At 34.9% G+C, this 144179-nt stretch overlaps 1 protein-coding gene across 1 annotated transcript; it reads right to left on the bottom strand.

Moving 5' to 3' along the window:
* Positions 1-41716: 41716 nt before the first annotated feature.
* Positions 41717-89105, bottom strand: LOC106623157 (UDP-glycosyltransferase UGT5). Its single transcript, XM_070106427.1, is given in 5 exon segments — positions 41717-41915; positions 46548-47093; positions 47096-47216; positions 87097-87268; positions 88372-89105. Coding segments are annotated over 5 exon segments (1548 nt in total). The 5' UTR covers positions 89073-89105; the 3' UTR covers positions 41717-41907.
* Between the last annotated feature and the right edge of the window lie 55074 nt (positions 89106-144179).

Raw genomic sequence — 144179 nt, forward strand, 5'->3', positions numbered from 1 at the left:
AATTGTCTAAAGCGAACCAAAACTGTTCAAACCCCTAAGTACTAAATATGTGGACCCCAGTGCCTATAGTTGACCTTCTACCGAAAATATCAGTCAATCCACAAAGAAATCTCAAACGAGTATACCATTTGACTTTGCGTGAGTATAAAATGTTCGGTTACATCCGAACTTAGCGCTTCCTTACTTGTTTATTTATTATATCGGTATTATTATACATGTTTAGCTTAAAAATAATAAATATTAACAACTTTAAAAATGATATAATATTATTATATTAATTTGTATATAATATTTACAATATTAAACATAAATTTTTGTAGAGATTCTTATACATATATCCAAATTATATTTCTTTTTTCCTTATACTATTTAATTTCTATCATATATTTATACAATAATGTCATATATAATAACAAATTATATATATAATTTAAATTTTCTTAATTAGATTATTTACATATTTTTCTTAAAATTGTCTTAAAAACTACCGTCAAAATTGAAGAACTATTGCACTAAGTCTGAAAACTTTATTTCGAAATACTGTCTCAAAAGTAATTGCATTTACACGGGAAGGATCCATGTTTGAAAATGCCCAATCAATTTGTGTACCGGCAGATGTAGTTGAATATTCTGCACTAAGCAGGGAACTAAATTTTTTTTCTTGGAGCAGATTTCTTATTGCAGTCCCTGTAGACAATTAACAAATGTTAAAATCTCCAACAATTACAATAGCACATTTTGATTGCCTAATTCAGAAGTAAGGACTTCCTGAAGTTTTACAATTAAATGTCTGACAGAGAAAGCTGAATTTTTATATAGAACCAGAATATTAATATTGAAACATTTAAACAAAACCGCTTCTAAAATTTTGCGGCCTGAATAAATTTTCTTTACAGCCTTTGATTCTATAGAGCAAGCAATACTATGCTTTGCATATATTATAATGCCCCGTTAATTTCTGTTGGTTGTTTCCGTGCTATCTATCCTCAGCTCGTTAATTGGAGTAAATCCTGGTATATCAAAACTTTCGCAAGGATAACTCCAAGTTTCTACAAAACATAAAATATCTGAAGATAGCATCAAACAGTCGCTTTTTATATCATTAATGTGAGCGTGAAGATTCTGAACATTATGGAATAAAATTTGATGTCCTGATGTTCGGGAAATCATAAAATTGAAACTTGTTGTCAAAGCTTTATTTGTGTTCAATTCCCTCAGTTCCCTAAATACGGGATCCGATTCAGAAAATTTGTTAGGAGGAATAAAATTTCCTATGATGAATAGACCTTCTGCAGAAGTATCTCGACTACAAGCGACATATATTGAAGCTCTAGGCATTCTGGGTCGAGTATGAACTACAACTTTATTATAAGTATGTGCCACCTTGACTTTTATGAATAGTTATTCTCTCAGCCGGAACAACTGGAAACTGATTTCTTTCAATTGAAATTTGTTCATTTCTTTTATATTGAAAATATTTTAGAACTTTTTCAATTGGTGTCCAAGAACTTTCTAGAGGATGAGGCTTTTTTGATCGTGCTATCAAACAGAAGGTTCCAAAAATTTAATCCACAGAATTGTTGGACAAGAACAATGGAAATCAATTTGCATAAGTTGTCTAGCTGCCCCATTAACCAAGCCATCACACGTGTTTATGTTCACTGTAATCATATATTTGGCGGAGGCTTTGAGTGTCAATTCATAGGGCAGTCCCTGCGTTTCAGAAGTTTTGAAAAGTTTAACTCTTTCCAAAATATTATCATTTTCATTTATACCTATTCCTTTAACTGAGTCTTTTGCAGTTGAAAGGAAAGCTTCTGTTGGGATTCGACTGAGCTTAAGGGCATTGAAATTATTTATCTCTTCATTGGACCAAAACAAATGTATGGCATCATCGGGAACTTCTTCGAAATTAACTACTCGAGTTTCAATGAGTGATATGTCCTCATTTGTTATAGTACCAGATGCTATATGATTTAATGCAATTGCAAAGGCCTGATCCTGTTAATTCAAAGTATTTAAATAACTCCCACAAAAGGGAACCAACTAAAGTGGCATACAGCACTTTCATTGGGATTAGGAGAGAATATCCACCTATCTCCAACAGGTGACAGTTGCTTCAAATTACCAAACACTATGATCGGTATACCACCGAAGGGGCTGTCTGTTTTGAAAATTTGTTTTAATCTCGCATCAACAGAGCTAAACATACGATCCTGTAATTTTCTTTTTAGAAAAATTTTGGGTTTTGTTAAACTTGACCTAAGGGCTAACAAATAGTCATCAAAAGACATATTTATTCTACTATCAGACAGGAAGTGTTGAAAATCGTTTAAATTGGAAATGTCTTCTGTAGTCATATTTGAATTTAAAACGTTTTGAATTTTGAAAAAGTTTTCCTTGTGTCTTTCTGAATTTTGACGAGGTAACATTATTTGCGTTGAAGGCATTGGTGGATTGGTGGATATGGTATACCAAAACGACAAAACTGTTGTCCTTTTATTTCCCTAGTACAAGACCGACTGTGGTTATGCTTTTGATAACCCAAATAATTTTCTAAGTGGCTGATCGAACCATCGGTAGAAATATAATTGTCAATAAAACTAATGACATCAGGGAATGTCTGAGGATCTTGAAGGTTGATCCTGGGAGCATTATTAAGCCAATACATGCCATGTACATGCGGGGAACCTCTCTGTTGAAACTCCACTCTCCAGTAGAAATTTGTAACAAAATGCTCTCCAAAAATGCCGGCGTTATCTTTAAAAAGCTTAAGAATTTGTCGATAGCGGTAGTCAAAATATCTAGCACAAGTAACCACGTCTGACCGAATTAAGCGATATCTATTAATTATCTTATCTTGTTAAACTGTTGGCTTCCGCTTCCGAAATATTTTTAGAATCAACAGTTTTAGAGAGGATGACCAAAAGCTTAACCCACTGAGATTCTGCAGCCGATAAAGTGATAAAGAAGGTTGGAAGCCCAAATTGGCGAATCATAACGATTGCCTTTTTCTTCTCAGCTTCCCAGTGCGCAGGTGAGGATCTAACGCCTTTCAAAACCTTGTAACCATCATCGTGTTAAATCAAGTTTTGAACAAAGTTTTCGTTTAATAGATTTTATGCCGTAACTCGGTTGCGACCTGAAAACTTTCTAAGGCAAATGGATGTACTATTCTTAATTTGTAGCAGTTCTAATTTTTTGTAATCATAGAACAACTTTGGAATGGTACACGCTCTTCTGTCAAAACGGCGAATTTCAGAACGTATTATCTTGCTATACGTTTCAGAGCATGTACGCTTCTGCCCAACGTATATTGTTCCAAATGACAACTCTTCTGAATTATTATCTTGAATTATGTCAATTGGTCTTTGTCCTTCACCTGGCGCTATAACTAAACGGTTATAGTCTAAGTTTTCTACAGGAATATTTTCCAAAAGAGTTTCTTGACCGCCTGGATTTAGCTCTGAAAGTAAAAGACCCGTGGGAATATTATTACCTGAGGGATTATCATGAGAAGTTTGTGCCGCATGAAAAGATTGAACCAATCGGGAATCCTCTGCAGATGCAACAAACGGAACTTCTTCTTGGTCATTAAATTCTGACATCCAGTTTTCATTAATATGTATATTGTGCTCATGATACAGAGGGGTATTCACTAAGAACTGCAAAGCTTCCATAATCTTTGCGGGGCGTATGGTATAGATCATGTAATCATGATTGTATTCCAAACGCCTTCTTAAGTGAATTTGTATAACATGAGCCTCATCAAAGGACCTTGGTATAGATATCACAATACTGTGAACAGAAATTGGTATATTAACAACAGCACCTTTGAGCAAACTCTGACCTTGATATCCTAACGGACGGATTGTCATAAAAGGGAATCTAGGCATTATGAGATGTTCTTTAATTGGGGTTAAACCTTTCAAACAATCCAGTAATTCAGGAAAGTCTAGATAGTTAGCTAAACATATTTTTGGAACGTTCTTTTTAACAATCGCATTTTTGCAAGTAGCACAAAAATTGTAATTTCCATCTTCTGAAGGAAATTTTTGCATTAAAAAGAAGGTGGATGCAGCATTTGGGTGACCTTGCGCAATAGTTTCGAAATTTAATTTGCGAATTTGGTGTGAAAACCATAAGTCGCCGCAGCAAATACATATTTCAGTAGGGCCCTTATTTTTATTTTGGAAATAAATGTTTTTGAAATCTGTTAAATTGCCACTATTGTCAGTTTCTATAACATTATTTTCTCTCGTTAATCGGATTCGTTGGGACTGCTTTTGGTTTTCAATTTGTCTATTGAGTGGGTTATCTCTACGAAGGCGAACTTGACCTTGTCTAAGACGACTCTGATTCAAAATTTCTTCCCTAATACCCCTCTTACTAAGCTATCGACGTTGTGTTTCTCTATCACGCTCCTCTCTCCTTATTTGAGGATTTCAGGATACTTTTGTACAATTTCAGGTGAGACTTGTTTGACAAAATTCACGAACTGTTTTTCTGTGGCTCTTTGGGCTCCTATAAATGTCTTGCCATTGTCGTTCATGAGTTTTGATGGAAAACCGCGTCGTCCGACGAAGCGAGCAAATGCCGCGAGAAAAGCCTCCTTTGTCAGATTCGTACATAGCTCGAGGTGCACTGCTTTTGTCGTGAAACAGACAAAGATAGCCTTCCATGAGGGTGGGAGACCTTAACATGGATGCCTTTATCTAAAAAGGCCCAGCAAAGTCGACACCTGTAATGGTGAAAGGCAGAGCGAAGTTACAGCGTTCCGGCGGTGTGGTGGTTTTTGTTGTACTTTCCTTTTCGAATTTAAGGAAATTAGTATCTAACAAATTTTCATGTGGTATATTTTTTAAAATATTAGGTTGGTTCGCCGTTATCTTTTTCAACGGAAACCCTGCGGTTTTGAGGGCTTTTACCACTTGTGGTAGTGACTCGTATGCTTGTGGAAGACTGTGACTTCCAGAAAAGATATCGTCTACATATGTTTGTGTTTTTAACACTTTGGTTGCCAGAGGAAATTCTGACTTTGTGTTTTCTGCCAGTTCGTGGAGTGTTCGAATGGCTAAATATGGAGCACAGTTGACGCCAAAGGTAACTGTTTTTAGTTTATAGTCGCGTAGTGGACTATTGGGAGATTTTCGGAAAATAATTCGCTGAAAATCTTGATCGTCTTTATGTACGACTATTTGTCTATACATTTTTTCGACGTCTCCGTTAAATATGTATTTGAATATACGCCAATTTAATATGAGGAGCATTAAATCTGGTTGGAGCGTGGGTCCCGTAAATAGAATATCATTTAGGGAATTTCCCGAGCTAGTGGATCTTGATGCATTAAAGACAACTCTTACTTTAGTTGTTTTTTTGTCTGGCTTAACTACTGCATGGTGCGGCAAGTAAAATGAGTAGTATTTGCCGTTGATGATTTTTTCGCATGGGCTTATTTCCTCCATGTGGTCTAAATGGAGGTATTCTTCCAACACAGCATCATATTCTGGTTTGAGTTCGCCTTTTTTAAGTAGGTTTTTTTCCATACTTTGAAACTGCTGTATTGCAGAGGTGCGAGAGTGACCTAAGACGATTGTGTTGGGAAATTGTTGTTTTAGTGGTAGTCGTACGACGTACCGACCATCTGACCTAGTTGTTGTGGTTTTGTAAAAGTCTTCACAATACTGATCTTCTGGGGTTGTAATTGAAATGGGGGGGAGTTCTTCTAACTCCCAAAATTTTTTTAATTGTGAATTGAGGTATTCGTTTGAGATTTCCTCAACTTGAGTGGTCATGGTGGTAACTGGTTCCATAACTAGTCCACTTAGGATCCAACCAAAAATAGTATTTTGTGCCAATAGTGTGTTTGAAATTTTCTCAATACCTTCGAGTATTATCTGTGGTATGAGATCGCTGCCTAATAGAAGGTCTATTTGAGCGGGAGTGTTGCAGTTGGGATCTGCTAGCTTTAGGTGTGAAACCTTTTGCCAATGCTTGCTATTTATGTGATAGCTTGGAAGCATATTTTGTGCCCTAGACGCTATGAAAGATCTTTGTGATCCTTGGTCTATTAAGGCCCTAAGTTTAAACAGCTCTCCTCGGTGCTCGATGGAGACGACTGCTGTGGGTAGTAGTACCCTACTTTGGGTTTCGCTGTGTAGCGTTTGAGTTTTTAATGCCTTTGAGCAGCATGGTGCTTCTTGGCAATTTTCGGGATTTGCTGTTGCAACTAAACCCGTGTCTCTTTTCAAATTAGCGCTGTTTGGGGGTGAACTGGAAAAATTATTTAAATGAAGCATAGAATGACGTCGTTTATGACAATAAACGCAATTAAATTTGCTTTCGCACTCTTTAAGTGTATGCGCATGTGACAAGCAGTTTGTACAAAGTCTTTTTGTTTTTACAAAATTGTTTCGGTCGATAATATTCAAATTTTTGGATCTCTTGCAAGATTTGAGCTTATGCCCTCCTGTTCGCATGACGTTTGTTTGTACTTTTCGGATGTGAACGTTTGATTTCTGAAGAAGCTTCTATTTAAATTGCTGTTGCTACTGGCTTGGGGTCTGTGGAAGCTTCTATTTAGGTCGTGTTGAACGGTTTTCGTTCTGACCGTTTTTTTTATCTACCCTTTCTGCTATTTCGTATTGGGTTATTAAAAAGTCTTTCATCTGTTGCCACGTTGGGCATTTGTTTCGAGACGAGAGCGATTGCTCCCACAAAAGTAACGATTTTTCTGGTAAAGCGGCGGTGCATATATTTACCAATATTGGGTCCCAGCTGTCTGTGGGAATATTTTGGACTTTGAAGTAAACTCTATGAAAAAGTAATTTTTTCGAAATGCACTGGTTGTATGAATATGATAAAACTATAGTAATCGACTAGAGGAAATTAAACTCCGTGACCATTTCGGACAGGTATCCAATACCAGAAATAAATGTCGTTACATCGCAGCTGCGGGATAACAATTTTTTTACGGTAATTGATTTAAAAACTGGATTTCACCAAATCCCACTGAATCCGGCCGATTACGAAAAAACAGCGTTTTCTGTTTGCGACGGCAAGTACGAATTCACTAGGTTACCTTTCGGACTTAAAAACGCTCCGTCGATTTTTCAACGGGCTCTTGATCTAATATTCCGTGATATATAAAATATTTTTAAAACTTTGGAAGATGCCAATTTAAAAGTAAAACTGGATAAATGCAAATTCCTTCATGAAGAAATCGAATTCTTGGGATCCATTATTTCTGCAGAAGGAATAGTAAAATAAAAAACTCTTAGATATCTGAGGACATAATATTAGCATACCCTGACCTTACTAAAGACATAGAACTTACCATAGATGCCTCCAACTTGGCGCTAGGTGCAGTTCTATCACAGAACAACAAACCTATTTCCTTTATTTCGAGAACTTTGAATAAGGCGGAAGAGCACTACGCCGCCAATGAGAAAGAATTTCTTGCCATAATATACGGATTAGCAAACGTAAAAATATACACGGAGCACCAACCTCTCATTTATTCTCTAAGCAACAAGAATAATAACAGTAAGATGAAACGGTGGAAGGCCATTATCGAAGAATACAATTATGAACTCTTATATAAGTCAGGAAGAGCAAATCTCGTTGCTGACGCCCTCCCCAGAATACCACGAGAAACGGATATTCATACACTATCTATAGCAACAAATAGTGCTGAAAGTTCTGCTCATAATCTGATATGTCACGTTGACGATCAATACAATTTCGATCATTTGGTGCAAATATTAAAGAAACTCCTTTATCCATCGATCATAAATTGTACCAACTATAGGAATAATACAGGAAACATTTCTGGAACATTTCCGAAACTATAAGATTCGATTTTCTAATAAACTAGTAAGAGATATTAAAAATGAACAAGAGCAAGAAGAAATCATCTTAAAAGTGCACAAGCGCGCTCATAGAAGCGCACGGGAAAATAAATTACAAATCCTAGAAAATAACTACTTTCCAGCTATGAGGAGAAAAATTAAAAATATTATAAAACAAGTAAGGAAGGGCTAAGTTCGGATGTAACCGAACATTTTATATTCTCGCAAAGTTAAATGTTATATTCGTTTGAGACTTCTTTATATATTTTAATAATTAGAAGTAGGAACTGTTGCCTTAGTTATTTACTTTTTACTCACAGTGAAAATAATTAGAGCAATTTGTAAACTAAATTTACTCAAATTATGAGAAATCGTTCTTGTGCTTTTTGTATTTGATTTTATATAGAATGCATTACAACTGTATTGAGAAGTATGAAAAGAAATCGTTTTTGGACAATGAATAACATTTTTTATTTATTATATCGGTATTATTATACATGTTTAGCTTAAAAATAATAAATATTAACAACTTTAAAAATGATATAATATTATTATATTAATTTGTATATAATATTTACAATATTAAACATAAATTTTTGTAGAGATTCTTATACATATATCCAAATTATATTTCTTTTTTCCTTATACTATTTAATTTCTATCATATATTTATGCAATAATGTCATATATAATAACAAATTATATATATAATTTAAATTTTCTTAATTAGATTATTTACATATTTTTCTTAAAATTGTCTTAAAAACTACCGTCAAAATTAAAGAACTATTGCACTAAGTCTGAAAACTTTATTTCGAAATACTGTCTCAAAAGTAATTGCATTTACACGGGAAGGATCCATGTTTGAAAATGCCCAATCAATTTGTGTACCGGCAAATGTAGTTGAATATTTTGCACTAAGCAGGGAACTAAATAAGTTTTCTTTACAGCCTTTGATTCTATAGAGCAAGCAATACTATGCTTTGCATATATTATAATGCCCCGTTTATTTCTGTTGGTTGTTTCCGTGCTATCTATCCTCAGCTCGTTAATTGGAGTAAATCCTGGTATATCAAAACTTTCGCAAGGATAACTCCAAGTTTTTACAAAACATAAAATATCTGAAGATAGCATCAAACAGTCGCTTTTTATATCATTAATGTGAGCGTGAAGATTCTGAACATTATGGAATAAAATTTGATGTCCTGATGTTCGGGAAATCATAAAATTGAAACTTGTTGTCAAAGCTTTATTTGTGTTCAATTCCCTCAGTTCCCTAAATACGGGATCCGATTCAGAAAATTTGTTAGGAGGAATAAAATTTCCTATGATGAATAGACCTTCTGCAGAAGTATCTCGACTACAAGCGACATATATTGAAGCTCTAGGCATTCTGGGTCAGGTATTAACTACAACTTTATTATAAGTATGTGCCACCTTGACTTTTATGAATAGTTATTCTCTTAGCCGGAACAACTGGAAACTGATTTCTTTCAATTGAAATTTGTTCATTTCTTTTATATTGAAAAGATTTTAGAACTTTTTCAATTGGTGTCCAAGAACTTTCTAGAGGATCAGGCTTTTTTGATCGTGCTATCAAACAGAAGTTTCAAAAAATTTAATCCACAGAATTGTTGGACAAGAACAATGGAAATCAATTTGCATAAGTTGTTCAGCTGCCCCATTAACCAAGCCATCACACGTGTTTATGTTCACTGTAATCAATTCATAGGGCAGTCCCTCCGTTTCAGAAGTTTTGAAAAGTTTAACGCTTTCCAAAATATTATCATTTTCATTTATACCAATTCCTTTAACTGAGTCTTTTGCAGTTGAAAGGAAAGCTTCTGTTGGGATTCGACTGAGCTTAAAGGCATTGAAATTATTTGTCTCTTCATTGGACCAAAACAAATGTATGGCATCATCGGGAACTTCTTCGAAATTAACTACTCGAGTTTCAATGAGTGATATGTCCTCATTTGTTATAGTACCAGATGCCATATGATTTAATGCAATTGCAAAGGCCTGATCCTGTTAATTCAAAGTATTTAAATAACTCCCACAAAGGGGAACCAACTAAAGTGGCATACAGCACTTTCATTGGGATTAGGAGAGAATATCCACCTATCTCCAACAGGTGAGAGTTGCTTCAAATCACCAAACACTATGATCGGTATACCATCGAAGGGGCTGTCTGTTTTGAAAATTTGTTTTAATCTCGCATCAACAGAGCTAAACATACGAGCACCTACCATCGATATTTCATCAATTATGATTAATTTTAAATCGATAAGTCTGGAATACAATGAATTAACTGTGTCATTGCTAAGTGGCCTCAACTCTCTATTCAACTGATTAACAGGTAAAGAGAATATTAAATGAAGGGTCATTCCACCTATTCCGAATGCTGCTTTACCCGTAGGTGCGCAAAGAAGAAAGTTTAAGGAACTTGGATTGGATCCAGGTGTATAATTGTAACGATGGTTAAGAGCGTGATATATTGCAGATATCAAACGATTCTTTCCTACACCTGCACCGCCGCCAATGAACTCATAAAATGGGAGATTTGTTTTTAGGTGGTGCATCAAATGTGTCAAATAGGTTCTTTGCTTAGTATTTAGACTTTGAACTAAAGAAAATAATTCCTCAACTGGAATTAAAGGGGGTAGTTTAATAAGTCTAATATTGCAATCAGATTGAGTGCCATTATCTGGTGAGCAAATTTATATTTGGGTTTATTTCTGGAAGTGCCAACACTCTGAAGTCATTTTCCACGATAGGTAGTTCATTTTGAGCACCTTCGTCCAAGTCTATTTCATTATAAAGACTTTCAAGAACATTTTCAAGTTCTCTTTGCTCAAAAACATTATATTTTCTTTGATTTTCCTCAATTATAATACGATGTGTTATGCAAGTCTGCTCATTATCGTTTTCAATGAGATCTTGCTGTTCATTCCGCCAAGGATAGTAAAGCATTAACATTTCGCGGAAATACTCAACGCTGGCCAAATCTGAGTTAAACCTTCTATAAGGAATAATACAAGGTTTGGTACGTTTTTTCACAAAACCGCTACCGTCTTTAAGAGGCATGACAACCCCGCTTTCTGGTAAATTATCGTCTTCCCTCTTTTCTTCTTCGTGATCACTATCTTGTGCTCTTCTACTAGATTTAAAATATTTATACCTAGATGCAAAATCAGCTAAACAAAGAGTTTCTAACTGATCGGATCTTTGAACATAACGGTCTAAAATACCGGCTACGAATATTTCAGTCGAACCTGAAGGAAGGTTCTGAAGTTCCGCTCTAGGTTTTACCATTCGAACACGTTCCTCAGGTCGAGAGGTTTTTATAAATATTTCTGCATTACTTGCTTCCGAAAGATGGAGCCCAATGCAGCAATATACTGCTGCTTGTGCAGATATTTCTGTGCCTGATATAAGTTTGTGACCTATATGTTTAAGTTTTTGCTTAATAGTATAATTTCCAGCATTTACCTCTGATAAAGCTTTGTTTAAGAGCCTAGAAATTCCCCTGTTAGACTTGTTAATATAATTAATTATATATGAACAGCAAGCATATGCATCCAGTATATATTGGATATCCATATTTGCTCTATGGAGTTCCCAAATCAGAGGATTATAAGCGTTTATAAAACGATCCTGTAATTTTCTTTTTAGAAAATTTTGGGTTTTGTTAAACTTGACCTAAGGGCTAACAAATAGTCATCAAAAGACATATTTATTCTACTATCAGACAGGAAGTGTTCAAAATCGTTTAAATTAGAAATGTCTCCTGTAGTCATATTTGAATTTAAAACGTTTTGAATTTTGAAAAAGTTTTCCTTGTGTCTTTCTGAATTTTGACTTGTTTCTGTAAGAGGTAACAGTATTTGCGTTGAAGGCATTGGTGGATTGGTGGATATGGTATACCAAAACGACAAAACTGTTGTCCTCTTATTTCCCTAGTACAAGACCGACTGTGGTTATGCTTTTGATAACCCAAATAATTTTCTAAGTGGCTGATCGAACCATCGGTAGAAATATAATTGTCAATAAAACTAATGACATCAGGGAATGTCTGAGGATCTTGAAGGTTGATCCTGGGAGCATTATTAAGCCAATACATGCCATGTACATGCGGGGAACCTCTCTGTTGAAACTCCACTCTCCAGTAGAAATTTGTAACAAAATGCTCTCCAAAAATGCCGGCGTTATCTTTAAAAAGCTTAAGAATTTGTCGATAGCGGTAGTCGAAATATCTAGCACAAGTAACCACGTCTGACCGAATTAAGCGATATCTATTAATTATCTTATCTTGTTAAACTGTTGGCTTCCTCTTCCGAAATATTTTTAGAATCAACAGTTTTAGAGAGGATGACCAAAAGCTTAATCCACTGAGATTCTGCAGCCGATAAAGTGATAAAGAAGAATGGAAGCCCAAATTGGCGAATCATAACGATTGTCTTTTTCTTCTCAGCTTCCCAGTGCGCAGGTGAGGATCTAACGCCTTTCAAAACCTTGTAACCATCATCGTGTTAAATCAAGTTTTGAACAAAGTTTTCGTTTAATAGATTTTGGGCCGTAACTCGGTTCCTTTCTGCAGAAGGAATAGTAAAATAAAAAACTCTTAGATATCTGAGGACATAATATTAGCATACCCTGACCTTACTAAAGACATAGAACTTACCATAGATGCCTCCAACTTGGCGCTAGGTGCAGTTCTATCACAGAACAACAAACCTATTTCCTTTATTTCGAGAACTTTGAATAAGGCGGAAGAGCACTACGCCGCCAATGAGAAAGAATTTCTTGCCATAATATACGGATTAGCAAACGTAAAAATATACACGGAGCACCAACCTCTCATTTATTCTCTAAGCAACAAGAATAATAACAGTAAGATGAAACGGTGGAAGGCCATTATCGAAGAATATAATTATGAACTCTTATATAAGTCAGGAAGAGCAAATCTCGTTGCTGACGCCCTCCCCAGAATACCACGAGAAACGGATATTCATACACTATCTATAGCAACAAATAGTGCTGAAAGTTCTGCTCATAATCTGATATGTCACGTTGACGATCAATACAATTTCGATCATTTGGTGCAAATTTTAAAGAAACTCCTTTATCCATCGATCATAAATTGTACCAACTATAGGAATAATACAGGAAACATTTCTGGAACATTTCCGAAACTATAAGATTCGATTTTCTAATAAACTAGTAAGAGATATTAAAAATGAACAAGAGCAAGAAGAAATCATCTTAAAAGTGCACAAGCGCGCTCATAGAAGCGCACGGGAAAATAAATTACAAATCCTAGAAAATAACTACTTTCCAGCTATGACGAGAAAAATTAAAAATATTATAAAACAAGTAAGGAAGGGCCAAGTTCGGATGTAACCGAACATTTTATATTCTCGCAAAGTTAAATGGTATATTCGTTTGAGACTTCTTTATATATTTTAATAATTAGAAGTAGGAACTGTTGCCTTAGTTATTTACTTTTTACTCACAGTGAAAATAATTAGAGCAATTTGTAAACTAAATTTACTCAAATTATGAGAAATCGTTCTTGTGCTTAGCTTAAAAATAATAAATATTAACAACTTTAAAAATGATATAATATTATTATATTAATTTGTATATAATATTTACAATATTAAACATAAACTTTTGTAGAGATTCTTATACATATATCCAAATTATATTTCTTTTTTCCTTATACTATTTAATTTCTATCATATATTTATACAATAATGTCATATATAATAACAAATTATATATATAATTTAAATTTTCTTAATTAGATTATTTACATATTTTTCTTAAAATTGTCTTAAAAACTACCGTCAAAATTGAAGAACTATTGCACTAAGTCTGAAAACTTTATTTCGAAATACTGTCTCAAAAGTAATTGCATTTACACGGGAAGGATCCATGTTTGAAAATGCCCAATCAATTTGTGTACCGGCAAATGTAGTTGAATATTCTGCACTAAGCAGGGAACTAAATTTTTTTTCTTGGAGCAGATTTCTTATTGCAGTCCCTGTAGACAATTAACAAATGTTAAAATCTCCAACAATTACAATAGCACATTTTGATTGCCTAATTCAGAAGTAAGGACTTCCTGAAGTTTTACAATTAAATGTCTGACAGAGAAAGCTGAATTTCTATATAGAACCAGAATATTAATATTGAAACATTTAAACAAAACCGCTTCTAAAATTTTGCGGCCTGAATAAGTTTTCTTTACAGCCTTTGATTCTATAGAGCAAGCAATACTATGCTTTGCATATATTATAATGCCCCGTTTATTTCTGTTGGTTGTTTCCGTGCTATCTATCCTCAGCTCGTTAATTGGAGTAAATCCTGGTATATCAAAACTTTCGCAAGGATAACTCCAAGTTTCTACAAAACATAAAATATCTGAAGATAGCATAAAACAGTTGCTTTTTATATCATTAATGTGAGCGTGAAGATTCTGAACATTATGGAATAAAATTTGATGATCCCTGATGTTCGGGAAATCATAAAATTGAAACTTGTTGTCAAAGCTTTATTTGTGTTCAATTCCCTCAGTTCCCTAAATACGGGATCCGATTCAGAAAATATGTTAGGAGGAATAAAATTTCCTATGATGAATAGACCTTCTGCAGAAGTATCTCGACTACAAGCGACATATATTGAAGCTCTAGGCATTCTGGGTCAGGTATGAACTACAACTTTATTATAAGTATGTGCCACCTTGACTTTTATGAATAGTTATTCTCTTAGCCGGAACAACTGGAAACTGATTTCTTTCAATTGAAATTTGTTCATTTCTTTTATATTGAAAAGATTTTAGAACTTTTTCAATTGGTGTCCAAGAACTTTCTAGAGGATCAGGCTTTTTTGATCGTGCTATCAAACAGAAGTTTCAAAAAATTTAATCCACAGAATTGTTGGACAAGAACAATGGAAATCAATTTGCATAAGTTGTCCAGCTGCCCCATTAACCAAGCCATCACACGTGTTTATGTTCACTGTAATCAATTCATAGGGCAGTCCCTGCGTTTCAGAAGTTTTGAAAAGTTTAACGCTTTCCAAAATATTATCATTTTCATTTATACCAATTCCTTTAACTGAGTCTTTTGCAGTTGAAAGGAAAGCTTCTGTTGGGGTTCGACTGAGCTTAAAGGCATTGAAATTATTTGTCTCTTCATTGGACCAAAATAAATGTATGGCATCATCGGGAACTTCTTCGAAATTAACTACTCGAGTTTCAATGAGTGATATGTCCTCATTTGTTATAGTATTTAATGCAATTGCAAAGGCCTTCAAAGTATTTAAATAACTCCCACAAAGGGGAACCAACTAAAGTGGCATACACCACTTTCATTGGGATTAGGAGAGAATATCCACCTATCTCCAACAGGTGAGAGTTGCTTCAAATCACCAAACACTATGATCGGTATACCACCGAAGGGGCTGTCTGTTTTGAAAATTTGTTTTAATCTCGCATCAACAGAGCTAAACATACGAGCACCTACCATCGATATTTCATCAAATATGATTAATTTTAAATCGATAAGTCTTGAATACAATGAATTAACTGTGTCATTGCTAAGTGGCCTCAACTCTCTATTCAACTGATTAACAGGTAAAGAGAATATTAAATGAAGGGTCATTCCACCTATTCCGAATGCTGCTTTACCCGTAGGTGCGCAAAGAAGAAAGTTTAAGGAACTTGGATTGGATCCAGGTGTATAATTGTAACGATGGTTAAGAGCGTGATATATTGCAGATATCAAACGATTCTTTCCTACACCTGCACCGCCGCCAATGAACTCATAAAATGGGAGATTTGTTTTTAGGTGGTGCATCAAATGTGTCAAATAGGTTCTTTGCTTAGTATTTAGACTTTGAACTAAAGAAAATAATTCCTCAACTGGAATTAAAGGGGGTAGTTTAATAAGTCTAATATTGCAATCAGATTGAGTGCCATTATCTGGTGAGCAAATTTATATTTGGGTTTATTTCTGGAAGTGCCAACACTCTGAAGTCATTTTCCACGATAGGTAGTTCATTTTGAGCACCTTCGTCCAAGTCTATTTCATTATAAAGACTTTCAAGAACATTTTCAACTTCTCTTTGCTCAAAAGCATTATATTTTCTTTGATTTTCCTCAATTATAATACGATGTGTTATGCAAGTCTGCTCATTATCGTTTTCAATGAGATCTTGCAGTTCATTCCGCCAAGGATAGTAAAGCATTAACATTTCGCGGAAATACTCAACTCTGGCCAAATCTGAGTTAAACCTTCTATAAGGAATAATACAAGGTTTGGTACGTTTTTTCACAAAACCGCTACCGTCTTTAAGAGGCATGACAACCCCGCTTTCTGGTAAATTATCGTCTTCCCTCTTTTCTTCTTCATGATCACTATCTTGTGCTCTTCTACTAGATTTAAAATATTTATACCTAGATGCAAAATCAGCTAAACAAAGAGTTTCAAACTGATCGGATCTTTGAACATAACGGTCTAAAATACCGGCTACGAATATTTCAGTCGAACCTGAAGGAAGGTTCTGAAGTTCCGCTCTAGGTTTTACCATTCGAACACGTTCCTCAGGTCGAGAGGTTTTTATAAATATTTCTGCATTACTTGCTTCCGAAAGATGGAGCCCAATGCAGCAATATACTGCTGCTTGTGCAGATATTTCTGTGCCTGATATAAGTTTGTGACCTATATGTTTAAGTTTTTGCTTAATAGTATAATTTCCAGCATTTACCTCTGATAAAGCTTCGTTTAAGAGCCTAGAAATTCCCCTGTTAGACTTGTTAATATAATTAATTATATATGAACAGCAAGCATATGAATCCAGTATATATTGGATATCCATATTTGCTCTATGGAGTTCCCAAATCAGAGGATTATAAGCGTTTATAAAACGATCCTGTAATTTTCTTTTTAGAAAAATTTTGGGTTTTGTTAAACTTGACCTAAGGGCTAACAAATAGTCATCAAAAGACATATTTATTCTACTATCAGACAGGAAGTGTTCAAAATCGTTTAAATTAGAAATGTCTCCTGTAGTCATATTTGAATTTAAAACGTTTTGAATTTTGAAAAAGTTTTCCTTGTGTCTTTCTGAATTTTGACTTGTTTCTGTAAGAGGTAACAGTATTTGCGTTGAAGGCATTGGTGGATTGGTGGATATGGTATACCAAAACGACAAAACTGTTGTCCTCTTATTTCCCTAGTACAAGACCGACTGTGGTTATGCTTTTGATAACCCAAATAATTTTCTAAGTGGCTGATCGAACCATCGGTAGAAATATAATTGTCAATAAAACTAATGACATCAGGGAATGTCTGAGGATCTTGAAGGTTGATCCTGGGAGCATTATTAAGCCAATACATGCCATGTACATGCGGGGAACCTCTCTGTTGAAACTCCACTCTCCAGTAGAAATTTGTAACAAAATGCTCTCCAAAAATGCCGGCGTTATCTTTAAAAAGCTTAAGAATTTGTCGATAGCGGTAGTCGAAATATCTAGCACAAGTAACCACGTCTGACCGAATTAAGCGATATCTATTAATTATCTTATCTTGTTAAACTGTTGGCTTCCTCTTCCGAAATATTTTTAGAATCAACAGTTTTAGAGAGTATGACCAAAAGCTTAATCCACTGAGATTCTGCAGCCGATAAAGTGATAAAGAAGAATGGAAGCCCAAATTGGCGAATCATAACGATTGTCTTTTTCTTCTCAGCTTCCCAGTGCGCAGGTGAGGATCTAACGCCTTTCAAAACCTTGTAACCATCATCGTGTTAAATCAAGTTTTGAACAAAGTTTTCGTTTAATAGATTTTGGGCCGTAACTCGGTTGCGACCTGAAAACTTTCTAAGGCAAATGGATGTACTATTCTTAATTTGTAGCAGTTCTAATTTTTTGTAATCATAGAACAACTTTGGAATGGTACACGCTCTTCTGTCAAAACGGCGAATTTCAGAACGTATTATCTTGCTATACGTTTCAGAGCATGTACGCTTCTGCCCAACGTATATTGTTCCAAATGACAACTCTTCTAAATTATTATCTTGAATTATGTCAATTGGTCTTTGTCCTTCACCTGGCGCTATAACTAAACGGTTATAGTCTAAGTTTTCTACAGGAATATTGTCCAAAAGAGTTTCTTGACCGCCTGGATTTAGCTCTGAAAGTAAAAGACCCGTGTGAATATTATTACCTGAGGGATTATCATGAGAAGTTTGTGCCGCATGAAAAGATTGAACCAATTGGGAATCCTCTGCAGATGCAACAAACGGAACTTCTTCTTGGTCATTAAATTCTGACATCCACTTTTCATTAATATGTATATTGTGCTCATGATACAGAGGGGTATTCACTAAGAACTGCAAAGCTTCCATAATCTTTGCGGGGCGTATGGTATAGATCATGTAATCATGATTGTATTCCAAACGCCTTTTTAAGTGAATTTGTATAACATGAGCCTCATCAAAGGACCTTGGTATAGATGTCACAATACTGTGAACAGAAATTGGTATATTAACAACAGCACCTTTGAGCAAACTCTGACCTTAGACCGAGACGTTCTTTAATTGGGGTTAAACCTTTCAAACAATCCAGTAATTCAGGAAAGTCTAGATAGTTAGCTAAACATATTTTTGGAACGTTCTTTTTAACAATCGCATTTTTGCAAGTAGCACAAAAATTGTAATTTCCATCTTCTGAAGGAAATTTTTGCATTAAAAAGAAGGCGGATGCAGCATTCGGGTGACCTTGCGCAATAGTTTCGAAATTTAATTTGCGAATTTGGTGTGAAAACCATAAGTCGCCGCAGCAAATACATATTTCAGTAGGGCCCTTATTTTTATTTTGGAAATAAATGTTTTTGAAATCTGTTAAATTGCCACTATTATCAGTTTCTATAACATTATTTTCTCTCGTTAATCGGATTCGTTGGGACGGCCTTTGGTTTTCAATTTGTCTATTGTCTATAATGCCCCTCCTACTAAGCTGTCGACGTTGTGTTTCTCTATCACGCTCCTCTCTCCTTATTTGAGGATTTCTTCTTGCATGTTCCCTTTGCATTTGATCACGAATGCGCTCTAAATTTCTATATTCAGGATTTCTTGCGCGAAGTTCTTTATGAGCCCTAGTGTTCCTACTTTGTTCATCATAACGTACCTCAGGATTTTCTCGACGAGATCTATGACCTCGAGTATTTCTTATTTGCTCTTCAGAGCGAATTTGCGGATCTTGCCGCCTTGTTCTATGTTGAACAGTATTTGCAATTTGCTCAACAGATCGAACCTCGAGGTCTTCACGCCGAGATCTATGACCTCGAGTACTTCTTATTTGGTCTTCAGAGCGAATTGGGGATCTTGCCGCCTTGTTCTATGTTGAACAGTATTTGCAATTTGCTCAACAGATCGAACCTCGGGGTCTTCACGCCGAGACCTATGACCTCGAGTATTTCTTATTTGCTCTTTAGAGCGAATTTGGAGATCTTGCCGCCTTGTTCTATGTTGAACAGTATTTGCAACTTGCTATGCATAGTGGGAAGTGAAAGAATCAGATGGTATTGAAAATGGTCTTATATGGGAAATAGGCGTGGTTGTAGTCCTATTTCGCCCATTTCCTCACTGTAACATAGAAATATGAAAATAACGTTAAGTGCCGAATTTTGTAGAAATTGGTTAAGCAGATCTCAAGATATGGGGTTTCACATAAAAGTGGGCTGTGCCACGCCCTCTGTCTAATTTTGAACGCGGTTCCTATAAAGTCGTCTCATACCATCCCAGAGATAAAATTTAATGTCTTTGGCGTGTTTAGTGCTTGATTTATCGCGCTTTTAGTAGTTTTTAACAGTACCGTTATATGGGAAGTGGGCGGAGTTGCCACCCGATTTCAACTATTTTCACACCGTCAATAGAAGTTCTAAAAACATTTGCTTGCAGTGAATTTTGTTATCATAGCATTAGCGGTTTAGGAGATATGCGCACTAAACCTATTAGAGGCGGGACCACGCCCACCATAAAAAAAAATTTTAACTGCAGATGCCCCTCCCTAATGTGATCCTGTGTACCAAATAACAGTCTTGTATCTTATGGCGGAGCTTAGTTATGACAATTTATTTGTTTTTGATTAATGGCGTTTTGTGGGCGTGGCAGTGGTCCGATTACGCCCATCTGCAATACCAACCATCTTACTATACCAAGAAAGATGTGTACCAAGTTTCATATAGATATCTAAATTTTTACTCAAGTTACAGCTTGCACGGACGGACGGACAGACAGACGGACGGACAGACAGTCACCCGGATTTCAACTCGTCTCTTCATCCTGATCATTTATATATACATAACCCTATATCTAACTCGATTAGTTTTAGGTGATACAAACAACCGTTAGGTGAACAAAACTATTATACTCTGTAGCAACATGTTGCGAGAGTATAAAAATGCGTTGCGTGCAATGACAATAAATATGATCGGCACCCAATGAAACCACAAATCCAAGCCACACCTATTCCTCAGAGAGTCGGAAGAGAGCTGGTAATCACAACAATTGACAAATTCTCTAAATATGTTATAGCCAAACCAATTAAATCCAGAGCGGCCGAAGACATAAGGCAACCCTTACGGAATATTCTTTATGCGCTTATTCCAGAAACCATCTTGATGATTAATGAAAAATCCTTTAATTCAGAATCCATTATAGAATTAAATTCATGATAGAAAATGAATTTGGAATAAAAATCTTTCGTACAGCCCCCTACACTAGTTGATCTAGCGGTCAAATAGAACGATTTCATTCCCCCCTACAAGAAATCATGCGTTGTTTACAGACAGAAAACATCGATAATTTCATGAACTCCTATACAGATCCATAAACGAATACAACCTATCTATTCATACAGTTACGGGAAAAACCCATAGAAGCATTTTTTGGCAGACGGGTAAGCTCGAATCCCGAACTACTAGTTAAAGACAGAGAAGAAACAATTAAAAAACTCGTAGAGAAACAAAGAAACGATCTTGCTTACCATAACGCAAACAGGACACCCCCAAAATAATATACAGAAGGAGAGGACATTTTTGTGAAAATAAATGAAAGACGAGGAAACAAACTATAGGCCAAGTATAAAAAGGAAACAATAGCACAGAATCTGAATACTACAGTTATGACCAAGTCGGGAAGAGTAGTTCATAAAAACAATATCGAACTATCTTGAAAATTCCAAAGGCGCATTACGCAGCAAATGAACATTTATATCTGCTTTTTTTTTAAGACAAAATGAAAATTCTACTTACAATTTTAATGTGGATACTAGTGACAAAAGCACAACAATTGGAAATATAAGACCTGACCAACAATAACAGGTACATACCCATAAAAACGGGAGACCAGAAGACAATCAGTTACTACGATAAAATTTTACACTTCATAAACCTGACCTCATACGAAGAAAATATGTTATTAATTTCTAAAAACATAGAAACATTAAACGCTACCACTTTTGAAGACAAACAACTCCTTGATATGATAAATAAAAACTTTATTTTACTCAATACACGAATAAATAACCTACATATCAATTCTAAATCTAAACGAGGACTTTTCAATGCCCTAGGAAAAGGTTTGAAAATTAAGGCAGTGTCCATGAACAGCAATGACGAATAGGTAATAAGAGAAACAATATCTAAAATATATAACAATGAGCAAACTATTAACAGCACAATTAATAATTTAACTTTTATAAACAATTTTATGACCGAACAAATTAATAATATCGCGAAACACATAAACAGACAACAAATTCTTGTCAACAATTACATTAACAAAGCCGAAACAGACAATAAGATTAAAGTTCAATTTGTTCAACACATGTACAAAATTAACAATGACATATTACTTTTAAACAATAACATCGGACCAATTATACTTTCTTGCAAGTTAGGAGTTATCTCGACTGACATTTTTACACAGAAGGAACTAAACCTAATTACAGACTTTGACTGCTATAGTAAAATAAAAATTGCAGTACTTTTCAAAAATAATAAAATAATATTAACACTACTCATATCCCAATTTTCTCCTAATGTACTTTCTTAAATAATATTTGAACCCCTGCCAAATATTTAAAACAAATCTTTAGTGTTAGATCAAACAGAAATACTTACCGATAGCAGCAATAACATTTACAATTATAAGGTCGAAGAAAACGTAGAAAAAAATGGAAATGCTATAGATAATAACTGTATTTCAAACATCATAGATTTTAAGGAAGCACAATGCGAACTTGAAAAATTAGAAAACGCTGATGTAAAAGAAGTTGTTCAAGGAATACTTGTATTTAAAAACTTCAAAGATGTAAGAACTCATGACTGCAGTAAAATAAAAATAAAATAAAAACGAACATTTTTGATCAAATTTGAGAACTGCAAGATAAATACATTAAATAAAACGTATACCAATGTCAACCTAACGATATATGACACCCTAGTTTTACCTAACTTAAATACGAAAATAAACGAATGTAATAATATTGTACAAAACTAAATTTGAAACTTAAAAATTTATACCTAAATTAACTAAAGCATGAGAATAATAAGTAATTAGTTTAAGCACAGATGTGGCAATTATAATTTTTCATCATAGACTTTGTTCTAATTTATAAACATAAGCGGAAATGGTACATAGCATCAAAGCCACAAATAACTACAAATAATGTCTCATGTGAGAAAAACGGATCATTTCTACAAATTTCAACACCCCTATTAAATTAACTATAAAATCGATTGAAGACAATCGACTTAAGAGGGGAAGAGTTAATGCAAACATTAAAACCAAAATAAATACAAAATGCAATTCAGCAATTGTCAAGCTATGCAAACGTTTACGAAAAGATTTTGCGAATAATTTTGCTTTCGATTTTTACCGAGAAATATTATTTCTCAAAGATTTTCGTAAACGAGTGCAACAACTTTACAAATGCTGACAATGCCACTTTTAGAACTAAGTAATAAAATGTAAAATAGAATATAAGACTAAGGAAAATGGTAATTGACAGCAGTTTTATTTGGATATTAATAAAGTGTGATCGCACTGACACTGAAAAACACCTCAACAATAAACAAAACAAACGGGCGCGATCATTAAAACAAATATACTCAAACACAACAACACAAAGAGATAGCCAGCTGGAGCACCGGAATTGGGACGAGATGCACGACGTATAAAAATACATGCTTACATACGGCCTCCTAAACATATCTAACAGAACCAATTAAGCGTATTTATTTCACTTTTTATTATACTCTCGCAACCTGTTGCTACAGAGTATAATAGTTTTGTTCACCTAACGGTTGTTTGTATCACCTAACACTAATCGAGTTAGATATAGTTATATATGTATATATAAATGATCAGGATGAAGAGACGAGTTGAAATCCGGGTGACTGTCTGTCCGTCCGTCCGTCCGTGCAAGCAGTGACTTGAGTAAAAATTTAGATATCTTTATGAAACTTGGTACCGTAAGACAGTTGGTATTGCAGATGGGCGTAATCGGACCACTGCCACGCCCACAAAACGCTATTAATCAAAAACAAATAATTGCCATAACTAAGCTCCACAACAAGATACAAGACTCTTATTTGGTATACAGGATCACAATAGGGAGGGGCATCTGCAGTTAAATTTTTTTTTTAAAGTGGGCGTGGTCCCGCCCCTAATAGGTTTAATGTCCATATCTCCTAAACCGCTAATGCTATAATAACAAAATTCACTGGAAGCAAATGGATTTAGAACCTCTACCTACAGTGTAAAAATGGGTGAAATCGGGTGAACGACTAAAAGCGCGATAAATCAACCACTAAACACGCCAGAGACATTAAATTTTATCTCTGGGATGGTATGAGATGACTTTGTAGGAATCGCGTTCAAAACTTTTAAGTGAAAACCCATATCTTGAGATCTGCTTAACCAATTTCAACCAAATTCGGTGCATAACGTTCTTTTCATGTTTCTATGTCATAGTGGGAAAATAGGCGAAATTGGCTTACAACCCCGCCTACTTCCCATATAACACCATTTTCAATTCCATCTGATTCTTTCACTTTCCAGAATTTTGTTATTATAGCATTAGCGGCTTAGGAGATATGTACATTAAACCTATTAGAGGCGGGACCACGCCCACTCAAAAAAAAATTTAATTGCAGATGCCCCTCCCTAATGTGATCATGTGTACCAAATAATAGTCTTGTATCTCATTGCGGAGCTTAGTTATGGCAATTTATTTGTTTTTGATTAATGGCGTGGTGATGTATGAGTGTGGTGCATTGTAGTGGGTTATACTAGGGTACGCCAGTTTTTGCCGAGTAGAGTGGTGTGTATTTGTAGGGAAGGCTTATATCATTTGAACATCCATAGCCCCCTAGGCGAATTTTTCGCCTAGTATTACACATAGTCGGCGTACTGCTGGTGGAGTAGCCTAGAGCGTGGCATACATGCTTTAAGCGTGAAAAACGGCTTTGCTTTTGAAACTTATTTGGTATGTATTTAGGTGTGCTTACGGTAAGCAATTTTATTGATTTGTAGGAGTAGTCATGTTAATCTACTCTCTACTTGAATTTGTTATTAATTTTACAATACATGGTATTTGCTCTTTTTTTTACATTGTACGGAATATTAGTAAGGATAAAATCTCCAATGCTTGGCGATCTTTGGCATCTTGTTGAGGTCCTTTAAATATTATTTTTTCCATCGGCATCATTGAGGATGGCGATTCCATGCCTGGCTAAGGTGTGGCCAATATGGATGCTCCTTTGAGACCTTTGAAGAGGGATCTTGCGAGAGTGAGATTTGTGATTTTTGCTCACTTTTTTGAAGTGAGATTTACAACTTGTACAAGTGTTTCCCTAACTTATGTGTCGATTTTTCAACTTTTTGGGACAATTTTGATATATGTTAAAGTGCGTATGCATTAATTTGGCAAGTTGGAGCGCGCCACATATATAATATTATGCATTTTGAATTAGGATTTTTGTATCATTATTGACAAGAGCCATCCTGCGGGGTCGAAAAGTTACAAGTATTTGTATTTTTTAACCGATCAGGTCAGAAAGGACTCTGACTTTGTTTTTTCTGCCAATTCGTGGAGTGTTGGAACATTGTGAATTTAGCGGTAGTCGTATGACGTACCGACCATTATTTGATCGAGTAGCTGTGGCTTTGTAGAAGTCTTCACAATACTGATCTATTGGGGTTGTAATTGATATGAGGTGGCGCTTCTCTAACTCCCAAAATTTCCTTGATTGTGAATTAAGGTATTCTTTAGAGTTTTCGTCAACTTGAGTTGTTGATGTGGAAACTGGTTCTGGAACTAGTCCACTTCAACTGGAACTAGTCCACTCCAACCAAATATAGTGTTTTGTGATAGAAGGGTCGTTGAAATTTTTTCAACACCTTCAAGTATTATTTGCGGTATAAGTTCGCTGCCTACTATTATATCTATTTGAGCGGCGGTATTGCAGTTGGGGTCTGCTAGCTTCAGGTGTGAAACCTTTTGCCAATGCTTGCTATTTGTGTCATAGCTTGGAAGCATATTTATAAGTTGCGATAAGACTATAGCTTCTGCTTGAATGTGCTTATCCTCTTTGGGGGAGATTAGAGTAATGGGGCAGATTTTATTCGAGGTTTGGACTACTCTTCCGCCTATTCACGTAATTTCAAAATTCGATTGTTTTGATGGCAGTTTTAGCTTATTTTGGGCCCTAGACGCTATGAAGGATCGTTGTGATCCTTGGTCTATTAAGGCTCTAAGTTTGTAGAGTTCTTCTCGATGTTTGATGGAGATGACTGCTGTGGGTAGTAATACCCTATTTTGCATTTCGCTGTGTAGCGTTTGAGTGTTTTGTGCCTTTGAGCAACATGGTGTCATTTGGCAATTTTTGGTATTGTGGTTTTCGGGATTTGCAGTTGAAACTAAACCCGTGGTTCTTTTTGTACTAATATATGCGCTCTTTTGGGGTGAGCTGGGAAATGTACTGTAGTGAAGCATTGTGTGATATCTTTTTCGACAGTAGATGCAATTGAATTTGCTTTTGCAATTTTTATGAGTATGCATATGTGACAATAACAAACAAATACATAATCTTTTTGATCTTACAAAATTGTTTCTTTCGTGAATTTTTAACTTTTTAAGTATCTCGCAAGATTGTAGCTTTATGCCCACTTGTGTATAGTTCGCATGACGTATGTTTATTCTGTTCGGATGTGAACGATTGCGTTTTGTACAAGCCTCTGTTTAATTTGTTTTTGCTACTAGCTTGGCTTCTTTTTAGGTCGTTTTGAACAACTTTTGTTTTAATTAGTTTTTTATCTACCCTTTCAGCGGATTCGTACTGGGTAATTAGAAAGTCCTTCATTTGTTGCCACGTGGGGCATGTCTTTCGTGATGAGAGCGATTGCTTCCATAAAAGAAACGATTTTTCTGGTAATGCGGCAGTGCATATGTTTACCGGTATAGGGTTCCAGCTGTCTGTGGGTATATTTTGTGTCTATAGAACCGACAAACAATTTGAAACAGTGGATTGACGTTTGATAAATTCTTCACTTGTTTTTTTATGAAATTTAGGCAAGTTTATTAATGTCGTTACTAGTTTATCGAACTGTTTGACTATTACGCCTGCTTGATCTTCTGTTTTGTATCGGAGGTGATACAATTTTTGCGCTTTTGATATTTTTGGATGGTTGATGTAAACGGCTGTAAACATGTCCCGGAAGGACGGCCATTCTTCATGACCTCCATGAAATGTTTCTGTTTCATATGCGGGCACCTCGAGGTGGATGCCTGAACTTGCCTCTTGATTTTGTACTTGTGGCAGCTCTACTCTCGGATGTGGAGTAGGTGCAATAGCTTTTATTAGCTTTAACTGATCGGAGACCATAGCTTTTGTAGCTTCGTACTGGTCTAAGCAATTTTCATAATTGGCGAAAGCCGAGGTTTTAAAATTTTGTGATAGATCTGATGATGACGTCTCATCGATTGAAAACATTCGTTCGACATGTTTTTGGACCGTGCAAAAAGCTGTATTAAAGCAGAAGGAGACTATTTTAAATAAAATTAATTGAGTTTGCCGATAAAACCATTTGTTCTGTCTTTTTTTTTTAAAGTCTTGTTTACTTTGGAACGCTCCTTGTATACATATTTTTTCATGAAACCGCACTTTTAATTATTAATACTTTTTATGTCCTTATGTTGAAGAATGTAGGTACACCCTAATATGAACTTGTTTGTACGCAGTTAGGTTCTTTTGCAATTGAGAGCTTGTTGAAGAGATCAATACGCTTTGTATAAGTTAACGCTGTTAACGCTCAAAAGCTTGAACTATACGTTTCCCACGGAAGCGCATCAACAACAACAATACTTATAAAATGCTGATGCCATGTCTGCCTCGCCAGATCAACGTAACAATAGCCGGTACATGCGCATCCATTCCGCCAAGTCAGCAAGAAGACACCTGTGCCCGCAACGTGATGCAGAAATTTAATGTTAAGAAGTTATTATTGTAAAAATCAGTCTAAGTTTCACTTTGATTCAATAAAGACGGCTTCGGCCTAAAAATTGAATTTTTTTCAAAACGTAACATAAAATATAATAACTGGCGCCCAACTGCCAGTCGCGATCGCCGTAAAAAATAATAACTAATGTAGTGCTAATATCGGTACCGCGACTACGGAACCTACACAGCTCCTCAAATAGCAGCAACAAAGGTGACACAACAGCTCCTCAAGTAGCATCAACAACGGTGGAACCAACAGCTCCTCAAGTAGCAGCAACAACGGGGAAACCAACAGCTCCTCAAGTAGCAGCAACCTACAACATCAGTGCAATCTCCTGGGACAGCAGAACGCACTAACCGCAAAGAGTGCGAAAAAGAGTGGACCTCAGTAGTGGAAAACAAACAGGGCAATCCACTCCGCCGCGGGATGATCCTACTGTAAGCATAGACTAAGATATCATAGAAAAACAATAATAGAAAACATATTCAGTTATAGAAGTAAGTGAAAGAAAATATCGTGAAAATAAAGTTTATAGAAGTTTCTCGAAAAACAAAATAGTAATGGAGATAAAAAAGTAAAAGTGGGAAAAAAAAGAAAAAGTGAAATAATCAAATTAAAATTAATAAAAACGGAAAATATCAAATTTAAAACAAAAAAAAAGTAAAGTTAAATATACCAATTAAAACTAACGAAAGGGAATAATATTCAATTTTGGGAAAAAAATTTTCATTAGAAACTATATGAAAAAAGAAAAAGAAGAAAATAGGGGAAAAAAACAAAAAATTAATTATTAAAATAATATAAAATAATAAATAATTATTAAAGGCTTGTACAGTCAATAATTAAATAAAAGCAAGCCGCGATTCACCACCTTTAAGGGGACCCTCCGGATTTATAACACAAAACAACTCTGCGATTCACCACCAAAGGGACCCTCCAGAGATTGATCACTTAAATTAATAATTGATTTGAAAAAGTAAAGAAAAAAAAAAGAATAACTTAAATTAATCGATTTCATTTATGTTAGAAAGCAACCATTAAAACAAAAATGCAAAATCAAAACATTATTAGACCACCCGTTTTAAATCCAAACGTTCCCCCTCCACAAAATCCCAATACAACTCCCGAACTAGAAGCTCTTATCAGTAGAATTGTTAAGGAAATTGTAGTTAGAGAGAACATAGCGAAAAACCCAAATAGCATACTGACTAACGCAATTGACCAGACTATTGACCCAGAATACCGTGGACGATTAGACGATCTTGGCAAAATACCTAACATTATACGAAGCCTGCGAGAATTCTCTGGAAACCCCGGCGAATTTAACTCGTGGAGAAAAAGTGTAGACCGCGTGCTAAAGATCTACGAAGGCATTAGAGGTACCCCAAAGTACTTCGGTATCTTAAGCGTCATTAGAAATAAAATTGTAGGCAACGCCGACATTGTCCTAGAATCGTTTAATACTTCACTTGACTGGAAAACTATCTCACACTGCCTAACAACCCATTACGCGGACAAACGCGACGTTACCACCCTTGAATGCCAATTAGCCTTTTTAGTACAGGGACGGAAAACTATCCCAGAGTTTTACCAATAAATTTACAATCACCTTTCTCTCATACTCAATAATTTATCGAGTCTTGAAATGGGACCCGAAGCCCTTCACCTTTTAACACAAACCTATATCTATATATATATACCTAATCCTAACTCAATGGAGATTTTCCTAGACTCCTAGGAATAAAGGAGCCAGTAGACCTACCACAAGCCTTTCATCTCTGTTTAAAATTGGAGAATCAAGGATACAGAGCACAATACATATACAGCAACCAAAACTCAAGCCGTAAAACGTATCAACCCCCCGTACCTCCAAGGAAACCCCAGTTCCAAAAACAACCATTTTATCCACAACATAGCATACCAACCACAAATAACAACATATCACCAAACAACACCGTATAACCAAACAAAACCATATCACCAAATGTCACAAAATTACTTCAATAGGCAACCTATCGGCCAAAACCAATACGGCAGACCACAATACCAACTGTATCAACAAAACTTTCAACCACCAAGACCTAACGGACCAAAACCACAGCCCAAGCCAATTCCAATGGATATAGACCATTCGCAACAAACAAGAGCAGTCAATTACATGAATAGACCCAACTTCAACGGAATTGCAGGAAAACGAACCTCACCACCATCTAACCAATTAAGCAACAACTACCCGCACAAATTTCAACGAATCAACTATATTGCACAAGATACTAACGAAAATAATAAAAACTACGAAGAAGGTACCACCCAATATGAGGAAATGCAACCATGGGAAGAATACAACAACGAATATATGAGAAAAGAGCAGGACAACCATGAAAATAATTTTAATGATTTCGTAGACGTTCATTTTTTAGACTAACCTCCTCATCGCTACCTTTCTTCGAGTGTAGGAAAAATATAGCGATGGAAAAATATGAAAATTTCTAATAGATACCGGTTCAAATAAGAATTACATTCAAACTTCATTAGTAAAAAATCCCAAACCCAATGAAAACCTTTTTTTCGAAAAATCAGTAGGCGGCAATATCGAAATATCATAACACACCGAACTCAACCTTTTCGGACTCAAGAAAAAAAAACACACATTTTTTATCTTACCCACACTTAAATCGTTTCATGCAATTCTTGGCAACGATAGCCTAAAACAGCTAATCGCAGTTATATACACACCAGACGACTATATGCTCGTAAAAAACAACATAAAAATCCCCATAAAACAGCAAATATCCAAATCAGTTAACAATATTGACCTCAGAACCGAACACTTAACAAATGATCAAACAAGAAAATTACACTCACTATGCGCTAGATATCCAGAACTTTTTTCAGAACCGAATTAGAAATTGACGTTGTATATGACAGTAGTAGCAGAAATAAAAACAACAACAGAGAGGCCAGTTTATTCAAAGTACTACCCCTACCCAATGACAATGCAGGACGAAGTTGAAAAACAAATCAAAGAATTGCTAGATCAAGGCATAATCAGACACTCAAGATCACCTTACAACTCACCACTCTGGATAGTCCCAAAGAAACTCCATGCATCAAAGGAGAAAAAATACAGAATGGTAAAAGACTACCGTATATTAAACAGTGTAACAACACCAGACAAATACCCTATTCCAGAAATAAATGAAGTCCTCATCCAACTTGGGAAAAACAAATTCTTCACAGTTTTAGACCTTAAAAGCGGTTTTCACCAGATACCCCCACACGAAAAGGATATTCAAAAAACAGCATTTTCGATTAACAACACTAAATACGAATTTACCCGTTTACCATTTGGCTTAAAGAACGCACCCGCTATATTTCAAAGGACACTAGACGACATACTTAGAGAACACATAGGGACAAAATGTTACGTTTACATAGATGATATAATAATTTTTGGACAAGATGAAGAAACACATCTTCGCAATATAGAAACTATATTTCACACACTACAAACAGCTAGTATGAAAGTACAGTTAAATAAATGCGAATTTTTAAAATCAGAAGTTGAGTATTTAGGATTCATCGATTCCACTCTAGGATTAAGAACTAACCCACTAAAATTAGCTACAATCAGTGAATTTCCGATTCCAAAAACGTTAAAAGAACTTAGGTCATTCTTGGGAATGTCTGGCTTTTACAGACGTTTCATTAAGGATTACGCCAAACTCGCGAAACCCCTAACTCTCCTTTTGAGAGGGGAAGAGGGACAAATACCCAAAAATATGTCAGCCCAAATAGCAGTAATACTAAACCAACAAGCAATAGAAGCATTCAACAAAATCAAGAATTCACTTGTTTCAAACGAAGTAATGTTAGAATTCCCTAACTTCAATAAAGAATTTCACCTATAGAGTAAAATACACGCGAAAAATAGTAAAAGATCTAACAAATGAATCAGAACAAGAAACGGAAATTATAAAGGAACATAACAGAGCACATAGGAATGCGATAGAGAACAAAATTCAACTACTATTCCAGAATATCCAGGACAAATCGTTCACATCGATTTGTATCACACTAAAACAAAGTTATACTTACAGCAATAGATACATTTTCTAAATATGCTCAGGCAAAGATAGTAAAATCCAGAGCTTCAGAAGATATAAAATTACCCCTGCAGGAGCTCCTCACAATGTTTGGCATACCCGTAAACATAGTTATAGATTATGAAAAATCTCTTCGTGCAGCCCCAATAACATTCATGCTAGAAAACCAATATGGAATTCAGATATATAAAACACCCCCCTACACTAGTACCGTAAATGGACAAATAGAACGATTTCACACTACATTAACAGAAATAATGCGCTGTATAAAAAGCGAAAAACCCCATAATTCATTTGAAGATTTACTTTTCAGAGCCATTCACGAATATAACAGTTCGATTCATTCAACCATCAATAAAAAAACCCGTAGAAGCCTTTTTCGGACGAAGAGTTACCACTAACACAGCACAATTAGAAAAAGACAGACTAGACAACATTAAGAAAATCCGTGACAAACAGGAAAAAGACTTAGATTATCATAATAAGAACAGGACAGAATTTAAGGCATACAATACTGACGATACTGTTTATGTAAAGATCAACAAAAGACTAGGCAACAAACTTACACCTAAGTACAAAAAAGAATTAGTACAGGAAGATAAAGGATGTACAATAGTAACAAAATCAGGTCGAATTGAGCACAAAAGCCACATTAAAAATTAAAGAATATCTACATTACCATTACAGGATATTATATTTAATTGCCTTGTGCAATGCAGAAACACAAATACTGGACTATACAAACAGCAAAATTGTGACCATAGCAACAGGAAACGCAAAACTCCAAACAGGAACTTTTAAACTGATACATTTAATAAACTTAGATCAGTACGACGAAATAATAGAACAACTAGAGAACTCGATAACCCACGATATAACTAAAAAGAATTCCCTTTACCCATTCCTATCCCATGAAATAGAAACTGTAAAATCCTCATTATCCCAATTGAAACCTAACAGACTTAAAAGAGCGATAGAAACATTAGGAACTATATGGAAGTGGATCAGACCACGAGGACTTCCAGATAATTAGTGATAAGATTAACAATGTATTAGAAAATAATAATCACCAAGTTATAATAAATAAGTCAATTATTGAAAAAAATAATAAGTTAACAATGGGCTAAGGCCGGAATAATAAATTCATTTATACTATCAAATCAAGAAATAAATGTAATAAGAGGAATTTTTGAAAAAGAAAATGTACCATGCCTAAATGTCATAGAAGCTATTGAATTAAGTGACGTTAAAATTGTGTCAAATCAATCTAATAACATTTTTATTATAAGTATACCTATAACCAAGAATGAAATATGCAAAACAATTGTAATAAAACCAGTAAAAGAAAATAAAAAAATAACAAAAATTCCATATGAAAAATTAATAATATGTCAAGATACAACTTATGGTATTAAGAATAATTGTAAAAACTTTTAATAATATAATAGTTTGTAAGCAAAAGGAATTAGATGATATTTCAAAAACAAACTGCATTCAACGATTGTCCGCCACAACTGTAATAGTCATAATCCTAATCCTCGCAGCAGCGGCAAAAGGATATTTAAAGAAAAAACTTACAATAAAAATTACAAACAAAATACAAAACCAGGATTCAAACACCAGGCAAGAAGAGACACTTATTGTTACCCAAGCGCCCTATCGGTCAACGAGGACGTTGCACCTTTTAAAGGGGGAGGAGTTAACGCTGTTAACGCTTAAAAGTTTGAACTATACGTTTCCCACGATACGGAAGCGCATCAACAACAACAACACTTATAAAATGCTGATGCCATGTCTGCCTCGCCAGATCAACGTAACAATAGCCGGTACATGCGCATCCATTCCGCCAAGTCAGCAAGAAGACACCTGTGCCCGCAACGTGATGCAGAAGTTTAATGTTAAGAAGTTAATATTGTAAAAATCAGTCTTATTCTACTTTGATTTAATAAAGACGGCTTCGGCCTAAAAATAATATTTTTTTACAAAACGTAACATAAAATATAATAACTTATATAAGTATGCACGAATTGTGTGTGTGGAGGAGGTATATGTTTTTGTTTAATGCAATTGAGAGCTCGGTGAAGAGATCAATGACAAATAAGCAGGATTGCATAAAATCAGTAAACAAAGACACAAATATAAATCAAAATTGTAATATAAAATACACTGCAAGAGAGAAAAAAACGCAAACATACTTACATATATGCATATTTACTTAATGCACACTTTTAATTCAATGTTTCTCATAGAGTAGCCATTTGATCACATTGCGGTAAATACCGCTAGAAAGTTTTTCTTTCCTCGTCATTTGTAATATCATTTTCGAGATGTTGATTCGAGGCACGAGAGCACGTGCATAGGCAAATTGTGCACAATTACGAAAAATTCGTTTCATTCAGACAGCTAGCAAAACGGTTTAAAGTCAGTGTCAATGGTGTTAAATATATTATAATAAATTTCAAATACACTTGTTCTCTGAAAGATTTATCAAAAAGTGGGCGAAAAAAAGACCCTAGTGATCCAAATCTTGAAGCAAAGATGTAAATCAGATCAATGTATGTGCGCGATTTGGCGAAAAAAGTACTACTTCAAAGAGTAAAGCAAAGACATAATTTAAAAACTTATAAAAAAGTCTCGCAAAAAAGTGAACGCCAATTAAAAAGGGGGGAAACGAAGTTCGAAAATTGTACGCTTGGAACAAGATTCTGTTGAGTGCTGGACTCAAGAACATTACCAGGTCCCCAATTCTACACGAAACCAAATCTGTCGACTAGTCAGTATTAACAATTGAAATAGAAAAATTTGGCAAGAAAATACTCGTCTAGCAGGCTATTTGCTCTTACGGCCTTAACACCACTCCATTTTTCACAAAAGGTACTATATCAGTCGACATTTATAAGAAGTAGTGTCTAAATTGTCGCCTTATACCATTTTATAAGAAACGCATCGTTTCAACATTATTTTAGCCCGATGCTCAATTGGTCGGCTAAGAGAGCTGAAAAATTCTGAGCAATGAATTCAGCATTTTCTGTGGTAATCACTACTATTTAACAGAAATGAGAATTTATAACAATTTCTCTGGCAGAAATACCAACATAAAGAGAAAATGGAAATAGGTACTTTGAACAAAAAATACAAATGCCAATTCACATATGCTTTATTATTGATTCAATATGAACGATTGATGAAAATGCGACATGATAAAATGTGAAAGATTATGCAAAAAAAAAATATATTTTACTTTTTTAATAATTTTCTAATTTCAATTGTTACAAAATGAATAATTTATGTATGTACATATGTACATACCTATGTATATCAATATGAAGTTCATTTACATTCTCTGGTATGTACACAAGAGAAATAGAATTTTTGATGTTATCACTTATCAATAAATACATGTGCAGCCAATAGAAAAAAGTTGAAGCATTGTTGTACAATAACAACAATTGTCTTAAATAGCATAAGCCGCATTAGAAACCAATATGGCAGCCAAATTGACAAATCCTAAATTTGTAGTAAATCACGCAACAACAAAATTTTCATTCATGAACGCTGACGCACATGCAATAAGCTAAGTCATTTCATTCATAAAAGCAAACGCCTTACACATCTCCGCGAGCATGCGCTTGCCTACAAGCGTCTTTTCGTGACGTAGGCAAAAGCTAGAAATCATAAATTGAACAACTTTATTATGTTTCATATATACAGGAAAAGTGGAAAAGAACGTGGCCAAAGTGGCAACAAAGTTTTTGTCGATTTAAAATATTTTTCCGTGACTAGCAAAAATCTGGTGTTTATTTTTTCGGCACATCTCGCATTTTCTACCAACAATACAATTGTGACACTGTCGTCGTGTCCGTCCTTCGACACATTGACTCAAAAAACGTGGGCTTCGGTTATTAGTTGACCGTGTCAACGGAGATTTCACATGAAGCAGTGAGTGTACATATCTACATACATATGATGTTTGTAGACAAATTTACAAATATTTTTCTTTCATATTTCTCAACATCTAGACATGAGTAATTAGACATGATATGAAAATGCCTACGGCAAAACGCAATTCTTTACATTCGTACATTATTCGTACAACACAATTCTGTACCTTTGAGACTCCATAATGGTGTCCAGTCAATAAAAGGGATCTTATTTCAAATGGCATATCAATATTGCCTGGTTGGGCATACATATCTACATCATTTCTATTCAATATTTCTCGGTTGGGCATGTTAAGAGAGCTGTATTTGTACAGATTCCAAGCTTTATAAAAGCGAGGAATGTTATTTGGTTCTCCCGCTTGTGAGGTGAATTCCCCGACTGGAATTTTACAAATGTTCGCTGTTAAAGAAAGTATATCGTTCTCAAGGAAATGTGAGATAGTTTCAAAGCCACAACTGAAGTATCCTGGAGTAATATTAGACTCAAGGCTCAAATTTAAGGGCCTTGAATACACTGCAGATAAAGCGAATAAAAACTTAAACGCATTTTGGCAAATAAAGACCGCGTGCATTTCAGCCGGATTAAAGCATATGCCAGACAAATAAAGGCAGTTCATGGGTTCTCGGTATCAGTACTTTCCGAACAATATCCAGCGAAGCTGCCTATGTAATAGCCTGTATGCCGCCCATTGACAAACTGAGTGACAAATTCACGCAAGTATACAAGCTATCAGAGCAATCTAAAGGAGCCAAAAAAGAAGAGACAATAAAGCATGGCAATGTGGCAGTAACGGTGGAAAACCTCACTCAAGGGACGGTGGGCCCACAGACTGATATCGGACCTGGATTTCCACCTGACCCAAATTATAAGTGGGCATGGGTGCTTTAGAAGCTACCGGTACAGTTTTCAGCGCGACACTAGTCCGACTTTTACAGAGTGCATTGAAGACTCTGAAAATGTATTTTTTATTGCCGTCGTTTTTTAAATACAAGGGAAAAACTAAAAACTACACTCAGGGGTACTTTTACGGTGGAAATTTTGACGACACTCAGTGTCAGTTCACTGAGAACTGGAAAACTGTCAGTGAAGCAGCAGCCTCAATCATGACAAAACTAAGTAAAGTAAATAAAAACGATATTTATAAAACTGAATACGCGTTATTTATTAACCTAAAAACTCTTATTCACCTAAAAGAGTATTCCACTTAAAATTATACTTTATCACTTTATTTAAATCTGCTTACACTGAGCCAATTATACTCCTATTTTAAAATAAAACAAGTACGAAAGTTCTTAGTTCGTGTGTAACCGAACATTTTATGCTCTCGCAACTTGCACGGATCAAAGCACGGGAAATTACTTAAGGTGTTTGCAAAATTTTATATTAAAGGAAGTATTGATCCGATTCAACCCATTTTTGACACAAAGACTTACTATTATCGAGAGTTTCATTTATTTATTTTGTTATAAAAATTTCAGTTATATATCTTACACATTGACCGATAATTTCAGTAAAAAGTCAACTATACGCACTGAGGTCCACCTATTCAGTACTTAGGGGCTTGAACAGTTTGGTTCGAGTTAGACAATTTTTGATCACAAGATGGCATATTTTGAACGTATTATTCACCCAAAGTTTTTCCTCGATAATCTAATTTTGAACGCAGTTCCTATAAATTCCTCCCATACCGTCTCAAAGATAAAGTTTAATGTTGCTGGCGTGTTTAGTGCTTGATTTATCGCGCTTTTAGTAGTTTTAACCGTACCATTATATGGGGAGTGGACGGGGTTGTCACCCGATTTCATTTTCCATTTCAGACTGTCGATAGAGGTGCTAAAATCATTTGTCATTTTGTACGTTTTGTTATTATAGCTTTAGCGGTTTAGGAGATATGCACATCAAACTTATTAGGGGGCGGGACCATCAAAAAATTTAACTGCAGATGTCCCTCCCTAATGTGATCCTGTATACCAAATAAGAGTCTTGAATCTTGTTGTGGAGCTTAGTTATGGCAATTTATTTGTTTTCGATAATTGTCGTGGCGTGGCAGTTGTCCGATTACGCCCATTTGCTATACCAACCGTCTTACGGTACCAAAATGTGTACCAAGTTTCATAAAGATATCTCAATGTTTACTCAAGTTACAGCTTGCTCAGCTCAACTCGTCTCTTCATCCTGATCATTTATGTATACATAAACCTTTATATAACTAGATTAGTTTTGGGTGATGCAAACAACCGTTGATGAACAAAACAATTATACTCTCTAGCAACAGGTTGCGAGAGTATAAAAATTTAGGAACATTTTTCACGAACAAGCCTTAAGTTAGCTATTCATATATACATATATAACGGTAAAGCAGTTAAGTATGAAGTTAGATGCGAAAACATTTAATAAGATCAACTGTGGTCATCAAACGAAATTACTTAGTAAACTACCCAATATATAGTACGTATCAAAATGTATGCATTGCTACAACGTGTTTATGAGTATTAGATTTTGTTCTTGTGTGCTCCACACACACACGTAGCAACTGACAGCAAAACAATTTGGCAAAAGCAAGACGAAATTGCGACGCGACCTTGAAAAATCACTCTAATGCGTCCAAAGAAGTATTCGCTTCAAAAACTTAATATATTACAATAGTAATTTATATAAATCCAACCTTTCATCATTTAAAACTTACATATAATTATATTATTATGTATCATGCACATATGTATGTATGTATGTACACCTTCAATCATTCAAATCATAATATTAACACTTATCAGTAATAACATATGCAAGCACTGCCCTATATGTACATACATAACTACATATGTATGTGCGTACGGCATTGCCACACAAATAATACCCTCTATCGAACTGTTTGACTGTTGTGTATCGGAGGTGATACAATTTTTGCACTTTTAATAATTAAGGATGGTTGATGTAAACATGTCCCGGAAGGACGGCCATTTTTAATGACCGCCATAAAATGTTTCTGTCACATGCGGCACCTTGAAATGGGTGCCTGAACTAGCCTCTTTACTGTGCATTTGAAGCAGCTTTACTGTCGGAATCTCTCGAACAGGTGCAATTTATTTTAACAGATTTCCGTAAGCGTAAGCCGAGGATTTACAATTTTCCGATAGATCCGAATCGTTAGATTCTACTACTGAGTCATACGTAGCTTGGAGACGTGTCCAGAAATTACCTTTTTTTTATTTAAAATTACGTTACGGATCCAGTTACCACCATGACAACTCTAGTTGAGGAAATGACAAACAGAAATCTTTAGAGTTAGAAGAACTCCCCCATATCAATCACAACCCCTGAAGATCAGTATTGTGAAGTACTCTACCAACATCACGCCGAAATACCTTCAACATTAACAGCCAATTAGTTTAATACTGGGCAAAAATATTCGCCTAGGGGGCCCTGGATGCTTAAATGAGTATAAACTAACCCCTCCAAATACATCGCTCCACCCGGGCCCCTAATGACACTCCCTAATATAAACCACCATATACACCACGCCTGGGAACAAATGGGAAAACACCATAGTCGATGACACCACACTCGCACACAACACAACACACTTTCGCTTAAACACATTAATATAACAAAACGGCACCATACATATGAGCATGTATGCTATCTCGACTGAGATTTTTGGGAGCCATGAAAAAATAATTTAGAATTGTAAAATGTTTTAAATCGACAAATGCTTTGTTGCCACTCTTTCCGTGTTTTGCGAGTATGCGGATTTGCGGGGATGTCACTTTTTCTTCTCAGAACGAACATCAGAAAGTTGTTCAGTTTATGATTTTTAGCTTTTGCCATCGTCGTGAAAAGACGCGACGTCTATTTGGCTGCCATTTTGACTTGGGACGCTGCTTATGCTATTTCAGACGATTCGTGCAATGATTGTAATTTTTGCTAGTGACATATCTAAATGTGTACGCATATACATATGTTTGTGTAGGCATTATTTGTGTGGCAATGCCGTACGCACATACATATGTAGTTATGTATGTACATATAGGGCAGTGCTTGCATATGTTATTACTGATAAGTGTTAACATTATGATTTGAATGATTGAAGGGGTACATACATACATACATATGTGCATGATACATAATAATATAATTATATGTAAGTTTTAAATGATAAAAGGTAGGATTTATATAAATTACTATTGTAATATATTAAGTTTTTGAAGCGAGTACTTCTTTGGACGCATTAGAGTGATTTTTCAAGGTCGCGTCGCAATTTCGTCTTGCTTTTGCCAAATTGTTTTGCTGTCAGTTGCTACGTGTGTGTGTGGAGCACACAAGAACAAAATCTAATACTCATAAACACGTTGTAGCAATGCATACATTTTGATACGTACTATATATTGGGTAGTTTACTAAGTAATTTCGTTTGATGACCACAGTTGATCTTATTAAATGTTTTCGCATCTAACTTCATACTTAACTGCTTTACCGTTATATATGTATATATGAATAGCTAACTTAAGGCTTGTTCGTGAAAAATGTTCCTAAATTTTTATACTCTCGCAACCTGTTGCTAGAGAGTATAATTGTTTTGTTCATCAACGGTTGTTTGCATCACCCAAAACTAATCTAGTTATATAAAGGTTTATGTATACATAAATGATCAGGATGAAGAGACGAGTTGAGCTGAGCAAGCTGTAACTTGAGTAAACATTGAGATATCTTTATGAAACTTGGTACATATTTTGGTACCGTAAGACGGTTGGTATAGCAGATGGGCGTAATCGGACCACAGGCACGCCCACAAAACGCCATTAATCAAAAACAAATAAATTTCCATAACTAAGCTCCGCAATAAGATACAAGACTTTTATTTGGTACACAGGATCACATTAGAGAGGGGCATCTGCAGTTAAAATTTTTTTTTAAGTGGGCGTGGTCCCGTCTCTTATAGGTTTAATGTGCACATCTCCTAAACCGCTAATGTTATAATAACAAAATTCACTGGAAGCAAATGTTTTTAGCACCTCTATTGACGGTGTGAAAATGGGTGAAATCGAGTGACAAGCCCGCCCGATTTCAACCAAATTTGATATATGACATTCTTCTCATATTTCTATAATATAGTACGAAAATGGGTGAAATCGGATTACAACCACGCCTATTTTCCATATAACAAATCAAGCAACAATGATTATATCGGCGTAAAACTTTGCGTGAATAATACGTTTAAAGTATGGCACCTTGTGACCAAAAATTATCTTAATTTGACCTAAACTGTTCAAGCCCCTAGGTATGAATATATGGACCCCAGCGCCTATAGTTGACTTGTTACCGAAAATATCGGTCAACATAGAACAAGGCGGCAAGATCCACAAAGAAATCTAAAACGAGTATACCATTTGACTTTGCGAGAGTATAAAATGTTCGGTTACATCCGAATTTAGCCCTTCCTTACTTGCTTTAATATAATTTTAGCTGAAGCGAACTAAAATATAGCAATAAAATTTAGTTTAAGTTAATGATCTAAGTCAAGAAAAGAAAATTTTTCCTTATGAGCTAACTGTGGTGAAATTCACCCATCGTTTGTTAGATTTTGACATTTCACACGCTGGTCCGCAATTGAACCTATCATCTCTATAAATCTACGTTCTCTAATATTACTTGATATTCTCAAGTTAAGCTACAGAAAATACGATATAAACTCATTCCTTTTTTGATTTATTCGAAAGTGCTGCATTTTGTTTTCCTATAGCTAAACGGACTAATTTATATAAAAGCTTCCAAATAAATTTCAGCAACTTCCACAGCAAATAAAGTGTTATCAAGATAGCTAATATAACGTCCAAGCTATTCGACTGAACAAAATTCAAATGAATCAGTGGACTTTGCATGTGTACAGCTCCATGATGACGTATAACATATTTAACCCAAAAATTAACAGTTTCTCCAGCAGTCAATGGACGATTTCGATATAGTTCTGAAAATCGACGCACATTACTGCGATATATTGGGTTATGAAGAACTTCCAATATGGCGTCTCTGAACTTATTTTCTTCCAAATTTAAAATGTCCACTAGTACTCCATAACCGGAAGACACTATTTTAGCAGCATTCGTGGGTTGTTCAGCAAATATTGGTATTGCAACCATAGGCACACTGTGATAAATCGCTTCCACCATTCCACCCTTGCCGGCATGTGTGATGAAAAGCTTAAGGTTAGGATGTGCGAGTATATCATCTTGGGGTAACCATTTTTGGTAGAGTATATTTGAGGCATTACCAGGGGTATTTTCCAAATTTTCCCACTTCCAAATCACGTTATGTTCCTTTGTAGTACTTTGTAAATTATATTAACAGTCTCTGGTTGTATGCTGGAACTTTTCATGCTCGAACCCAAACTAAAGAGTACTGCTCCATTCTTTTTGGAGGCATTCAAAAAATCATCAATAATCTGAAATAGAATGAACGGTTTATAAAAAATCGAGGGTTTCAATTAATTATTTTATTATATGAATTTAAATTATATATCTTACACATTGACCGATATTTTCGGTAAAAAATCAACTATAGGCTCTGGGGTCCATATATTGAGTACCTAGGGGCTTGAACAGTTTTGGTTCGATTTAGACAATTTTTGGTCACAAGATGGCATACTTGAAACGCATTATTCACGCAAAGGTTTAACCCGATACAATCATTGTTGCTTGATTTGCATAGTGGAAAGTGAAAGAATCAGAAGGAATTTAAAATGATGTTATATGGGAAATAAGCGTGGTTGAAATACGATTTCGCCCATTTTCGCACTGTAACATAGAAATATTAGAAGAATATTATGTACCGAAGGTGGTTGAAATCGGTTAAGCAGATCCCAAGATATGGGTTTTCACCTAAAATTGGGCGGTGCTACGCCAATGTTTAATTTTGAACGCGGTTCCTATAAAGTCATCTCATGCCATCCCAGAGATGCAATTTAATGTCTCTGACGTATTTAGTTGTTTTTAAAAGTACCGTTATATGGGGAGAAGGCGAGGTTGTCAACTGGTTTCTCCCATTTTCACACTGTCGATAGAGGTGCTAAAAACGCTTGCTCTCAGTGAATTTTGATATTATAGCTTTAGCAGTTTAGGATGTATGCACATAAAATCTATTAGGGGGCGGGACCACGCTCACTTAAAAAAAAATGTTTAACTGCAGATGCCCCTCCCTAATGTGATCCTGTATACCAACTAAGAGTCTTGTATCTTGTTGTGGAGCTTAGTTATGGCAATTTATTTGTTTTTGTTTAAAGTCGTTTTGTGGGCGTGGCAGTTGTCCGATTACGCCCATTTGCTATACCAACCGTCTTACGGTACCAAAATGTGTACCAAGTTTCATAAAGATATCTCAATGTTTACTCAAGTTACAGCTTGCTCAGCTCAACTCGTCTCTTCATCCTGATCATTTATGTACACATAAACCTATATATAACTAGATTAGTTTTGGGTGATACAAACAACCGTTGATGAAAAAAACAAATATACTCTCTAGCAACAGGTTGCGAGAGTATAAAAATAGGGTGCGTTAAGTCCCTCCAGAAAGAAGTGAAACTTCATTATGGCAATTGTAGACATGAAAGGATTGAAATCAATGTCCAAAAGCTGGGTATATTTTCAGGTTTTGGCAAAACTTTATACTAAACAAGTAAGGAAAGAATAAGTTCTGGTATAACCGACCATTTTATACTCTTGCAACCTGCAAGAATCAAATGCCCTCAGGAGCTTTATATTAAAAAATGTTGTTAAAGAATTTAGCATTCATTATTTCATTTGGTATCTTGTTGACATATGTATGTATATTAAGGATGAAAAACTTAGACTTAATTTTATTGCTGTATTTTAGTTTGCGTCAGCGGAAATTATATTAAAAACATATTCAAATGATGAGATATACTTATGTATGTGTGTGATATCAACTCAACCGAAGAGGCTTAATTTAATATACATACAGATATTGAGTTGATGTGAAAAATGTTAACCAGAGGTTCGGAATTTATTATACTAGGGATATGAAATTTAGATCAACATCTAGACCAATTTGATTCTAATTCAGCGCTAAACCACATAATTTGTAAGAAAACTTACCCATTTAATTTCATTAAAATATTGTTAAAACTCAGGTGGAAAAAGGGAACTCATTAACCCGATTTAATCTATTTTTGCCAATAAAACACCTACTATTAACATGCCACGAACTAAAAACATGCTCCTTGGGTTTCCCAGCGTCCCAAGTCAAAATGGCAGCCAAATAAACGTCGCGTCTTTTCACGACGATGGCAAAAGCTAAAAATCATAAACTGAACAACTTTCTGATGTTCGTTCTGAGAAGAAAAAGTGACATCCCCGCAAATCCGCATACTCGCAAAACACGGAAAGAGTGGCAACAAAGCATTTGTCGATTTAAAACATTTTACAATTCTAAATTATTTTTTCATGGCTCCCAAAAATCTCAGTCGATATGTATGCTTGCTCATATGTATGGTGCCGTTTTGTTATATTAATGTGTTTAAGCGAAAGTGTGTTGTGTTGTGTGCGAGTGTGGTGTCATCGACTATGGTGTTTTCCAATTTGTTCCCAGGCGTGGTGTATATGGTGGTTTATATTAGGGAGTGTCATTAGGGGCCCAGGTGGAGCGATGTATTTGGAGGGGGGAGTTTATACTCATTTAAACATCCAGGGCCCCCTAGGCGAATATTTTTGCCCAGTATTAAACTAATTGGCTGTTAATGTTCAAGGTATTTCGGCGTGATGTTGGTAGAGTACTTCACAATACTGATCTTCAGGGGTTGTGATTGATATGGGGGAGTTTTTCTAACTCTAAAGATTTCTGTTTGTCATTTCCTCAACTAGAGTTGTCATGGTGGTAACTGGATCCGTAACGTAATTGGAAATAAAAAAAAAGGTAATTTCTGGACACGTCTCCAAGCTACGTATGACTCAGTAGTAGAATCTAACGATTCGGATCTATCGGAAAATTGTAAATCCTCGGCTTACGCTTACGGAAATCTGTTAAAATAAATTGCACCTGTTCGAGAGATTCCGACAGTAAAGCTGCTTCAAATGCACAGTAAAGAGGCTAGTTCAGGCACCCATTTCAAGGTGCCGCATGTGACAGAAACATTTTATGGCGGTCATTAAAAATGGCCGTCCTTCCGGGACATGTTTACATCAACCATCCTTAATTATTAAAAGTGCAAAAATTGTATCACCTCCGATACACAACAGTCAAACAGTTCGATAGAGGGTATTATTTGTGTGGCAATGCCGTACGCACATACATATGTAGTTATGTATGTACATATAGGGCAGTGCTTGCATATGTTATTACTGATAAGTGTTAATATTATGATTTGAATGATTGAAGGTGTACATACATACATACATATGTGCATGATACATAATAATATAATTATATGTAAGTTTTAAATGATGAAAGGTAGGATTTATATAAATTACTATTGTAATATATTAAGTTTTTGAAGCGAATACTTCTTTGGACGCATTAGAGTGATTTTTCAAGGTCGCGTCGCAATTTCGTCTTGCTTTTGCCAAATTGTTTTGCTGTAAGTTGCTACGTGTGTGTGTGGAGCACACAAGAACAAAATCTAATACTCATAAACACGTTGTAGCAATGCATACATTTTGATACGTACTATATATTGGGTAGTTTACTAAGTAATTTCGTTTGATGACAACAGCTGATCTTATTAAATTTTTTCGCATGTAACTTCATTCTTAACTGCTTTACCGTTATATATGTATATATGAATAGCTAAAGTAAGGCTTGTTCGTGAAAAATGTTCCTAAATTTTTATACTCTCGCAACCTGTTGCTAGAGAGTATAATTGTTTTGTTCATCAACGGTTGTTTGTATCACCCAAAACTAATCTAGTTATATACATATAGGTTTATGTATACATAAATGATCAGGATGAAGAGACGAGTTGAGCTGAGCAATCTGTAACTTGAGTAAACATTGAGATATCTTTATGAAACTTGGTACACATTTTGGTACCGTAAGACGGTTGGTATAGCAGATGGGCGTAATCGGACCACAGGCACGCCCACAAAACGCCATTAATCAAAAACAAATAAATTTCCATAACTAAGCTCCGCAATAAGATACAAGACTTTTATTTGGTACACAGGATCACATTAGAGAGGGGCATCTGCAGTTAAAATTTTTTTTTAAGTGGGCGTGGTCCCGTCTCTTATAGGTTTAATGTGCACATCTCCTAAACCGCTAATGTTATAATAACAAAATTCACTGGAAGCAAATGTTTTTAGCACCTCTATTGACGGTGTGAAAATGGGTGAAATCGAGTGACAAGCCCGCCCGATTTCAACCAAATTTGATATATGACATTCTTCTCATATTTCTATAATATAGTACGAAAATGGGTGAAATCGGATTACAACCACGCCTATTTTCCATATAACAAATCAAGCAACAATGATTATATCGGCGTAAAACTTTGCGTGAATAATACGTTTAAAGTATGGCACCTTGTGACCAAAAATTATCTTAATTTGACCTAAACTGTTCAAGCCCCTAGGTATGAATATATGGACCCCAGCGCCTATAGTTGACTTGTTACCGAAAATATCGGTCAACATAGAACAAGGCGGCAAGATCCACAAAGAAATCTAAAACGAGTATACCATTTGACTTTGCGAGAGTATAAAATGTTCGGTTACATCCGAATTTAGCCCTTCCTTACTTGCTTTAATATAATTTTAGCTGAAGCGAACTAAAATATAGCAATAAAATTTAGTTTAAGTTAATGATCTAAGTCAAGAAAAGAAAATTTTTCCTTATGAGCTAACTGTGGTGAAATTCACCCATCGTTTGTTAGATTTTGACATTTCACACGCTGGTCCGCAATTGAACCTATCATCTTTATAAATCTACGTTCTCTAATATTACTTGATATTCTCAAGTTAAGCTACAGAAAATACGATATAAACTCATTCCTTTTTTGATTTATTCGAAAGTGCTGCATTTTGTTTTCCTATAGCTAAACGGACTAATTTATATAAAAGCTTACAAATAAATTTCAGCAACTTCCACAGCAAATAAAGTGTTATCAAGATAGCTAATATAACGTCCAAGCTATTCGACTGAACAAAATTCAAATGAATCAGTGGACTTTGCATGTGTACAGCTCCATGATGACGTATAACATATTTAACCCAAAAATTTACAGTTTCTCCAGCAGTCAATGGACGATTTCGATATAGTTTTGAAAATCGACGCACATTACTGCGATATATTGGGTTATGAAGAACTTCCAATATGGCGTCTCTGAACTTATTTTCTTCCAAATTTAAAATGTCCACTAGTACTCCATAACCGGAAGACACTATTTTAGCAGCATTCGTGGGTTGTTCAGCAAATATTGGTATTGCAACCATAGGCACACTGTGATAAATCGCTTCCACCATTCCACCCTTGCCGGCATGTGTGATGAAAAGCTTAAGGTTAGGATGTGCGAGTATATCATCTTGGGGTAACCATTTTTGGTAGAGTATATTTGAGGCATTACCAGGGGTATTTTCCAAATTTTCCCACTTCCAAATCACGTTATGTTCCTTTGTAGTACTTTGTAAATTATATTAACAGTCTCTGGTTGTATGCTGGAACTTTTCATGCTCGAACCCAAACTAAAGAGTACTGCTCCATTCTTTTTGGAGGCATTCAAAAAATCATCAATAATCTGAAATAGAATGAACGGTTTATAAAAAATCGAGGGTTTCAATTAATTATTTTATTATATGAATTTAAATTATATATCTTACACATTGACCGATATTTTCGGTAAAAAGTCAACTATAGGCTCTGGGGTCCATATATTGAGTACCTAGGGGCTTGAACAGTTTTGGTTCGATTTAGACAATTTTTGGTCACAAGATGGCATACTTGAAACGCATTATTCACGCAAAGGTTTAACCCGATACAATCATTGTTGCTTGATTTGCATAGTGGAAAGTGAAAGAATCAGAAGGAATTTAAAATGATGTTATATGGGAAATAAGCGTGGTTGAAATACGATTTCGCCCATTTTCGCACTGTAACATAGAAATATTAGAAGAATATTATGTACCGAAGGTGGTTGAAATCGGTTAAGCAGATCCCAAGATATGGGTTTTCACCTAAAATTGGGCGGTGCTACGCCAATGTTTAATTTTGAACGCGGTTCCTATAAAGTCATCTCATGCCATCCCAGAGATGCAATTTAATGTCTCTGACGTATTTAGTTGTTTTTAAAAGTACCGTTATATGGGGAGAAGGCGAGGTTGTCAACTGGTTTCTCCCATTTTCACACTGTCGATAGAGGTGCTAAAAACGCTTGCTCTCAGTGAATTTTGATATTATAGCTTTAGCAGTTTAGGATGTATGCACATAAAATCTATTAGGGGGCGGGACCACGCTCACTTAAAAAAAAATGTTTAACTGCAGATGCCCCTCCCTAATGTGATCCTGTATACCAACTAACAGTCTTGTATCTTGTTGTGGAGCTTAGTTATGGCAATTTATTTGTTTTTGTTTAAAGTCGTTTTGTGGGCGTGGCAGTTGTCCGATTACGCCCATTTGCTATACCAACCGTCTTACGGTACCAAAATGTGTACCAAGTTTCATAAAGATATCTCAATGTTTACTCAAGTTACAGCTTGCTCAGCTCAACTCGTCTCTTCATCCTGATCATTTATGTATACATAAACCTATATATAACTAGATTAGTTTTGGGTGATACAAACAACCGTTGATGAAAAAAACAACTATACTCTCTAGCAACAGGTTGCGAGAGTATAAAAATAGGGTGCGTGAAGTCCCTCCAGAAAGAAGTGAAACTTGATTATGGCAATTGTAGACATGAAAGGATTGAAATCAATGTCCAAAAGCTGGGTATATTTTCAGGTTTTGGCAAAACTTTATACTAAACAAGTAAGGAAAGAATAAGTTCTGGTATAACCGACCATTTTATACTCTTGCAACCTGCAAGAATCAAATGCCCTCAGGAGCTTTATATTAAAAAATGTTGTTAAAGAATTTAGCATTCATTATTTCATTTGGTATCTTGTTGACATATGTATGTATATTAAGGATGAAAAACTTAGACTTAATTTTATTGCTGTATTTTAGTTTGCGTCAGCGGAAATTATATTAAAAACATATTCAAATGATGAGATATACTTATGTATGTATGTGATATCAACTCAACCGAAGAGGCTTAATTTAATATACATACAGATATTGAGTTGATGTGAAAAACGTTAACCAGAGGTTCGGAATTTATTATACTAGGGATATGAAATTTAGATCAACATCTAGACCAATTTGATTCTAATTCAGCGCTAAACCACATAATTTGTAAGAAAACTTACCCATTTAATTTCATTAAAATATTGTTAAAACTCAGGTGGAAAAAGGGAACTCATTAACCCGATTTAATCTATTTTTGCCAATAAAACACCTACTATTAACATGCCACGAACTAAAAACATGCTCCTTGGGTTTCATTAAGGTACCTCACTGTCCACATATTCGGTATCTAGGGGCTTGAACAGTTTTGGATGGATTTGGACAATTTTTGGTCATAACATAAGGTGACGCACTTCAGAAGCACTATTCGTGCAAAGTTATATCTTCTTATTTTAATTGGTGCTTTAATTGTATACTGGAATGTGAAAGAATCAGATGGAATTTAATATTGTATTATATAGGAAGTAGGCGTGGTTGTTGTCCGATTTCTTCATTTTTCGCACTATAACATTGGAATATTAGAAGAATGTTATGTACCGAATTTGTTTGAAATCAGTCGAGCAGGTCCCGATATATATGATTACACCTAAAAGTGGGCGGAGCCACGCCCATCATCGACTTTTGACACCGGCACTTATAAAGCCATCTTGTGTTATTCTGGATGTAAAATTTAATATCTCTGACGCACCCCATTATATGGGGTTATCATTCGATTTCGCCTATTTTCACACTATCGTAAGAACGATTGGAAACATTTGTCGTGTGCAAATTTGGATGATATAGCTTTATTGGTTTGGAAGATATATATATTAAACTCATTAGGGGTGGGACCACGCCAACAGATTTTCAACCCACAGATGTACCCTCTTTAGTTCTGTATCCTGCTTTACGGCTTAGTTATACCACTTAATACGTTTTCGATTAATGCCATTTTGAGCGCGTGGCAGTGGTCCAATTACGCCCATCTACGAACTCGTCCTTACTTTTCCGCCAAGGAACACGTGTACCAAGTTTCATCAAGATATCTTAACTCAGACAGCCACCCGGATTTCAATTTATCTCGTCATCCTTATCATTTATATATGTATATATAACTGACGACGACAAACTACACGCTGCATCAAATATTAACATACACACATTCCTATGGGCACAATTGTTTAGACAGCAGCACGACTTCACGGCATTAGGCGTGCAGTTGTCACTAAATTAAAACCATTTTGTAGTGTTGCCATTAATATGTGAAATGTATAATTATTCAAAGCTCTAATAAGTCTAACGGTATTTCACCAACAGAGGCATAAAAAGTTCTGATCTATCATTTGTAATAACAATAAAATTTAACTTTGAACAACATATTTAATTTTCATTGAAGTGAAAGGATTTACGCCAATAACGAAATTGTGTACATCAGCTGTTTGATATTTCGCAACCGTCTTGAAAATTTCAAGAAGCTGGCTTCAAAACGACATTAGCCGACCAGAAAATTTCACTGTCGTGCAGTTGTGCTTTACCGTCATCTTTGTGTTCAAAGCATTAGGTGATACAAGCAACCGTTAGGTAAACAAAACTATTGTACTCTGTAGCAACATGTTGTAAGAGTATACAAATGTTGCGGTAAAATTCAACATTCACCATTTGACGAAATCGAAATCAAAGAATAACAATCATATTTGACATCTTATTAACTTACTCGTCAAATACTCACTTAGTTTCGTTCCTGCATTTTACTTCTTGTCCGAGATATTTATGTTAACATCATCCTAATGAGCTTAAATGACATATACATAAGTATGTACTATATGTATATATGTGATACCAAACAATAACCAAAGTGGCTAAATTGAATATATTAGGAACATAAGCAAAACGTCCACCAAATAATCGGAACTCATTAAATTAGGTTCATAAGGTTTACAGGTCTTGACCAATTTCAATAATATTTAAGGCTTAACGATATTATTTTTAAGCCAACTTGTCGAGTTATTCAAATATCACACATATTAAATTGACCGATATATACGATTTAAACTCAAATGGAAAGTCGGAAACTACTGTTTCGGGTTCAAAGTTAGCTAAATAGTCGGAAATCACTATATAGGATATATTTCGACTAGAGGAAGGTCCGGACTGATTGCCATAACTCTTGAGATTACTCATACTCGAGAACATATGTACTTCGATGCAATTTCATGAATATAACTCATACATTGACTGGCATTAGGCATATTCAGTATAAAGTCTGCTAGAATAAAGAAAAACATTATGTGTAGTACATTGGAGCTGGGTAATTTGTGGATCCTTTTCACGCATGTACGGAAATAATTTAATATATAAATAGATTATCCGGATGACGAGGCGAGTTCAAATCCGAGTGACAGTCTGTCCGTCCCATTGAAATCCTCGTAAAATTTTTTTTATGACCAATTTCAACGAAATTAGGTTTATAACATCATTCTGATCCTATATTACGGTGTGCGAAGACATATATCAAAATAGCGTTTAATTTTTATATATAAGTGGATATGGGAACTAGGGGAAAGAAGATACGCTCTCTGAATTTCATTAAGTTTACTCACATATTGATCGACATATCCGGTATACAATCAACGGGATTCTCTCCGGATTTCAATATTCTTTCTCACTGATTTACCGATATTTTTAGCAAATTGTGAACCATTTGAGCTGGCCCGATTTCGAATATTTTTAGACGTGATATGGCTCACCTTAAGGGCACTATTTGTGCAAAACTTCATTTAGATAGTGTCATTGGCTGTTGATTTTTATACTACAAAATGGAAGTAACATGGAATTTAATGTTTCTAGGCGTGATTGTTAACACACTTTTCTCATTTTCTCACTAGAGTTGGTTGATATTGGCCAAGAAGCTCCTGAGATATAGTATTTGACCTAAAGTGGGGCTGTGCACCGCCCATTGTTCAAATTTGGTACCGGAATTTGAAGCTTCCGACGTATTTATTTAACTTAGTAAGTTATCCCACTATTAGTAGCTTTTAACATAACCAAGGAAGAAACGTCGTTATCACATCAGTTTTGATTGATTAGAGAGCTAGATAAACTTACCCTCAGCAAGTTTGTTTGAAATAACTTTAGTGAGTTGTGAGATTGCACATCTAACCTTTCGGGTAAAGAAATTTCCCCTTACGAGAATAACAAAAAGCACAGCAAAAAAAAAGGAGCAAAAGTTCACTGGCTAAACAGCACTTCTCAAAGCCACCCATTCAAACCGGGGGCTGACTGATGCTATTAAAATTTTAGTTGGAGATGCATTAATTACATATTACACTAAGGTACCATTATTAAAGGACTGTTGCAAAGCAAAAATTAGCTAATGGGTAATTTTGTTGTTAAGAATTGTATATCACGATATCGCTTTCTGATACTAGCATTAAAGAAACACATATATACTTATTTAACCGACTTCAAAAGTAGGAGATTAGACTGAAGACTATTATCAGGCATGTTGTAGTAAAAGTGTTCTGCGATTCGGCCAAATTTGTTTAAATTCGAAATCAACAGCTGATTGAGAATATAATTTGTCTTATTAAATTTTTGTTGCCTATTACAGGATAAATAAAGAAGCGTATCAGAGTATTATTCATGATATCCAACCACTAAAGTATTCGTAACGGCGAATCGCAAACGAAAAAACAAAATAAATTAAATTATTAGCGATAAAGTAGAAAACGCAATAAAGTGGTGAAGTAAACGAAAAAAAAATAAAAATAAAAAGTTAAATTAATTTTGAAATATAAACGAACATTGTATAAAAGACAAATTAGTAGTGATATTATTTTACGTGGCATCTCACAGCCGACCTGTGTATAAAACTGTTTTAGCACAATGCATTAAAGCTTGAAGTGTATATAGCATACGATATAAAATAGCAAAGAGAAATAATAAAAAACAAGATTCTTCTAGCCATAATTCTTATCAGCTGAGAATCTACAGACAACAAAAACAATAAAAAAACAAGTAAGGAAGGGCTAAGTTCGGATGTAACCGAACATTTTATACTCTCGCAAAATCAAATGGTATACTCGTTTGAGATTTCTTTTCGGATTGACTGATATTTTCGGTAGAAGGTCAACTATAGGCACTAGGCAGATGCCCCTCCCTAATGTAATCCTGTGTACCAAATAAAAGTCTTGTAGCTTATTGCGGAGCTTAGTTATGGCAATTTATTTGTTTTTGACTAATGGCGTTTTGTGGGCGTGGAAGTGGTCCGATTACGCCCATCTGCAATACAAACCGTCTCTCGGTACCAAGAAACATGTCTACCAAGTTTCATAAAGATATCTCAATTTTTACTCAAGTTACAGCTTGCACGGACAGACGAACGGACAGACAGTCACCCGGATTTCAACTTGTCTCTTCATCCTGATCATTTATATATACCAGAGAACGTAAATGAATAGAGAAGGAGCAAATGTTAGCAGTACTAAAATGTTAATTACGATGGAGGAACATCGAAAACGCGCAAATTGGAAAATAAAATTTCACCACAACTATCAGGGTACGAAACGAACTACACCACTCTATAAGCAAAATGTATACACACGCATATGCACAGATGTTCTTTGATATGCGCATAAACAAAAATTGAAATAATAAAAACGAAAGTAATTGACTTCCGACAAGAAAATATAAATAATGAGGGAAATAATATAAAAATAGAATTAAAATATCATTCAATAAAAAAGGGTTATTAAAAATAAAAAATAGCATATAAAAATATGATAGGATTTGAACTTAGGCAAAGCATTTCATTGCAATAAGGAAGTGTGCTATACAAGCAGCACCACAGACAATATTCACACTTCTTCGTCTAATCTGTGAACTCAAACAGCTATTATTGTTTACTTGCTTCAATGTTCATATGTCTATATGTGAATATTCTTGAAATTGCCTTCCTTCATTCGCATGTCCAAATATATTTGCATATATGAACACATATGTACATATACATATGTATGTCCCTCAATATGTCTTTCGCAAAAAATCAAACAATCGCGCAAGTGACAAAAAAACGTAGACGCACCACCATCGGCCAATAATATTCAAGCGAACTCGCGGCTTATTTTCTAAGTATTTCATATTACAACGACAACAAATTCATTCATAAGGAACGTGCGTCTGCTTCAAAGCAAAGTTCGCTCGTTCATAACTCTGCGCCGCGCTATTTTTTCTGTGCGCCTGGTAAACCACATTTGGTTTTCATATAGAATTCCTACCGCAAATGCGCAAAAATAAAAATGAATGAAATTGAATTTGAATGTCTTCAGTAAAATTGAAGAATCAGCAAAATTTCAATTTTACAATTTGTATCACTGAAAATCCTACCATCCCCCTCGCATTTGTATGTTGCCCACAAGCTGCTTCCTCACAACATTTGCTAAAAATCAGAAATTAAAGAATTTGTCTGATGTTCACTTCAGAAAGGAGAATTGGCAACATGACCTATTAGCGAGTTTAAATAATATTTATATTTTTGCATATTATGCACTATTTATGGCATTAAATTACAAAATTTATATTAAATTGCCATTCATATGAAATCATTAACTACTTCTATATATTCTAAGCACAGTCCATATAGTACTTTTATATGTTTACTTATTATCATTATTTCATAGTTTGTCGATTTAGCCCATTTTATCCAAATACGACGCTATGAAAATGCAGCCCAATCGGTAATCGCAATATTTCAAAAGAGCATAAGTCAATTTTCAACAGCAAATCCCTGCAAAAAGGACAAACGAGACAACATAGCCGATCGACATTGTCGTAAAATTGTTGATTGAAACAAATTTTGTCAACTCCGCCACGATGCGCAAAATTCGGCGTCAATATGTATGCGAGCTCATATGTATATATGTATGTTTGTCGACAAAATCGTCATTTGGTTACTTTCAACAACACAATGTCTGCGCGAGCTCGCCGTTATTTCGTTGGCTTGCCACTATATACAGAGGCGTTCTAACTGAAGACTCTTAGTATATTATTATGTTGCTTATTTTGTATTGAAAAATACTGATGCATTTATGAATTATTTTCGTAATATAATATATATTATATATATATATATATATATAAATACACATATATTCATACCTATAATCGTTTTTAAACTAAATTCGATAGATAAAATATATATCTGAAATAATTATGTGGCAGTGCGCCCCAATCCCTCCTTGCCTGCGATCGTTCAACTCGCAAAAAGCAAAAAGTGTGGACAAAAGTCATTGCTTGTGCGGGGTAAGAAGAAGCAAGCATCAGCGTACGTGTACTCATGAATGTATGTGTGATTATCACATTTGTGTAAATACGCATAAATAAAGGAATATGCAATAAACCCAAACATATGAACATATTTTCCTGAAATATTTTAATTATCTCAGGAAGTTAAATATGCTATTAAAGTAATTGAATTATGATATGCTTAGATTCCAATTAATAAAATAAAAATTAAATAAAATTTCAGTTTCATGAGTTTTGGGATTCGAACGTATAGGTTCGTATTCGGATTGTGCTTAACCCCTTCCCGCTTACGACCTCAGCCACCACAAAAGTGGAAATGTGGCCGCTTAGCCACCGTTTTATTGTTATCCTTTGTTTAATAAGCAATTGCTCACATAACGCACATACATAAGTTGGAAAAATAGCTTATTAAATGTTTATTTTATTATGAATTCTGGGGTTTTTACCGGTAATACAGATTTTTAATTCAGAAGGCTTTTCATGATTATAAATTTGTCATATCATAGAAATTGAAAACATAAATCTAAATAGGTATGCGCAACGTTTTTTCATATAGGAATATTCGTTGTGTCTATTTATAGCATTTCGCATATTGTGTGGTGTATTTTTCTTTTTCGAAGTTATATTTTTCGATGTTCCTTCATCTGGAACTACAAATTAGTACTCAAAAAGTTTTCAGTTAACATTTGCTCCTTCTCTATTCATTTACATTCTCTGGCGCAAGCACGTTATTTGAGATTTATAATGATCCGACAATAAAACTAAAGGACATACAAACATGTCTACATGAGCAAAGGTACAACAACAGCAGCAGAAAAAAAAACAACAGCAGTAGCAATAAAAATAAAAAAATCAACAACGGCAACAATAACAGCAGCAGCAGTAACAACAACACCAAAACCAAGTAAGCGTTCAAAAAAAATATATATTATATACCAATATCAAAAATTGTTTAGAGTAAATAATAAAATACGGAAACAATGTGTGAAAGATATCGCATAGTAGCGTAAAACAAACATTCGTTGCATACACACGGGTGTTGCAAAATCGAAAATATATAATAATAAGTTTCAATAAAACATTGACTCCAAAACTGTAACGATAAAATTGTTACGGTGTCTTGACTAAAATAGTGCTTTTAAAACTGTTATAGGTGTCTTCACTACAGCAGTAAGCAGCAACCCTCAAACTGTACACGATCAATTAAAATACCCAGTAGGAACTTCTTACATAAAACAAAATTGAATTAGAATATATACGAATATATTATTTTTAATTTCAATTGAAACAAAGTTCTCTCAGAATGGAGGCAGCTACCATGCCGCTTCCTCAATTCATTTTAAACCGCATTAATGGAATTGCAGAATTCAACGGACGAGATCCGTACCAATTACCCACAATAACAACTTTTGATGCAAATAATCAAAGAATTTTATTTAATTATTTGAAAGGAAGATGCGTAGGAAAAACAAGGGAAATAATAATAATATGGACAAGTTAGTGATTGGGAAACATGGAAACAAATACTTCTGAGCAATTGCGGGGAAAAAAGAAGTTCAGCGGAACTTATGGATGAGTTGAAGACCATCAGTCTTGACTCAACGACAGAAAATTATTATTTCAGAATCAATAAAATTAGAAAAAAATTACACAATAGAATATAAGTACATCATTATTTAAATTTTGCAACTACGGAAGTTAATAGGACAGAGCTACAAACATTTAAAGAACACCTTCCCGAACCTACAAAAAAAATGATCATAGCGAGAAACCCTGATACTTAGAAAAGCATATAAAATCATTTTAGAAGCTATATATATCAATCTTTCACAACACTCGGGCAATAAAGGAAAGAGCCTAAACCAAATAGCTGTCGTAAGACCAATCTAAGCGACAACGTGAAAAATAGAACTTCTTTCAGACGCCACCAAAATATGAATAATATTCTTAATTATAACAGAACTTATAATAGATATAACAATAACATGCCACACAACGGATATATGACTTTGTCCTAAGAAACGAAAATAACAACTATATATAACAAACACAAATTATAATCAACCGGGAAATTTTTACCCACAGAGAAATCTTAATTAACAAAGAGACGGGAATTAAACGCGAAATTATAACCAATCAGGAAATTATAATCGGTCCGCAATATCAAATTGCAATAAACCAGAATCTATGGATATTGACAATGCAAACGCAAGTTAAGAAACTTTGTAGTTTCCCGATATTTAAGCAATTTAATGAAAAAGAGTTCGTATGCGAATTTCTTGAATGTAATTTCAATAAGAACGTTGACTGACTCTTTGGTAACAATATCTTAACGAAGATAAATACGATAATAGATTACCCAAACAAAATTAAAAAAACAAATAAAATAATAATGAATTTTTAGCTAACAAAGAAAGAATAAATATATAGCAGAATGAGCTATAAAGAAAACGAGGTGGACATTTTTAATAATACAATATAAACTAAAAAGTTATAGAAGCTTATTTTATAACGAAGATGATAATTTAACATTTACAATTTCAACAAATCATAGAATAATAACGAAAAATTATATTCCGGGTTTCTCACAGACCGGAAATAAAAAAATAAATAGAGAAAATTTTAACTCATGCTATAATTAGAGCATCCTCTAGTCCATAGAGATCAGCCCCAATCGGCTGGTACTAAAGAAGCTGGACGCAACCCATGAACAAAAATGACGTCATGTAATCCACTACAGGAAGTTGAACAGCGTAACTACTGTAGACAGATTTCCAATTCCAAATAAAGACGATATACATATATGACAAATGGGAAGATGTCAATATTTTTTAACGCTTGATTTAGCCAAAGGTTTTAATCAAATTGAAATGGATAAACGAGACATACATAAAACAGCGTTCCTCACTGCAAACGGACATTATGAATTTCTAAGAATGCCTTTTGGATTGCGAAATGTACCGGCAACGTTCCAAATGCTAATGAACGAAGTACTAAAAGAATATATCGGAAAAATTTACATTGTATACATGGACGATATCCCCATAGTTTCTACATGCGTAGAAGAGCCCCTGGAATCGTTGAGTAAAGTTTTAACCAGATTAAAAGAGAAAAACTTAAAGATTCAAATAAATAAATGCGATTTCTTAAGGCAAAAGACAAAGGCCATATTACAAAAGAAGGTATTAAACCAAACCCACAAAAAATGGAAACAATAGAAAATATTCTACTTCCAATACGTGTTAAAGAAATAAATGCATTTTTAGGAATTATAGGTTATTATAGAAGGTTTATCAAGGACTACTCGAAAGTGACGTATCAAGTATTTGAAGAAAGACACGAAAATAAATAAAAATGATAAAGATTATATAAACGCTGAATAAAGCGATACATAATTTGTATGGGAGCACCCACCACTGTCTTTAAAATGCTGACACTCAATACACTCGCGTTTAAAATTATAATAAAAATGCGATTTTTCTCGTTTACAATGTACAATATTTTATTACATATAAAAGCCAGTTATTATTATTTCTTTTAATACATATCTGGAAAGTAATATTTTGGGCCGATGTCGATCGACGGGTTTATAATCGCCAAGAGTAGCGCGCAGGATCGTTGTTATCGAAAAGTCAATCTGGCGCCTAGGCCCGTAGACAAAAACGAAAATATAAGATGCTTGCGGAGTGGTGTCGAGTTGAAAAGATGAGTTGAATGTTGTTGTGGCGTTCTTAAGCGAATGTGAGATGGTATGTTGTGTTGTCCTGTGTGGTGTCATCTGGTGTGGTGTATTGGTGAGTATGAGGTGAGCATTATTAGGGTGCGCCAGTTTTTCCCGAGTAGAGTGGTGTACTTGGAGGAGGGAGTTTAAAATAATTTAAACCTCCTGGGCACCCTAGGCGAATATTTATCCTAGTATTTCACGTATGTGCTGTTGAATGTATTTCGGGGTACTGCTGATGGAGTAGCTGAGGGCACGGTGATGAAGTAGTGGTATCTCCATATTCTGTGTATATAAAACGGCTTTGGTTCTAAGAACATATTTTGTACGCATTTTGATGTGAATGCAAGTGCTTTAAGGTAAGTAACTTTATTTTGCGGGTATATGAGGTTGTAGCTGCATTTCGTACTTATTGTATTTTCCGTTGTTTCTTTTATAATTTTATTATGTGTATTGTTTGTTTAAACTTTCTTTACCATCGGCTTATTAAGGTTAGCGACTCCACGCCTGGCTTAGATATGGCCAGAATGGGTGCTCCTTTGAGAAAATGCCCTGATGTTAGGACAGAGAAATTAAAGGGGTCTTGCGAGAGCACAGTGATTGGCCGTGAATTGAGAACGGCTTCTTTTCAAGTTAGTAATGTGGTAAATTCGATCTACGTTTTGAAGTAGCAGGATAGCTTTTATAGCTGATTCCCATAAACCACCCATATGAGAAGTGCTTAGATCGATGCGATAACTGCGACCTTTGCTTCCTGTAAGTCTAGGTGCGTCACTGTATCACATTGGGAGTATGGGGATCTCTTAACTTTATTTTTTATTTGTTTCATAATTATGAAAATTTAGTCAACTATGAGCCACTATAGTAAGATAGGTGTCGGCCTTTTGACTTTCTAGGACAACTATGATGCGAACGATATTATGTATGGACGTGGGCGATTGTGGCCAAAATCGGGAGATTCGAATATCGTTTAGATTGTTTGAGAATTGTGACCAGGATTTTCACTTGTATCATAATTGGCGAAAGCCATCATGCGGGGCCGAAATTATTATTGCGGATAATACGGATATTGACTTAGTAGGATATGAAAACAGGTCAGATATCACATTCTATTGGATCCCCTGTATTTTTGTGTTGTACTGCCCTTTTCAAATTTAAGGAAATTAGTGGACAACAAATTTTCTTTTGGAATATTTAGTAATATATTTGGATGATTTGGTTGAATTATATATATATTTGTGTTTTTAACACTGGGGTTGTCAGAAGAAGCTCTGACTTGGTTTTTTGTGCCAATTTGTAGAGTGTTGGAAAATTGTGGCTTTGGTGGTAGTCGTACGACATACCGGCCATAATTTGATCGAGTAGTTGTGGCTTTGTAGAAGTCTTCACAATACTGATCTTCTGGGGTTGTAATATATATGAGGGGGCGTTTTTCTAAATCCCGAAATTTCCTTAATTGTGAATTAACGTATTCTTTAGAGTTTTCGTCAACTTGAGTTGTTGATGTGGAAACTGGATCTGTAACTACTCCACTTAGAATCAACCCAATTATACTGTTTTGGGCTAGAAATGTGGTTGAAATTTTTTCAACACTTTCAAGTATTATTTGCGGAATAAGGTCGCTGCCTATTAGAATATCTATTTGAGCGGGGGCGTTGCAGTTGGGATCTGCTAGCTTTAGGTGTGAAAATGCAAATACTTGCTATTTATGTGATAGCTTGGAAGCATGTTAGTAAGTTGCGGTAGGACTATAGCTTCTGCTACAATGCTTATTCGCTTAGGGGGATATTAGGGTAGTGGGGCAGATTTTATTAGAGTTTTGCAATACTCTTCCGCCCATTCCTGTAATTTCAAAGTTGGCTTCTTTTGTTGGCAGTTGTAGCCTATTTTGTGCCCTAGATGCTATGAAAGATCGTTGTGATCCTTGGTCTATTAAGGCCCTAAGTTTAAACAGCTCTCCTCGGTGTTCGATGGAGACGACTGATGTGGGTAGTAGTACCCTACTTTGATTTTCGCTGTGTATCGTTTGAGTTTTTAATGCCTTTAAGCAGCATTTAGCTTCTTGCAACTAAACCCGTGGCTCTTTTCATATTTGCGCTGTTTGGGGGTGAACTGGAAAAATTATTTATATGAAGCATAGAATGATGTCGTTTATGACAGTAAACGCAATTGAACTTGTACGTTGTATTGAACGGTAATATTCATTTTTTTGAATTTCTCGCAAGATTTGAGCTTATGCCCCCCTTTACACAGTTCGCATGACGTTTGTTTGTAGTGTTCGGATGTGAACGTTTGATTTTTGAAGAAGCTTCTATTTAAATTGTTGTTGCTACTGGCATGGGGTCTGTGGAAGCTTATATTTACGTCGTGTTGAACGCTTTTCGTTGTGGCTATTTTTTTGTCTACCCTTTCTGCGATTTCGTACTAGGTAGTTAGGAAATCTTTCATTTGTTACCACTTTGGGGCATTTTCTTCGTGATGAGAGCGATTGCTCCCATAGAAGTAATGATTTTTCTGGTAATGCGGCAGTGCATATGTTTACCAGTATAGGGTCCCAGCTATCTGTGGGAATATTCTGTGTCGATAAAACCGACAAACAATTAGATACAGTGGATAGTAGTCTAATAAATTCTTCACTTGTTTCCTTTTGAATTTTTGGCAAGTTCATTAATATCGATACTTGTTTATCCACCAATATTATTTCGTTTTCGTATCTTGATTTAAGATCTTCCCAAGCTAAATTGAAATTTTCGTCATTAAATGCGAACTGTTTGACTATTAAGCCTGCTTGACATTTTGTTTTGTATCGGAGGTGATACAATTTTTGTGTTTGTGATAATTTTGGATGGTTGATGTATACGGCTGTAAACATGTCCCGAAAAGACGGCCATTCTTCATAAGCTCCATAAAATGTTTGTGTGTCACATGCGGGCAACTCGAGGTGGATGCCTGAACTTGACTCTTGATTTTGTATTTGGGGCAGCTCTACTCTCGGATATGGAGTAGCTTTTGTTTCTTCGTACTGGTCTAAGCAGTTTTCGTATATTGCGTAAGCCGATGATTTAAAATTGTGTGGTCGATGTGAATCGTCAAAATCTACTATGGCGTCATGAGCCGTTTGGAGACGACTTCAAAAATTGTCAATATTTTGTTGTTTTTATTTCCAATAACGATTCAGAGATGTCTTGAATCGGTGAAGATGAAAATCGAGTGCAGTATAGTATTAATCTGTCACTCTCAGATATGAATTTGGTGACACAAATATTTTTGCCTTTTATTTGCTTTGTGGCAACCTGTCTTGCGCGTGTAGGTTCTGGTGTAATTGGATTTTTGTCGCCATTAACCATTTTTGTTATGTTAAGAGAACACATTTAATTGAACACATTGAATTGAATTGAATTGGTATTTTGGTACACCCTAATATACGGACTTGTATATTTATGTGCTTGTGCAATTGAGAGCTCGTTGAAGAGATCAATACACTTTTTACATAAGTATGCACGAATTGTTTGTGCGTATGTATATTTATTTTCTAATGGAATTGAGAGCTCGTTGAAGAGATCAATGTGCTTTTAGTTTTTTTTTGTGTATGCAATCCTGCTTGTTTGTTACAAGGGGTATTGCCGGATAATTGCCTATGAGGACTTTGAAAATATTATATAAATTGTACATATATACCAATATATGGATACATATGTATGTAAGTATGTTGTTGGTTATATTTTTTTTTGTTTGTATTTTGCTTTTGATAATTTTAATGCAGTGAATTCGTTTTCACTTTACCGCCCTTAAATAACTTGCGAATTTAGAGTGTATACTTTAAGATATTATTTTAAACTTTAATTTAATTATTCCCAGTGTAGAGTAAAAAGAGATAGGCAAAATCTATGCCGTATGATTTTATGTAAACGTTCGTACGTATGTTCGCAGTACGAAGAGAGCGCTAAATGTAATTGGTAATTTGCAGGTATTTCTCAAATGCAATTATGTATAAATGTATGTTTGTAAGCTTGTTTTATATTTATGCTTATTATGCACTTTGTAAATATGTACCTATACGTATATTAAGAATACATACATATAACGTATATGTTTTGAGCTTGGCTGTTATATGTCATTTGTAAATATGCGTTTACAGGATTATGTATATATTTATATGTATATATTAGAACAAAGTGGATATGCATGTATGTATGTTTTTGGCTTGTTTTTATTTTGGCTATTTTCTTTTTTTTTTTTGTGTTATAATTTTAATTTAGCCTTTGCTTACTTATTTATAGCAATCCTGCTTACTGCTTTATTAAGCATAAGGGGTATTTACGGAAATCTGTGCAAGTAATTGCTTGAATTTAGTTGCATAGGATTTTGTATTTGTTAAATTAGTGTGTTAGAATACACAAAGGTAATCAGACAAGCAGTTTATTTATTAATTATGTACATATATATGTTACCAAACTGTTTTGGCTTTTTCCGTAAAATAAAGCCGTAACTTAAAATAGTTTGTTTTTTATTTATCTCATATTTTGTTTGTTTTTTATTCTTACAGTTTTATTTTGACTAATCAACTGTAACCTTTAACATACATAAATGCATGATGGAATAAAATAGAAAACGATACGACTCACTTTATGCTCCCTCATGGGTATTTCGAGGGGATAATATATGTATGTACGAGTGTATGTTCCTTTGTTCCTTTTCCTCTGCTTCCAGTTGTGCCTGGTTTTAGTGAGTGTTGTTCTTGTTTATCATCTTTTGTTTTACATTCGCGCCCGTTTAAGTTGTTGGTATTTATGTATGTTTTGCTATTAGGTGTATTTATATTTCGCGCCCGAATTGAGTTTTTGGCTTTTCCAACAATTTTGTTTGTTTCAAATGTTTGTTTGTACACATGTATGTATAAGTGGATATACAAATGCTTATATTTTTATGTCACTGCACCCGTTTGCTCTGTCACCACACTTTTTTCATATGTGAATATGTGCCACTTTAGTTATATACCTATATATATATAGATTCGAGCCTAGTGAAAGGCACTATGGAATTTTAACAAACCAAAAAAAAAAAAGTTTACAGTACAAAAAAGTTCGGTATCATAAACTAACAAAAAAAAAGAACTATTTTGTACTGTAAACTTTTTTTTTTTTTGGTTTGTTAAACCCCATAGTGCCTTTCACTAGGGCTCGAAGGACCGTGAATAAAGCGATACACAATTTGTATGGGAGCATCCACCACTGTCTGTAAAATGCTGACACTCAATACACTCGCGTTTAAAATTATAATAAAAATGCGATTTTCTCGTTTATAATGTACAATATTTTATTACATATAAAAGCCAGTTATTATTATTGCTTTTAATACATATATGGAAAGTAATATTTTGGTCCGATGTCGATCGACGGGTTTATAATCGGCAAGATCCTGCGCGCTACGATCGTTGTTGATAATGAAAAGATGCTTACGGAGTGGTATCGAGTCGAGAAGATGAGTTGCGCCCAGTATCGCTATTTTGTCGAAAGTGTATAAGCGAATGTTGTTGTGGCGATCGTAGACGATAAGCGAATGTTAGATGGTATGTTGTGTTGTCCTGTGTGGTGTCATCTGGTGTGGTGTATTGGTGAGTAAGTGGTGAGCATTATTAGGGTACGCCAGTTTTTCCCGAGTAGAGTGGTGTACTTGGAGGAGGGAGTTTAAACTCATTTAAACAAAGGCATTCAATAAATTAAAAGAGCTAATAAAAGCAGATCCAATTGTAATTCACCTAGACTTTAATGAAACTTTCACACTATTGACAGATGACAGCAACTTTGCTTAATGCACAGCATTATCACAAACTGCTTATCTGTTATGCAAATAGATCACTTAGCGGGCATGACAAAAAAATAGTACAATAGCAAAAGAGTTACTTGCAATAGTTTGAGCAACGAAATATTTCCGTCCATACTTATTTGGCCGACACTTCACTATTAAAACCGAACATAGACCATGAGTTTGGCTAAACAACCTAAAAGAACCAAACGCTAAACTCCAAAGATGGAAAATAAAACTGAATAAGTTGGATTTCGATATTAATTACATAAACGGAAAAGAAAATGTAATTGTAGATGGTCTGAGCAGTCTAAATTATGAAAATATAACGCGAGGGTCGACAGAAATCCTATCAATCATAGTTTAAATATTACTGAAACTTCAAAATAACATAATTAAATCGTTCATTTTGATATTTGGCAACAGCCAAATCATTAAAGGACAAAACTTGGATATCAATTGTAATTGCCATAAAAGAAATAATTCAATATTTAGGCAAACCGGAAAATTTAGTAACAGACAAAGAATTAGATACAATACCAAAAAAACAATTCTTAGAAGATAATAAAATAAACCTACTCCTAACGACCACTTATAATAAAACAGGAAACGCAGATGTTGAAAGATTGCACACAACTTTGAATGAACACTTAAGACTTTTTAATACTGATGCCAACAACAACGTCAACTTGAGGGAAAAAGTATCCAAAGCAATAACCGCTTATAATAATACCATACATTTTAAACATACAAAATTATCAGGATAAATATATAAAGAATCATAGAGATAGCTAAACACAACCAAGAAACAAGAGATATTTAATATCTAGAGACTCAAAATTAAAAAAAAAAATACAAGATTCAAGTTAAACTAAAATTTAAATTTCAGGATTAAAATGGCGAAAATTACAATACTCTTATTGATAATAACAGCAATCAACGTATTTCTACAAATAAACAAGCTTGAAACCCAATCGGGATACACTAAAAGAAGGATCAGAGAGATAGAGATAGTGAATCAAATGACAACGGTAATACTATTTAATGAATTTAAACAAATTAAAAATAAAATCTTAGAAAATAATTTCAACCTATACAACAGGAACGACAGGGAAATGTTATACGCGGAAATAAAGATTTTTAAAGCAATAATAAAATAATTAATGCCAATAGAAAGAAATAGAAAGCGTTATTGAATATTGTAAGGACTACACAAAAATGGCTTTTCGGAACAATGGACAATGAAGATAGGGAAAACATATTAGAGCATCTAGAAGTAATAGAGTCTAAAAGTAATAGAGAAAAATAATCATAATATAATAAGAGCGGTAACTCAACAAATATGCATAAATTACAACTTCAGAAAATCCATTAATACATTGAAAAGAACCACAGAAGACGATAGGATAGAAGTACTAAAAACCTTTGAAAAAATAAACAAATCAAACGAAAAAATTATAAAACACATGCTATATTCCGATCAAATGCTTAAATATAAATACTTAGAAAGCTTCAGCAAAACACAATATATTACACCCTAGTATATTATAAACAGAAGAAATTGAAAAATTCAATATTGAAATTTTTAAATTAAAACACATAGAGGCAAGACTCCTCTCATATGAAGATGACGCATTCCTAACCATAGAAATACTAATTACACACATTAAAGCATATCTAAAACTAATAACGCTACTTCCTAATAAGCAATATTTTGAAATTATGGGAAAATAGAAATATGCAATTACAATAGGAAATAAAAAATATAAATATACAAAAGGGGCACATTTCAAAAATCTGAAAGAAATTAACATATGTCTATTTAACCAATGTAAATCTAAATGTAATAATGAAACAATAATTGAAGATATAGAAGACGATACAATCCTAATAAAAATGCATACAAGATGGAAATGAAACAAAGCTGTGACAACAAGGAAATTGTACTTTAAGGAAATGCATTAATAAATTTTTATAATTATTAACTTGAGATAAATAAATCATTTTAAAACAAAAGTTGTTCTTGGTGCTCAAGTAGGCTCTCAGTACTAAGAAAAACGATACGCAACCATTTAACAAAGCCAAGCGTACCGGAAACTGGGAGGACTACAAGTGCAGCTTAACTGCTTACAACAAGGAGATGAGGACAGCAAAGCAGAAGAGCTTCAGGACGTTCTTTGAAAACGTCTCCTCAACGCCAGAGGCAGCAAGGCTACATAAGGCTCTGGCTTAAGGCAAGACGCACTCAGTACTAGCAAATTAAAGATCCGATGGGACGTATACGTCCAGCGCAGAAGAAAGAGCCACGGCTCTGCTATTTGCTTATTTCCCAGCGACAATTCAAGAATACCAGATTCGACCTATGGTCAAACGAGAGCCATCCCGCTTAGATTGGATAGTCGCAAAACAGCTTTTCACTGCGGACTCCATCAAGTGGGCTCTGGCCTCTTTCGAAAAATATAAATCTCTGGGTGCGGATGGCATCCTTCCAGCATTTCTGCAGCAGGGGGAGCAGGTGCTATTCCCCCCCCCCCCCCGCCCCCCGTGTTCAGCTGATGAGGGATGCGTAGCACTAGCATATATCCCAGAACCATGGCGCATTGCAAAGGTGATCTTCATACCCAAGGTAGGAAGCAAAGACTATACATTCACGAAATTCTTCCGGTCAACCAGTCTAATTTCCTTCCGACTTAAAAGTATGGGTAAGATAATTGACTACGAAATACGATCGAAGATGCTGAAGGCTGCACTGCTACATGGGAACCAGCATGCTTACAGAGCAGGTAGATCAACTAATACTGATCTGTATCAGTTAACCTCAGAGATCCATAGTTCGTTAGATGGGGACGAGGTGTTGTTATGCGCCTTCCTTGACATCGAAGGTGCTTTTAATAATACGTCTCACGAACGCGTGCCAAGGGCACTGGAGAAAAGGAGTGTGGCAGCACCGATACGCAGATGGATAGAAGCCGTACTGCGCTCTAGCATAGCTGAAACCACAGTAAACGGTACTAGAATTCGTCTGGGCACAACAAGAGGTTGCCCACAATGTGGAGTGATATCCCCTTACTTTGGAGCCTAGTTGTGAGCGAACTTCTTGAGCTGCTAACGAGCAATGAAATTCACTCTCAGGGATATGTGGACGACATTGTTATCTTAGCCAGGGGTAAATTCGTAGACACTCTCTGCGATGTCGTACAAAGCCGCAATCCCTTCTCCCAAGGGATAGCATTACCAAAGTAGTATGCTTCACTAAGAAGTTCAAAGTTACGCTTGGCAGTAAGGCGAAATGGAATGATTCCATGCGGAACCTACAGGTAAGGGATAGTACTATCAAGTGCTACACCGACGACTCGAAAACGTCGAAGGGGATTGGTGCAGGACCACGCACCAAACTCTCCATTCCCATGGGAAGTTTTCCAAGCGGAAGTCTATGCTATAAGTCGGTGTGTAGAGATAAACTTCTAACGCAACTATCGAAAGGAAAGTATTGCCATATTTAGCGATAGTCAGGTGGTACTAAAAGCGATCTCTGCCTATGAGGTCACTATCGCTACTAGTGCAGGAGTGTATAGAACGGCTGAACAGCCTATCAAGCTGGGTGTCTGGTCACAGGGGTATAGCCGGGAAGGAACTGGCTAACGAGTTGGCCCGCTCTGCGGCCTCTACAAAAATGATAGGACCAGAGCCTTTCATCGCGGTTGGTCCGCACACCAATAAGGAGCTACTCCGTAGTGAGGAAAGAGCAGGCAGGGAGAGACATTGACAACAACTCCAAGGCATGCACCATGCCAGGTTGCTAATGGAGGGTTGCAACCTTAGAAGGTTTAAATATGTAATCAATCTCCCAAGAAACAAGTTCCGGCTACTTGTCGCGTTCAACACTGGCCATTGCAGGCTCAAGAAGTATCTTTACAACATAGGACTGGCATCTTGTGCAAACTGCGGATTCTGCTGCATGGCGCCGGAAATCCCAGAACACCTGCTAGTAGACTGCGAAGCAGTCTGCAGACGCAGAATTAAGGCCTTTGGATCCATGTTTCCTAATTGGGATCACATCGTCTCACTAGCACTTAGCAGTATATTGGAGTTCAACAATGTGCTGGGGCTAGGTGAGTCGCTGGGACTTAGGGGAGAGCACAATAGACCATAGGTAGCAGTGCATACCTCCATTCAATCTATCTATCTATCTATTTATGTATGTATATAATCAAAAATTTCTTTTTTGGAGAGCATAACTTCCACAGTTTGAACTTCCACCTCGTCCTCATCGAAAGTACTTCTGCAATTAAGTTTTTATCACTAGGTTCCCTATTGCAAGACAAGCCGTCGTGGAAATGGGTATAATTTGTACAAGTTTCGTGAAGAAACTCATAGCTGTTGATTCAATCCATTTCATATTAATATTCATCTTAATGGCCAATTGCTTTGCTTTTTCACGGATTTTTATTACAGCGCCTGATGACAACATTTATGTAGTTAAACAATATGGTTATATCACGATCAATTTTCATTGAATAGCTGCACCGGTTGCGTTTTCTATTCAAATTTGCTGAAATGGTATTTGTTGACAAACTTTCCTTTTCGCGAATTACATATTCTATTTATAGAGTCGCGCGGATACTTGTACTTAAGGCACTTTTTTTGACCGTAGTTTCTAATTTAGAAAGAATTTGTCATGAATCGAATAAAGGATAAGTTGAATTTTTTGTTTTTATTTAGAAAAAAAATTTGTTACATTTTATTATATTTCTTATTTTGAAAAAAAATTCAGTTTTAATATTCGGAATGAAGGATTTTCGACATATTATATGTACCTCTGTTTAAAAAAGTAAATAAAAAAGATACGTGTGGCACTCGGGAACTGCCGCGGTAAAGCTATTGCATAGCATTTTTTATCAACTTATTCAATCATAATTATTTATTAATTTTTTATGCAGTATTTTTTTTCTTTGATAATAATTCAAGTTTTTTCTTTGATATTAATTCAAGTTACACTTTTTGACCGAAAGTAAACAAATTTTTTTCTTTTATTGAATAAATGAGAAGTTAATATGGTTTGAAATATTTTTATTATCTTACAATACATATAGGCTATTCAGGAATGTTTATCATTCAAACCAGGAATAAAGGGATACCCAACTTATTCCATCGGACAAAATAATAAAATAATTTTTGGGAATTTAAATTAAAATACCCAACATTTATTAAGATTAAATATTATTATACATGTATCCGTTAAACATATGCAGAAACTATTTAAACACTTTTTTGTGATTTTGTAATATTTTAAAACAATTGAATTTTGAACTTTCAAAAGAATAAATGTATTAGCTCTCAATTAATAAATGTTTTTCATAATTTTCAATTGAAAATTAATACTACTAACCATGTAATTACAAAACATTTCATCACATACATTCCAATTTCGCGTTTTCTTTCATTTTCATTGTTTTCCAATTTTTGTTAGTGATCATTTATTTGTTATTAATTAAATTTTTCTTAAATTCCATATTTTTATTTGCCATTCAAAAAATTTATGTATGTATGTATGGTATTTTTGATTCACCCTGCTCTTCAATTGATTTGTTCCGCTTGAGATATGCGAAAATACGCATACAGTATTCAAACATTTTGCGCATTCTCTGTTATCGTGTTAGGAAATTCTTGATTCCGGCGCTGCTCTTAAAGCCTGAGGTAGGAGCTATGCAATACCTTAAAAATTAAAAGGGATTTGCTATTTACTTAAATAGGAAACATTTTAGATAAGATTCTTGTATAAAATTGTGCCAAATAGCCCCACTGTAAGGTTATTCATTCACAAAATTTGAACAAAAATAACGATATTAAGAGTTGGATCATCGAATTTCGCCTGCATTTGTGATAATAATAAAATGTATGTATGTATATAGAGTACTCACTTATTTTCTTTCACTATTTTTTCATCACTTTCTTCATTATTAATTGAACTTTGTTTATTTATATTTGAAACACTTTATACACAAATTTTTGGCGTACTCCCCGAACATGCGTTTGCCTACAAGCATCTTTTCGCAACCATGCCAAAAGCTAAAAATCATAAATTGAACAACTTTCAGATGTTCCTTCTGGAAGGAAAAAGTGTCAACCCTGCAAGTCCGCAAACACAGAAAAAAGTGACAAAAATGGCAACATAGTTCTTGTCGATTTAAAATATTTTTCCATGGCTCGCAAAATTTGCGTCGATATATGTATATGCATGCTCATACATAAACATTTCGCATGAATCAATTAGTGTACATATTTACATACATATGCTGCATGTAGACAGATATACAACAGTTTAGTTACTTATCATATTCAGATAAAATTCTTTTTTAAAAACTTTCCGGTTAACGCCGGTAAATTAATTGGCGATCCTGCCAGGAGAATAATTAAAATTCTTTGGTGGACCATCATAAAAGAAAAAAACCCACAAACCATTAAATTAAAGTTCTATGGTAATTGTATTGAACGTATTGAAAAAAAAGTGAAATAAAATTGTATAAACAGTTTTAAAGTGGACGAAAAAATATATAATTTTTCTAAAATGTCAGTTAGTAATTTCATCCCAGAGGACATAGCTAGATTAGTAGCTGCCCAAACAGCTAATCTAAGCGCTGAAATAGCTAAAATCAACAAACCAAGTTAGTACATTGACAGGCGAAACTCAAACACTAAATGACAGTATAACAGCAACGAAAGAATCTTCTGGTAAATCTTATGTGAACTGCAGGGAAGCTGCAAAAAATTAAATGATCAGGAAATTAGCGTTTTTCGACAATGATCGAAATCCTTAATAGACTATTATATTGAAGCCAATCAGAAATTTACCTTATTAATAAACAAGACAATTATGACGCACGGAGCAAACTCTGAAATCACAAAACAATTAAATATCAAGAACCGTAAAACTGATTTAAGAACTTTCATAACTGGCTTAAACTATCCATTTAACCAAATACCTTTTCACTTTGGCACCTACAGGTTTACCAAATGCTCTTGCTAAAGCGCAAGAGCTGGATTCGAATAAAATGCGAGCACAATTTTCTCTGCAATTCTCAAAAAATAAATGTGAAAGGATTGCTAACCAATATCAAAAAAATCCAGAACTAACGGACATTGATCCCTCAGTCATAAATAAACCTAGGCGTGTACAAACAATACAAAATAATAGAAATAATTTGCAGACACGAAAGCATACAGCCAAAGTTGCTAAGAATAAACAATATAAATGAAAACCGTATTTTAGGGTAAATTCCGATTAGCCCTATCTTGTAAGAAAAAATATACAAACTGGGCAAATCTTAAAAATACTAATAGATACTGGAGCAAGTAGCTCATATATATGTTCGGGCGGGAATCTATAAAAACAAAAATATTTTAGCAATTAAGAAGAGGGTAAGAACCATTAATGTTTCGACCATCATTTAATACTTTCATTACATTAATCTGTTTGATATTCAGGAACGATTTTATGAAATTGAAAAATTTAAAACAAAACAAGGATAAAGATGTTTCTGAAAATAGAAACATTTTAAATAACTTAAGGTCAGCAGAACCTTCACAAATATCCTTCGGAGAAAGTAAAAAAAAAGAATTGATATAAAAATTTACAGGATGAAATAAGTAATGAAATTTTGACACTGCATAGTGAAGTGAATTTAGATTTACCTTTATGTAACGATGTTTAAACGGAAATAAGAATAACTGAGGAAAGGCCAATTTGGTCAATACAATATCCTTATCCAATGTCAATAAATAATTTTGTTTATAACGAAATTCAAAACTTATTACAAAATAAAGTAAAAGTCCATACAATTCTTCAGTATAGGTTGTTTCAAAAAAGGGAATAAATGAAATTAATATTAGTAATCGATTTTAAAATAATTATCGAAAAAACCATAATTAAATGCCAAACCTGAAGGCAATACTTACAAATTTAGGAAAATCAAAATATTTTTCAATCGATTTAGAGTCTGGGTTTTACCAAATATTAATGGAAGAAAACGATATAGAGAAAACGGCATTCTCGGTAAATATTAGAAAATATGAATTTTTTTATTATCTCAACAGGTGGAACTACCACAACCTGACTATAATATGCATAAAATTTAGCTTTAGGAGCTGTGTTATCACGGGAAGGTTTAATTCAAAAACATTAAATTCCACTGAATTAAACTATTCAACTAATGAGAAAGAATTGATTGCCATAGTGTGGGCTTTAAAAGCATTACGAATTAACAACGCTGACCCTTTGTCCAGGCAAATGCAAAACAATTTAACTAGTTCTGAAGAGTCAAGCAACTCAAATGATTCACTAATAAATACGCAACATTCTGCGGAAAGCAGCGATGAATATCAGATTCATGAAACAAAAAAATCATTAAACCATGATAAACAACAAATAGTAATAGGCGACGGAGATAAAATAACCGTCTTACAGATGATTTCTTATTTTAACAATAAACGCTTTTTAATTGATTAGGTGTTCTAAAGGAATATATAAACCCAAAAGTAGTTACGGGAATATACTGCATAACTGAAGTCTTTATGAAATTAAAGACGTTTTGAAAGAAGCATTTCTACAATAAAATTATTACATACAAAATTATTTCCAATCGATGTAACTAATAGAAGAGATCAAGGCGCTATAATTGAGCAAACGCATAATAGCGCACACAGGAATTATAGAGAAAATTTGGGCCAAATTCGGCAACATCAAAGTTGGACATTTATGATTAAACAATTTAAGCAATATGCGAAAAATTGCAGTATATGTAATAGTAATAAATATAAAAGGCACCCAAAACAAATTCCAATAGGAGAAGAGAGGAAAAGAGGGAGAGCAACTACACATCGATATTTTTTTTGCACAAAAATTAAAATTTCTTACATGTACTCGTATAGATTCTTACTCTAAATTTCTAGTTGTGAGACATTATGAATACAAATTAAATCTAGAAGATAAAGTTTTAGAACTTTTACGAACATTTGCAAAGGTTAAAAGTATTGTTATGATAATGACCCAGGCTTAAGTACAATACAGTTCAAGTCTTTAATGGAACGGCTAAATATATAAATTTATTATTGTACACCACGGTTAAGCAGATCTCAAGATATGGGTTTTCACCTAAAAGTGGGCTTTGCCACGCCCACTGTCTAATTTTGAACGCGGTTCCTATAAAGTCATCTCATACCATCCCTGAGATAAAATTTAATTTCTCTGGCGTGTTTAGTGCTTGATTAATCGCGCTTTCAGTAGTTTTTAACAGTACCGTTATATGGGGAGTGGGCGGAGTTGCCACCCGATTTCCCCCATTTTCACACTGTAGGTAGAGGTTCTAAAAACATTTGCTTCCAGTGAATTTTGTTTTTATTGCGTTAGCGGTTTAGGAGATATGCACATTAAACCTATTAGGGGCGGGACCACGCCCAATTTAAAAAAACAAATTTTAACTGCAGATGCCCCTCCCTATTGTGATCCTGTATACCAAATAAGAGTATTGTATCTTGTTGTGGAGCTTAGTTATGGCAATTTATTTGTTTTTGAATAATGGCGTTTTGTGGGCGTAGCAGTGGTCCGATTACGCCCATCTGCAATAACAACCGTCTCACGGTACCAAGAAACATGTCTACCAAGTTTCATAAAGATATCTCAATTTTTACTCAAGTTACAGCTTGCACGGACGGACAGACAGTCACCCGGATTTCAACTCGTCTCTTTATACTGATCATTTGTATATACATATATAACTCTATATCTAACTCGATTAGTTTTAGGTTATACAAACAACCGTTAGGTGAAAAAAACTATTATACTCTGTAGCAACAGGTTGCGAGAGTATAAAAATCGGAATTTTAACGTCAAAACCGCGACCTGGCCGTTCGAAAATATTAACACCCCGGGAAGAACGGAAAATAATAAATATGGTGAAAATTAACCCTCGAATTACGTCCGCAAAGATTATTGAAAATGTAAATATAACCATTAACAAAACAATTTGTGCCGAAACTGCTAGAAAAATTTTACGAAAAGCTGGATATCATGGTTGAGTTGCTCGAAAGAAACCATGTATTTCACTTGTAAACAGGCGAAAGGGCATTGAATATGCTCATAATTATATAAATAACTCGCCGGAATTCTGCTGAATTATGGTGTGGGACAGCTTGAATTTATTGAATCCACAATGGATAAATGGAGTTATTTGAACATTTTAAAAAACAATTTGAAACTAAGTGCAGAGAATCTTGGATTATCTTCGACGTTTTGGTTTCAACAAGATAATGACCCGAAGCATACTGCGGAAATAGTTAGACTTTGGCTGTTGTACAATGCTATTAGACAACTTGAAACGCCCCCTCAATCACCTGACCTCAATCCTATTAAGCATCTATGGAATCTGTTGGAAAAAACAATTCGTCAGCATACAATAACAAGTAAAGTGGCTTTGCGAAGTGTAATGAAAGAAGAATGGTCCCAGATTACAGCTGAGGAAACAGGTAAGTTGGTAAGATCCATGTCAAATCGATTGAGCGAGGTTTTAAAACAACGCGGCTAGCCAACAAAATATTAAATTTAATATTTCTTTATCATTTTTAATAACTAGTTTTAAAGCTGAAGGCAGACTTAATGGTGCCTATGTTTACTTCTCCTTACACTAAAATCCCGTTATCACATCAATGAAAATAGGAATATACATTTTTATACTCTCGCAACTTGTTGCTACAGAGTATAATAGTTTTGTTCACCTAACGGTTGTTTGTATCACCTAAAACTAATCGAGTTAGATATAGCGTTATATATAATATATATGAATGATCAGAATGAAGAGACGAGTTGAAATCCGGGTGACTGTTTGTCCGTCTGTCTGTCCGTCCGGGCAAGCTGTAAATTAAGTAAAAATGATATATCTTTATGAAACATGGTACACATGTTTCTTGGTACCGTAAGACGGTTGGCATTGCAGATGGGCGTAATCGGACCACTGCCACGCCCACAAAACGCCATTAATCAAAAACAAATAAATTGCAATAACTAAGCTCCGCAATAAGATACAACTCTGTTATTCGGTACTCAGGATCACATTAGAGAGGGGGATCCGCAGTTAAGCTTTTTTTTTAAGTGGGCGTGGTCCCGCCCCTAATAAGTTTAATGTGCATATCTCCTAAGCCGCTAAATCTATAATAACAAAATTCACTGATCACAAATGATTTTGGCATCTCTATCGACAGTGTGAAAATGGGTGAAATCGAGTTGCAACCCCGCCCACTCCCCATATAACGGTACTGTTAAAAAATACTAAAAGCGCGATAAACCAAGCACTACTTTTAGGTGAAAATCCATATCTTGGGATCTGCTAAGCCGATTTCCACCAAATTCGGTATACAACATTATTGTGTGCGAAAATGGGCGAAATCGGACTACAACCACGCCTATTTCCCATATAACACCATTTTCAATTTCATCTGATTCTTTCACTTTCCAGTATGCAAATCAAGCAAAAATGGTTATATTGGGGTAAAACTTTGCGTGAATAGTACATTTAAAGTATGCCAAATTTGTCTAAATCAAACCAAAACTGTTCAAGCCCCTAAGTACTGAATATGTGCACCCCAGTGCCTATAGTTGACCTTCTACCGAAAATATCGGTCAATCCACAAAGAAATCTCAAACGAGTATACCATTTGCTTTGCGAGAGAATAAAATGTTCCGTTACATCCGAACTTAGCACTTCCATTTTGAACTTAAAAATATAAAGAAGAAAATAAAATTTGAACTAAATTACCTATTTACATTGTGTTTTTACTTCACTTAAAAATAGTGTCGGGTGAACGCAGACTTTATTGGTTATGTGTATATATAGCCCTATATCTTACTCGATTAGTTTTAGGTGATACAAACAACCGTTAGGTGAACAAACCTATTATACTCTATAGCAACAGTATAAAAGTAAGAAACAAACTAATAACACCGGCACACAAAAAAAAATTGTCTGTTCTTGGGACGCGACACATATATTCCCATGTAATTTGGCTGAAACCGAATTTGAGGTCCGTTTGACCCCTAAACCCTATCGGATCGAATAACTTGAAGATCATGCTTAGTTTAAATCTAAAAAATTTTCAATCAAAAGCGAAGAAAATTAATGTAACAATATCAGATCTTATTGATGTATCAAAATTTAAAATTTCACAATAATATAATATTATATATATTAAATATCCAAAAGTACATAAAAGCTGTAAACTATTTTAAACAATAGCAGTAACACAAACTGATGGAAAATTTATAAGTGAAGAAGAAATAATAAAATGCGAAAATAAATTTTATTCAGTCCAATTTTATAAAATAGAATGCATTTTGTATGATAAAAAGGAATAATACATGCTCGACAGATATATTAAATTATTAACACGCTAATTGTACAAAAATAAAAGAAGCCAATAAATCATTAAATATTGTAAGAGACGGAACTATAAAAATATCCCAAAAACATAATATTAATAATGATACAATAGAAGGGGTGTATTTGATAAGTTTTAAAGATAATGTATATAGGAAAAAAATCAAAATCCCACTTAGAAAATTTTAAATTGTTTAAAAGAAGAAACATTTAAGGCACTTCTTGTAAGAGAATATATTAAAACAACCAATGTTGATTTAGAATTGAAAAATGTTCATACACTAACCCCAATAAAACAGGAAATAAAAAGAAATCCTGTATGGTGGTCACTTACTACACTATTGCTAATAAGCATAATTGGTTATTTTATCAAAAAATTATTTATTTATTTATAAAGAACAAGCGAATTAATTACATACACAACAAGTAAGGAAGGGCTAAGTTCGGATGTAACCGAACATTTTATACTCTCGCAAAGTCAAATGGTTTACTCGTTTGAGATTTTTTTGTGGATTGGCTGATATTTTCGGTAGAAGGTCAACTATAGGCACTGGGGACCACATATTTAGTACTTAGGGCTTAAACAGTTTTGGTTCGAATTAGACAATTTTTGGTCACAAGGTGGCATACTTTAAACGTATTATTCACGCAAAGTTTTACCCCGATATAATCATTGTTGCTTGATATGCATAGTGGAAAGTGAAAGAATCAGATGGAATTGAAAATTGTGTTATATGGAAAATAGGCGTGGTTGTAGTCCGATGTGGTTTGTGAGTCCGCCCATTTTCGCACTATAACATAGAAATATGAAAATAACGTTATGTACCGAATTTTGTTGAAATTGGTTAAGCAGATCTCAAGATATGGGTTTTCACCTAAAAGTGGGCTGTGCCACGCCCACTGTCTAATTTTGAACGCGGTGCCTATAAAGTCATCTCATACCATCCCAGAGATAAAATTTAATGTCTCTGGCGTGTTTAGTGCTTGATTTATCGCGGTTTTAGTAGTTTGTAACAGTACCGTTATATGGGAGTGGGCGGAGTTGCCACCCGATTTCAACTATTTTCACACCGTCAATAGAAGTGCTAGAAACATTTGCTTTCAGTGAATTTTGTTATTATAGCATTAGCGGTTTAGGAGATATGCACATTAAACCTATTAAGGGCGGGACCACGCCCACTTAAAAAAAAAAAATTTAACTGCAGATGTCCCTCCCTAATATGATCCTGTGTACCAAATAACAGTCTTGAGTCTTATTGCGGAGCTTAGTTATGGCAATTTATTTGTTTTTGATTAATGGCGTTTTGTGGGAGTGGCAGTTGTCCGATTACGCCCATCTGCAATAACAACCGTCTCACGGTACCAAGAAACATGTCTACCAAGTTTCATATAGATATCTCAATTTTTACTCAAGTTACAGCTTGCACGGTCGGACGGACAGACGGACAGACAGTCACCCGGATTTCAACTCGTCTCTTCATCCTGATCATTTATATATATAATATATAACGCTATATCTAACTCGATTAGTTTTAGGTGATACAAACAACCGTTAGGTGCACAAAACTATTATACTCTGTAGCAACAGGTTGCGAGAGTATAAAAAGAAAGGGAAGAAATGTTAAAAAAATTATCAATTCAAATAAATTATCTTGAAAATATATATTCGAAGACGGGACGCTTCGATTTAGAGGTGGGGGAGTTAACACCACCAACATCACAAACCACTTAGCTATTAAGTAAACAAAATTTATGATGGCCCTCACAAGAAGGAATAAGATTAATAATTATAAGCAAAGAAGAACGCTTAACGTTAGTAACGTAGAAAAGTAATTGACACTTTAGATAAATGGGAGAATAATGTATAAAAGGAATTTAAATAAAGAGACATCAGTTTAGTTACATATTATATTGAAAGTGTTATGCTTTGATCTTTTTTAAAAACGGTCAAAGCTGGTAAAATAATTTACACATGTAAAACTACAAAGATTGTTACACAAAAACAATAATCGTCTCAAACAGCACAAGCAGCGTTACATTTGCTATTTAAGACGATCGGTTATTGTGTTTATAAAACAATGTTTGTAGTTTTACTGGTGACATATTTTCATGTGTATGCATTATTTGCGTGGCAATGTCAGACGCACTTTCATAAGTATGCACATATAGAGGGCTCACTGCTCTAATATAACTGATAACTTATATTTTGTGATTTGAATACCTGAAGGTGTACATACATACATATGTATGTATGTGAATGACATATGCGTACGTAAGTTTTGAATGATTAAAGGTAGGATTTATATAAATTACTAGTGTAATATATATGCATAGACAGTACTAAGCATAAAAAACAGGTCAGTAGGAAAATTTAAATTATGAGTTAAAATATTTATTCAAGGAAAAAAAGAAAAATGAGAGTTTGTTCGGATTTGTAATACGCTATTAAACAAATTATTAGGCAAAAAAAAGTTTGGTGTTGAATTTTTCAGGAAGGATTTTTTTAAATGTGGTCATATTATCACAATTAGGAATAGTGTTCAATATTGACTACAAAATTCATTAAAATGGTTATACCACAAGTAATATTTGTTTTTATACTCTCGGAACATGTTGCTACAGAGTATAATAGTTTTGTTCACATAACGGATGTTTGTATCACCTAAAAATAATCGAGCTAGATATAAGGTTACATATATAGAGTGACTCATTTCGAGGTTCCCTACTTTTTTAAAGAAAAAACACAGAAAATTCAAATTTAATGGGGAATGTTTATTATCATTCGAAATAACATTCTTTAGAATTTATTTTTTGAAAATTATCTCTTTCAGACGGCGTGGCTACGTCTCAGATGTTCCATCATTTGAGGCCAATTTTCGATGACTTGTTCGAGCATTTCGACTGGTAACTGGTGAATGTCACGCGTTGTGTCCAAGGCCTGAATCGAAGCGAAATTGTCCGCTTACTCTTCAGACTTTACATATTCCCACAGGAAAAAGTCTAACGGTGTGATATCACCCGATCTTGGTGGCCAATCGACCGACCCAAAACGTGACATTATCTGCTCACCGAAGTGTTTTCCATTATCCGTAAATCCATTGATTGATGCGATGGGTGGGGAGTGGCGCCGTCTTGTTGAAACCAAATGTCTCCGAGATCACGAGCTTCAATTTCAGGCTTCACCGGCATCATCTGAGAAGAAATATGGACTGATGATTCCACCGGTCGACAAACCACACCAAACCGTTGTTTTTTCTGGATAAAATGGCAGCTCTTGAATCTCTTCAGGTTCATCGCTGAACAAAATTTGGCTTGAAAACGTTGGATGTCGATTGGGAAGGTCGAGCGGCTTCAGTTCTTGCACAAGCTGTATTCTGTACGCTTACAATTTAAGATCTTGACGTAAAATGCGCGAAGTCGTTCCCTACGTCAGTCCGAGTTGCTGCGAACGGTGCCGAATCGACTCTCCACGGTCTTCGTGTACACTCTCAGCTACTTTATTTTCTTCACTGTATGCTGGACGTGGTCTATTCGGGCGAATATTATCCAATAATGAATGCTGGATCTCAAGGTGGGTGATGGTGTTGCGAATAGTACGCTCAGTAGGACGATTATGTTTACCATAAGTTGAGCGAAGCGCATGAAACACATTATTTACAGAACGTAAATTTGCGCAATTAAATTGAAGGATTTGTAAACGTTGTTCATGCGTAAGCCTTACCATGATGAAATGCCAAACAATACTGAACAAAAATAACATGACAACTTAATGATCAGGATGACGACACGACTTGAAACCCGGGTGTCTGTCTGTCTGTCCGTTCTTGCAAGCTACAACTTGATTAAAAATTAAGATATCTCGATAAAACTTGGTACACATATTTCTAGGCACCATAAGACGACACAGTGAAAGTAAGTGAAATCGGATGACAACCGCCTACTCCTCATATGTTGAAAACAACTTAAAATGCTAAATTACTAACTAAACAAGCCAGAGACATTAAATTTTTGGCTCAAGACGGGAAGAACGAGCTTTATCGCCAATATCGATATCTCAGAACTAATGGACCGATTTCCACCAAAGCGCATGATATTATTTCGATATTGGTAAGTTATACTGTGAAAATGGGCAAAATTGGACTAAAACCACGCCTACTTCCCATATATCACAATTCTATAACTTTATAGTGTAGAATTTAAGTACCAAAGAGCATATCAAAATAAAACTGTCTTATCTTATGTCTAAAAATTGTCGAAATCGGACCATAACTTTTCAAGCCCCCAGATACTCTCAGTGCTTTTAATTACATTTTACTTCATATATAGCTAAATTTCTGAGATATATTGTTGAATTTCAGCGAAAATACTTCCCTTAGACCCCATATACCTAAAATAAGGATTTTCAAACATCTAGTGGTTTTCATGTTTTATATAATATAATGGTCAAAATGGAAGGGTCATGCTGTCAAAAATGGATAAAATTGGGTAAAAACTAGCTAAAATCAACTTTCCGGCTGAATATATATAAGCCGATATGTAAGATATCTTAGCAAAATTAAGTGAACAATATTGGATATACTTTTATACAGAAAATGTGTAAAATCGATTCCCACTTAGCACACATATTGATTTTGTTATTATAGCATACCTTATGCTAAATATGTCGATTTGTAGTGAGTAGCTTCACCTATTTCATAAGATCACACTGCCAGTGTTACTTGTACTTGCTGTCTTAAAAATTATTGTCATCACCTTCTCGATACCAATCAAATTTAAATTAAAGAAATGGTGAAATCATCATTTTGAGTTGAAAATTGTTATTGGGAAATCTATATAGAATTGCTATGGGATTTTCCAGCAAACGTAAGTCCATTACAAAATCATCCAACAAAAAAACAAAACATGTATTCTGTTTGTTTTTATCAACCACGAAAATGTAACGTTATTTGTGGATGTCGACTTACAATAAATTCAATATTTTCATAACATTTCACTAGTCTTTAGAAATGTTAAATTTCTTTTTTCTCAATGTAATATAATTATAATCGAATCCTATTAGATATACTTCGATATTAGAAGTATATATATGAATTTTCAAGTAGTGGATATAAATTTGAAGACTTAAATTTAAGCTGCTGTCTCCTACATTTGTCTTCAATTTGCTTCATTACCTTTGTGAAGTGACAATACGACTTCAAAAAAATAAGTAATTATGCTTATAAAATACCACTATTGTAATTAAACTGTTGCATTGCCTTGTTGTGAGTAACAGGTAATGAAGATTAAATAAAAGTCAAGCACCAATCAGTACAAGTGGGGGATTCGCAATTGCTTCGATTAAGTTAAAAAACAAACATAACATGTGCCTAAAATTTAATCAAAACAAGTAAGGAAGGGCTAAGTTCGGATGTAACCGAACATTTTATACTCTCGCAAAGTCAAATGGTATGCTCGTTTGAGATTTCTTTGTGGATTGACTGATATTCTCGGTAGAAGGTCAACTTTAGGTACTGGGGTCCACATATTTAGTACTTAGGGGCTTGAACAGTTTTGGTTCGATTTAGATAATTTTTGGTCACAAGGTGGCATACGTTAAACGTATTATTCACGCAAAGTTTTACCCCGATATAGTCATTGTTGCTTGATATGCATAGTGGAAAGTGAAAGAATCAGATAGAATTGAAAATGGTGTTATATGGGAAATAGGCGTGGTTGTAGCCCGATTTCGCCCATTTTCGCACTATAACATAGAGATATGAAAAGAATGTTATGTGCCGAATTTGGTTGAAATCGGTTAAGAAGATCTCAAGATATGGGTTTTCACCTAAAAGTGGGCTGTGCCACGCCCACTGTCTAATTTTGAACGCGGTTCCTATAAAGTCATCTCATACGATCCCAGCGATAAAATTTAATGTCTCTGGCGTGTTTAGTGCTTGATTTATCGCGCTTTTAGTAGTTTTTAACAGTACCGTTATATGGGGAGTGGGCGGAGTTGCCACCCGATTTGAACTATTTTTACACCGTCAATAGAAGTGCTAAAAACATTTGCTTTCAGTGAATTTTGTTATTATAGCATTAGCGGTTTAGGAGATGTACACCTTAAACCCATTAGAGGCGGGACCACGCCCACTTTAAAAAAAAATTTAAACTGCAGTTGCCCCTCCCTAATGTGACCCTGTGTACCAAATAACAGTCTTGAATCTTATTGCGAAGCTTAGTTATGGCAATTTATTTGTTTTTGATTAATGGCGTTTTGTGGGCGTGGCAGTTGTCCGATTACGGCTATCTGCAATACCAACCATCTCACGGTAAGAGAAACATGTGTACCAAGTTTCATAAAGATATCTCAAATTTTACTCAAGTTAGCGCTTGGACGAGAGTCGTTCTCAAGACGCTCCCAACAGAAGCCAGGGCGGATGGCCCGCTGCCTCCTGCGGGGGTGGAAGAGAGTGGGAAAGTTCCCCTCTCGAAAATGGACGTCGACCCTGTCCTCTCGGACGCGGTGAGCACGGGGGGCGGATCGTCAAGTGATGGCGGATCCGTCTTCAGTCTCGAGCATCTGTTCGAGGAGGCTGGCGTCGACGATATGGACGATGGTACGGAACTCGCACTGCTGGAGAGGAGTTTGGAGGATGAAGATCCTCCAAATTAACCTCCAGCACTCAAAGGCGGCCTCCGCCGATCTAGTGCTTCGTCTAGGAAGGGACGAAGCCGACGTTGTCCTTATCCCGGAACCGTGGCTGAGTAGCTATGGGATATCTGGACTAAGGACAAATAGCCATAAGCTCCTGGCGGTAAGCAGCACAGGTAGAACCAGAGCCTGCTTGTTGGTCAGAAATGAACTTAACGTTTTTCTTTTACCTAATTTCAGCAACGTCGTCACCGCTAGGCTGGAGGACAGTGCTAGGGAAATCTGGCTTGTCTCAGCCTACATGCCGCACGATGACGAGGTGGAACCACCTCCGAACTTGCTGAGGATGGCTCTGGCAGAGGCCAGACGCAAAGGGCCGCGGTTATTATAGGCTCGGATGCCAACTCGAAGCACACCGTCTGGGGGAGCTCTGACACAAACGCAAGAGGTGAGTCATTTTTTTGATTTTATTTGTAATGTAGACCTTTTTATCTGTAATAGGGGAAACTGCCCTACTTTTGTGACAGCTAGCAGGACGGAAGTCCTTGATGTCACGCCAGCCTCTAGGGAAATTGCTTCCTTGATCTCGAAATGGAGAGTTCTAGACCACCACTCCTTTTCTGATCATAAATATATTGGGTTCAGCTTGGACGCCTCGCGCCCGAAGCATAGAACCTACAGAAACTTCAGGAAAACCAATTGGGTCCTGTATTGCAGGAAGCTTCGATCAGCTCTCCCAACCGCGCCTGACAGGGATTCGATCCTATCTGCGGACGCGATTGAGGAGCTCGTCGAGGTTTTCAGCTCTGTTATCAGATCTGCTCTTGAAAGCTCCTGTCCTCTGAAAACTCAGAAAAGTAGAGGGAAACCCTCTTGGTGGACTTCGGAGCTAACGGAGATCAGATCTTCGAGTAGACAACTCTTCAATAAAGCCCGTAAAAGTGGCTCTAGCGACGACTGGGCGTTGTACAAGGCCGGATTGGCCATTTACAAGTCCGACTTGAAGAAAGCCAAGAGGGCTTCGTGGAAAGCCTTCTGCGACAGTGTAGAGGGTTGTCACGAGTCCTCAAGGTTTAGACGCATTCTTGCGAAAAATCCTACTCCGGTGGGGTATCTAAGAAATGCAGATAGCGGGTGGACTACGAGTAGCGGGGAGTCGCTGAGGTTACTCCTAGATGCTCATTTTCCACGAAATCGCTTTGCTGAAGAAGTGCCACTGGGGGACTTGGACCTTCTGGATGAGCGTCATCTTACCTGGGCGCTGAAATCTTTTAAGCCCTTCAAGTCCCCGGGTCCTGATGGCATCATACCGGCGCAACTACAGCGAACGGTTAAGGTGGCGAACTGTGTTAGATTGGGCCATGTCCCGAAGGCCTGGAGACGGGTTAAGGTTGCGTTCATTCCGAAGGCCGGTAAAAGCTCTGATGTAGGTGCAAAAGATTTCAGACACATCAGCCTATCCTCGTTTTTGCTGAAAACGCTGGAGAGACTTATGGATCTGTGTGTCATGGCTGGAGACAGCGCTATAGCAAAAGGAATTTGCAGTGGGCACCTTTCTCGACATCGAGGGGGCCTTCAATAACGTTCGGCCAGAGGCAGTGGTTAAAGCCCTCGAAAAGTTTGAAGTGGAATCGAACCTCAAACACCTCATTTTCAGTTTTCTTTCCGACAGAACTGTCGTAGCGGAGTGGGGTAGTGCCAAGTCAACCAGAATGGTAAATAGGGGAACTCCGCAAGGAGGAGTACTCTCCCCTCTGCTCTGGATCTTGGTGGTAAACGACTTACTTATAGAACTCGAGGAGCAAGGCTGTCGAGTGATAGCCTATGCTGATGATGTGGTTCTTATGGTTAAAGGTAAATTCCTGAATACCGTCTATGAGCTCACCGAAGGGTACCTAAACTTGGTATCCAACTGGGCAAACAGAAGCGGCCTAGCCGTCAACCCAAGTAAAACCGAAATGGTTTTATTCACTAAGAGGTATAAGATCCCAAATGTGCCTCTCCCCTCCTTCGGGGGTTCACGTCTTCAAACTGTTGATAAGGTGAAATACCTAGGGCTCATCCTGGATAGAAAGCTTTCTTGGAGGCCGAACATCGAGGAGAGAGTCAAGAAGGCATCGGTCGCCTTATACTGCTGCAGGGGAGCTATAGGGAAAAGGTGGGGACTCTCACCAAAGGTGGTGTTCTGGCTCTACGAAACCGTAGTCAAGCCAATACTGTTCTATGGTGTGTTCGTCTGGTGGAAGGCACTCAAAAAGACTACCCTGGCTAAAAAGCTTGAGCGAGTCCAAAGAGCTGCGCTCATCGGAATCTCCGGTGCACTGCGAACCACACCAACGATAGCTCTCAACGCTATATTAAATATAGCACCCGTGGACATTGCCGGTAGATGCATTGCTGCGAGGTGTGCTATTAGGCTCAGAGAAGCTGGGCTTGTGAAGAGGTCCGAACAAGGACACGCCGCAATTCTCTCCTCCTTCACCTGCATTCCTGAAAATTTGGATCACTGCGTCACAGCGGCCTCTCGAGGCGGCTTTTTCTCTGCTCATATCCCGACGAGGGAGATGTGGAGGGGAAGAAGCTGCTGGAGAAGAGGCGCGGTGAGTTTTTTCACGGATTTCAGGCTCGTTTGGGTTCCTGGTCACAGCGGAATCGCTGGGAATTGCAAGGCCGATGAGCTGGCCAGGGGGGGTACCCTTGCCCCGCTCACATCGGAATTGGATCGAGTTGGTTCTTCACTAACGTCTTGCATTCTCGCTCTGGACCAATGGACCTCGCAGGAGCTCAGCAGACGCTGGTCGGCGACCAGCTCCTGCGCAACTGCGCGATCCTTCTGGCCGAGAGTGGATCGCAGGAGGTCGGGGGATCTTCTCGCCTTGAACAAAGGAACCTCGCCGCCATGGTAGGAGTTCTCACTGGGCACTGTCCAATGGGAACTCATGCGGTGCGGCTTAGAATACTACCCGATGGCAGTTGTCAAAGCTGTATGGAGGAGGGTGAAGTGGAAACATCCCGGCACTTTCTCCTCCATTGTCTGGCTTTTGCTAGGTTGAGATTGAAACATCTCGGCAATCATACTTTTGGCGGTCCAGAAGATCTGGCCGAAACAGATATTGGCCGTCTCAACAAGTTTGTCATAGGCACAAAGCGCTTTGTCGACATGTAAGGGTCTATTGATCCGGCTCATAGGAGTTTTGGGTACCACAACGGACTGGCGTTTAAGCTGTCCAAGTGTGATCCTTCTTAGAATCGACCCGCTAACCTAACCTAACCTAACCTAGAGCTTGGACGGACGGACGGACAGACAGTCACCTGGATTTCAACTCGTCTCTTCATCCTGATCATTTATATATATACACCCTATATCTAACTCGATTAGTTTTAGGTGATACAAACAACCGTTAGGTGAACAAAACTATTATACTCTGTAGCAAGAGGTTGCAAGAGCATAATAAATTAATTTTCCCACCTTAGGTAGAGGCGCTGGCTTCTCTTTGATTTGTATGCCGCCGATTTCTACCATACCAGGTACCATTGGGCGTATGGGACCTTCGCTGAAGTGGCTGTTACAAAATATTATGAATACGTTCTTCTTCATTTGTGAATATGTACGTAGTGTTGTATCGTCGGCTGCTAACTCTCTATTATAAAATTAAAGTAAATTTTATAATTATAAATTAAAACAAGTAAGGAAGGGCTAAGTTCGGATGTAATCGAACATTTTATACTCTCGCAAAGTCAAATGGTATACTCGTTTGAGATTTCTTTGTGGATTGACTGATATTTTCGGTAGAAGGTCAACTATAGGCACTGGGGTCCACATATTCAGTACCTAGGGGCTTGAACAGTTTTGGTTCGATTTAGATCATTTTTGGTGGCATACTTTAAACGTATTATTCACGCAAAGTTTTACCCCGATATAATCATTGTTGCTTGATTTGCATAGTGGAAAGTGAAAGAATCAAGTGGAATTTAAAATTGTGTCATATAGAAAATAGGCGTGGTTGTAATCCGATTTCGCTCATTTTCGCACCATAACATAGAAATTCACAAAAAAATTTTATGTACCAAATTTGGTTGAAATCGGTTAAGCAGATCGCAAGATATGGGGTTTCACCTAAAAGTGGGCGGTGCCACGCCCACTGTTCCTATAAAGTCATCTCATACCATCCCAGAGATAAAGTTTAATGTCTCTGGCGTGTTTAGTGCTTGTTTTAGTATTTTTTAAGAGTACCGTTATATGGGGAGTGATGGGGCTTGTCACCCGATTTCACCCATTTTCACTGCCGATGCCTCTCCCTAATGTGATCCTGTGTACCAAATAACATTATATTTTTTATTATATATTATTATATTATTGCGGAGCTTAGTTATGGCAATTTATTTGTTTTTGATCAATGGCGTTTTGTGGGCGTGGCTGTGGTCCGATTACGCCCATCTGCAATACCGACCGTCTCACGGTACCAAGAAACATGTCTATCAAGTTTCATAAAGATATCTCAATTTTTACTCAAGTTAGAGTTTGCACGGACGGACGGACGGACGGACAGACAGTCACCCGGATTTCAACTCGTCTCTTCATCCTGATCATTTATATATACATAACCCTATATCTAACTCGATTAGTTTTAGGTGATACAAACAACCGTTAGGTGAACAAAACTATTATACTCTGTAGCAACAGGTTGCGAGAGTATAAAAATTATATTGTTTACTATTTCTTTAAAAATTTCATATGACTCACTTATAAAACGCCTCAAATGAAATATCCATGATATTGGTAGCAAAACGCAACAAACCACTCGATACAAAATTTAGCAGACGTAACCCAAAACTCATTATTTCACCATTTTTATGAGGAGTAAATACAGACGGTACATACGATACTTCATGTGGTACTCCAACTAAATCGTTTACCATCTCCATTGGTTGGCCCGTCCAACTGAGTATCATGGGGCAATTTAGTTTGGCCGGAACGATAAATTGGAAATTATTCATAAAATAACCCATTATAACCAAATCATATTTGTTCTTATAGATTGATTGAAATTTTTTATTCTTAATAACATCCAATTGCAATGTGACCATTATACTGTCAGCTCTCAATAATTTCATCATCATAACGATGGGGTTTTGCTTTTTCATTCCCAAATCGTATAATTCATCATTCACTTCCTTTTGACGCGCTTCCGTTGGCTCGATAATTATGTTGTGTATTTTAGGATGATTGACTTTCGGTTTTAAACTTGAGACAACGGTTATATTGTGACCGCGTTCAGCCAGTGTTTTCATAATTGACATATGTACGATTAAATGTGAGGGGCTGGGACTAAGGAGTACACCAAGAATATTAGCGCCAGAAACTGGTTGCATTCCTGTCGATATGACTAATATCGCCGCTATCACGATAGCGATCAGGCTGCGATCGTCCGACCAATACTTCATTTTTCAATGATTTCGTTTAATGAACTGAAACGAATTGAGCCATGAACTAATATTTTATTCTATATAATCGCTGATGTGATGTGAAGACGCTAGACTTCAACACAATTTTAAGAATGCAATGATTGCAGAAATTGTTATTGTAATTGATTTGTAAAAGAAGGCTGCATAGATGTACTTATATGTATATGTACATATTATTTACATACATATATACAAACTACAATTTTTATAGTAAATATGTACACTTGCCTGCATAAATCTGCGTACACCGGTAAAAAATATAAAAACTAACTTCAAACGCAAATGTCTCAGGAAATATAATATGTATTAAGCAATTTTTAAATTTGCTTTATTAAAAAGAAAATTATATTCCATTAACATACTTGTACAGAACTATAATACCTACATTTTTGTTTTAAGGGGAATTATTCGGTGGCATCATGAAATGATATGAAGACAAAAGTCTACATTTAGCAGCACAAGAACAGCAATTCGCGAGGGCAAATCGATAAGGGAAATTGGAAAAATAGTTGGCCGAATATTTATCATCGGTACATAGAGTGGTAAAATATTACATTTTAACTGGAACTATTTTATCAAAACCACGTGCTGGGCGTCCAACCATTTTAACAAATCGCTAAAACAAGCGTGCCGTACAATTAGTTCAGCAAAATCCAAGGACGACTGCACATCAATTGCAACTGGAAGTGCAGTGTTTGTTCCAGCAAGATAACCACCCCAAACATACTGCCCAAAATATAAAGCTCTGGCTTTTGTATAATGTAAAAAACAAATTGCAAACGCTTCCTTAATCTGCGGATCTAAGCCCCATTGAGCATTTATGGGACTTGCTCGAGCGAAGAATCCGAAAACACGTTATAACATCAAGAAGTATTGCTCAAAGATATTATAATGGAGAAATAGGCGAAAATTACGCCAGAAAATACAGCGAAACTTGTGGTTTCTATGCTCAGACGTCTTATAGAAGTACTGAAGAGAAATAGATATTCCAGATATTAATGGATCGTATAACATTATTTTTTAAACCTATTTTCAATTATAGTTTTTGGTACGCAGACTTATGCGGTTGCTTTTTTATATTGTTTTGAATTAAAACTAATTTTTACTTTAATTTAATGAATACAATAAAATTTAATGTTAAAAGCTTGGTTGAATACATATCAGATTTCCTGAGAAATTTTCATTTAAAGTTAGTTTTACGAATTTAATGCTGTACTCATACTTATGCGTGAAAGTGTACACATATACATACTACAATATATTCGAGATTATTATTTGCGGTGACGCATCCATTATCAATTAAGTTAATAAAGTGAAATTACACAATAATGAATGAAATTGCTAATTCATTATATACTATAACCATAATTACCGTTTAGATAAAGTATATCAGTACTCTTAAATGCAAAATTTTCAATCTGAATTCCATTTCATTTGAATTAGACTAAAAGTATCAAAAAGGTTCCAAATCGATAACGTTGATATTGGTTTATTTATATATATATTATACATACCACATGTATCATTATTACAATATATGAATGTCAACTTTTATAGAGTCTTGATTTGAAGTATATTTATTTATTCAATTTAGATATAGTATACAAATATAATATCTAACAAGTAAGGAAGGGCTAAGTTCGGATGTAACCGAACATATTATACTCTCGCAAAGTCAAATGGTATACTCGTTTGAGATTTCTTTGTGGCTGGAACAGTTTTGGTTCGATTTAGACAATTTTTGGTCACAAGGTGGCATACTTTAAACGTATTATTCACGCAAAGTTTTACCCCGATATAATCATTGTTGCTTGATATGCATAGTGGAAAGTGAAAGAATCAGATGGAATTGAAAATGGTGTTATATGGGAAATAGGCGTGGTTGTAATCCGATTTTGCCCATTTTCGCACCATATAATAGAAATATAAAAATAACATTATACACCGAATTTGGTTGAAATCGGTTAAAAAGATCCCAAGATATGGGTTTTCACCTAAAAGTGGGCGGTGCCACGCCCACTGTTCCCATAAAGTCATCTCATACCATCCCAGAGATAAAATTTAATGTCTCTAGCGTGTTTCGTGCTTAATTTATCGCGCTGTTAGTAGTTTTTAACAGTACCGTTATATGGGGAGTGGACGGAGTTGCCACCCGATTTCAACTATTTTCACACTGTAGGTTCTACATTTGCTTCCAGTTAATTTTGTTATTATAGCTTTAGCGGTTTAGGAGATATGCACATTAAACCTATTAGGGGCGGGACCACGCCCACTTTAAAAAATTTAACTGCAGATGCCCCTCCCTAATGTGATCCTGTGTACCAAATGACAGTCTTGTATCTTATTGCGCAGCTTAGTTATGGCAATTTATTTGTTTTTGATTAATGGCATTATGCCCATCTGCAATACCAACCGTCTCCCGGTACCAAGAAACAAGTCTACCAAGTTTCATAAAGATATCTCAATCTTTACTCAAGTTACAGCTTGCACGGACGGACGGACAGACGGACGGACGGACAGTTAGTCACCCGGATTTCAACTCGTCTCTTCATCCTTATCATTTATATATATATAACCCTATATCTAACTTGATTAGTTTTAGGTGATACAAACAACCGTTAGGTGAACAAAACTATTATACTCTGTAGCAACAGGTTGCGAGAGTATAAAAAAAGAGAACACTGGCTGCCAGGGCCTACGGCTCAGCTTTTCGAAATGGTATTGTTATTATCATTATGTTATATTATGGTATTTGTACGTGCGCAATTTATTTATTTTGATTTATTTGTGTACCTATATTTTTTAATTAGATTTTCTTGCTTAAGTCTAGTTCCTTGAAAAATTGGTTTATTTATTTCGATGTTTGTAAGTAGATCTCTTGGAGCAACTTGCCCGAAGATTTTTTCTCGCCTGGGTTTTAATTTTTTGCAGTCTTGGATTAGATGGTCTATGGATAATAATCCTTTGCAGAAAGGATATGGTTTTTTGGGAGTCCCTGTTAAAAGGTGTTCGTGTGTCTGCCTTGGGGTTCATTTGGGTATGTTGCCCTTGTGCGCTTTGGAGTTTTGCTTTATCTGGAAGAAAATGTCTGATGTTGTTTAATAAGGGGTTGTTGTTGTAAATGTTTTTCACCGCTTCTATGACGGACATGCTATCAGTGCAGATTGCAAATTTCCCTTTGTTGTGGCTTGCAAAACCCAATGCTTGTTCAATGGATGTCGCTTCCGCTGTAAATATCGAACAATATGGTTCGAGTATGCCTCCAGGTATCAATGATCCGTCTTCGTGTACTATGGCAAATGCTTTTGTAAACTCGGATTTGGAGCTACCCGTGACTATCATATTCCAGTTTTGATTTTTATATGAAACCGGTAAGTCGTGGAATAATTTTCGATGAATGGCAGGGTTGACATCGATTTCATTATTTTTGTGGAGTGTGATGTCGTAGCTCGATGACTCAAGCATCCTCGGGGATTTTTGGATGGCTTTTATGCAGTGCTTACTGATTTGTAACATTTTGCAATATCTGGCACATCTGCGGATAGTTGTTTTTTGTTATAATTGGGATGAGTTTATAGGTGGCATCACGCAGTCTGTCTTTTATGGATGGTAGTCTGGCCTAGGCTAGTACCCTGGTGGTATGGGGCATTTCTTTGGTTTAGGTTGGTGTTTGCGCACCATCCGTAAATTGGTAGTCCATAATCGATTTTTGATAGTATTAGTGCTCTAGTGACGTTTATTAGTGTATGAATATTTATAAAAGATTTATTTGATGTAAGATATTTGATGAAAAACGGTATATTTAAAAAATTGCGACGCACTGTATCAACCAAAACAATTTTTGTGAATAACATCAATATACTTAAGTAAATTGTTTTGACTTGTATTTTTTAATGAATACGATTGAATTATACCTGTTTTTATATATTTATTTTGGTTTTTTGTTTAAATTATTTGAAGTTGATTATTTCGAAATATATTTTTATTGTTATATTGTTAATGTAATTACTAACCATATATGGGTAAATATAGGCCTCTTTGGAAATAAAGATCGGTAACGCGCCCACATTGCAACATCAGAGGTGGTGAAGAAAAGCAATAAATATGCAATAAACTTTTAAATATGAAGAGTTTTCATTAATGTTTATATGCAAAATACTTTCTAAAGCTTCTGCAGCAAACGTAGCTCCACTTTTCGGAGGAGTACTCTTACACAAGGAGATGATTTCACCACAAAAAATTATTAACGGATTTCACGAAAGTTTAATATCAGGAGACTTGAAAATAGCAGAATTGAACATTTTCTGTGTTAAACGAAAAATTTTATGCAAATTTCAATGAAAAGAAATGTAAGCTTACAGATTCGTTTATTTACAATGCGGAAATGGCTTTAATTATAATTTATAGATATTCTGTATATATTTGATATCAAAGCACATAAGTACTCGTATATTTGTATAAATTTTGCTATTTCATGATGAATTCCATAAAATCTTTAGTATAAAAATTACACATTTACATATATGTATATTTATTTGCTCTGGTCATTAAAAGTTTTGATAACATCTTATAAGACCAAGTGGTCGCACATATGCTCATACAGCTCATACTACATCTTATCTCCTTAACATAGCAATATTCATTGCAACAATGTATCAGAATTAATTTTAACAATGTAGCAATATTCATTACAACATTATTAAAGTTCAACAACATAACGAAATTTGTTAAAATAAACTTCCGCTTCAACTCTCGGGATCGATTTATATTTCTGCTGACCATTGAGTATAAACAAACAGCCACTGCAACTCTCAGAATCGATCGATATCAACAACGCATAAACGCAATATCTGCTAACTATTGAATATCCGCACAACTTTGCCGCCAATAATTCTACACCGCTGCCGTTTACAGGGTTGTCTCTATTAGTCCAGTCATTTAAGCTTAAATTAGGTAAGAATCTCGGAATTCAGATACCCAGCTGTAAGTCTGTAAATACTTGTATATTGACACCCTAAAAGTTGTCTCAAAACCTACATATGGTAGGGTGTATGCAACTATTAAATTTCCAGGGCAAAGGTCACAAAAATCGGTTTTTTGCGCTTTTTTTGTAAATATCTCATTTCCTATGGGTAATGATAAAATATAATATAATAGTTAATAAAAATTGACAAATATTTATAATCATTGATTTATCGATAGTTCATCAACTATATATGGCGCGTTTTTGATCGGAGGCACCGGTTGACCTGAAGTGATGCTGTGACCTCGCGCTCGAAGCCCTCTATCTCGAAAACGGTTCACCGTATGAAAAATTTTTTAAACAAAATTTGTAGACAATTTTGTATTCTACAATATTGATAATAAATACCAATAGCAAAAACCCATAGGAAATGAGATATTTACAAAAAAGCGCAAAAAACCGATTTTTGTGACCTTTGACCTTGAAATTTAATAGTTGCGTACACCCTACCATATGTAGGTTTTGAGACAACTTTTAGGGTGTCAATATACAAGTATTTACAGACTTACAGCTGGGTATCTGAATTCCGAGGTGAACTTACTATAATGACTGGACTATATTCCCTTCTAGAAAGAACATCAAAAATTTTTCAATTCATGATTTTTAAATTTTGCCACTGTCACGAAAAGACGCTTGTAGGCAATCCCATGCTCGGGGATCATTTATGTATCAGAGGTCTGCAATTATTTTATTTTATAAGTAATTTGTTGAGTAACACAAGAAAGAGTAATAGTGGTACCCACAACTCAAAAAACCAGTGTTACCAACCCTAAATTTGAGGGTTAAACGAGTCAAATGGGATCACTTTGGGGGTATTTTCAGGTTTTTTTTTTATTATTTTAAATATTGATTTTTTCACCTGAAAAATATAAAAAATAGGTTACAGATAACAGATTACGTTTACATAAAGCTTAATAAAGCAACGCGAAACAAAATGTTGGCCAACTCTCATCTCTTTACACTTTGACCGTTTGACATATTTCTATTATTTTAGAATTGGATCGACATACATTTTTGAAATATGTATGTTTAGTATACCGAATCCGTTAAAATGAAGATTATACAAAGCGAAATATGAATAAATATAAGATTATACTTCGGACTCGATTATCCCGATAGATGTTAAAAAAATATGTAAGATTTTTTTTTGTTGTTTAGCAGAGCGGATTCAAAAAAGGCTTCCAGACAACTTGCCCATATTACTAATAATTGCTGAAACTAATGTTAAGTCATATTCAACGAACTCATATCACGGACATAAAAATGACATTGAGTCCGAGTGACACCAATTAAGAAATACCAGAGGTCTACATTAGTGCACCGCAACTACAAGTACATAGGACACAATGTGTTTTGTAAATTCTCTTCTTTTGTGCCTTGTTTTTATGCGGTATCAAAACTGAGCTCCAACTATTGGTATGGTAGACTTGTGAGGTGCCAAGTGACCTCGCATTGATTCATTTTTTGAGTTGCTTGATTTTGTTGGCGCTTAAATCTAGTTAGCGAAAGTAAATAGAAATCAAATTAACCCAATTATATTTATTTATATTCATAGATTAAGTAACATAATAATAATAAAGAATGGCAAAAGAAAAAAAAAAAAAATAAAAAATAAAAAATACGTGTGGCACTCGGGGACTGCAGTATTTTATTTTTTCTTTAACATTAATTTAAGTTTTTTCTTTGATATTAATTCAATTTACACTTTTTGAGCATGGTGACCGATAAGAAAACATTTTTTTTTCTTTTATTGAATAAATGAGAAGTTAATGTTTTTTAAAATATTTATAAATTTTTATTATTGAAACTATAGGTTTCTGGTAACTGAAATAAGAAACATAAGTTTGAGACTTGATATCCTCTAAGTATCTGGAAAATACCGCATCAATGGCGGTCCCTTATTTTGTTGTGGATTCTTGTGGATCATGGGGACTATTCTTTATACTCTCGCAATATGTTGCTACAGAGTGTAATAGTTTTGTTCACCTAACGGTTTAGTATCACCTAAAACTAATCGAGTTAGATATAGGGTTATGTATATATAAATGATCAGGATGAAGAGACGAGTTGAAATCTGGGTGACTGTCCGTCCGTCCGTCTGGCCGTCCGCCCGTGCAAGTTGTAACTTGAGCAAAAATTGAGATATCTTTATGAAACTTGGTACACATGTTTCTTGGTACAGTAAGACGGTTGGTATAGTAGATGGGCGTAATCGGACCACTGCCACGCCCACAAAACGCCATTAATCAAAAACAAATAAATTGTCATAACTAAGCTCCACAATAAGATACAAGACTGTTATTTGGTACACGAGATCACATTAGGGAGGGGCATCTGCAGTTAAAATTTTTTTTTAAGTGGGCGTGGTCCCGCCCCTAATAGGTTTAATGTGCATATCTCCTAAACTACTAAAGCTATAATAACAAAAATTCACTGGAAGCAAATGTTTTTAGCACCTCTACCAACGGTGTGAAAACGGGTGAAATTGGGTGACAACCCCGCCCACTCTCCATGTAACGGTACTGTTAAGAACTACTAAAAGCGCGATAAATCAAGCACTAAACACGCCAGAGACATTAAATTTTATCTCAGGGATGGTATGGGATGACTTTATAGGAACCGCGTTCAAAATTAGACAGTGGGCGTGACACCGCCCACTTTTAGGTGAAAACCTATATCTTGGGATCTTTTTAACCGATTTCAACCAAATTTAGTACATAACATTTTTTTATATTTCTATGTTATGGTGCGAAAATGGGCAAAATCGGATTACAACCACGCCTATTTTCCATATGACACCATTTTAAATTTCACTTGATTCTTTCAGTTTCCACTATGCAAATCAAGCAACAATGATTATATCGGCGTAAAACTTTGCGTGAATAATACGCTTAAAGTATGCCACCCTGTGACCAAAAATTCTCTAAATCGAACCAAAACTGTTCAAGCCCCTAGGTACTGAATATGTGGACCCCAGTACCTATAGTTGACTTTTTACCGTAAATATCGGCCATTGTGTAAGATATATAATTGAAATTCATATAGTAGAATAAGTAAATGAAACTATCGATAATAGTATCTCTTTGTTTCAAAAATGGGTTGAATCGGATCAATAGTTCTTGTAGCCCTCATATATCTAATATAAACATTTTTGAACTTCCGCGTGACTTTATACCGCATATGTGAGTTATCTCAATGAAAATGAGAGAGCGTGTTTTACTCATAACACTATCAAATCGGGTGAAAATTTTCCTTAGCCCCCATGTAACTAATATCAGGATTTTCGAACATTCGTCTGACTTTACTCCATTTTATTGGTGATTGTATGTGAGGTACCTTAAGGAAACAGTGGGAGCATTTTATTAGTCTGTGGCATGTTAGTAGTATGTGGTATTGGAAAAAATTAATAAAATCGGGTTAATACTACCCTCAAATTCCATATACTACTTATAATGCTTTTCGTTATTCTAACCAGTTTTATGCCGAATATGTCGGTCAGTGAGTATTAATATTTTTTTTATATATAAAATTGCTTCCAAATATGTTCTCGAGTATAGCTGAGCAATGTCGAAATTAATATATTTCTCTACCCCCATATATATATGATTTCCGTCTTTCCACCTGACTTTACACCGTTCCGGTTGATCAACGTGATATTTTAACGAAATTAAGTGGAAAAGATTTCTTAAAAATTATGTGGTTTGACGCTGAATTAGAATGAAATTAGTATATAAAAAGAAAAAAATAGTATTGACACAAAATAAATCTATGATCAATAACATAAGTTAATAAGATACCAAATAATAATTGAGTAATGAATGTTGAATTCTTTCGCAACATTTTTATACTTTCGCAACATGTTGCAACAGAGTATAGTTTTGTTCACCAAAGAGTTGTTTGCATCACCTAAAGTGATAGATATAGATTTCTATATACATATATTTCTTCTAATATTTGGTGAAAATCAGTGGTTAGGTATATTTTCTCAGCCATCATGTTGAACTTATTATAAAATATACCAGAAAACAATGCTAAAAAAGTTTCTTAGAGTGCTGGACTTTGTATAGAGCAAAAAGATCTTTCTAGAAAAAATTGCATGAAATAAATATTAGTAATGTAGTATCAAAAGGGCTAAAGACCCTTTTTATGTGGTTATAGATAATCTGCGACACCATCGGTTTACATGCTACTGTCTATTATTATATTTCAGTTTTGCCACACATTTTAATATGAAGGTCATGAGGTGAACTGTAAACTCAAGAAAATTACATTTGTACCTAACGCCGTTGGCAGCTTATGAAAGGTTTAGATATTAAGACAGAAAGAAGAAAATCTACATACCTGCTCTACATATGTGTATACCATACTTAATTATATGTAAGTTATTGTTAATTTGGCCTTCATGGGTTGACCCTTCAAAATAGGTACCATAGATCCCCCTGTTTTAGAAAGCGTTTAACAAAAGTAATTTACGGAGGGGTTTTCCGAGAACTTAATTTCAATACAATGAAATAAACTACTAATTTCTAAAATATAAATATAACTAAATATTATGTATTATTATGTTAGTGAATAGCTAAGTAATATATAGGTATACAAAAGTACGTAAGCTGTACCAACATGTTGCAAGAGTATAATAAATATCAGTACACTGTGTTTGTAGTTTCAGTTTCTGCCCAAAGTGCTTTATTCAAACTAATTTTAGTGTATTAGTTATACAGTGTTTAAAGTATTATTATATACAGTGACGAGCAAAACCGTATTATATACAGTGGCAAGCAAACACATATACATATGTGCACCAGTATACCATAGCACCTATACACGGAACAGGAAAGGAGTCATAGCAAGGACTTACAAGGAATTACAGTGAAAGAGAGCAGCACCTAGGATCCACCTTTTAACAGCCGGACGGACTGAATTATATAAGTATTATCTATAAGTAATTTATATATTAATCCATTTATTATTAATTAATTATGCCTAGATTAAGTAGAAAATCTATATTACTAAGTCATCTTCAGAATAGAAGACGAGTGAGAGTTCTTCGTGCAAACTCTTTATATAGAGATAGTGAGCAGTCACAAAATACTGTAAGTCACGCTAATCGTAGATTAGATTCCGATGTACGTCTGTCCGAACAAATAATCAATACAAATCAACATAGAACCAGGCGGGAAAATTTCGAGGTACGGTCTTTTGAGCAAAATTTAAATACTGTTCAACATAGAACAAAGCGGCAAGATCCCAAATTCGCTCTGAAGAGCAAATAAGAGATACTCGAGGTCATAGGTCTCGGCGTGGAGACCCCGAGGCTCGATCTGTTGAGCAAGTTGCAAATACTATTCAACATAGAACAAGGCGGCAAGATCCGCAAATTCGCTCTGAAGAGCAAATAAGAGATACTCGAGGTCATAGGTCTCGGCGTGAAGACCCCGAGGTTCGATCTGTTGAGCAAGTTGCAAATACTGTTCAACATAGAACAAGGCGGCAAGATCTCCAAATTCGCTCTGAAGAGCAAATAAGAAATACTCGAGGTCATAGGTCTCGGCGTGAAGACCCCGAGGTTCGATCTGTTGAGCAAATTGCAAATACTGTTCAACATAGAACAAGGCGGCAAGATCCGCTAATTCGCTCTGAAGAGCAAATAAGAGATACTCGAGGTTATAGGTCTCGGTGTGAAGACCCCGAGGTTCGATCTGTTCAGCAAGTTGCAAATACTGTTCAACATAGAACAAGGCGGCAAGATCCACAAATTCGCTCTCAAGAGGAAATAAGAAATACTCGAGGTCATAGATCTCGTCGAGAAAATTCTGAGGTACGTTATGATGAACAAAGTAGGAACACTAGGGATCATAGAGAACTTCGCGCTAGAAATCCTGAGTATAGGAATTTAGAGCGCATTCGTGATCAAATGCAAAGGGAACATGCAAGAAGAAATCCTGAAATGAGGAGAGAGGAGCGTGATAGAGAAACACAACGTCGACAGCTTAGTAGGAGGGGTATGAGGGAAGAAATTTGGAATCAGAGACGTCTTAGACAAGGTCAAGTCCGCTTTCGTAGAGATTACCCACTCAATAGACAAATTGAAAACCAAAGGCAGTTCCAACGAATCCGATTAACGAGAGAAAATAATGTTATAGAAACTGATAATAGTGGCAATTTAACAAATTTCAAAAACATGTATTTCCAAAATATAAATAAGGGCCCTACTGAAATATGTATTTGCTGCGGCGGCTTATGGTTTTCACACCAAGTTCGCAAATTAAATTTCGAAACTATTGCGCAAGGTCACCCGAATGCTGCATCCGCCTTCTTTTTAATGCAAAAATTTCCTTCAGAAGATGGAAATTACAATTTTTGTGCTACTTGCAAAATGCGATTGTTTAAAAGAACGTTCCAAAAATATGTTTAGCTAACGGTCTAGACTTTCCTACCGGATTGTTTGAAAGGTTTAATCCCAATTGAAGAACGTTAGGATATCAAGGTCAGAGTTTGCTCAAAGGTGCTGTTGTTAATATACCAATTTCTGTTAACAATATTGTGACATCTCTACCAAGGTCCTTTGATGAGGCTCATGTAATACAAATTCACTTAAGAAGGCGTTTGGAATACAATCTTGATTACATGATCGATACCATACGCCCCGCAAAGATTATGGAAGCTTTGCAGTTCTTAGTGAATACCCCTCTCTATCGTAAGCACAATATACATATTAATGAGCACTGGATTTCAGAATTTAATAAACAAGAAGAAGTTCCGTTTGTTGCATCTGCAGAGGATTCCCAATTGGTTCAATCTCTTCATGCGGCACAAACTTCTCATGACATTCCCATGGGTTTTTTACCTTCCGAGCTAAACCCAGGTGGTCAAGAAACTCTTTTGAACAATATTCCTGTAAAAAACTTGGACGCCAGTTGAAGGACAAAGACCAATTGACATAATTCAAGACAATAATTCCGAAGAGTTGTCATTTGGAACAATATACGCTAGGCAGAAACGTACATGCTCTGAAACATATAGTAAAATAATAAGTTTTGAAATTCGCCGTTTTGACAAGAAGAGCGTGTAACATTCCAAAGTTGTTCTATGATTACAAAAATTAGAACTGCTACAAATTAAGAATAGTACATCCATTTGCCTTAGAAAGTTTTCAGCTCGCAACCGAGTTACGGCATAAAATCTATTAAACGAAAACTTTGTTCAAAACTTGATTTAACACGATGATGGTTACAAGGTTTTGAAAGGCGTTAGATCCTCACCTGCGCACTGGGAAGCTGAGAAGAAAAAGGCAATCGCTATGATTCGCCAATTTGGGCTTCAAACCTTCTTTATCACTTTATCGGCTGCATAATCTCAGTGGGTTGAGCTTTTGTTCATCCTCTCTAAAACTGTTGATTTTAAAGATATTTCGGAAGAGGAAGCCAACAGTTTAACAACAAAGATAGATATCGCTTAATTCGGTCAGACGCGGTTACTTGTGCTAGATATTTTGACTACCGCTATCGACAAATTCTTAAGCTTTTTAAAGATAACGCCGGCATTTTTGGAGAGCATTTTGTTACAAATTTCTACTGGAGAGTGGAGTTTCAACAGAGAGGTTCCCCGCATGTACATGGCATGTATTGGCTAAACAATGCTCCCAGGATCAACCTTCAAGATCCTCAGACATTCCCTGATTTCATTAGTTTTATTGACAATTATATTTCTACCGATGGTTCGGTCAGCCACTTAGAAAAAGTCGGTCTTGTACTAGGAAAATAAGAGGACAACAGTTTTGTCGTTTTGGTATACCATACCCACCACTGCCTTCAACGCAAATACTGTTACCTCTTACAGAAACAAGTCAAAATTCAGAAAGACACAAGGAAAACTTTTTCAAAACTCAAAACGTTTTAAATTCAAATATGACTACAGAAGACATTTCTAATTGAAACGATTTTGAACACTTCTTGTCTGATAGTAGAATAAATATGTCTTTTGATGACTATTTGTTAGCCCTTATGTGAAGTTTAACAAAACCCAAAATTTTTCTAAAAAGAAAATTACAGGATCGCTTATAATCCTCTGATTTTTGAACTCCATAGAGCAAATATGGATATCCAATATATACTGGATGCATATGCGTGCTGTTCATATATAATTAATTATATTAACAAGTCTAAGAGGGGAATTTCTAGGCTCTTAAATGAAGCTATATCAGAGGTAAATGCTGGAAATTATACTATTAGGCAAAAACTTAAACATATAGGTCACAAATTTACATCAGGCACAGAAATATCTGCACAAGAAGCAGTATATTGCTGCATTGGGCTCCATCTTTCGGAAGCAAGTAATGCAGAAATATTTATTAAAACCTCTCGACCTGAGGAACGTGTTCGAATGGTAAAACCTAGAGCGGAACTTCAGAACCTTCCTTCAGGTTCGACTTAAATATTCGTAGCCGGTATTTTAGACCGTTATGTTCAAAGATCCGATCAGTAAGAAACTCTTTGTTTAGCTGATTTTGCATCTAGGTATAAATATTTTAAATCTAGTAGAAGAGCACAAGATAGTGATCATGAAGAAGAAAAGAGGGAAAACGATAATTTACCAGAAAGCGGGTTTGTCATGCCTCTTAAAACGTACCAAACCTTGTATTATTCGGTATAGAAGGTTTAACCCAGATTTGGCCAGAGTTGAGTATTTCCGCGAAATGTTAATGCTTTACTATCCTTGGCGAAATGAACAGCAATATCTCATTGAAAACGATAATGAGCAGACTTGCATAACACATCGTATTATAATTGAGGAAAATCAAAGAAAATATGATGTTTTTGAGCAAAGAGAACTTGAAAAAGTTCTAGAAAGTCTTTATAATGAAATAGACTTGGACGAAGGTGCTCAAAATGAACTACCTATCGTGGAAAATGAGTTCAGAGTGTTGGCACTTCCAGAAATAATCCCAAATATAAATTTGCTGGACTTGCATGGCGAAGATTCAACAGATAATGGCACTAAATCTGATTGCAATATTAGACTTATTAAACTATCCCATTTAATTCCAGTTGAGGAATTATTTTCTTTAGTTCAAAGTCTAAATACTAAGCAAAGAACCTATTTGATACACCACCAAAAAAACAAATCTCCCATTTTATGAGTTCATTGGCGGCGGTGCAGGTGTAGGAAAGAGTCGTTTGATATCTGCAATATATCACGCTCTTAACCATCGTTACAATTCTACACCAGGATCCAATCCAAGTTCCTTAAAAGTTCTTCTTTGCGCACCTACGGGTAAAGCAGCATTCGGAATAGGTGGAATGACCCTTCATTCAATATTCTCTTTACCTGTTAATCAGTTGAATAGAGAGTTGAGGCCACTTAGCAATGACACAGTTAATTCATTATATTCCAGACTTATCGATTTAAAATTAATCAAAATTGATGAAATATCGATGGTAAGTGCTCGTATGTTTAGCTCTGTTGATGCGAGATTAAAACAAATTTCCAAAACAGACAGCCCCTTCGGTGGTATACCGATCATAGTGTTTGGTGATTTGAAGCAACTCTCACCTGTTGAAGATAGGTGGATATTCTCTCCTAATCCTAATAATGCATACAGCACTTTAGTTGGTTCCCCTTTGTGGGAGTTACTTAAATACATTGAATTAACAGAGATAATGGGACAACGGGAGGATCAGGCCCATATCTTGGGATCTTTTTAACCGATTTCAACCAAATTTAGTACATAACATTTTTTTATATTTCTATGTTATGGTGCGAAAATGGGCAAAATCGGATTACAACCACGCCTATTTTCCATATGACACCATTTTAAATTTCACTTGATTCTTTCAGTTTCCACTATGCAAATCAAGCAACAATGATTATATCGGCATAAAACTTTGCGTGAATAATACGCTTAAAGTATGCCACCCTGTGACCAAAAATTCTCTAAATCGAACCAAAACTGTTCAAGCCCCTAGGTACTGAATATGTGGACCCCAGTACTTAAAGTTGACTTTTTACCGTAAATATCGGCCATTGTGTAAGATATATAATTGAAATTCATATAGTAGAATAAGTAAATGAAACTATCGATAATAGTATCTCTTTGTTTCAAAAATGGGTTGAATCGGATCAATAGTTCTTGTAGCCCTCATATATCTAATATAAACATTTTTGAACTTCCGCGTGACTTTATACCGCATATGTGAGTTATCTCAATGAAAATGAGAGAGCGTGTTTTACTCATAACACTATCAAATCGGGTGAAAATTTTCCTTAGCCCCCATGTAACTAATATCAGGATTTTCGAACATTCGTCTGACTTTACTCCATTTTATTGGTGATTGTATGTGAGGTACCTTAAGGAAACAGTGGGAGCATTTTATTAGTCTGTGGCATGTTAGTAGTATGTGGTATTGGAAAAAATTAATAAAATCGGGTTAATACTACCCTCAAATTCCATATACTACTTATAATGCTTTTCGTTATTCTAACCAGTTTTATGCCGAATATGTCGGTCAGTGAGTATTAATATTTTTTTTATATATAAAATTGCTTCCAAATATGTTCTCGAGTATAGCTGAGCAATGTCGAAATTAATATATTTCTCTACCCCCATATATATATGATTTCCGTCTTTCCACCTGACTTTACACCGTTCCGGTTGATCAACGTGGAAAAGATTTCTTAAAAATTATGTGGTTTGACGCTGAAATAGAATGAAATTAGTATATAAAAAGAAAAAAATAGTATTGACACAAAATAAATCTATGATCAATAACATAAGTTAATAAGATACCAAATAATAATTGAGTAATGAATGTTGAATTCTTTCGCAACATTTTTATACTTTCGCAACATGTTGCAACAGAGTATAGTTTTGTTCACCAAAGAGTTGTTTGCATCACCTAAAGTGATAGATATAGATTTCTATATACATATATTTCTTCTAATATTTGGTGAAAATCAGTGGTTAGGTATATTTTCTCAGCCATCATGTTGAACTTATTATAAAATATACCAGAAAACAATGCTAAAAAAGTTTCTTAGAGTGCTGGACTTTGTATAGAGCAAAAAGATCTTTCTAGAAAAAATTGCATGAAATAAATATTAGTAATGTAGTATCAAAAGGGCTAAAGACCCTTTTTATGTGGTTATAGATAATCTGCGACACCATCGGTTTACATGCTACTGTCTATTATTATATTTCAGTTTTGCCACACATTTTAATATGAAGGTCATGAGGTGAACTGTAAACTCAAGAAAATTACATTTGTACATAACGCCGTTGGCAGCTTATGAAAGGTTTAGATATTAAGACAGAAAGAAGAAAATCTACATACCTGCTCTACATATGTGTATACCATACTTAATTATATGTAAGTTATTGTTAATTTGGCCTTCATGGGTAGACCCTTCAAAATAGGTACCATAGATCCCCCTGTTTTAGAAAGCGTTTAACAAAAGTAATTTACGGAGGGGTTTTCCGAGAACTTAATTTCAATACAATGAAATAAACTACTAATTTCTAAAATATAAATATAACTAAATATTATGTATTATTATGTTAGTGAATAGCTAAGTAATATATAGGTATACAAAAGTACGTAAGCTGTACCAACATGTTGCAAGAGTATAATAAATATCAGTACACTGTGTTTGTAGTTTCAGTTTCTGCCCAAAGTGCTTTATTCAAACTAATTTTAGTGTATTAGTTATACAGTGTTTAAAGTATTATTATATACAGTGACGAGCAAAACCGTATTATATACAGTGGCAAGCAAACACATATACATATGTGCACCAGTATACCATAGCACCTATACACGGAACAGGAAAGGAGTCATAGCAAGGACTTACAAGGAATTACAGTGAAAGAGAGCAGCACCTAGGATCCACCTTTTAACAGCCGGACGGACTGAATTATATAAGTATTATCTATAAGTAATTTATATATTAATCCATTTATTATTAATTAATTATGCCTAGATTAAGTAGAAAATCTATATTACTAAGTCATCTTCAGAATAGAAGACGAGTGAGAGTTCTTCGTGCAAACTCTTTATATAGAGATAGTGAGCAGTCACAAAATACTGTAAGTCACGCTAATCGTAGATTAGATTCCGATGTACGTCTGTCCGAACAAATAATCAATACAAATCAACATAGAACCAGGCGGGAAAATTTCGAGGTACGGTCTTTTGAGCAAAATTTAAATACTGTTCAACATAGAACTCTGAAGAGCAAATAAGAGATACTCGAGGTCATAGGTCTCGGCGTGGAGACCCCGAGGCTCGATCTGTTGAGCAAGTTGCAAATACTATTCAACATAGAACAAGGCGGCAAGATCCGCAAATTCGCTCTGAAGAGCAAATAAGAGATACTCGAGGTCATAGGTCTCGGCGTGAAGACCCCGAGGTTCGATCTGTTGAGCAAGTTGCAAATACTGTTCAACATAGAACAAGGCGGCAAGATCCGCTAATTCGCTCTGAAGAGCAAATAAGAGATACTCGAGGTTATAGGTCTCGGTGTGAAGACCCCGAGGTTCGATCTGTTCAGCAAGTTGCAAATACTGTTCAACATAGAACAAGGCGGCAAGATCCACAAATTCGCTCTCAAGAGGAAATAAGAAATACTCGAGGTCATAGATCTCGTCGAGAAAATTCTGAGGTACGTTATGATGAACAAAGTAGGAACACTAGGGATCATAGAGAACTTCGCGCTAGAAATCCTGAGTATAGGAATTTAGAGCGCATTCGTGATCAAATGCAAAGGGAACATGCAAGAAGAAATCCTGAAATGAGGAGAGAGGAGCGTGATAGAGAAACACAACGTCGACAGCTTAGTAGGAGGGGTATGAGGGAAGAAATTTGGAATCAGAGACGTCTTAGACAAGGTCAAGTCCGCTTTCGTAGAGATTACCCACTCAATAGACAAATTGAAAACCAAAGGCAGTTCCAACGAATCCGATTAACGAGAGAAAATAATGTTATAGAAACTGATAATAGTGGCAATTTAACAAATTTCAAAAACATGTATTTCCAAAATATAAATAAGGGCCCTACTGAAATATGTATTTGCTGCGGCGGCTTATGGTTTTCACACCAAGTTCGCAAATTAAATTTCGAAACTATTGCGCAAGGTCACCCGAATGCTGCATCCGCCTTCTTTTTAATGCAAAAATTTCCTTCAGAAGATGGAAATTACAATTTTTGTGCTACTTGCAAAATGCGATTGTTTAAAAGAACGTTCCAAAAATATGTTTAGCTAACGGTCTAGACTTTCCTACCGGATTGTTTGAAAGGTTTAATCCCAATTGAAGAACGTTAGGATATCAAGGTCAGAGTTTGCTCAAAGGTGCTGTTGTTAATATACCAATTTCTGTTAACAATATTGTGACATCTCTACCAAGGTCCTTTGATGAGGCTCATGTAATACAAATTCACTTAAGAAGGCGTTTGGAATACAATCTTGATTACATGATCGATACCATACGCCCCGCAAAGATTATGGAAGCTTTGCAGTTCTTAGTGAATACCCCTCTGTATCGTAAGCACAATATACATATTAATGAGCACTGGATTTCAGAATTTAATAAACAAGAAGAAGTTCCGTTTGTTGCATCTGCAGAGGATTCCCAATTGGTTCAATCTCTTCATGCGGCACAAACTTCTCATGACATTCCCATGGGTTTTTTACCTTCCGAGCTAAACCCAGGTGGTCAAGAAACTCTTTTGAACAATATTCCTGTAAAAAACTTGGACGCCAGTTGAAGGACAAAGACCAATTGACATAATTCAAGACAATAATTCAGAAAAGTTGTCATTTGGAACAATATACGCTAGGCAGAAACGTACATGCTCTGAAACATATAGTAAAATAATAAATTTTGAAATTCGCCGTTTTGACAAGAAGAGCGTGTAACATTCCAAAGTTGTTCTATGATTACAAAAATTAGAACTGCTACAAATTAAGAATAGTACATCCATTTGCCTTAGAAAGTTTTCAGCTCGCAACCGAGTTACGGCATAAAATCTATTAAACGAAAACTTTGTTCAAAACTTGATTTAACACGATGATGGTTACAAGGTTTTGAAAGGCGTTAGATCCTCACCTGCGCACTGGGAAGCTGAGAAGAAAAAGGCAATCGCTATGATTCGCCAATTTGGGCTTCAAACCTTCTTTATCACTTTATCGGCTGCATAATCTCAGTGGGTTGAGCTTTTGTTCATCCTCTCTAAAACTGTTGATTTTAAAGATATTTCGGAAGAGGAAGCCAACAGTTTAACAACAAAGATAGATATCGCTTAATTCGGTCAGACGCGGTTACTTGTGCTAGATATTTTGACTACCGCTATCGACAAATTCTTAAGCTTTTTAAAGATAACGCCGGCATTTTTGGAGAGCATTTTGTTACAAATTTCTACTGGAGAGTGGAGTTTCAACAGAGAGGTTCCCCGCATGTACATGGCATGTATTGGCTAAACAATGCTCCCAGGATCAACCTTCAAGATCCTCAGACATTCCCTGATTTCATTAGTTTTATTGACAATTATATTTCTACCGATGGTTCGGTCAGCCACTTAGAAAAAGTCGGTCTTGTACTAGGAAAATAAGAGGACAACAGTTTTGTCGTTTTGGTATACCATACCCACCACTGCCTTCAACGCAAATACTGTTACCTCTTACAGAAACAAGTCAAAATTCAGAAAGACACAAGGAAAACTTTTTCAAAACTCAAAACGTTTTAAATTCAAATATGACTACAGAAGACATTTCTAATTGAAACGATTTTGAACACTTCTTGTCTGATAGTAGAATAAATATGTCTTTTGATGACTATTTGTTAGCCCTTATGTGAAGTTTAACAAAACCCAAAATTTTTCTAAAAAGAAAATTACAGGATCGCTTATAATCCTCTGATTTTTGAACTCCATAGAGCAAATATGGATATCCAATATATACTGGATGCATATGCGTGCTGTTCATATATAATTAATTATATTAACAAGTCTAAGAGGGGAATTTCTAGGCTCTTAAATGAAGCTATATCAGAGGTAAATGCTGGAAATTATACTATTAGGCAAAAACTTAAACATATAGGTCACAAATTTACATCAGGCACAGAAATATCTGCACAAGAAGCAGTATATTGCTGCATTGGGCTCCATCTTTCGGAAGCAAGTAATGCAGAAATATTTATTAAAACCTCTCGACCTGAGGAACGTGTTCGAATGGTAAAACCTAGAGCGGAACTTCAGAACCTTCCTTCAGGTTCGACTTAAATATTCGTAGCCGGTATTTTAGACCGTTATGTTCAAAGATCCGATCAGTAAGAAACTCTTTGTTTAGCTGATTTTGCATCTAGGTATAAATATTTTAAATCTAGTAGAAGAGCACAAGATAGTGATCATGAAGAAGAAAAGAGGGAAAACGATAATTTACCAGAAAGCGGGTTTGTCATGCCTCTTAAAACGTACCAAACCTTGTATTATTCGGTATAGAAGGTTTAACCCAGATTTGGCCAGAGTTGAGTATTTCCGCGAAATGTTAATGCTTTACTATCCTTGGCGAAATGAACAGCAATATCTCATTGAAAACGATAATGAGCAGACTTGCATAACACATCGTATTATAATTGAGGAAAATCAAAGAAAATATGATGTTTTTGAGCAAAGAGAACTTGAAAAAGTTCTAGAAAGTCTTTATAATGAAATAGACTTGGACGAAGGTGCTCAAAATAAACTACCTATCGTGGAAAATGAGTTCAGAGTGTTGGCACTTCCAGAAATAATCCCAAATATAAATTTGCTGGACTTGCATGGCGAAGATTCAACAGATAATGGCACTAAATCTGATTGCAATATTAGACTTATTAAACTATCCCATTTAATTCCAGTTGAGGAATTATTTTCTTTAGTTCAAAGTCTAAATACTAAGCAAAGAACCTATTTGATACACCACCAAAAAAACAAATCTCCCATTTTATGAGTTCATTGGCGGCGGTGCAGGTGTAGGAAAGAGTCGTTTGATATCTGCAATATATCACGCTCTTAACCATCGTTACAATTCTACACCAGGATCCAATCCAAGTTCCTTAAAAGTTCTTCTTTGCGCACCTACGGGTAAAGCAGCATTCGGAATAGGTGGAATGACCCTTCATTCAATATTCTCTTTACCTGTTAATCAGTTGAATAGAGAGTTGAGGCCACTTAGCAATGACACAGTTAATTCATTATATTCCAGACTTATCGATTTAAAATTAATCAAAATTGATGAAATATCGATGGTAAGTGCTCGTATGTTTAGCTCTGTTGATGCGAGATTAAAACAAATTTCCAAAACAGACAGCCCCTTCGGTGGTATACCGATCATAGTGTTTGGTGATTTGAAGCAACTCTCACCTGTTGAAGATAGGTGGATATTCTCTCCTAATCCTAATAATGCATACAGCACTTTAGTTGGTTCCCCTTTGTGGGAGTTACTTAAATACATTGAATTAACAGAGATAATGGGACAACGGGAGGATCAGGCCCATATCTTGGGATCTTTTTAACCGATTTCAACCAAATTTAGTACATAACATTTTTTTATATTTCTATGTTATGGTGCGAAAATGGGCAAAATCGGATTACAACCACGCCTATTTTCCATATGACACCATTTTAAATTTCACTTGATTCTTTCAGTTTCCACTATGCAAATCAAGCAACAATGATTATATCGGCATAAAACTTTGCGTGAATAATACGCTTAAAGTATGCCACCCTGTGACCAAAAATTCTCTAAATCGAACCAAAACTGTTCAAGCCCCTAGGTACTGAATATGTGGACCCCAGTACTTAAAGTTGACTTTTTACCGTAAATATCGGCCATTGTGTAAGATATATAATTGAAATTCATATAGTAGAATAAGTAAATGAAACTATCGATAATAGTATCTCTTTGTTTCAAAAATGGGTTGAATCGGATCAATAGTTCTTGTAGCCCTCATATATCTAATATAAACATTTTTGAACTTCCGCGTGACTTTATACCGCATATGTGAGTTATCTCAATGAAAATGAGAGAGCGTGTTTTACTCATAACACTATCAAATCGGGTGAAAATTTTCCTTAGCCCACATGTAACTAATATCAGGATTTTCGAACATTCGTCTGACTTTACTCCATTTTATTGGTGATTGTATGTGAGGTACCTTAAGGAAACAGTGGGAGCATTTTATTAGTCTGTGGCATGTTAGTAGTATGTGGTATTGGAAAAAATTAATAAAATCGGGTTAATACTACCCTCAAATTCCATATACTACTTATAATGCTTTTCGTTATTCTAACCAGTTTTATGCCGAATATGTCGGTCAGTGAGTATTAATATTTTTTTTATATATAAAATTGCTTCCAAATATGTTCTCGAGTATAGCTGAGCAATGTCGAAATTAATATATTTCTCTACCCCCATATATATATGATTTCCGTCTTTCCACCTGACTTTACACCGTTCCGGTTGATCAACGTGGAAAAGATTTCTTAAAAATTATGTGGTTTGACGCTGAAATAGAATGAAATTAGTATATAAAAAGAAAAAAATAGTATTGACACAAAATAAATCTATGATCAATAACATAAGTTAATAAGATACCAAATAATAATTGAGTAATGAATGTTGAATTCTTTCGCAACATTTTTATACTTTCGCAACATGTTGCAACAGAGTATAGTTTTGTTCACCAAAGAGTTGTTTGCATCACCTAAAGTGATAGATATAGATTTCTATATACATATATTTCTTCTAATATTTGGTGAAAATCAGTGGTTAGGTATATTTTCTCAGCCATCATGTTGAACTTATTATAAAATATACCAGAAAACAATGCTAAAAAAGTTTCTTAGAGTGCTGGACTTTGTATAGAGCAAAAAGATCTTTCTAGAAAAAATTGCATGAAATAAATATTAGTAATGTAGTATCAAAAGGGCTAAAGACCCTTTTTATGTGGTTATAGATAATCTGCGACACCATCGGTTTACATGCTACTGTCTATTATTATATTTCAGTTTTGCCACACATTTTAATATGAAGGTCATGAGGTGAACTGTAAACTCAAGAAAATTACATTTGTACATAACGCCGTTGGCAGCTTATGAAAGGTTTAGATATTAAGACAGAAAGAAGAAAATCTACATACCTGCTCTACATATGTGTATACCATACTTAATTATATGTAAGTTATTGTTAATTTGGCCTTCATGGGTAGACCCTTCAAAATAGGTACCATAGATCCCCCTGTTTTAGAAAGCGTTTAACAAAAGTAATTTACGGAGGGGTTTTCCGAGAACTTAATTTCAATACAATGAAATAAACTACTAATTTCTAAAATATAAATATAACTAAATATTATGTATTATTATGTTAGTGAATAGCTAAGTAATATATAGGTATACAAAAGTACGTAAGCTGTACCAACATGTTGCAAGAGTATAATAAATATCAGTACACTGTGTTTGTAGTTTCAGTTTCTGCCCAAAGTGCTTTATTCAAACTAATTTTAGTGTATTAGTTATACAGTGTTTAAAGTATTATTATATACAGTGACGAGCAAAACCGTATTATATACAGTGGCAAGCAAACACATATACATATGTGCACCAGTATACCATAGCACCTATACACGGAACAGGAAAGGAGTCATAGCAAGGACTTACAAGGAATTACAGTGAAAGAGAGCAGCACCTAGGATCCACCTTTTAACAGCCGGACGGACTGAATTATATAAGTATTATCTATAAGTAATTTATATATTAATCCATTTATTATTAATTAATTATGCCTAGATTAAGTAGAAAATCTATATTACTAAGTCATCTTCAGAATAGAAGACGAGTGAGAGTTCTTCGTGCAAACTCTTTATATAGAGATAGTGAGCAGTCACAAAATACTGTAAGTCACGCTAATCGTAGATTAGATTCCGATGTACGTCTGTCCGAACAAATAATCAATACAAATCAACATAGAACCAGGCGGGAAAATTTCGAGGTACGGTCTTTTGAGCAAAATTTAAATACTGTTCAACATAGAACTCTGAAGAGCAAATAAGAGATACTCGAGGTCATAGGTCTCGGCGTGGAGACCCCGAGGCTCGATCTGTTGAGCAAGTTGCAAATACTATTCAACATAGAACAAGGCGGCAAGATCCGCAAATTCGCTCTGAAGAGCAAATAAGAGATACTCGAGGTCATAGGTCTCGGCGTGAAGACCCCGAGGTTCGATCTGTTGAGCAAGTTGCAAATACTGTTCAACATAGAACAAGGCGGCAAGATCCGCTAATTCGCTCTGAAGAGCAAATAAGAGATACTCGAGGTTATAGGTCTCGGTGTGAAGACCCCGAGGTTCGATCTGTTCAGCAAGTTGCAAATACTGTTCAACATAGAACAAGGCGGCAAGATCCACAAATTCGCTCTCAAGAGGAAATAAGAAATACTCGAGGTCATAGATCTCGTCGAGAAAATTCTGAGGTACGTTATGATGAACAAAGTAGGAACACTAGGGATCATAGAGAACTTCGCGCTAGAAATCCTGAGTATAGGAATTTAGAGCGCATTCGTGATCAAATGCAAAGGGAACATGCAAGAAGAAATCCTGAAATGAGGAGAGAGGAGCGTGATAGAGAAACACAACGTCGACAGCTTAGTAGGAGGGGTATGAGGGAAGAAATTTGGAATCAGAGACGTCTTAGACAAGGTCAAGTCCGCTTTCGTAGAGATTACCCACTCAATAGACAAATTGAAAACCAAAGGCAGTTCCAACGAATCCGATTAACGAGAGAAAATAATGTTATAGAAACTGATAATAGTGGCAATTTAACAAATTTCAAAAACATGTATTTCCAAAATATAAATAAGGGCCCTACTGAAATATGTATTTGCTGCGGCGGCTTATGGTTTTCACACCAAGTTCGCAAATTAAATTTCGAAACTATTGCGCAAGGTCACCCGAATGCTGCATCCGCCTTCTTTTTAATGCAAAAATTTCCTTCAGAAGATGGAAATTACAATTTTTGTGCTACTTGCAAAATGCGATTGTTTAAAAGAACGTTCCAAAAATATGTTTAGCTAACGGTCTAGACTTTCCTACCGGATTGTTTGAAAGGTTTAATCCCAATTGAAGAACGTTAGGATATCAAGGTCAGAGTTTGCTCAAAGGTGCTGTTGTTAATATACCAATTTCTGTTAACAATATTGTGACATCTCTACCAAGGTCCTTTGATGAGGCTCATGTAATACAAATTCACTTAAGAAGGCGTTTGGAATACAATCTTGATTACATGATCGATACCATACGCCCCGCAAAGATTATGGAAGCTTTGCAGTTCTTAGTGAATACCCCTCTGTATCGTAAGCACAATATACATATTAATGAGCACTGGATTTCAGAATTTAATAAACAAGAAGAAGTTCCGTTTGTTGCATCTGCAGAGGATTCCCAATTGGTTCAATCTCTTCATGCGGCACAAACTTCTCATGACATTCCCATGGGTTTTTTACCTTCCGAGCTAAACCCAGGTGGTCAAGAAACTCTTTTGAACAATATTCCTGTAAAAAACTTGGACGCCAGTTGAAGGACAAAGACCAATTGACATAATTCAAGACAATAATTCAGAAGAGTTGTCATTTGGAACAATATACGCTAGGCAGAAACGTACATGCTCTGAAACATATAGTAAAATAATAAGTTTTGAAATTCGCCGTTTTGACAAGAAGAGCGTGTAACATTCCAAAGTTGTTCTATGATTACAAAAATTAGAACTGCTACAAATTAAGAATAGTACATCCATTTGCCTTAGAAAGTTTTCAGCTCGCAACCGAGTTACGGCATAAAATCTATTAAACGAAAACTTTGTTCAAAACTTGATTTAACACGATGATGGTTACAAGGTTTTGAAAGGCGTTAGATCCTCACCTGCGCACTGGGAAGCTGAGAAGAAAAAGGCAATCGCTATGATTCGCCAATTTGGGCTTCAAACCTTCTTTATCACTTTATCGGCTGCATAATCTCAGTGGGTTGAGCTTTTGTTCATCCTCTCTAAAACTGTTGATTTTAAAGATATTTCGGAAGAGGAAGCCAACAGTTTAACAACAAAGATAGATATCGCTTAATTCGGTCAGACGCGGTTACTTGTGCTAGATATTTTGACTACCGCTATCGACAAATTCTTAAGCTTTTTAAAGATAACGCCGGCATTTTTGGAGAGCATTTTGTTACAAATTTCTACTGGAGAGTGGAGTTTCAACAGAGAGGTTCCCCGCATGTACATGGCATGTATTGGCTAAACAATGCTCCCAGGATCAACCTTCAAGATCCTCAGACATTCCCTGATTTCATTAGTTTTATTGACAATTATATTTCTACCGATGGTTCGGTCAGCCACTTAGAAAAAGTCGGTCTTGTACTAGGAAAATAAGAGGACAACAGTTTTGTCGTTTTGGTATACCATACCCACCACTGCCTTCAACGCAAATACTGTTACCTCTTACAGAAACAAGTCAAAATTCAGAAAGACACAAGGAAAACTTTTTCAAAACTCAAAACGTTTTAAATTCAAATATGACTACAGAAGACATTTCTAATTGAAACGATTTTGAACACTTCTTGTCTGATAGTAGAATAAATATGTCTTTTGATGACTATTTGTTAGCCCTTATGTGAAGTTTAACAAAACCCAAAATTTTTCTAAAAAGAAAATTACAGGATCGCTTATAATCCTCTGATTTTTGAACTCCATAGAGCAAATATGGATATCCAATATATACTGGATGCATATGCGTGCTGTTCATATATAATTAATTATATTAACAAGTCTAAGAGGGGAATTTCTAGGCTCTTAAATGAAGCTATATCAGAGGTAAATGCTGGAAATTATACTATTAGGCAAAAACTTAAACATATAGGTCACAAATTTACATCAGGCACAGAAATATCTGCACAAGAAGCAGTATATTGCTGCATTGGGCTCCATCTTTCGGAAGCAAGTAATGCAGAAATATTTATTAAAACCTCTCGACCTGAGGAACGTGTTCGAATGGTAAAACCTAGAGCGGAACTTCAGAACCTTCCTTCAGGTTCGACTTAAATATTCGTAGCCGGTATTTTAGACCGTTATGTTCAAAGATCCGATCAGTAAGAAACTCTTTGTTTAGCTGATTTTGCATCTAGGTATAAATATTTTAAATCTAGTAGAAGAGCACAAGATAGTGATCATGAAGAAGAAAAGAGGGAAAACGATAATTTACCAGAAAGCGGGGTTGTCATGCCTCTTAAAACGTACCAAACCTTGTATTATTCGGTATAGAAGGTTTAACCCAGATTTGGCCAGAGTTGAGTATTTCCGCGAAATGTTAATGCTTTACTATCCTTGGCGAAATGAACAGCAATATCTCATTGAAAACGATAATGAGCAGACTTGCATAACACATCGTATTATAATTGAGGAAAATCAAAGAAAATATGATGTTTTTGAGCAAAGAGAACTTGAAAATGTTCTAGAAAGTCTTTATAATGAAATAGACTTGGACGAAGGTGCTCAAAATGAACTACCTATCGTGAAAAATGAGTTCAGAGTGTTGGCACTTCCAGAAATAATCCCAAATATAAATTTGCTGGACTTGCATGGCGAAGATTCAACAGATAATGGCACTAAATCTGATTGCAATATTAGACTTATTAAACTACCCCCTTTAATTCCAGTTGAGAAATTATTTTCTTTAGTTCAAAGTCTAAATACTAAGCAAAGAACCTATTTGACACATTTGATACACCACCAAAAAACAAATCTCCCATTTTATGAGTTCATTGGCGGCGGTGCAGGTGTAGGAAAGAGTCGTTTGATATCTGCAATATATCACGCTCTTAACCATCGTTACAATTCTACACCAGGATCCAATCCAAGTTCCTTAAAAGTTCTTCTTTGCGCACCTACGGGTAAAGCAGCATTCGGAATAGGTGGAATGACCCTTCATTCAATATTCTCTTTACCTGTTAATCAGTTGAATAGAGAGTTGAGGCCACTTAGCAATGACACAGTTAATTCATTATATTCCAGACTTATCGATTTAAAATTAATCATAATTGATGAAATATCGATGGTAAGTGCTCGTATGTTTAGCTCTGTTGATGCGAGATTAAAACAAATTTCCAAAACAGACAGCCCCTTCGGTGGTATACCGATCATAGTGTTTGGTGATTTGAAGCAACTCTCACCTGTTGAAGATAGGTGGATATTCTCTCCTAATCCTAATAATGCATACAGCACTTTAGTTGGTTCCCCTTTGTGGGAGTTATTTAAATACATTGAATTAACAGAGATAATGGGACAACGGGAGGATCAGGCCTTTGCTATTGCATTAAATCATATGACATCTGGTACTATGACAAATGAGGACATATCACTCATTGAAACTCAAAAAGTTAATTTCGAAGAAGTTCCCGATGATGCCATACATTTATTTTGGTCGAATGAAGAGACAAATAATTTCAATGACTTAAGTTCAGTCGAATCCCAACAGAAGCTTTCCTTTTAACTGCAAAAGACTCAGTTAAAGGAATTGGTATAAATGAAAATGACAATATTTCAGAAAGAGTTAAACTTTTCAAAACTTCTGAAACGCAGGGACTGCCCTATGAATTGACACTAAAAACCTCCGCCAAATATTTGATTAAAGTGAACATAAACAAGTGTGATGGCTTGGTTAATGGGGCAGCTGGACAACTTATGCAAATTGATTTGCATTGTTCTTTTCCAACAATTCTGTGGATAAAATTTTTGGAACCTTCTGTTGGTTTGATAGCACGATCAAAACAGCCGCACCCTCTAGAAAGTTCTTGGACACCAATTGAAAAAGTTCTAAAATCTTTTCAATATAAAAAAATTAACAAATTTCAATTGAAAGAAATCAGTTTCCAGTTGTTCCGGCTGAGGGAATAACTATTCATAAAAGTCAGTCACATATAATAAAGTTGTAGTTCATACTCGGCCCAGAATGCCTAGAGCTTCAATATATGTCGCTTGTAGTCGAGCTACTTCTGCAGAAGGTCTATTCATCATAGGAAATTTTATTCCTCCTAACAAATTTTCTGAATCGGATCCCGTATTTAGGGAACTGAGGGAATTGAACACAAATAAAGCTTTGACTACAAGTTGCAATTTTTGATTTCCCGAACATAAGGACATCAAATTTTATTCCATAATGTTCACAATCTTCACGCTCACATTAATGATATAAAAGGCGACTGTTTGATGCTATCTTCAGATATTTTATGTTTTGTAGAAACTTGGAGTTATCCTTGCGAAAGTTTTTATATAACAGGATTTACTCCAATTAACGAGCTGAGGATAGATAGCACGGAAACAACCAACAGAAATAAACGGGGCATTATAATATATGCAAAGCATGGTATTGCTTGCTCAATAGAATCAAAGGCTGTAAAGAAAATTTATTCAGGCCGCAACGTTTTAGAAGCGGTTTTGTTTAAATGTTTCAATATTAATATTCTGGTTCTATATAGAAATTCAGCTTTCTCTGTCAGACAATTAATTGTGGAACTTCAGGAAGTCCTTACTTCTTAGTTAGGCAATCAAAATGTGCTAATTGTTGGAGATTTTAACATTTGTTTAATGTCTACAGGGACTGCAATAAGAAATCTGCTCCGAGGAAAAAACTTTAGTTCCCTGCTTGGTGCAGAATATTCAACTACACCTGCCGGTACACAAATTGATTGGGCATTTTCAAACATGGATCCTTCCCGTGTAAATGCAATTACTTTTGAGACAGTACACAGCTATCATGACAGTATTTGTGTCTCTATTTCGAAGTAAAGTTTTCAGATTTAGTGCAAAAGTTCTTCATTTTCTTTTTCCAAATATAATTGAATTGGAATGGTATAGGAATTTTGAGAGCAGTTTTTAAGACAATTTTAAGAAAAATATGTAAATAATCTAATTAAGAAAATTTAAATTATATATATAATTTGTTATTATATATGACATTATTGTATAAATATATGATAGAAATTAAATAGTATAAGGAAAAAAGAAATATAATTTGGATATAATATTATATCATATTTAAAGTTTTTAATATTTATTATTTTGAAGCTAAACATGTATAATAATATCGATATAATAAATAAAAAATGTTATTCATTGTCCAAAAACGATTTCTTTTCATACTTCTTAATACAGTTGTAATGCATTCTATATAAAATCAATTATAAGCGTATATAAAAAGCACAAGAACGATTTCTCATAATTTGAGAAAATTTAGTTTACAAATTGCTCTAATTATTTTCACTGTGAGTGAAAAGTAAATAACTAAGGCAAGAGTTCCTACTTCTAATTATTAAAATATATGAAGAAGTCTCAAACGAATATACCATTTAACTTTGCGAGAGTATAAATTGTTCGGTTACATCCGAACTTAGCTCTTCCTTACTTGTTATTAACTAAATTTTTATTAAATTCCATGTTATTATTTGCCATTAAAAAATTGTATCTTAAATACTATTATTTTTGAATAACCCTGCTCTTTAATTGGTTTGTTTCGCTTGAAAACTGCCTAAAAGCAGAGAATGTAAATGAATAGAGAAGGAGCAAATGTTAACTGAAAACTTTTTGAGTACTAATTTGTAGTTCCAGATGAAGGAACATCGAAAAATATAACTTCGAAAAAGAAAAATACACCACACAATATGCGAAATGCTATAAATAGACACAACGAATATTCCTATATGAAAAAACGTTGCGCATACCTATTTAGATTTATGTTTTCAATTTCTATGATATGACAAATTTATAATCATGAAAAGCCTTCTGAATTAAAAATCTGTATTACCGGTAAAAACCCCAGAATTCATAATAAAATAAACATTTAATAAGCTTTTTTTCCAACTTATGTATGTGCGTTATGTGAGCAATTGCTTATTAAACAAAGGATAACAATAAAACGGTGGCTAAGCGGCCACATTTCCACTTTTGTGGTGGCTGAGGTCGTAAGCGGGAAGGGGTTAAGCACAATCCGAATACGAACCTATACGTTCGAATCCTAAAACTCATGAAACTGAAATTTTATTTAATTTTTTATTTTATTAATTGGAATCTTAGCATATCATAATTCAATTACTTTAATAGCATATTTAACTTCCTGAGATAATTAAAATATTTCAGGAAAATATGTTCATATGTTTGGGTTTATTGCATATTCCTTTATTTATGCGTATTTACGCAAATGTGATAATCACACATACATTCATGAGTACACGTACGCTGATGCTTGCTTCTTCTTACCCCGCACAAGCAATGACTTTTGTCCACACTTTTTGCTTTTTGCGAGTTGAACGATCGCAGGCAAGGAGGGATTGGGGCGCACTGCCACATAATTATTTCAGATATATATTTTATCTATCGAATTTAGTTTAAAAACGATTATAGGTATGAATATATGTGTATTTATATATATATATATATATAATATATATTATATTACGGAAATAATTCATAAATGCATCAGTATTTTTCAATACAAAATAAGCAACATAATAATATACTAAGAGTCTTCAGTTAGAACGCCTCTGTATATAGTGGCAAGCCAACGAAATAACGGCGAGCTCGCGCAGACATTGTGTTGTTGAAAGTAACCAAATGACGATTTTGTCGACAAACATACATATATACATATGAGCTCGCATACATATTGACGCCGAATTTTGCGCATCGTGGCGGAGTTGACAAAATTTGTTTCAATCAACAATTTTACGACTATGTCGATCGGCTATGTTGTCTCGTTTGTCCTTTTTGCAGGGCTTTGCTGTTGAAAATTGACTTATGCTCTTTTGAAATACTGCGATTACCGATTGGGCTGCATTTTCATAGCGTCGTATTTGGATAAAATGGGCTAAATCGACAAACTATGAAATAATGATAATAAGTAAACATATAAAAGTACTATATGGACTGTGCTTAGAATATATAGAAGTAGTTAATGATTTCATATGAATGGCAATTTAATATAAATTTTGTAATTTAATGCCATAAATAGTGCATAATATGCAAAAATATAAATATTATTTAAACTCGCTAATAGGTCATGTTGCCAATTCTCCTTTCTGAAGTGAACATCAGACAAATTCTTTAATTTCTGATTTTTAGCAAATGTTGTGAGGAAGCAGCTTGTGGGCAACATACAAATGCGAGGGGGATGGTAGGATTTTCAGTGATACAAATTGTAAAATTGAAATTTTGCTGATTCTTCAATTTTACTGAAGACATTCAAATTCAATTTCATTCATTTTTATTTTTGCGCATTTGCGGTAGGAATTCTATATGAAAACCAAATGTGGTTTACCAGGCGCACAGAAAAAATAGCGCGGCGCAGAGTAATGAACGAGCGAACTTTGCTTTGAAGCAGACGCACGTTCCTTATGAATGAATTTGTTGTCGTTGTAATATGAAATACTTAGAAAATAAGCCGCGAGTTCGCTTGAATATTATTGGCCGATGGTGGTGCGTCTACGTTTTTTTGTCACTTGCGCGATTGTTTGATTTTTTGCGAAAGACATATTGAGGGACATACATATGTATATGTACATATGTGTTCATATATGCAAATATATTTGGACATGCGAATGAAGGAAGGCAATTTCAAGAATATTCACATATAGACATATGAACATTGAAGCAAGTAAACAATAATAGCTGTTTGAGTTCACAGATTAGACGAAGAAGCATGAATATTGTCTGTGGTGCTGCTTGTATAGCACACTTCCTTATTGCAATGAAATGCTTTGCCTAAGTTCAAATCCTATCATATTTTTATATGCTATTTTTTATTTTTAATAACCCTTTTTTATTGAATGATATTTTAATTCTATTTTTATATTATTTCCCTCATTATTTATATTTTCTTGTCGGAAGTCAATTACTTTCGTTTTTATTATTTCAATTTTTGTTTATGCGCATATCAAAGAACATCTGTGCATATGCATGTGTATACATTTTGCTTATAGAGTGGTGTAGTTCGTTTCGTACCCTGATAGTTGTGGTGAAATTTTATTTTCCAATTTGCGCGTTTTCGATGTTCCTCCATCGTAATTAACATTTTAGTACTGCTAACATTTGCTCCTTCTCTATTCATTTACGTTCTCTGATAAAAGTACAGAATTGTGTTTTGTCGGCATTTTCATATCATGTGTACAAGTAAAGAAATATGAAAGAAAAATATTTGTATATTTGTCTACAAACAAATATGTATGTATATGAACCAGAGAACTTAAAACAATTGTTTTAAGTTCTCTGTATGAACACTCATTACTTCATGTGAAATCTCCGTTGACACGGTCAACCAATGATCGAAGCTCACGTTTTTTTGCTTTTATGTCAAAGAGTCAATCTGTCGAAGGACTGACGCGACGACAAAGCGTCACAACATTGTGTTGTTGGTAAAAAATCCGAGATGTGCCGAAAAATAAACGAACGCTCGCCGATTTTCACCGCTTCCCTTGCCGCTCTAACAGCTTTGTCCGCAAATCATTGTAAATATGTATGTTTATATATGACCATGCATACATATTGACGAAGAGTCACGGAAAAATATTTTAAATCGACAAAAGCTTTGTTTGTTTGCTGTGTTTTGTGGGCTTGCAGGGTTGTCACTTTTCCCTTCTAGAGGGAACAAAAACAATTGTTCAATTTATGATTTCTAGCTTTTGCCATCGTCGCGAAAAGACGCTTGTAGGCAAACGCATGCTCGGGGAGATATGTAAAGCGTTTGCTTTTATGAATGAAATGACTTAGCTTATTGCATGTGCGCCAGCGTTCATGAATGAAAATGTTGTTGTTGTGTGATTTACTAGAAATTTCGGATTTGTCAATTTGGCTGCCATATTGATTTCTGACGCTGCTCATGCTATTTGAGAGAATTCTTGTTTTTGTATAACAATGTTTGTATTTTTTTTATTGGCTCACATTTGTACGCATATATATGTATATATGTGTGTAGATTTGCGTATGCATTACTTATTTTGCAATGTCATACGCATATTTGTACATACATACTTACATATAGAGCAGTGCGCGCACATGTATTTATTGACAAGTGATATTAATATATTATATTATATAACATATTGATGTACATATGTACACACATAAATTATTAATTCTGTAACAAGTGAAATTAGAAAATTATGAAAATAGTAAAATATAATTCTTTGTATAATCTTTCACATTTATCATGCCTCATCTGTGCAACAAAAAATCGTATTTTATCAATTTTTATCATAAAAATTGTTTATATGGCAAAAAATAATCATGCATATGTGCAGTGGCATTTGTATTTTTTGTTCAAAGTATTTAATTTTTCTCTTTATGTTGGGAGATACGTATTTTGTCAGAGAACGTTGTTATAAATGCTCATTTCTGTTAAATAACAGCAAATATTACAGAAAATGGTGAACTCCTTGATCTCAATTTTTCAGCTCTGTTAGCCGTCCAATCGAGCATCATACAAAATTCAATTTGCACCTTCTCGTTCTTATAAGTTCTCTGGTGAAACTGTGGTATCGATTACCAGTCGGCACCCTAGGGGGGTTCAGTGGAGGATTTCTGCACACCTAAAAATGGTTATCTTCGATCTATACCGCTGTCAACTGACAGTAACGGTGTGACCAGCTTCCTTTCGAAAAAAGTACGGACCGATGATACCACCAGACTAAAAACCACACCAAACTGTTAGTTTAGTTAAATGTAATGGTTGTTCATGAATAATTTGAGGATTTTCTTCGCACTATACTCGACAGTTTTATTTATCTACCACTCACCATAACGACCATTAAATGGCAGAAGTGCACGAAAAGTTTCAGTTGGAGAACTATTATTTTGATAATTTGAAAAAAATCAAATTAAATAATTTGAAAACGTTGTTCTTGCGTATATCTTTCCACTATGAAATTGTAAACATTACTGAATTTAATAAAAAAACAAGTAAGGAAGGGCTTAGTTCGGATGTAACCGAACATTTTATACTCTCGTAAAATGGTATATTCGTTTGAGATTTCTTTGTGGATTGACTGATATTTTCGGTAGGTCAACTATAGGCACTAGGGTCCACATATTTAGTACCGAGGGGCTTGAACAGTTTAGGTCAAATTAAGATAATTTTTGGTCACAAATTGGCCTACTTTAAACGTATTATTCACGCAAAGTTTTACCCCGATATAATCATTGTTGCTTGATATGCATAGTGGAAAGTGAAAGAATCAGATGGAATTGAAAATTTAAAATGGTGTTATATGGGAAATAGGCGTGGTTGTAGTGCGATTTCGCCCATTTTCGCACTATAACATAGAAATATGAAAAGAACGTTATGCACCGAATTTGGTTGAAAGCGGTTAAGCAGATCCCAAGATATGGGTTTTCACCTAAAAGTAGGCGGTGCCACGCCCACTGACTAATTTTGAACGCGGTTCCTATAAAGTCATCTCATACCATCTCTGAGATAAAATTTAATGTCTCTGGCGTGTTTAGTGTTAGGTTTATAACACCGTCAATAGAGGTGCTAAAAACATTTGCTGCCAGTGAATTTGGTTATTATAGCTTTAGCGGTTTAGGAGATATGCACATTAAACTTATTAAGGGCGGGACCACGACCACGGACAGATGGACAGCGGACGGACGGACAGACAGTCACCCGGATTTCAACTCGTCTCTTCATCCAGATCATTTATATATATATATAACCCTATATCTAACTCGATTAGTTTTAGGTAATGCAAACAACCGTTAGGTGAACAAAACTTTTATACTCTGTAGCAACAAGTTGCGAGAGTATAAAAACATTACAGATCATGATATGTTAAAATTTACCGAAACGACACTTCGAAATTATATTATCCCTATTCCGATACATATATTAGGTATATGGAGGCTAAGGAAAAATTTGACCCGATTTTACCCATTTTCGACACGAAAGCACCTTATTATCTAATGTATATACTTATGTACGAGTATCCAATATTTTCGGGAAAAGGTCAGCCATAACACCGAAGTTCACATTTTTTTACAAGACTTTGCTCCGATATCTTGATTGGTTCTTGATTGTGTGGCTGATGCCACTGTCCAATTCTTACAAAAATTCGTATGCAATCAGAAGGACCATCTTTACTAAAAAAAATTAATTTTGGGATCGGGGGCAACGCAGAGTTGAAGTTGGCAGAATCCGAAAGTTAAGCTAATCAATACGAGACCAACTCAGGCTGAAATGTCGCATATATTATATATTTAAATTTTTTTTGCGGATAACGTTTAAATCTCTATAAAAAATAGTAAAATTAGCCAAGGTTATCCCGTTTTTTATTTATCAATATATTTCATACTTTATATTTTTTTTTAATATTTAGCACTGGAAGCAAAATATTCTTTATCTGAGGAATCCATGTCTTCTCTTTACACTTGCATAAGCACAAGGAAAATTACAAGACTAAAAAGAAAACATGTACGAGGAATATAGCAAAGTACGCATGGAATTCAGTGCTGAATCTCTTATCCACTCTGCGGTACCTCAAACCAATCAGCGCTGATCGTAATCGGATTTATGCTTGGCTCGATTCGGCTTTCAACGCCCACTCTGCAGGCACCCTTATTATAAACTTCGTGTGAACTCCATTTCCAATGTATAAATTCACTAATTTGCGTTTTTATTATCGTGAACTTGGCATGGGAAAAATCTCCTGATATAGGAAAAGGTTTTCAAAAAGAAGACAATTAGAATTGCATGTATGTTAGTTTGAAGTTATGTTACATGATTCTTCCAATAGCAAGGGGTCATAATCGAAATCGATTGAAGAATTTAAAAAAATATTATCGATTTTCAAGTTGCTACCCAATGTGAGGCCATTCAATATGGTATACTAATACATCCGATAATTGTTATCTGCCTTTTTTATGCAACTAATACTGATTAGATCAAAAAATATATCTATATAATTAAAAATAAAAACACGCTTTTAAGCTAAAACAGTCACATAATTGGCTTTATAAATTTACAAATTATTTTTCAATGCCACTAAATCAGAGAACTTAAAACAACGAGAAGGCGCAGGTTCGACAGCGAAAAATTTGTAGGATTTTATCAAGGAGTTCACCTCACATGCACGAGAAACAATTAACATTTCTCGCTTTTATAACGGCGGTGCATCTGTAAACATACGCTCTCTTAAAATAACCAACCGGCGAATATTGAAGAGAATAGAATATGTATGCCAAACTGGGAATATTGATATGCCATTTGAAACATATTCCCTTTTATTGAACTTATATTTATTATTATTTTTAAAGTATTTTATGTTAATTCATTTTTACTTTATTGTGAATTATTAATATTTAATTTAACACATATTTTGATATATTTCTTAAAATAATTCAAGTGCTTGACACCATTATGGAGTCATCAAATCATTGTAGGTATGTATGTTTTTATATGAATATCATTTGTGGTGCTGCTTGTATAGCACACTTCCTTATTGCAATGAAATGTTTTGCCTAAGTTCAAATCCTATCATATTTTTATATATTATACTATTTTTTATTTTTATAACTCTTTTTTATTAAATGATATTTGAATTCTATTTTATTATTATTTCCCTCATTATTTATATTTTCTTGTCGGAGGTCAATTACTTTCGTTTTAATTATTTCAATTTTTGTTTATGCGCATACCAATGAACATCTGTGCATATGTATGTATATACATTTTGCTTATAGAGTGGTGTAGTTCGTTTCGTACCCTGATAGTTGTGGTGAAATTTTATTTTCCAATTTGCGCGTTTTCGATGTTCCTCCATCGTAATTAACATTTTAGTACTGCTAACATTTGCTCCTTCTCTATTCATCAACATTCTCTGGCAATAGCATAAAAACTTCATGTCTTGTTCTATCAGAGAACTTAAAACAATGAGAAGGTGCAGGTTCGACAGCGAACAATTTGTAGGAATTTATCAAGGAGTTCACCACAGATGCACGAGAAACAAATAACATTTTTCGCTTTTATAACAGCGGTGAATCTGTAAACTTACGCTCTCTTAACATAACCAAACGGCGAATATAATATGTATGCCAAACTGGGAATATTGATATGCTATTTGAAACATATTCCTTTTTTTGAACTATTATTTATTATTTTTTAAATTATTTTATGTTTATTCATTTTTACTTTATTATGAGAAATATATCAAAATACTTTTAAATTATTACTAATAAAGTATTTTGATATATTTCTTAAAATAATTCATTAATTGTATTTGACACCATTATGGAGTCATAAAAGTACAGAATTGTGTTTTGCCGTCGGTATTTCACATTCATGCTTCAATTTTTCTTTTCAAATGCATGTGTAAACATATGTAACAGGACATACATATATTATGTCGTTTACACATTTGTATGTATTTTATGCACTCATTACTTCATGTGAAATCTCCGTTGACACATTTTTTGCTTTTATGTCAAAGAGTCAATCTGTCGAAGAACTGACGCGACGACAAAGCGTCACAACATTGTGTTGTTGGTGTAAAATCCGAGATGTGCCATACACACTCTTACAAACATACATCGCATATGGGCAAGTGCAAAGTCAATGTGTGTACAAAAAATTCGAACGTACTTACGTAAATTCTTTGACAAATACAGTCAATCCCGGTTAAGTGCCAAAACCAAAGATGCAGATTTTTTGTGCTTTGTAGTACATAAGCGATTGTGGTACTTAAGCGAGTGGTACCAAAAAAAAATTATTTCTATGTATTTAAAAAAAAATTACCGTTTTCTTTAAAAAATTAAGAAAAAAAGAGTGAGATGCAGCAAGACACCGGCAGATAAGAGGGATTGGAGGAGTGATACTTAACCGGGGTTTACTGTATACATAAATCAGAGGAATATTGAATATTTTCTTTAAAAAGTTTCTTGAATTGTAAATCGACAAATTTACTATGTTGTCACTTTTATTCTAAAATATTTTAATACGCATATTTGAGGGGTTGTCACTTTTCCCTTCTAGAGGGAATATCAGAAATTTGTTCAATTTATGATTTTTAGCTTTTGCCATCGTCGCGAAAAGACGCTTGTAGGCAAACGCATGCTCGGGGAGATGTGTAAGGCGTTTGCTTTTATGAATGAAACGACTTAGCTTATTGCTTGTGCGCCAGCGTTCATGAATGAAAATGTTGTTGGTGTGTGATTTACTACAAATTTAGGATTAGTCAATTTGGCTGCCATATTGATTTCTGGTGCTGATGCTATTTGAGACAATTGTTATTTTTGTACAATAATGTTTGTATTTTTCTTATTGGCTGACGTACTTACATTTGTACGCTTAAATGTATGTAGATTTGTGTATGCATTACTTATTTTGCGCGGTCATATGCATATTTGTACATACATACTTACATATAGAGCAGTGCGCTCACATGTATTTATTGATAATTGATAATATATTATTATATTATATAATATAACATATTGATGTACATACATAAATTATTAATTCTGTAAAAATTGAAATTAGAAAATTATGAAAATAGTAAAATATCATTTTTTGCATAATCTTTCACATTTTATCAATGTAGCAAAAATGTTTGTGCAAAAAAATAATAATTAATCAATTTTTCATCATAAAAATCGTTTATATGGCAAAAAATAAGCATGCATATGTGAAGTGGCATTTGTATTTCTGGTTTTCTCATTCATTTCATTTCATTTTTCTCTTTATATTGGTAGATACGTACTTTGTCAGAGAACGTTGTTAAAAATTCTCATTTCTGTTAAATAACAGCAAAACTATACAGAAAGTGGTGAACTCCTTGATCTCAAATTTTCAGCCAACCAATCGAGCATCATACAAAATTCAATTTGCACCTTCTCATTGTTTTAAGTTCTCTGGTTCTATGGTATAATATATGTACATTTATATCTAAAGGAATATTATTTGATGGTATTTATTTTTATAAAAATAAAGTAAAAGCATAAAACTGTTGAGGACATTAGGACTTAATCTATTTCTCTCCTCAGTAACAACATTCCCTGCAAGCGAAAACGCTCGCTCGGCTATGGCACTACCTGCAAGAATGGAAACACCTGCAGCGCAAACTAGGAAAGTTTTGGATAAGATTGTTCATTATTTTTCCATCACTTAGCAACTTCGAAGTCTTCACTTATCAGTACTTTTTAATTACAAATTTTTTCTTATTCATCGTAAGCGGTAATGTTGAGCAGATTTGAAGTAGACTTTTGCAGCATATCGGAGAAAAAGAATTTATTTTTAAGTATTGGGAAACTATATCTGAACCTTTTGAGGTACTTATATGTGGCCAGGCTATGTCGATTTTATTCATGGGTAGGCTATCACTAAAAAATTTTACTCAAGTTATCACTTACACACATAGATGGACGTACAGACAATCACCAGGATTTCAACTCGTTTTATCATCCTGATGATTTATATATATGGTACGAATGAATATATAACTCTAAATCTATCTCGATCACTTTTAGGTATTACAAAGAACCCTTAGATAAATAAAACTATTATATTGATAAATACCAACATTTTAAATTTCTCCAAAGTATATGTTTTGTCGTTGCGCCCGTAAAATTTCTCAACTAAACACATGCTTTACGAATTCATATTGGACACACTATTTAGGATTACAAAAAATTTTCAAATCAATGTGATTTCTAATATAGTTTCCTGAACGTTGGGTTTATACTTATACATATTTACTAGTAGACCCGACAGACGTTGTCCTGTACACACGTCATTAATTCTGAAATTTCAAACATTCTTTAATAAGCTGTAACAATCTGGACCGTTTTGATGAAAATTATTATTCAAGAGTTATTTTAATATCTAACGTCATTACATGTACACTTATCCAAATTCGACCGATCAGTAGCATGTAAGTATATACTGTGTGTGTAAGTATGCATATACTGTATGAATGAAGTGAAATAAAGAAGCTGTGTTAACTAAAAAGATGATTCTATTACCACACTCTACATATAAGATGACAACGAAAATAACAATAGAATAATAGATTTTTATCTGTTTCAATATAAAGTTGAAGAGATGAAGTACACATGGCGCTTTTCTATAACGCCAACTCTTACCGCGAAAGTGATGAATTGTTATACTCTCGCAACCTGTTGCTACAGAGTATAATAGTTTTGTTCACCTAACGGTTGTTTGTATCACCTAAAACTAATCGAGTTAGATATAGTGTTATATATATATAAATGATCAGGATGAAGAGACGAGTTGAAATCCGGGTGACTGTCTGTCCGCCCGTCCGTCCGTCCAAGCTCTAACTTGAGTAAAATTTGAGATATCTTTATGAAACTTGGTAGACATGTTTCTCTTACCGTGAGATGGTTGGTATTGCAGCTGGCCGTAATCGGACAACTGCCACGCCCACAAAACGCCTTTAATCAAAAACAAATAAATTGCCATAACTAAGCTCCGCAATAAGATTCAAGACTGTTATTTGGTACACAGGATCACATCTGCACTTAAAATTTTTTTTAAAAAGTAGGCGTGGTCCCGCCTCTAATAGGTTTAAAGTGCATATCTCCTAAACCGCTAATGTTATAATAACAAAATTCACTGGAAGCAAATTTTTTTCCTTTACCCACAGTGTGAAAATAGTTGAAATCGGGTGGCAACTCCGCCCACTCCCCATATAACGGTACCGTTAAAAACTACTAAAAGCGCGATAAATCAAGCACTAAACACACCAGAGACATTAAATTTTATCTCTGGGTTCAAAATTAGACAGTGGGCGTGGCACAGCCCACTTTTAGGTGAAAACCCATATCTTGAGATCTGCTTAACCGATTTCAACCAAATTCGGTACGTAACATTCTTCTCGTATTTCTATGTTATAGTGCGAAAATGGGCGAAATCGGACTACAACCACGCCTACTTCCCATATAACAACATTTTAAATTCCATCTGATTCTTTCACTTCCCACTATGCATATCAAGCAACAATGATTATATCGGGGTAAAACTTTGCGTGAATAATACGTTTAATGTATGCCACCTTGTGACTAAAAATTGTCTAAATCGAACCAAAACTGTTCAAGTCCCTAAGTACTAAATATTTGGACCCCAGTGCCTATAGTTGACCTTCTACCGAAAATATCAGCCAATCCACAAAGAAATCTCAAACGAGTATACCATTTGACTTTGCGAGAGTATAAAATGTTCGGTTACATCCGAACTTAGCCCTTCCTTACTTGTTAAATTTAAAATCTTACGTAATACAAAGTTTACTACCCTCTCTGCCCATGGTAAGAAGTTATAAGATTCATAAACAGTCTGCCGGAATTCTATGTAAATAAAACGTTTTAACATTTCATCAAAATCGGTCCAGCCGTCTAGGAGGAGTTCAGTAACATACACACGCACAGAAGAAATATATATATAAAGATAAACAATATCATCGCCAATGAGCCAACAATGAAATTGTAAATCTTATTCATACAGATAGGTTAGACTAGCAAATGTTAATTGCGAGAAACTCGCGTAATGCCATTTATGTAAAACAGAAAAGCATGCCAACGAAATTCAAACCATTATTATGTATTTAAGAGAGTCATTGCCAGGGTTCTATATTATGACCCTGTTTCACCATTACTTTCTAATTAATTACTTATTAAGTTAATTTTAACTTCACTCACCGTTGGCACAATTATTAAGAAAAAAAGGAGTCGATTGATACGGGTGCTCGGAGAACTGATCGCTAGCGAATCGAAATGCTAAAAAGCGGAAAGTTGATGTGACGCTCAGGCCCGTAGACGATAAGCGAATGATAAATGGTATGTTGTGTTGTCCTGTGTGGTGTCATCTGGTGTCGTGTCATCTGGTGTGGGGTGAAATTCCTTGAGTGTTCACAGGTGTGGTGTGTTTCATTAAGGCGTGTCAGTTTTTCCCGAGTAGAGTGGTGCACTTGGAGGAGGGAGTTTAAACTCATTTAAACATTCTGGGCCCCCTAGGCGAATATTTTGTAGTATTACCCGAAAATACGTATATTTCATGTATTTCGGCGTACTGCTGGTTGAGATAAAGTTATATCCATATTTACCTGTATGGGCAGAAGGTATATTCGGTATGCATTTTGCTGTGCGTGCAAAAGATATGTAACTTAATTTTGCGGGTTTTGAGGTTGTATGTGCTTTTCATACTTATTGTATTGCGGTTGTTTCTTTTATAAATTTATTATCTGTATTGTTTGTTTAAAATTTCTTTACCATCGGTTTATTACGGTTAGCGACTCCACGCCTGGCTCAGATATGGCCAGATTGGGTGCTCCTTTGAAACCTTTGAAGAGGGATCTGGCGAGAGTGAGATTTGTGATTTTCGCTCACTTTTTTATAACTCTAACTGAGTATATTATATAGAATGTCTATTTGAGCGGGGGTGTTGCAGTTGGGATCTGCTAGCTTTAGGTGTGAAACCTTTTGCCAATGCTTGCTATTTATATGATAGCTTGTAAGCATATTTGTTAGTTGCGGTAAAACTATAGCTTCTGCTTTAATTCTCTTATCCGCTTGGGGGGAAATTAGGGTAATGGGGCAGATTTTATTTGAGTTTTGGACTACTCTTCCGCCCATTCCCGTGATTTTAAAGTTGGCTTGTTTTGTTGGCAGTTGTAGCCTATTTTGTGCCCTAGACGCTATGAAAGATCGTTGCGATCCTTGGTCTATTAAGGCCCTAAGTTTAAACAGCTCTCCTCGGTGTTCGATGGAGATGACTGCTGTGGGTAGTAATGTCCTATTTTGTATTTCGCTATGTAGCGTTTGAGTATTTTGTGCCTTTGAGCAGCATGGTGTCTTTTAGCCAATTTCGGCATTTTGGTTTTTGGGGGTTTTGGTTACCACTAAACCTGTGGTTCTTTTTGTATAAGCGCTTCTTTGGGGTGATATGGGTAATTTGCTATAATGAAGCATTGCGTTGTGTCTTTTGTGACAATATAAGCAATTGAATTTGCTTTTGCAATTTTTATATGTATGCGCATGTGACAAGCAATTTGTACATAATTTTTTTGATCTCACGAAATAGTTTCTTTGTATAATTTTTAATTTTTTTAATTTCTCGCAAGATTGTAGTTTATGCCCTCTCGTGCATAGTTCGCATGACGTATGATTGTTCTGTTCAGATGTGAACGATTGCGTTTTGTACAAGCTTCTGTTTAATTTGCTTTTGCTACTAGCTTGGGGTTTATTGAAGCTTCTTTTTAGGTCGTGTTGTACAATTTTTGTTTTAATTAGCTTTTTGTCTACCCTTTCAGCGATTTCGTACTGGTAAGTAAGAAAGTCTTTCATTTGTTGCCACGTGGGGCATTTCTTTCGTGATGAGAGCGATTGCTCCTATAAAAGTAACGATTTTTTTGGTAATGCGGCGGTGCATATGTTTACCAGTATAGCGTCCCAGCTGTCTGTGGGAATATTTTGTGTCGATAGAACCGACAAACAATTAGAAACAGTGGATTGTAGTCTAACAAATTCTTCACTTGTTTCTTTTTGAATTTTAGGCAAGTTTATTAGTGTCGTTACTTGTTTATCGACCAATATTCTTTCGTTTTCGAATCTTGATTTAAGAGCTTCCCAAGCCAAATTGAAATTGTCGTCATTTAGTGCGAACTGTTTGACTATGACGCCTGCTTGACCTTTAGTTTTGTATCGGAGGTGATACAATTTCTGCGCTTTTGATAATTTTGGATGGTTGATGTATACGGCAGTGAACATGTCCCGGAAGGACGGCTATTCTTCATAACCTCCATAAAATATTTCTGTGTCACATGCGGGCACCTCGAGATGGATGCCTGAACTTGCCTCTTGACTTAGAATTTGTGGCAGCTCTACTCTCGGATGTGGAGTAGGTGCAATCGTTTTTATTAGCTTTAATTGATCAGAAATCATAGCTTTTGTTTCTTCGTACTGGTCTAAGCAGTTTTCGTATAGTGCGTAAGCCGATGATTTAAAATCGTGTGGTAGATCTGAATTGTCATAATCTACTATGGCGTCATGAGCCGTTTGGAGACGAGTCCAAAAATTGTCAATATTTTGTTTTTTTATTTCCCATAAAGATTCAGAGATGTCTTAAATCGGTGAAGATGAAAATCGAGTGCAGTATCGTGTTAAGCTGTCACTCTCAGAAATGAATTTGGTGGCACAAATATTTTTGCCTTTTATTTGCGCTGTGGTAACCTGTCTTGGGCGTGTAGCTTCTGCAGGTGTAATTTGATTTTTATCGTCATTAACCATTTTTGTTATGTTATTTATATAATGTTTCAATGAATTATTAATATATAACCTTTATTTTATTTTTTCTGTGTAAACTGAATTTACTTTTTGAATATATTGCTTTATTTAATTTAATTGATAAAAATCGCACTTTTAAACAATAATATTTTTTATGTCCTTATGTTGATGTATTTAGGTACACCCTAATACACGGACTTGTTAGTATATATTTATGTGCTCGTGAAATTGAGAGCTCGTTGAAGAGATCAATACACTTTGTACATAAGTATGCACGGATTGTTTGTGCGTATGTATATTTATTGTCTAATGGAATTGAGAGCTCGTTGAAGAGATCAATGTGCTTTTAGTTTTTTTTTGTGTATGCAATCCTGCTTGTTTGTTACAAGGGGTATTGCCGGATAATTGCCTATGAGGACTTTGAAAATATTATAAAATTGTATATACCAATATATGTATACATATGTATGTATGTAAGTATGTTGTTGGTAATATATTTTTTTTTTGTATTGTGTTTTTAATAATTTATTTCTTTTCTATTTATTTCTGAAATAATATGTAATTTTTTCAATAATTTTATAAAATTTCCATATCGAATTGACCCAATGTATATAGGGTATATGTATAAGCATAGGCAGATTGTGTGCCGTATGTATGTATATGGTGAATATGCGTATTATTTTCGCGGTACGAATAAAGCGAGAACAGAGAATTGATAATGAGCAGGTAGTTTACCGTCTGCACTTGGCTATAGGTAAATATTTTAATGTGCAAATTTGTATTTGTCACGTATGTACCATATAGTTTGCAGTTTCTAAATTTCAATTTTTAATACATATGAAATAAATATACAATATATGGTATATATAGCTCTTAGTAATTTTAGGTATGTATAAAGAATATGTATATACGAATATATGTACGTAATATGAATGTATATGTATGAAAGCATATATAATATATTTTTGCACTAAGGTATGCATATATGTTTGTCTATTTTGTTTTATTTATTTTTTTGTTGAATATTGTATATTTAAATATACGATGGTAAGCGTATATAAGCAAAAAATGTTATATACAATATATGTATGTAGATACATATATAATTTAAAGTTTATTTAAAGATAAACTGTATTTTCCGAATAAACATATGTATGTGCTCAAATAAATAAAAGTGAAATAAATACGCTAACTTTGATTCTGTAGGGTATTTTTTGAAGAGTGTATGTGTGTATGTTGCCTTTGTGCCTTTTCCGTTTTGTTCCTATTCCTGTGCTACAGCTGGCTACCTCCTTGTGCTGTTTGTTTATCCGCCCTTTCTGTTTAAAAATTCGCGCCCGTTTGTTTTGTTTTTATTTATGTTATTGTGTATACTGTGTTTTTAAGTTTCGCGCCCGTTTATTGCTTTTGTCTTTTGGTTTCGCGCCCGTTTGTTTGTTTTTTTTTGTTTTTTGGGTCACTGCACTGTTAATTATGCACCAAAAGCATATGTATATATATATATATATATTTTATTTTTTGTTTTTTGTTGTTGTGGTCACTGCACCAAAAGCATGTGTATAAAAAAAAAATTTTTTTTTGTTCACTTTAACACTGCACTTTTTTTTTTTTTTTTTTGTTGTCAATAAATACACTTTTTTTCACTGTTTGTTCACTTTTTTTTTTTTTTTTTAATCCATAGTGCCGCTCACTATGGCTCGAAGGACCATAATTAATTACTTATTAAGTTAATTTTAACTTCACTCGCCGTTGGCACAATTATTAAGGAAAAAAGGAGTCGATTGATACGGGTGCTCGGAGAACTGATCGCTAGCGAATCGAAATGCTAAAAAGCGGAAAGTTGATGTGGCGCTCAGGCCCGTAGACGATAAGCGAATGATAAATGGTATGTTGTGTCAGAGAACTTAAAACAACGAGAAGGTGCAGGTTCGACAGCGAACAATTTGTAGGATTTTATCAAGGAGTTCACCTCACATGCACGAGAAACAATTATATATATATTTTTATTGATAATTGATAATATATATTATATAATATAACATATTGATGGACATATGTACATACATTAATTATTAATTCTGCAACAACTTAAATTAGAAAATTATGAAAATAGTAAAAAATCATTTCTTGCATAATCTTTCACATTTTATTAATGTAGCATTTGTGCAAAAAAATCCTATTTTATCAATTTTTCATCATAAAAATCGTTTATATGGCAAAATATAATCATGCATATGTGAAGAGGCATTTGTATTTTTTGTTTTCTCATTCATTTCATTTCATTTTTCTCTTTATGTTGGGAGATACGTAATTTGTCAGAGAACGCTGTTATAAATTCTCATTTCTGTTAAATAACAGAAAATATTACAGAAAATGGTGAACTCCTTGATCTCAAATTTTCAGCCAACCAATCGAGCATCATACAAAATTCAATTTGCACCTTCGTTGTTTTAAGTTCTCTGGTTGTGTTGTCCTGTGTGGTGTCATCTGGTGTCGTGTCATCTGGTGTGAGGTGAAATTCCTTGAGTGTTCACAGGTGTGGTGTGTTTCATTACGGCGTGTCAGTTTTTCCCGAGTAGAGTGGTGCACTTGGAGGAGGGAGTTTAAACTTATTTAAACACTTTCAGTTTTTGTTATTAAATCGTAAATATAGATTGACAAATATACATACATGTAGTACTTAAAATATAAATATATGAGTATTCACAAGTAAATGAATTGTAAATAATAATAATAATAACCCGACGATTACCCTCCTGCCCAACGGTTGCGACCCGCATACGTTTGAAATTAGCCGAGTCATGAAAGGCAAGAGAGTTTTTTAAGCGTCGAGATCTAAAACTGTTCAGCTACAGAAACAAAAATTTCAACAGCTAAGATTTAAAATTACATTATAATAAATTGTTACGATTTATTTATTAAGAGAAAGCAATATAGTTTTAATTTTCAAAAGCGAGTCAGATAAATCAAATGTGCAGGAATAGGAATTAAAATCATGTTTTATCTACAAGATTTTAACAATAAAGGTCTAAGCTGCCTCGAAAAGCGAACCGGAATATTGAATTTAATTTCAGACAAGAGAAAAGAACTGCAAACTGTTTGATTCAGAATTTTTACTAAGAATAATATTTAAAAAAAAAAATAAGAACCATTTCCTTACGACTGGTGTATGGAGGTAGATTTAACCTAGAATCACATCGGAAATGCCTTAATGGGAAAAGTAAAAAATTGTTTTTTAACAGAATATACAACGTACCACAAAGCCAATATATGCCGAAATTGTAAAAAGAGTTTTAGTGACATACACAAAACTTAGAACACCTTTTGCTTTTAACACCATGGTATCAATATGAAGACTAAAATTAAGCTTAGGGTCTATAGTAACTCCCACATCAACAATGTTAACAACTTGGTTTATAGTTTATAGTTTTTTGTTAAACAATTGTTAAAGTATGTTTGCGACAGACATCTTTCATCAATTGAAATATAATATATAATTTAAAAAGGTTTACGTCGTCAGCATATAATGAAAGTTTTGAGCATTATATTACAGAAGAGATATCGTCAATAACAAGGGCAGAATCGGGCCAAGATGACTACCTTGCGGAATACCTGAAATGACATTAATTGTATCCGAAAGAGTATCATCAAATATCTCTCGTTGTGTTCTATTATAAAGATAAGAAGATACCCATTGAAGAAAACTTGGCTGAAAGCCAAGAAGATCAAGTTTATGTACAAGAGTCGAAAGATGTACTATATCGAAAGCTTTGCGAAAGTCAGTGTATATATCATCCGTATGCTTATGTTCCCTAAAACCCAATTACACATGGTTTACAAATTGAGTTAAATTTGCTGGGGTTAGTTTTCTTTTACGAAATCCATGCTGAGAAGAAGAAATCAATAGAGAAATCGAAAAAGTTATTTTAAGCATAACTGATAGTTTTGCAATCCCCCTATAGTTTTCAATCAATGATCTAAATCCACTTTTATGCAAAGGATTCATAAATGACTCTTTCCATATTAAAGGAAATATACCTTGTTTAAGAAAGGAATTAAATATCCTTGTCAAAGGCAAGTATATATATTTGGCACAATTTTTGAAGAAGCATGTGGGTATCTAGACCGTAATTAAAAGATTTTTTAACTTGTTTACATTAAGTAAGACGTTTTCTTCGGAAATAATTGAAGTATTCGGACAGAGCACGTGCTGATAGGAAATTTCTGCAAACAATTTAAGATTATGTATAATATTATTATTACCTTCTTTTAGTTAATATTATAATATTTTTTATTTAGGTCTAAAGACTGTCAACGCAATGCAGAATACTTAGAATAGTCGACAAGTAAACTAGTTTTTTTTTAATGTTTAAAAGTTCGAGTTTTTCTGTTTTTTTAAATTATATAACTCTTTCGAGAACCACGGATTTGTACTTTTACTTTTATTAACAATTACTATTGGAACAAGCTATTGAAATCAATTGGATATATCCATTGTAATAAGCCCATGTTACAGTAGAAACTTCACTATTCAACTTTTTAAAGCTAGCTGTTGCAAAGTTAAACCGTGTACAGAAGCTAGAAATTTGACGATTATTATCCAGTACATTTCCGACAGATCTTTCCAAACAAGAGGATTACTTTGAAAAGCGGAAGATATTGAAGGGGTATCAACGTATACCAAATCTAAGAATTTACCAAATTGGTTCGGAATTCAATCACTTTGGTTCATACCCAACTCGAACACTTTTTCCAAGAACTCATTGAAGTATGACCGATTGCAAATTGGTACTATGTATTCATTTAAAGCTTTCCACGAGGCACACGGTAAATTGAAAAGGATTATGGAATCTGAATAATTTGTCATCGAGATAACACTATTTATTAAAGCAGCATGCTGCATATATACAGATAAGTCCGATTAGGGATAAGAAAAAGTTAAATAAATAAAAGAACTATTAACTCAAACTCTAAGACAGGATGGTGCACGAATCGTGCTACAAAAACAAACTTAATAACTGTTTTTTTAATCAATGCATTACATTTTTTTATTTTTTGTTTTTGCATAGCAAATTTTATTTTATACCTCTAATTATTTTTGAAAATTATGAACCGTAAATGACATCCATGTTCAGCCACGCATATGCGACACCTAATTAGAAAATTATTCATTGCGGCCTGAAGGGTGAAAAGTGGTGTTTCTTGATACTAATTTAAAATTTTCGTTGGAGCTCCGCAATAACCGGTCTGGCTATGTGTGCAGTTGGTCCATCTTGCTGGAACCAAACGCTATTGAAAGGGGTACGACTTCGACATCATTGTGGGCAAAAAAAGTCATTCAACATCTTTAAATAACGATGCCCATTGACAGTTACACTTACACCGTTTTCTTCAAAGAAGTATGGCCCGACAATACACTTTGATGAAACTGCACACCATCAGTGAATCATTCTGGGTGAAGTTCGGTCTCGTGGATTATTTCTGGATTTGATTCACCCCATATACGGCAATTTTGCTATTCCGTTTACATCAAAATGGACCTCATCAGACATTAACAGGCAATTCATCAAAACATTATCGCTTTCAGCCATTTCAATAATTTTTTAGCAAACTTCCAAGCGAATAGGCAAATCAAGAGGGTTTAACCAATTTATTTGAACTTTGTGCGGAAACAGGTTTAAGTCATCATGAATTATCCGTTGTAATGAACGTCTGCTAACTCCAAGTTGCGCCGATAAGTTGGGTCGAAACTCTTGGATTTGCCTGAATTGACGATGCAATAGCCGCGATTGATTCTTGAACACGAACATCTAAATCTCGATGGTACGGTCTTATTGCGATACTACCAGATTCGGTAAACATGTTTACCAACCTCATAATAGTCCATCTACTCTGGGGAATTCCCTTTGAGCGGAAATAACCGACTAGGAATATTTATATAAAATAAAATAAAATTTATATACAAAAAAAAAAAATAATAAATATGCATTACATTTAAATTAAAAAAGATTAAAAAAAGTTTGTAGCACGATCCGTGCGCCACCCTGTATTTAATAATACCTATATGTTATAAATAAATCATCATATTGTCACCCCTAGAACATATTGACCGATGATATATCTGACCTCAAACCATTTTTTTTTGTTTGTGCGAAGCAACAAAAAGGAGTCCCCATTACTTTTTCTTAATGTACATATATTTAAGAATACAGATAGAAAATTTCATATCGTTGAAAAGGCGTTTCAGAGTGCTTGGAGATACAAGACCGGAGTGGCACCGACTACCTGAACGCTGTCTTTTTTATGCACCTGCCTATTGTAAATGCTCCCTTCTAATGTGTTTAGATGTGTAAATCAACAGTGTGATTTTTTTTTATACCAGAAATAATGGCCTAGACGACTTCATGTAAATTAAAAATAAAATTGCAAATTAAAGATGCATTCCAAACTTTAAACGCGTTTTTCTCAGAATAGTGTTTTCAAAATCGGTGACCAACATTACTCGAAAATGGCTAAATGGATTAGTTTCAAATTTTAACACAAGCTTCTTAAATATATTTTTTAGTAATTTTTTCTGAAAAATCTATTTTTTATTTTTTTTGAGAAACCGCCATTTTGTCAATAAATTTTATTTTGCTTATTACTTCTATTTATTACTAGATTTAACATTACTTTAACGAAATCTGTTTGGTTTTTTAATTTCAGATGATCAAGTTAAGAGATATAGTGGTCACCACAAAACGTCTTTTTTGAGAGGAGCTCCCAGAGATCAGCTGTATATAACCCCTTATACACCTCATTCGACAAGAAAGCAATCCTGCGCGCAACTCATATTCAATTCGTGGACAACTACTTCCCTTCGACACGAAAGCGGTCCAGCACGCTACTTTCATCCGATGCGATTCTACATGCAGTCGATAAGAAGCATCGACATCATTTTATCTATTTGCGTAAACTTTATTATTATTATTTATACAAATTTGTGGTTTAACCGAAATTGTCAAAATAATAATTATATACTAAATTAAACGGATAATTTTATTTTAAAGTTTGAATAATATAATATAAGAAAGGGGTGTATTTCCCGATAAATAGGGTACACAAATAGTCATGGTCCTTCGAGCTTTAAAGAAAGGCACTATAGATTGATATCCAAAAAATATTTGATAAAAATATTATATTTAGATATTATATTGTGAAAAGCAAATAGCACGGTGAAATTCCAAAAAATTAACACATACAGATAAGTAAACAAACATATACATAACAGAAAAAACCAAAAGAGTGCAGTGGAGCAAAGAAAGTGCCGTAACTCGCTAATATATACATACATATGTATATGTACATACCATTTACCAATCAGACCACGGTTGGTGCTGAATTAATTTTGGTTTGATTATGCATTGAAGAAATATATGAGGTACAAATAAGTTTTTATGACCGCAGAAATATGCTTTTGTAGAACATTTGCTTTCGCAAACATACATACAAATGTGCAAACATTTGCTTCTACTCCAGTCAAATTTCTATAGGAAAATCAACTGAAATTTATATTTAAATAAAATAGACTGAGCAACAATATATTTTTAAAAATATTATTAACAAGTAAGGAAGGGCTAAGTTCGGATGTAACCGAACATTTTATACTCTCGCAAAGTCAAATGGTATACTCGTTTGAGATTTCTTTGTGGATTGACTGATATTCTCGCTAGAAGGCTTGAACAGTTTTGGTTCGATTTAGACAATTTTTGGTCACAAGGTGGCATACTATAAACGTATTATTAACGCAAAGTTTTACCCCGATGTAATCATTGTTGCTTGATATGCATAGTGCAAAGTGAAAGAATCAGATGGATTTGAAAGTGGTGTTATATGAGAAATAGGCGTGGTTGTAGTCCGATTTCGCCCATAACATAGAGATATGAGAAGAATGTTATGTACCGAATTTGGTTGAAATCGGTTTAAAAAATCTCAAGATATAGGTTTTCACCTAAAAGTGGGCAGTGCCACGCCCACTGTCTAATTTTGAACGCGGTTCCTATAAAGTCATCTCATACCATCCCAGAGATAAAATTTAATGTCTCTGGCGAGTTTAGTGCTTGATTTATCGCGCATTTAGTAGTTTTTAACAGTACCGTTATGTGGGGAGTGGGCGGAGTTGCCACCCGATTTCAACTATTTTCACAGGAAGAGGTTCTAAAAACATTTGCTTTCAGTGAATTTGGTTATAGCATTAGCGGTTTAGGAGATATGCACATTAAACCTATTATGGGCGTGACCACGCCCACTTTAAAAAAAAAATCCGGTCCGATTACGCCCATCTGCAATACCAACCGTCTCCCAGTATCAAGAAACATGTCTACCAAGTTTCATAAAGATATCTCAGTTTTTACTCAAGTTACTGCTTGCACGGACGGACGGACAGACAGTCATCCGGATTTCAACTCGTCTCTTCATCCTGATCATTTATATATATATAACCCTATATCTAACTCGATTAGTTTTAAGTGATACAAACAACCGTTAGGTGAACAAAACTATTATACTCTGTAGCAACAAATTTTTAACTGCAGATGCCCCTCCGTAATGTGATCCTGTGTACCAAATAATAGTCTTGTATCTTATTGCGGAGCTTAGTTATGGAAATTTATTTGTTTTTGATTAATGGCGTGGCAGTGGTCCGATTATGCCCATCTGCAATACCAACCGTCTCACGGTACCAAGAAACATGTCTACCAAGTTTCATAAAGGTAAAGTATTTCAATTATTACTCAAGTTAGAGCTTGCACGGACGGACGGACGGGCAGACAGTCACCCGAATTTCAACTCGTCTCTTCATCCTGATCATTTATATATACATATATAACTCTATATCTAACTCGATTAGTTTTAGGTGATACAAACAACCGTTAGGTGAACAAAACTAGTATACTCTGTAGCAACAGGTTGCGAGAGTATAAAAAGAGATATATGTATTAGTTATTAGACTTATGTATTCAATTAACATTTATATTACCTATTTTAACCCGGAAGTTGCTCGAAAAATTTGTTCTGACCTGCAGTCTACGTTACCAATTTTTTTAATTTTTCTTTATTTTTAAAATATCGCGGATTGATTACTTTTTGTTATAGCTTTTTCGTTTGCTGAATTTTTGTATAACAAAACTGTTATCAAAAAATCTAAAAATTGATGACTGTACCCTAAAAATTGATACCCGCTTCGTTACACCACTCTGGGTATTCGTCCTGTATTTTTGCATTTGATTCCGAATAAATTTGGTAAATGCTTAGATTTAGTATACGTTAATACCTCTGCAAACTGTTCCGTTATTCAGAGTAATCCGCTTGTTCTACCAGAGGACTCGTATCATCCTGCTTTGGAAATATCTGTCGAAATCATAGGCAATGTATGGGATAATAATCATCAAACATCGTGCTTCTGTACTCGGTTTAACTTTGCAAAAGCTAATCTGAACCAGTAAGGAAGAGTTAAGTTCGGATGTAACCCAACATTTTATACTCTCGCAAAGTCAAATGGTATAATCGTTTTAGATTTCTTTGTGGATCTCGCCGCCTTATTCTATGTAGACCGATATTTTCGGTAAAAAGTCAACTATAGGCACTGTGGTCCACATATTAAGTACCTAGGGGCTTGAACAGTTTTGGTTCGATTTAGATAATTTTTGGTCACAAGATGGCATACTTTAAACGTATTATTCAC

This window comes from Bactrocera oleae, chromosome 3 (assembly GCF_042242935.1).
Source record: "Bactrocera oleae isolate idBacOlea1 chromosome 3, idBacOlea1, whole genome shotgun sequence".
Classification (NCBI taxonomy): Eukaryota; Metazoa; Arthropoda; class Insecta; order Diptera; family Tephritidae; genus Bactrocera; species Bactrocera oleae.